The following is a 124865-nucleotide window of genomic DNA, read 5'->3' as shown; positions in this document are numbered from 1 at the left end:
GCGGGCGTGGATGAGGCAGTAGCACAGAAACAGCAGGTGTGGGCGTGGGCGAGGCAGTAACAGAGACACAGTGGGTGTGGGCGAGGCAACACAACTAAAATGGTTGTCAACTGCACTTATAGCAAAACTATTTGATCAAACGTGCCAATGTGCATTGCTGGACCTCCGCACAGTTCACGTTTGTAATACTGAGTTAGCCCAAATGGCATTCTGTTAAATGGGAAATGCAATTAATAACCCTAACCCAACTTGCCGAAACAACCTTAAGCCTAATACACGATATCTTGGGCCTAATGTAGCACACATATATACGTGCCATACTAGGCTTAGTAATGTTTCAGTTTGGTCATTATTTTTTCTCGTGCTTCATAAAATGAATAGTACAAAACGTGGATATTTTGTGTACAACAGTATATATTGGTGTTTGGGCTAATAGCTGCAATAAGTACTATCATTCTAGGAGGATGGCCTGGCCACGGAAGCAGCTGACGTGGGCGAGGCAGTGACAGAGGCAGCGGGTGTGGGCGTGGGCGAGGCAGTGACAGAGGCAGCGGGTGTGGGCGTGGGCGAGTGTGAATCGTGAAGGGCGGCCTTGTGTAGCAGCCATCTGCTCAGGGTCATTCACGCTGGTCCACCCATAATAAGAGAGAGAGAGAGAGAGAGACAGAGAGAGAGAGAGAGAGAGAGAGAGAGAGAGAGAGAGAGATAGAGAGAGAGAGAGAGAGAGAGAGAGAGAGAGAGAGAGAGAGAGAGAGAGAGAGAGAGAGAGAGAGAGAGAGAGAGAGAGAGAGAGAGAGAGAGAGAGAGAGGTGGGGGGGATGGGACGGGAAGGGATTGGGAAGGGGACGATGAATGAATTCCTGAAAAACTCCAAAGATATTACAAAAGACAAATTGGCGACATTTGCAATAACAATAAAACTAGTAAAATTTACATTCATTAAAATCATTCTACTTTATTTGAGAGGAAATCAGGGTTTTATGCGTGGTTTTCAAGGTAAATCTTTGTGAAGGTGACTATGCCGGGTCGGTCACGAAGCTATGTATGAAGGCCAACAACAACCGTGTCAACTCAACCGTCACCACACCTCACAACTTTCCTATTGTGTCACTCTTATTTAATATCTGAGCTGTGATGTCACAACCAGAGGCACCGCGCTTTATGTCTAAAACTACACCATAACTGAAGGCGATGCACTTTTGTTATATATGACGTATAACAGTCAGTCAATGCGCCCTTGTTTTTGCACGATGTCACAACCTGAAAAGTGCTTTTTGCTTGATATGTCATACCCTGGCTTGCCTGTATATGTTATATACGGTATATAGCGTTACAACCACTGTATCTTTCTGGAAAATAAAGTCATAAAGTAAGGCGGGGCCACTAGCACACGAGAGGCGCTCTTGTGAACATGATCCCCATCGGTCAAGTCAAGGTGACCTTCAGTGCGGCATCAACAACTCTTGAACATCACCACCAGAGCTAAAAATCACTTGCTAAATTGACGGGTCAGGTAAAACTTGTACTATGATGCTGTCATAAATCAAGGTTGCGTTGTGGTTCTTATATATTTATCATTGAAATTCCGAAGTGTTTTTTTTATGACATCATCAAGGCGATGCATTTTTGTTCTGGTGATGTCATTACGAATGGTGGGGGTCTCGTTTCTAATAATGTTTTACGAATTAGTAAAAAATGTATTCACTGAAAGACGCTGGAATTGCTGCTTGAAATAAGGGTAAAGTCATTGTGTGCCCTGCACACATCCTGTGTACGGTAGTACCCAGTACCCATCTTGTGTACAATAGTCATTCTGTACCCTGTACCCATCCTGCTTGCATAATACATATACTTGTATATATATTCACGTCATCATGACGGGTTAAATATATGATAAAGTTTCTATGTACATTTCTATGTTAACAGCTGTCAGTAGTGATAAGAAAGTGAGTTTGTTATGTAGAAGTTCAAGTGCATTTTTTTGAGCATGGTAACTCGCGTGTATCTTATAGATGTGATCTCAGAGCCAGGCATTGAGTTTGGGTGTAGCATCATGCAGTTTATACAGCCAATAGTGGTAAAGTGTACACAGCTATCAGTGGCAGTATGTACACAGCTGTCAATGGAAAAGTGTATACAACCATTAGTTAAAGTGTATAAAGTCATCAGTTGCAGGGTGTACACAGCTATCAGTGGCAGAGTGTGTACACAGCTACCAGTTATAGTGTACACAGTCATCAGTTATAGAGTGAACACAACTGTCAGTTATAGAGTGAACACAGCTGTCAGTTATAGAGTGAACACAGCTGTCAGTTATAGAGTGAACACAGCTGTCAGTTATAGAGTGAACACAGCTGTCAGTTATAGAGTGAACACAGCTGTCAGTTTTAGAGTGAACACAGCCGTCAGTTGTACGGTGTACACAGCCTTTGGTGTATTGAATATAATATATACTTATTATTAGTTCATATACACTTAGAGGTATACCTTACTTTGCAGTGTACTGTATATATTCTGAGTTACTTTAGTGCTAAGAATTGTTTAAAGCAAAATTATGCTTGTAGATCAATCAGTATTGTTGTAGTCTTACTAACTTTCCCGTGGTTGGTTGGCCTTAAGCCCAACACCAGAAACTAGGAGTTATGTGAATTACTTTCTCCTAGACGCTTATCTTTGCAATTACAGTAGTTTAAGGAAAGGATTGCTGGCATAGGCTTCGTACGATGCATCTTGAGAAGTCAAATGAATACCTTTTCCATTGACGACAGAATGGTATAATTGGTATAATTGGTATAATTGATACCAATTATTTTACCAATTATCATTGGTATAATAATGGTATAATTGATGTGACTCCTGTGGTCCAGTTCTTAATTCAGTTATGATATATAAGGCTATTGATTCATTTGCATTAAACTAACTCGTTTATCAATATTGTAACATGCTCAGCTAAGCGAATTTTCGGGTTCAATTCCTGAGCCCACTATGTACCTCTGTAACCTTTTCCTCTACCGCCCACGGGCTGGATATCGGGTGCATAATAAATGAACTAAATAAACAAATCTATGAGAGTTACAGGAACTTAACATTACACGTGCTTACTCTGAGTTTTATTATAAATGAACATGATCAAGTTGCAAGTGACCCTCAGCGAGATGGAATTCAGACCAGACATTATAGGAAATAAAACATAATGTGCGAGGTTTTTAGTAAGCATTGCACTTTTCATTTCCACTCTTTGTGCATTCCTCACAAAGATAGGAAGCCTGTGAGTGAAGTATTGTGCAGAATGTATAAGAGTGGATAACATTGGATGTGTTGATTATTGACGAACATTAAGAGAAGCATGAAGGACACAGCAAGGCTGGTTGATACCTGGTTGATGGGGTTCTGGGAGTTCTTCTACTCCCCAAGCCCGGCCCGAGGCCAGGCTTGATTTGTGAGAGTTTGGTCCACTAGGCTGTTGCTTGGAGCGGCCCGCAGGGCCACATACCCACCACATCCCGGTTGGTCAGGCACTCCTTGGAGGAATAAAGGCTTCTTGGAGGCTGTGCAACACCACAACTGATGGGTAAAAAGAGTGAGGAGTTAAGTGTCGTCAAACAATGGTTGGCATCCATCAGAGAGGGAGCTTAGAAATATGAACAAATCCACAAGGGCCGTGACGAGGATTTGAACCTACGTCCGAGAGCATCCCAGACGCTAAGCCTTAATTCTTAGAAATATGTTTAAAGCAGAGAAGCGGGAAAGCCTAAGAATTGCAGTTTGAAGAGAAAATGTACCATATCCTGTTAAAAGTTGTGGAAATATCCAAGGATGTGACGAATGGTTTGCCGTAACTACAAGGCAAAGTTGACCAGTCATGAACGAGGTCACAGCTTTTAAAGGCACGTAATAAATAAATTGAGGAAAGACGAAAAAATTCAATAGGTGGGTAGCTAGGATTATAATAGTCACTTTCATTGGAGATACTGAGCAAGATACCAGAGCAAGTTTCTCAGAGGGAGAGTTTAAGAGACAATGGTGGTTCAGAGGACCTGCAACACACTCTCTGATTATCAGCTTCACTGACCAGTAATAGTAATGTTCTATTATTACTGTATCGGTCTGTTCGTCTGTTTGTCTCTCCCTCCCCCTCCGAACCCCCCCCCCCCTCTCTCTCTCTACTATCTAGTTATCTACTTGTATAGGTTCAAGGTTCCTGTGCACTCATCAGTATGAACAATCTATGAGAAGTCATGCACCCCACATGTTATCTTTTAGTGAAAGAGAAAAATACTATCGTTATCTTGTAATCTTCAAGCATCTATAGTCACAATAGGCTGCAATTTACCCCTCGCTTCACTATGCTCCCCACTGTCATACGCCACTAACCCTACACCAGTGCATGCCTGAGTGACATGAAGGCTGCGCTTCCGGAGAAAGGAGCCCAACGCTGCCCACCTCGGGTACAGTCTCACCCTGACATTAACAAAGCGATAACGAGGCTATCTATCGAGGCGCTGACGGAACGCTACGGATATCACGTCAGCAGCCGGCCCAGGGATTTCTGGAGCTTATGTCCACCCTCGGCCCTATTGTTTACATTACATCCTGGGTTCATTGGTATCCAAGTCCGGTCATATTGTTCTTATCACTAAAATATACTTCAGACGTCAGGTAATATTTGAATTGCACAACGTATTGCAAATTTGCCATGTTGCATTGCCCTGCGCTATGTCAAGCAACCCAAAGGCGGGTACTTGTGTTCATGTTGCGAAACTAGGTAAACATTTTATATATATATATATATATATATATATATATATATATATATATATATATATATATATATATATATATATATATATATATTTATATATATATTTATATATATATATATATATATATTTATATATATATATATATATATTTATATATATATATATATATATATATATATATATATATATTTATATATATATATATATATGTCGTACCTAGTAGCCAGAACTCACTTCTCAGCCTACTATTCAAGGCCCGATTTGCCTAATAAGCCAAGTTTTCCTGAATTATTATATTTACTATAATTTTTTTCTTATGAAATGATAAAGCAACCCTTTTCTCTATGTATGAGGTCAATTTTTTTTTATTGGAGTTAAAATTAACGTAGATATATGACCGAACCTAACCAACCCTACCTAACCTAACCTAACCTATATTTATAGGTAAGGTTAGGTTAGGTAGCCAAAAAAAGCTAGGTTAGGTTAGGTTAGGTAGGTTAGGTAGACGGAAAAATATTAATTCATGAAAACTTGGCTTATTAGGCAAATCGGGCCTTGAATAGTAGGCTGAGAAGTGCGTTCTGGCTATTAGGTACGACATATATATATATATATATATATATGTATATATATAATATATATATATATACTAAATTATATACTATACTATATATATATACTATACTATTATTAAAAAAAAAAAAATATATATACATATATATATATATATTATATATATACATATATATATATATATATATATATATATATATATATATATATATATATATATATATATATATATATATATATATATATATATATATATATGTATATATATATATATATATATATATATATATATATATATATATATATATATATATATATATATATATATAATATATATACCATCCTCGTAACGCTGCACCATGATGGGAACGAACGTTCCCAATGACAGGAAGCGAGAACGCAACTCACAAATCATTTGAGAATTCTTGTCGTGTGCAGGTCTGTCGCTTTAATATGGCATCGTTTAGATATAGCCAGTGAACACCAGCTGATTCTAAGTATATACAACGCTGATTCCATGCGGAGCGTCGAGGTGAAGAACTGTCAACGTTTGGTAAGTTTGAGTTGTAGTCTAGTGGTTTTTTCCCTTAATACTGTATAGCTATACTACTGGGGAAGACTTAATGGCCAGGATGAGGCACAGGGACCAACCCTTCTACTATAAAACTCATGAATCACAAAGGTGCCCGAGTTATGGGTTACATCTCAATACACACTAACTTCACAAAGGCTATACCCAAGTGAAGATCGTGTGCAGTGAGGCTTCTCGCTGGAAAGGATCCTTACTCTAGTGAAGATCGTGCACACTGAAGTTGTTCACTACTGTTGATGATCATTTCAGGTTCCATCCACATCCAGATTTCCTCGGATTTTGAGAGCCTCCATTCCCTCGAGACCTCCAAGGTCCTTCCAAACCAGGAACTTTGTGTATTTTACGGGGGCCTCCAACAGCCCTAATGCTTGCAAACGATACTTATTCAGCCTACATCTTCATTTAGGAAACTGTCTACCACCGTGCCAAATTGATGCCATATCTGTCCAGCAATAACTGAATGTATGCCGGATACACACACACATTTCACTTATATATTTATATCTGCAGTATATCAATTGTTAAGAGGGAGTATTACAGGTTCCGGTTAAGGTAATATTACTGTACTCATTTCCACATGACAGACGAATTCTAGGAAAGGGTAGAATCCCTTTCAAATTATACTTTAAGCTTCGTTATCAGTCTGAATTAATAATACGAATTCAAGGAATCATTCATAAACACCATATATACTTGATTCACATTAATTCGTAAGTAGTAAAAATGCAGACATGTTCATGACCTAACCACACTAAAAGGTAAACATATATCAGATGCCAGGCATATCCCTGGACCTCAAATTATAAGTTACACCTTCCTCATCAGCCAATCACAGACCAGCTTCTTCGCTAGTCATACTGGCTCAGCGCTTTCTCCAGGCAATTACCTAACCTCCCTCTCTCCCTTCTTGTTCGTAACATTTGTATTTTATACTCAATTCACTCGCTGGTAGTTGTCATTGATTTTCGTGCTCGAAAAAAAGATAATCTAAGTCTTTCAAGTTAAAAGTAATTTATCCTAGTCACTCACAAGCTTGCCCATTTCCAAAAAAAATAAACTTAAATTTAATCAAACTCAATCAAGCCTAAATCTGTATCTATAAAATATAATGTCTGTCCGAAGTTGGAGGCCAGACGCCTCACGGAACTTTACATGGTGATTTGTGATTGTATTGGGAGTGTTATAGTGTTGTTGGAGTCGACCCCCCTATACCCCCTCTTTAAGAAGTATCAGCTCCTAGTCCAAATCCAAGCGACTCATGAAATGTGGGTTTGATTTTCTATAGACTGTTAAGAAAGATTTTACGGCCTTTATCGACGATGAATCAATGTCATCAACAAAGAGAGAGAGAGAGAGAGAGAGAGAGAGAGAGAGAGAGAGAGAGAGAGAGAGAGAGAGAGAGAGAGAGAGAGAGAGAGAGAGAGAGAGAGAGAGAGAGAGAGAGAGAGAGAGAGAGAGAGAGAGAGAGAGAGAGAGAGAGAGAGAGAGAGAGAGAGAGACAGAGAGAGAGAGAGACAGAGAGAGAGAGAGAGACAGACAGACAGAGAAAGTGAGAGAGAAAGAGAGAGAGAGAGAGCAAATGGGCCTCTAGGAGTAGGTTTCAACTGAGCTGAGGCAGGATTACAGCTTTTGCTTGCAGTTTCACCAGGTTCCTTATATGATAGTCCCCTATATGATAGTTTCAAAGTACATTCTCATGCAATAAATGAGTTTCTAGGAGTAGGCTTCAGATGAGCTGAGGTAGGATAACAGCTTTTGCTTGCAGTTTCACTAGGTACGTCGTTTGACAGCCCTTATAAACCCTAGTCTTAGTTAAAAACGAAACAAAACAAGAGAGAGAGAGAGAAAGGGGGGCAGTCAGCAATGACTTGTTTTATATAATATTAGTCATTGAGTGTCTTTGAGATAAGTCTCGCTTTGTTAGTCAGTGATCGGATGTCGTGGTGATAAGAGAGGAGTTGGCAATTCGACTCTTGAAAACGGAAACATAGAGATGACCTACTTTATAATCCCCTTTACACATATTAGTCACGACGGTGTAAAAAAAAACATAAGCTTTATCAGAATACTCGAATGCCCAGTACAGTAGACTAGAAGCGTTTCATAATCATAAATTCATGTAATAATAAAGACAGAATACCAATATTTACAGGATACGGGTAAGTCGTGCTCAGGGATTTCGTACATCGCATTTTTCTAACCTTTATCCATATTATTTGTGTTATAATGGGTTAGGAGCAGCTACTGAGCTCTAGCTACCCCTATCCCAGTCAGATATTTGGAAGATTGGTGTTTACTTGTTTTATTTGTCTGTTAAATTGGTATGATTAAGACAGCAATTTTAAATTTAGATTTTAAAAACTGAGTTTGATTTACAAAGAGTTTTCTGTTAATTTTTTTCTTTTGTCATATAAAAACGCAAGTACTGTAACTCCCAGATTGAGTCAGGCTACAGCACAAAGATGACCTAAACAAATTTACTTCAACAACATAAACAATTTCACAGAATACAAGCGTGCTTGACATCCGCAGACAGGATGAAAATAACGAGCGAATCCAAGAATTCGGAAATGTCAAGTCGGATGCAAAATAATACGCTATTCGTCTTATTTCTGGTTATTTCCTTACATCATAGTGGGAATTTGAAATTTAACACACAACCCTTATGAAGCTGGTTCAGATTTACTAGCCAAATGTCCCTTGATATAACACGAGAGTTTATTATTAGGTTCTTAGTATGTCTAATTATGAAACACCATGGGTATTACCCCTTCGCAACATGTACTTTTTATTGGAGGCTTCAGAGTGGTAATGAAAGTGTGGGGACGACGGGAAAGGTGGGGGGAAGCAAGGGTAGTGTTGGCCTCCCTTTGTAGGAGGATATTTAATTCACCAACGCTGCTGTGTGTGGAGGGTGGTACATGGACCTGATTGGGTGTAGCTCTATAAACATAAAGCAGATCCTGCGGGGCAGGATCGCTCCTGTGCCAGGTAAGTCCACTACAGGCTCACCATAGTCCGTGCTACTTGCCCCGCTCCTGTGCCAGGTATGTTACGGGCTCACCAGAGCCCGTGCTACTTGGAACTTGTTCCGAGTAGCTGAATCTATAACAACAACAACAACTGTGGGGCACTGTTGTCAACAATATTAAAAAGGACTCACATGAGTGGCAATACAGAGAACTCACGTTAGTTCACTGCAGCTTATCTTATCTCACATTCAATTTCACCAGTGGAATAAAAAGGGGCTTTATATGACGGGTGTCTTTTTCCGTGAAAAAGATTACAGTGTGTCACCCCTTGTTACATAGTCAAGGGTGTTTGTATAGTTCTCAGAGGCAGATTTACAGCAGTTCGATATATACTTTGATAATACCTCTTACGATCAAATTACTTACTGTTTTTTCCAGAATTACGAAGAATTGATTAACTTGAATTTAGATTTGTGGACCTCTTGTAGCACGTTCTCCCAAAATTTACGTTTTTAAACTTTTTATTATCATAATTCAGTTCGTAATTAAGTTCATTGACATTTTTGCAGCTACCTTTAACTATATGATTACATACTGTGCCGAGAGCTAGCTATGAAATGCTGGTGGAGTCACAATAACGTGACTGAAGATATATTATCCAAACCACACATGCGACAAGGAAGAAATTATGAGGTTTCGGCCGTCCTGAAATATTATCATGTCGTATAATGGGAATATCTTACTTGATAATTGTCCAGGACGGACCAAAACGTCATTTCTTCACTCTCTGATGAACGATTTGGATAGCTATGAAATGCTAAGAAATCCCCCATCTCGCAGAATGGTCACTCATCGAAAATATCAATCTTGAAATCGGTTGATGATACGAAATTAGATTCTAAATACAATACGTTCGTTTATCATTTTAATTTCTTCCCAAAAACTCAGAAAACTTAAGATAGATTTTTCGTCCGATAATATTTGTTATAATGAAATGTTATTAAACGCTTTCCATTTTCAGGACCTATTCTTTGCCAGTTGAAAGCCTCGTATGTATTTTTTTTTAACAAATTTTGTTAGAATGTGAATGTGAATTTCTACTGCTGTTTCTAACCCGGATTTAATGGTGAAGGAAAATAACATTAGTTATTTAATTAATTAAGTCTTGGTTATGCTAAATAATATTAATATAAGCAAACATTTACTGCGTAAGATACATAATTTATCCCAAAGGTAAGATATTGATCTCCAGTGTAATCCAATATCCCGTACAGTTATCGTAAAGTTATCAATGTTAACCTCATTGTCTACAATGAGGCCATTATACTAGATTTTGTGTATAGGATCCTAAGGTTATTAGAGACTCATCGCTTAGTCACAACTCAGTGTAAGACAATAAAGGGGAGTTCAGTGTCGAGCGTCGTTAAGTACGCATTATGTATTCGTGTATTCTTCAGGACATATTATTAATACCTGTGGAAACATATTACGCAAGGTTAGTCGTGTAGACTTTACAGTTTTCATTATCAAAGTGCAGGTTATTAACGATTCAAGAGAGTTGTTCGAGTCCGTAGCCAGTGCCAGTGTGTGTGTTGGAACGCCAGTGAAGGTTCATAGATGAGATCAGCTAAAACAGACACATGTTTAAAGAAGTGTGACACACTATGGTGTGAAAAATACTAAGATGTAACACATCCTATTAGCCTGAATACAAGTAGCACAAAGTTCCATGGGCCTGTTATCTAAATAGTGAAGTGGATGCTTTCAAGACAAGTTGCTCAATTTTTAAAAAATAACCATAATAGCCTAAGATATCGTGACATAACCAGCAGAACTTAGCCTAAGCCATACCTATAACACCTTGACTAGAGTGAGCTGACCTGACACCTCAGCTCCCCATGGGTCTGTATCTATATAATACACCACCCCATGCCTGTATCTTAATAATACAGTACCATATGCCTCTATCATAATAATACAGCACCACTTGCCTGTATCTTAGTAATGTAAAACCCTCCCATGCTTGTATTATAATATAGAACCCTATCTGTATCTAAATAATACAGCACCCTATGCCTATATCTTAATAATAAGTACCTTATGCGTGTATCTAACACAAATATAGTTTCCCTACTCGGCCTAGAGCCTAGACTATATAGAGACTCAAAATCCCTACCTCGCAAGGGTATACAGGGGTATGTGGTTAGTACTTGACCTTGCAAACTTTGGATGCATTATGAATATATCCTCATGAACACGGTACCGGTAATAGATAAAGCAATTGCAAAGATACCTTATACCGACAGGTCTTTATGGTTAAATGTGTGTGTGTATTCACCTAGTTGTGCTTGCGGGGATTGAGCTCTGCTCTTTCGGCCCGCCTCTCAACTGTCAATCAACTGTTTCTACTACTATTACTACTTTTTTTTCCCCCCACACACACACCAGGAAGAAGCACGTGACAGCTGACTAACTCCCAGGTACCTATTTACTGCTAGGTAACAGGTGCATCAGGGTGAAAAAACTTTGCCTATTTGTTTCTGCCGGCCCCGGGAATCGAACCCCGGTCCACATGACTACGTATCAAGCGTGCTGTCCTCTCAGCCACCGGCTCCCCCAGAGTGTGTGTGTGTGTGTGTTAATTAAATCTAAACGAATCGTAACTTTTTATACTAAAGCTTCCAGACCTTTAAGAGTGTGATTTCTGTTTCAGACGTGAGGATATCTTCACTCCAGATACAGACTCCACAACACTAGAGTGCACAACACTAGCAGAAGAGCTGCTGGAAACTGGTCAATCCCGCACGTTTGCTCATTGAAAGCAAGATTCTTTGTCATGGTGAGAAATGACGTTTCAAGAACGCGGGTTGCATAACTAGTCATACCTCACGACAGAACCTACTGCTAGGGCTCAGCATCTCCCGCAAGGAAGCGGAACTCCGCACGTTGTCTCACTGTAAACTGGATTGTCACAGTGAGCAGCAGCGTTTGAGAGACACCGGTTACAAAATTGCTATCCTTCTAAACATGGAGAGCTACCCGCTAGGACCCAACATCTCCCGCTAGCAGCGTCTTACTGGAATGTGGCCAAGTGTCATAGTGAGATGCTTCGTGGGGTGTACAGGCAACTTAGATTCTTTTCATGTATTAAGATAATTTCCTCATTTAAAGACGCCTCAGTAATTAAGGCGGTAGCAGAGGAGAAACGGCAGTGTGTGATCTGTTATAGTAGTCCTTTATTCAGTTCTATAATTAGTAATCTGTCATCCAAAAATAATAATATCTATAGCTACTATTGATTTCTTTCATCTGCCAATACCATCTCCAGATCCGAGCCTTCCAGCACCTGCTGATGACGCCTGCTGATTGACGACAGTGCCGGCGACGTCAACATGGGAAATTGAAATTGAAATAAGTTTATTGAGGTAAAATACACACAAAGGGATGAGGTAGCTCAAGCTATTCTCACCCCGTTCAGTACATCGTGTTAACACATACATAGACACACATCACAAATAATAAACATATTACCGAATATTCTGAGAGATAAACATATACATTCCTCCTTTACACAAGTACAACTGGGGGGTCGCACTAGTCGCGCGGGACGCACCGTGCACCGCCCTGCTCGATTCCTGCCTTAGCCTGATACCTCGTCGTATGTTAGAAGGGGGAGAACTGTAGTGACTTCAGTACTCCATACAACACGGCGGAGTTCAGAGAAAACGGCAGAGGAGCAGATGAGAGGCAACCGACCAGTGGAGAAAGTGGATAAGAGACTTGTTTGCTGGTGGATATTAGGGCACTAAACTACAATCAAATCAGCAGACTCCTAAATGTTGACTATAAGTATCTCTAGGAACCTGCATTATCTGCTGATGTAGACCTGACCAAATGTGAACTGTCAGCAAAATTATCCGCACTCCCTACGAAAAGATTTTGAGACAACTATATAACAAATGTTCAAGAATTATGTAAATATTTCATTCAAAATTATCTACTACCAGAAATTTTAGCCAAATATCCGCAGTTTGCTAACTGTAGATGATCAATGCGGGTCAGGGCGACATTTCCACCTCTGCCTCGTGGGTGGATGGGGGGGGGGGGTTAGTGTGCTCGATAAGCAAATCAAGTTATGAAATTTGCTCACAGCATATGTAAGTTGCTTAGCTTAAAATATACTTGTGGTCGTTCTGAAACCCATTGTTGAAATAATCATTCATTAAACTGTGTGATAAGCAAATCAAGACTAACTTGCTTAGCAAAATGAGTTTTGGTGCTCAGTTCCTGAGGCCATTATATAAGTGTCTCTATAACCTTTTCCTAAACTAACAGACTTACCTTCTTACTCGAGCCCTCTACAAAATGAACAGTACAAAGCGTAGACTTCTTTTGTTGTTGTTATTGTTGGTTTAGATTTAGCTACTCAGAACGAAGTGTCCATGTAGCACGGGCTATGGTGAGCCCGTAACACATTCTTCTTTTGTGCGACACCATATTTTATATGGTGTGTCGTGTTCCTCCACAGCCGCTGTAGGACTATATAAATACTATCATTTTATAGGGGGGAATCCTCACCACCCCCATCTCCCCAACTTCAACAGTGAACTGGACAATGGGGGCCAGAGTCCGGCCCTCTGCTGCAGTTGACGGAGTCGACATCGGGCATATATTAATGGATGAGGTCAGTGATGAATGTTGAGATCACATGGTTGATCCGAGGTAGACCCTGCTCGCATTTTCGTGTGTGAGGCTTGTGGAGTGTCCCGCCACAATATACTGCTTTAACAAAGTGCCAAACTTGGATCCGCCTCTCATATCTATTCATTCAGTCTCCTACTCTCTGGCATCATGTAACTCGGATTAGAAGGACTAACCCATAAGAATCTCTTAGACATTAGCAGAAAAGATTGGATCCATTGTATTAAGGGCCTTTTTCTGAAATATTGAAGTACTGTGAGCCCTGACTGAGGGAGTTTTCAGCACTTTACGTCATCATTAATCTATAAGTAAACCCACCCTAACTTAACCAAAATAAAAGACACAATTGTGTTTTATATATATGCTTGTTATATATGTTTTATATATACTGCGAGGTAAAATTTTATCCCGGCTCAGGCTTTTTATTCAACTATGACAATTAGTAGCCCTAAGTTGTAACTGCTGCTAGTAGCTCTAAGTTGCAACTGCTTGTATTTCTGTATGGTCCTCCCCCTTCATGCATTATTCATATTGTATGGTTACCTTGACAGCCACTGTGATTGGAATAGTGTATAAGCCCTGCGTGGTTCCGTGTTTGTATATTGATGCATGGATTGATTGTATGTAATTATTGTCTGATTCTATCGTGTATTTTGGGGGGGATAACATGGATGTGTGTTGCACTAGAGCTTTGTCCTTGTTGTAGTGTATGTGAGGATATTCCTTGCTTTATTATATGTACATGTTGTATTGTTGTTTTAAATGAGGGAAAAAATCTTTGCCTGGTATTAAACTTAGCCTCGTGTGAGCTAGACAAAGTATCAAAGTTAGCCTCGTGTGACTTAGACAAGTATCAAACTTAGCCTCGTGTGACTTAGACAAAGCATCAAACTTAGCCTCGTGTGAGCTAGACAAAGTATCAAAGTTAGCCTCGTGTGACTTAGACAAGTATCAAACTTAGCCTCGTGTGACTAAGACAAAGTATCAAAGTTAGCCTCGTGTGACTTAGACAAGTATCAAACTTAGCCTCGTGTGACTTAGACAAAGCATCAAACTTAGCCTCGTGTGAGCTAGACAAAGCATCAAACTTAGCCTCGTGTGACTTAGACAAGTATCAAACTTAGCCTCGTGTGAGCTAGACAAAGTATCAAACTTAGCCTCGTGTGAGCTAGAAGAAGCATCAAACTTAGCCTCGTGTGAGCTAGACAAAGCAACAAACTTAGCCTCGTGTGAGCTAGACAAAGCAACAAACTTAGCCTCGTGTGAGCTAGACAAAGCAACAAACTTAGCCTCGTGTGAGCTAGACAAAGCAACAAACTTAGCCTCGTGTGAGCTAGACAAAGCAACAAACTTACCGTTTGCCAGTTATAACTTTAGGATAATTTATGCACAAAGACAATAAAAAACTTCAATAAGAAGAAAACTTATATTTTTCGTGATTACGAAAATTACTCAGAGGTTTTTGTCTCTGATCACAATAAGCAACCACTTGGGGTGGACGGTAGCGCGACTGTCTCGCTTCATGCAGGTCGGAGTTCAATCCCCGACCGATCAAGTGGTTGGGCACCATTTCTTTCCCCCGTCCTATCCCAGATCGTTGTCCTGACCCCCCTTCCCAGTGCTATATAGTCGTAATAGCTTGGCGCTTTTCCCTTTTATTCATAATAAAAGTAACTACAATAGAACAAAATGTTGCCCTTGATTTCTGAGAGTAAACTCTCTCAGTACGCGCATGTTGAGTGAGTCACAAGTGCTCTGCGTCACACTTCGCACATTTCCGCATTTTGCAACGACTCGATCTTTCCTACTAGCTCGTTTCCTCTCCAGTCTTCTGCTTTATCGTGGGTCTTGGCAATACCGCGGGGAAATAACCGCGCAGTTACCGGTGTGGGAGAGGTCCGCGGGCTGCGGCCGTGACGTCATCTCTCTCTCTCCTGGAACTGGGCGGGAACTCCTCCCATTGGTTGAATGAACTCTTCATCTATAGATGAGTATTTATTTATCTTCTACGCTCTTCAAGGCATCAAGGTTCCTTTTTTGAATATACTGATAGTAAGATTTTTTTACTTATATGTATGTAATGTATAAATACTTGTTCAAAGTCAAGGAAATATATGGAAGAATATTAATCGATAGAACCTCAGCTTTGTACTTTTAATATCGGCATCTGATTGGCTGGTGAACTTGCGTCATGAGTGACGTCATTTTAACGTTCTGGAAAATAATGAAGTTGAAGCAAATCATCACATCTGATTCCTATTAATATATTACTGAAGTGTGAGTGTCTATTACTGAACTGTCTCTTGATATTTCGAGGAAGATTGCTCAACTTTCAACTATTCTATCAACTACGGAAGTGATGCATTTAGGGAAATTTTTTGGTTGATAAAGAAATAGTAGCCTAGTGTATATTGACACTTGGTTTTGGCGAGTTATAAATCTGTTTGTATAATATTGTCAGTTAAGTAACTAGACCAACAGACAAATAACTAATATATAACTTTTGTTGATTATGTGTGTGTATATTCACCTTGTTTAAGTTTGCAGGGTCAAGCTTAGGCTCATGGGTCCCTCTCAAGGAAAAAAATTGTCCAGAATCAATTGCAATTTTTTACAAGAGGCTTCACTAAATTTTATCCGTGTATTCCTCCATATTCTGGTAGTTGGTGTTGTGTGGCTCGGAGCACTCCACTTCTTTACTGATAGCATCAATAACTAATATTATTACTAATATATCATTGTTATTATTATTTGTAATACCAGCAATTTTGTCTGTTATTGTCAATATAGTTGTCCTTTACTATTTATATATTTTGTTCCAACCTGTCCTCCAAAAATTATACAGATTATACTGCTGTACCCAAAAAACATGTTTTGTACTGTGGATTGTGGTAGTGAGCTTTATCTTCATATATACTATAATGTGTTTTGATCTTCAGTATGAAAACTAGTGTTAAAATTTTTGAGAATTTGGTAGTGTTGGACAGGACCCAAGATCCTCTATGGCAGGTGGTGTTAGGACTTGCCTTCTCTGAGCACTGCCACACCGGGTCCCAGCACACTCTACCGGATATACCAAGAAGCGCAATAAATGGTTTTTCTTCGCACCTGTGCTCTTAATCATACACTGCGCCATGCTACCCCGGAACCCGCACGCTCGAAACAAAAGCCTGGCTCCGTTAGAAGTTCTTATCACCCATGTTTATTTCTTTGCAATCGATGCACGCACCTCCAACGCCAGACACCAGACAAGGAACCAAGAATGCAGTAGAGATCTGCGAGGAGAGACCGCAAGGAGGGTTCCTGGTGCCTCAGACCCCAGCTGCCCTTGTGACGGCTCTTCCTAGTGTGCTGCTGCTTCCGTGTGGCTTAATAGATTCTTCGTCATCTATCTCCACTCCCCTCCTCTAGTCTGGAGTAATCTTCGTCCAGTTAGTTACATTGTACGCAATGCTCCATCTCCCGTGTGCATCCAAATAGCATTTCCTGTTTTGCATTATGAATATAGTACATCTCCTGCATCTCAACTTACAGGAGGAAGGACATCTTTCTAGCCTTCATTACGTTGTTGAATTTTAAAGAGCTGTCTTATCTTTATACAGGTCCATAGGGCGCTGCACTCTGGCTACAGGTTCATGGGAAACTGCTATATTTGTTCGTAGTTTTACATTTGTGAATAATCACTAGGATTTTTTTACTGATTCCCGCTAAGCTGTTTTACACCTGTGCCAGAGAAACAGAAGCGTCTGTTGAAATTGAAATTGAAATTGAAATAAGTTTATTGAGGTAAAATACACACAAAGGGATGAGGTAGCTCAAGCTATTCTCACCCCATTCAGTACAACGTGTTAATATATACATAGACACACATCACAAATAAACACATTACCAAACATTCTGAGAGGTAAAAATATACATTTCCTCCTTCACAAGTAGTATGGTATCAGACGTACACACAAATACTTTTATGACCTAGGTATACTGTATAGACAATTTGCAAGACACCTGCAGATAATTCAACAAAATATTACAATCTTGGTGCAAAATTCTTATATCTCTCAAGAATATCATCAACCTTTCCGTTGTGACACATCCAGGCTATTTGTTCAGGAACAGTCCTTATCTCAGTGTTTCTATATACATGAATCAACGGACAATCAAGAATATAATGGGCGTCTGTTGTGCATACGTTGCTAGAGTGGCGTGGGTCTAATGGCTCCCGAGCTAGATGGTAGCACAGTGTGTGAAGATCAGCCAATCGCCGAATGCCTTGTAAATTTAAAAAAAAAATTTCCTCCCGGAGGGTTAGTTATCATCCTCCTTTTCCACGGATACATTCGCGCCCTTTTTTCAAGTGGTTCCTGCCAGTCACAAGCTGATAAGAGTAGTACGTGTTGTCGGCCATACTTGGAATAGTAGGAAGACTGTTAGTCACATTTAGGAAAGATAGGGAAGTTCACAATGTTGGGTAAAGGGAAAGAGAGGGTTGTTGGCCGTGTTGGCAAAAGGCGCGCAGAAAACTCAGGAAATATAGGAATTATTTTTCTCGTGTTGAATGTCGAGGACAGAAGTCCTTCCCAGGGGACGTGCGTGGCGCCGCTAACAGTGAGCTGGTGATAAACAGTTTACAGACGCCGGGGCAGCAAGGAAGGCTGGCTGGTAAGAAGATTCAGGAAGTATATATATACATGCATGTGAGGCCTTCACCCTCACCCCTGGCACTATAATGTCTGCTGATGGCCGTATGGTGATTATGGTGTGATGATTATTAAATAATGTGGTTATTATGCTGATGATTATTATTGAAATGATCACAATAGACATGGTAAGGATCATTATTGTGTGTCTGTGGCAGTGATTATTTTGTTATCATTATGGTATGTGGATTATAATTTGATCACATAGTTTTCATGCCAGGCAATAAGTCATACTGCAATGATTAATGAATTTATGTGATATTTATGAAGTGTAATTCCGTTGTCGGGGACAGGAAGCCTGCGCTTAGACTTATGGAGATCCACCTTGGCCAACTATTATATTATAAAAGTAATAAATACCCAAACGTGACCATATGAGTGTATGAATTCACCCTGGCTTCCTGTCCCCTGACATAATAAATTATTATTATTATTATATCATCAAACACTATACTGTGCAAGACATGTGGGTCATGTTACATATACATGTATATATGCAGACGAGGAGTCACAATAACGTGGCTGAAATATATTGACCAGACCACACACTAGAAGGTGAAGGGACGACGACTTTGATTGTTGCCGCCGAAGGCGGCTAGTTTATTGTGCACCCCATACTCATCCTGTGAGCGGTAGCGCAAAAGCATTACAGAGGGCACAAAAGGTCTTTATCATACCTCATCTTAGATTATTACATAAACAATTTCTTCAATCCTTCACACCTTATAGATACAATGTCAGCTAGTTACAGAGAAAGTGCTATTACAAGAGCTACATATTTACAGTAAGTCATCATACATTAATGGTAGGTCTTGTCGTTAATACATAATAGTTTGGCCAATGGGGATATTACAGAGTCATAGGGGAGCTTCTGTTTATTATTAGTCCTCACAATACACTACTTGTTTCTGAATCTCATATGTCGTTCATCTACTGGAAGCAAAATGTGGGTACGTTTCGGTCCGTCCTGGACCATTCTCAAGTCGATTGTGACTTGAGAATGGTCCAGGACGGACCGAAACGTCGTCGTCCGTTCACTTTCTAGTGTGTGGTTTGGTCTACATATATATGTTTATATGTTTTCATTTCTAAAATCATCCTCTGACAACAGAGACCTGGTAGTCAGACCTAACGTTATACTGAGACTATTTGTTCATCTGAACATCTGACCACAAGAGCAATAATTTAACCATATGTGAGGTTGGCTGCTATATATGGCTCTATGCTGAGTTGTGCAGGAAGGTTGTATGGTGTGGGCAATAGCATGGCGCGTCCTCAAACTACTCTACGACAACAACAGTTAACTGGTAAACAAGGAAAACCATGTTTAGAAACATGAGAGCATCAAGAAATTGTGTCAAGAGATACCTTCCTGCTGAGTAGCGGAGATTTTGTTGAAGTCAGCTCTCTCTTTAATGAGTTTTGTGTTGAGAGCGTGATTCAGGCTGGGATATTGTTGATGCGCGGGGTTCCTGCGCTCCTTGCTGAACACAACTACCTCTGTGTTCACACGTTGATAAGTTAGCACTACATCAACATTCCTTTACTACATTTTACATTCATTAGTATTCCAGTGCGAACTTAACTATTAGTTTAATCATTTATTATGCCATATCTATGCCGTGGGCGGTGGTGGAAAGGGTTACAGAGGCACGTAATGGGTTCAGGAACTGTGTCACATAGTTCATTTAGCTAAGCAAGTAACAATCTTGTGAAGCTAGTTTCACAATTTGTTAATTTTTTCATTAAGTAGGGCGAGGGGCTATATATATACCCTATGCCAGTATAGGAAGTCGCTCGTCGAGGTCAAGTTGAGGGCGTGGCGGTGTCCATGTGGTCACCCATCCATTTACTGGCCCGATCCAAATGGGTATCTGATCTGACCGAACGCCAACCATAATTGACGTGATTTATTATTATATAAATAAATTATATAATAATAAATCACCCACTAAGAATGTTGTCTTGCAATAGTGGTGAAACTTTGCTCTAAGCACATACAAATGTATTTAACAAACACTAATATTGTAAACTGATATTATAACTTGAACTTATAAAAGCATTTTAAATATCTGTTGTTGAGTGCTCTCACTACCCCACTGTAGCGTAACCGTTCTCTAACCGACGTACCAATACCCACACAAATGTTTGAAGCAAGTGAAGAGGATGAATTAAGAAGTACTTCTGTAACGTGAAACATAATCAGGAAGAACATTAAACAAACTTAAGGACCCTAAAGGTATGGATGGAATTTAATTACAAATCGCAAATGAATTGGCCTACGAACTCTGTCAAACACTGAAACTTCTATTCAGAAAATCACTGGACCAAGAGAAAGTTTCCCCTAGATGGAAATATGTCAATGTCACCTCTATCTTAACAAATAGTATATGGGTGCCTCTAATTGAATGGCAGTCTGTGGTAGAAAATAATCAATCATCCATAAAGCCAATTATGTATATATTTCAGTAATATAGTAGCCTTGTTATAATTTCAGCACTAGTTGTGTTCTGTGTAGGGTCTTTTCAGCATTATTTTAGTTTAAATTTGTCTTCAGGGCTCGGGTTAGTACTGGAACCAGTTGAGTAATTAATTTCATGAATTTGGGAATATATATATATATATCTAAAATGTCTGTTGCAATATAATTGTTTCAGCTGTAAGTGTAGAGTGACCACTCTAGCTGTATGTCTGAATATCCTTGAATAATTTCTCAGTTCCAAGGCCTGGTCTTGGACCTAAAACCTATGGAAACGTGAAGCATTTCATATTTATCAACTGAAACTGAGATTATCACCAATTACATCCCTGGCCAGACGGATGGAAGCGTGACGAACGCAAGAGCGGATTGTCAAGGATTGCTGCCAAGAACGCCAACACTGTCAACAGCACGTGAAGGGTGGCAAGTCTCGTGGCCTCAGACGGCTCCACCGTTGTTATATCTCACTAACTGCATTGTGGAAACCTGGAGACAAATCTGTGAGTTATTGATGGGCGTAGTTATGTTGGAATCCATTACCTTGGAACTGAGGGCAAGGGGGCCGTGGAATAAGGCATTGTATACTGGCCTCTCCAAAACACATTAAATAACGTGAAATAATGTTAAACAGTTATCTTCTGCTAAATAGTACCGTATACTGATAAAGAACTGCCAATTTTTATATGTTATATTACCGCCTAGGGATCAAGAAGGGCCCCAAGTCTTGCCGTGCTATTTTTTTTTTAATTTTGCCCCGAGGGGCGAGTTTATTGGGCAGCCGTGCTATGTCATCGCTATTCTTTTTACACAACCTAATCTATCTAATCCTATTGAATATGTATATATATACAAAAATTGGTGTCTTTTATATGAACTTTGTATAAGGTGTGTGATGTTACTTTCATGTATTATTGTTGCATCAAGGGAAATTTTATGATAAGAGCCAGTGAAGGACAAGAAAGCAGTGTGTACTATGTTTATAAACTGCTGAAACAGAAATTTAACAGGTAAAGATTGGGAAAGAATGAAAAAATATAGTAACATGTACAAGTTTGTAATAAAAGTCATGAAGGTAAAACATAAACGATGAACAAAGTTTTTCGTTTATGGAAACAATGTTCTGTTGGGGTGAAGAAAGGAAGAGGCAGGAGGTGAAAGACCTTAGGTATAGGTACACCTTCCCCCCCACTAGTAAATTCTCTTTGAAAATTTCTTTACAAATAATGTTGCATGTAGTCTACAGGGAGAAGCTTACATCTGAGCCAATACAATATTCATTTTATTTTCCTACTATTCACTTTTAGCAGTCTTGCATGAGAATCCATCTTCTGGTAGCTGTATACAGTAGTTTATTTTCAGCATTTCTTAGAGTTGCATATGTGAATAATTCTTTGTAATTTTTTGTTAATGCCAAAACAAATTTCACATTGGTAATACTGTATGTACATTAAGTTGTGAGTTTTAGGTAATATTTAAACCTGGCAGCATTTTGGAAACAATTATATTTCATTGTGTTTTTAATGTACTTTTACTGTTTGCAGTTTATTAATTGAAGAATGCATTGACATGTTTTATTAAAATTTTATTTCAATAATAGAATATAACATTTCTAACATTATCTCTTATCATTTACAGATCTTTTTACTAGAAATGGAGAGCAGTGAATCAGATGACTCGACAGGCATAAGGCAACAAACTGAAGAAGAAACAACTGCTGCTAATTTAAATGAGGACAGTGAAACATGCCAGGATGAAGAGGCCAAAGAAAAGACCAAAGACTTGATCAGCACAAATAATGGAACAGAATCCAAAAAACTGTCTAAAAGACAGCTGAAAAAGTTTAATAAACGTAAAAAATGGATTGACTCTAAACATGAACGGAAAAGGAGAGAAAAAGAAAAACTGCGTCAGCGCCTGGAGGCCAAACGTGCAGCTGGTGAACCATGTGGCAACATCAGAAAACGGCTTAAGGAGGTGACTATGGCTGCTAGTAATTGTAAACAACGAGTTGCCATTGATATGTCATTTGATGATCTTATGATAGAAAAACACCTGTCGCAGTGTGTCAAGCAAATTAGCCGGTGTTATAGTGCTAACAGGAGGGTGTCAGATCCAATGCAGCTTTATGTAACCAGCTTTGAGGGAAAATGTGAAGCTGTTATGGCTAAACAAAATGGTTACAAGAATTGGGATATTTTTTTCAAGCCTGAGTTTTACATGGATATTTTTCCAAAGGAAGAGATTGTTTACCTTACTAGTGAGTCAGAAAATGTAATCACATCTCTTGATGTTACAAAAGTCTATGTTATTGGTGGACTGGTAGATCATAATGGTCACAAAGGACTTTGCTTTAATCTGGCTGTTGAGAAAGGTATCAGTCATGCTAAACTTCCAATAGATGATTTTATTGAGATGAAGACTCGTAAAGTATTAACTATCGATCACGTGTACAGGATTTTGCTTGGGGTTACCACTGGAAAGTCCTGGGAGGACTCTTTCCTTTCTGTTATTCCAGCCAGAAAAGGTGCCACAGGTAAAGTTACTGGCACTGAAAACGATGTAAATGATGACAGTGAGGAAGAAAAAGATGTTATACTTCCAATAAATCAAGAATGTGAAATTGCAAAATCAGTGGAGAGTTTAGGTAAAAGTAACGAAAATGGAAATAGTTGAAAACTCTAATTGGGATTACACCAACTTGTGCTGTGAATTAAACTATTGGCTGATGGGAAATGTGTCCCACATTTTCATATTTTCTCTGGAGGGTTTGAGCCAGGCTGTATCCTGTGAAATTTTTATACAATACTTTCAATTGTGCAAAAATACTGTACAGTAAGTACAGTATGTGTCCCCTAATTTTATGACAGCAGGCAATTATTAATGGGTGTAAAATTTTCACTGGTATTATAATGCACTCATAGGAATCTTTGTCTGGCTAATAAATCCAGAAAGATTGTGAAATTGCAAATCCTGTAGTAAATCATTTCTGGAAAAAACCGTAGCTCATGCTGTCCCTAGCTCAAACACTGTATATTGGCTGTCAATTCAACATGGAAAGCATTGTACCTTATTGCAATTATTATTTAAACTAACCATGAGTTCATCTTGTGTAACATACAGTTAACTAGCTTGCATGAGAATTTGAGGGACATGTTATTTGCTCAGATTCTTTAATTATAGAGTACTATTTTTAAGATTTGTAATAGTGTACTGTATTAACTATTAGCCACACCACTCTAAATTCTCCAGACATGTAAAATGGAAGCAAATAATAATTGTCCTAAAATTATTTTAGGATAACTACTGACTCATTTTACATATTGTACTGTATATGATGTACTCTGCTGTACTGTTCAGTCTTTGGAATTCATCATTACCTTATTTTTGTGATGATAAAATACTGCACAGTGTATCCTTAACTTTTCTAGTGTGAATTTAACAAAAATCCTTGATTTGATGAAAAGAATTTGCCGTCTAGCAACCAAATTGTGATTTCATGGAATAAGTGCATACTTGGCCTTGGGCCAAAATGTTATAACTAATTACCAAGTGTTTAGAAAATATTTACTTATTCAAAATTTTAAACTCTTCCTAGGCCTTTATTAGTAAATATCTCATCCAGTAACTACACTTAGGTAATTACACACACATACGCATCCCCAGGAAGCAGGCCGTAGTAGTTGTCTCTCGGGGTACCTACTTACAGCTTGAACAGATGTATCAGGTGAAAGAAAATGTCCATTTGTTTCTGCCTTGGCAGGGAATCGAACCAGGAATGTGTGTGCATGTATATATACCGTACACGCACGCACACACACCAGAGGCCTACTGTGTTTGAAGATGTAATAAAAATGCTTTTCTCCCTGCACTGGCAGTGTAACCTCTTATTGTTTAAAGTATTAATATATTCAGTCATATATTTTTCTTTATATATTTCATAGTTACCTTTTCTACTAAAAAAACCAATCACCACTAGTAGTCTGGCTAAATTATATAGGGCAAGATATGGTATCTTATAATGATGGGTTTAAAAGCAAAATTGATTTGAGAAAATAAGAGCGAATATAAATGTTGTGTTTTCAGCCACATTATTACGACATATTCTCTGCATAAAGATGTTAGTGAAGGAACACAGTAATAACTATGTGACCCATAAGTAGATTTAATTTAGGAAACTTGCACTGAAGAAATTGCAGAATTTTATCAATTAAGAAGTCTTTAAGAATATTCTGAAAGGGAGCTAAGAACGAAACAGGAAGATATATGGAATCTCTTCAACAGAAAGCCCACTACTGCCAGTTTTTTATGTTTGTGTGTATCTTATCTATTAGTAAGAACTGAAATACTGGGCCTAGTAGGTAAAGCTATTTTATTGTGTCTTATGTACAGTGCTTAAATATATTTTTAAACACAATAAGCCTACTTGCCTTAATTACTTGTGTATGTATGTATATATACAGTATACTGTACTAGCTTTATGCATTTTTTATAACCCTAAAAGAGAGAGCATAAAACATATTTGAAATGAAGTGTTGTATAAATATTAAATGGCTGTTGTTGAAGTAGCCAGACAGCAAGCTGTGATCAATTCTTCACACTTTACACTCATAAACCACATATCCAGTAGAACAGTGCCAAGTATTCAATGGTAAATTCTAGTGACTTATTTATACACAAACTTTTGTTTGATATCACAAAATATAGTTAAATGTTTAACTTGCTTTCCTCAGTGCATGAGAAACCTCATGTTTTCTTGGCTGTTTAATAGATTACAGGTATCATGAAGGGGTGTATGATAGGCAATAATCCAAGTATCTACAGTACATGTATTTTTTCACTTGGCTTTCATGGACAGTACCTTGAAGTTGTAAGAGGGTTAACAGGCATAAAATTTTTAATGGTCCAAATGGTTCTGCACCAACTCGTTTCTTTTCATTTCTGTTTGATGTGCTATATAAGCACACTGGCATAGTGCTTTCTCCTGGTAATTATTGTTTATCTTGTGGCTTCACAGTACCAGTGTATTTACTTGCTTGGAGACCCACATATTGCCCATTTGCTTCATCTGGAATAAATACCCAAGGACGACTGTAACTTTCAAAGGGCAACATACATCTTTGTGGTGGACAGCAGTAAACAGATGGTTTGCTGCACGCTGGAAAAAACAGATGGTTTGATGTGGCCTGATTTAACCAATCAGGTGGTGTGGAGTACTATTAGTAGTAGGTATCCATCGGTCTCAGAAGACTATGGAGTTGCGCTCTGGTTGTCTGTCTAGAGTGGCCGCTCCAAGGCACAAAGCCAGGATAGGTTGATATGTGGTAGAAACTATCACCCCATGTAGTAGGTCATCCCCTCTCCATGGTGCCGAAAGGCTTCAATGTGAAGGCAAACGTCAATACAATTGGTTCTAGCGCTGTCGCAAGGAACTGTCAGAATGAGTTTGAAAGCAACAACGAACTGCCTTAGGGGCTCCAGCTCTGAAGTTTACCTTGAAATTGGTAAAAGAAAGCATAAGGACTCGAAACCCGGAGACCATCGTGGTCAGGGCCAGAGAAAACCACCCTAGCAAAAGCAAGAACGACCCCAGCCTCCTGAAGCAGAGCTTGGGCTGCACAAGCCCCAGCATGTGCTGGGGGCTCGTGCATCGTCAGTCCCGCAAGTCCACACACAGATAGTCACAGCCCCCTTTCATCAGAGGTCAGCTTCCTTCATGATCCAGCAGAAGGAAGAGTAATAATTATTAATTACAACAATTATTATTATAATAATATTAGGTTCCTCAATAATGATCTGTGTGTACTCTAAGGTTTTACGGACATACAGTAGTAACTAATTCTGACACCAACACTTCCTCTTGGTAAACTAATCAGGATTATTTCCCTAATCCCATGTACAGTATTCTCCTGTAGCTATAAAGTCACATTAACTGCAATACTGCACTGAGATACATGAGGAGAATTCAATCCTCAAAAACAACTAAACTTTATGCTGACTTCTCAACCTCATTCTGAGACGTCCAATACAGTACAGTACCATAACTATCATTAGGGCTCCAAATAGAAATATTTGTTGCCCTCTCAAGCTACTCCACACTGGAACTAAAGAGCTGATGACTGGCACAAATCAGCATTTTAAATATTTAATGTCAAAAACTTGTAGACCACTTCTTCATTTTTGCAGAGTTCAGCTCGTTTAATTATATAATAGATGACATCAGCAAGTCTAATAATGGAGGATCAATTCACAATAATTATATAATTGGTGACTTTCAAGTTTATTGTTTTAAATACATGTGAAGTCATCCTGCTTAAACAGAATAAATATATAATGTATAGAAAATTATAGGAAAAATCAATCACGGTTGATGCTTCTTTTAACAAAATACAGTATAATAATGAAAAATGACAATGATTTCTATGCATAGTAATTGAGATTAGCCTTCTTCTTGGCTTGGACCTCCATTATGGCATCCATAAAATCTTCATGAGTCACTGTAGTAGCTTGACGACGTAATGCTATCATACCCTGAAATATATTGAAAGCAAACTTCAATGGTGAAATCCCAGTTATTTTTGACTCCTAAATAGCATGACAAAATGCCACAAAGCTTCTCAAATACCATCCCTCATTCTTAGTACTGCATGTGGGAAGCAAAGTGACATTCATCTTCAAGTCTTAATTTTGGTCATAAAACAGATGTTAATTAATAAAACTCATCGCTTCATTCCACTTATATATATTACACTAGTTACTCATTTAACTATTATGCACTGGAAAGTACATATCTATTTTTCTCTTGATTTATACCATTATATACAGTACATACATAACCCATTTTTTTTTACAAATTATTTGTCACAATTAAAAATTATACCCCCACCCTTCCCCCTCAGGTGAATTCAGAATAAAAATGTACACAAAAAGCATGATCACTTACACTAATAAAACTAATAATTGTGATAAAAACAAAATATTGCTTAGATAGGTTGCAATGGAAGGGTTTGAATTTAATTATTCCATTCAAACAGTTCTACTGTGCTCTGTTCTGTCCTTTAATCTCAATAATTTTTAACTTCAACTCCATGACTCCCAGATACCCACTTGAATTTAATTTTCCAAAGCTGGATAAATTTTACCATTAACTTGAAAATCATTAGATGATTAAACCCACATTTTTGGTTGAAAAATAAATTTCTCAACCACAACTGATACAGTAAATTTTTTTGTCCAAAATGTGATTTTAACCAACTCTTCCTGTACAATAATACAATTTTTTTTTTTATAAAAAGCTTATATCAAAAAGATAATAGAATATATGATGGTGCAAACTTACCGCTTCTACACAAACAGCTTTACACTGTGCACCATTGAAGTCATCAGTAGACCTTGCCAATTCTTCAAAGTTGACACATGATGAAATGTTCATCTTACGAGAATGGATTTGCATAATACGGGCACGAGCTTCTTCGTTAGGATGTGGAAATTCTATTTTTCTATCCAGACGTCCAGAACGCAGCAGAGCTGGGTCAAGAATATCCACACGGTTGGTGGCAGCAATAACCTGTGAAATACACAAAGAGATTTTGGCTTTCTAAAATGTTCAATAAAATTTTGAGCCAATTTGGATCCATTCAAATTGGATCAAAATTTTAATAGATCAATAGAACTAGGCGAGTGCAAATGCACACTTGGTAAATGAGGAAGTAGAAATAGAGGACAGGCAAAGGAATTGCCTACATTACAATCCAGTAGAAAGAGGGACAATATAAGAAGACTAAGAGGATATGAAAAAACACAAGGAAAAATTTTTGAAACCTATATTAGTTCAAACACAACTATTATATGAAAAAAAAGGTGAAGCAAAGTATTTTTTCTTTACGAGTATGAGTGATAGATGTGTTGAATGAACTCGAAGAGCAGGCAGCATATGACATAACTACATCGAATATCAAAATAGTTATTGTATGTCATGTCACAATGATGGTGCAATAAATGTAGATGATACAATTCTATAGGAGGCTAAAAACAATGTTATGATGAAGACTTTCAGAATTTGATTGAAACATGTGAGAGAAGGCTGTTAAAAGTGTAAGATGACAGAGTGGTATAAGCATAAAATCTAGGACGGTAGTAGAAATAAGATGTGAGGAGAATAAACAAGACTAAGGAATGAAAATGCCAGGGAAAGAAATGCAATGCAAAATTACAAGATTGGAGTGAAACCATGGTGATTTGAGAATGCATAATAGATGGGTGATGATTGGCAGGAGAAGAGAGTGCACATGAGTAAATCTGCAGGTAGGAGAGGATGTCGGGGGAAAAAGAGTGGTGGAAACAACAAAGAAAGCACAGAACAGGTAAGAGAGAACGGTGCATGACTGGTTTGTAGGGAGTGTGTGTGTTTGTGTACTGTATACGGCAACTCACAAGAACAGCACACCTGGGCTTATGAAGCAAATACGTTCATTTGCGGATTATTGCTGGAATGAAAGATGATCTACTGTGATGCTATATTAAGTTGATATAATAAATGGATGAGCACTACTTAATCTATTTTTTAAATATCTATAATCATCTTTCACTATATTCTCATTTTTTCTCTTGACTGATTCTAATATTCTCTGTGAAAAATGGAAACAAGATAATGATAATACAGTACAGTATAAGGAGTGATAAATGAATATTAGAAGCAAATACAGTACAACTAACACATGTGTCTTAGAATCCATAAGAAATCACACGCACACAAAATTAACACATTTTATATAACTTGAATTAATACTTCATAACAATTAATACATGTAAGGCATTATATGTCTGCATGTTCTAGTTCTGGAGACAGTATCTTAGCATGTGTATATTAACTAACATGTTGAAAATGTTGAAACTGTAAAACAGCAATTATCATAATAAAGAAAGAATATTAATAATGGAACGTTGTTAAAGAAAACAGTACAATCCTACCTTAATATCTGTGGTGGAAGAAAAGCCATCTAACTGGTTAAGGAGCTCCAACATAGTACGCTGCACCTCACGATCTCCAGCTTTCTCACTGTCAAATCGTTTTGTGCCTGAAAGAATTCAAACAAAATTATTACATAGACAAGAAATACAAATACTGGAATATATACAAATGTAAATTTATTCCAATATGCAGAATTTAATTCCCCAGTTTTGCGTTGTTTGTGTATGGAATACTGTATTCCATATACAAATTTAGAATTTAAAATGATATACAGCTTAAATTATAAAAATTAGGAATGGGTAAATTTCAATGTTTTGTTTACAGACACTGAAAAAAGTTAAAAACCATCAAAACTAAAACTTCTGGCCTAATACTAAAAGTATAGTCTCACCAATTGCATCAAGTTCGTCAATGAAGATAATTGCTGGAGCCTTTTCCTTAGCGAGAGCAAAGGCATCGCGGACCAACTTTGCACCATCACCAATAAACATCTGAACTAATTGAGGTCCAGCCAACTTTAGGAAAGTAGACTTGGTCTGTGCTGCACACGCTCGTGCCAGAAGAGTTTTTCCAGTACCGGGAGGTCCATACAGCAGAACTCCTTTAGGAGGTTGGATACCTGCACAGTACCACACAAGACAATTAATTAGTTTTCAATCATTTTAAAATTCACTCTATGTGTATTAAGAGACAATGTTATTTAAAACACAATTATGTAAGGAATGCAAGAGGTGAAATGATTATAGGGTGATATGACGAGACTAAGAAATACAGTATAATTAATAAAGGCAATATGAATAAATGGATTATGATGATAAAGGAAATATAATGAATACAGGGAATATGATAAATGCAGTAAGCATTGTGAATTTAAGCTGGTGTAATGAATACAGACTACTGTAAGGTGGGAGGGAAGAGGTTATGGTGTTCAGTGGTGCAATGATAGTTTTTGGTGTGGTGGTGGTGTTATAATTTTCAAGGTGAACAGATGCAAGCATTATCCACAACACTACAGTCCTCAGTTTCCCCTATCATCAGTTTTGCACTATCTACAAGCATTGATATACCATATATGAACACATTTGCTCTGGTAGGCCATTCAAACAGATTAGGAACAGGATCATACCTAGAGGGACCCTTCTTAATATACATCTGCACCACTATTTACTGTCAAGTATCCCTTATCCAGATATGCTAGCCAGTCTCTCCATTTTATACAACAGCCTTATATCAGGAAGTATCAAATGCATAATAATACACTTAGGTTTACAATCATCCACATTTTTTAATCACTATATAATTTTTTCAAACACTAGAAAATTTAACAAGAGTTGGAGCTTTTATGAAATGTTTAGTGGAGTATATTGGCTAAAGAGTATTGAAAATGAAGAGAAACACGTCATACATAAAGGGTTTGTCCAAATTTAGGTGTAGAGGCCAACCATGTGAAATGGCAGTGTTCGTATACCAAAACTACACAGATCACATTCAAACTATACGGTATATGAATTGTCTACTGTACATGAACATGCATGATGGTGATGGAAGACTGTACTGTATTTATTACCTAGATTTTCAAAGCGTTCCTTATGGGTGACAGGTAGGACAACAGCTTCAATTAGCTCTTGAATTTGTTTATCCAGTCCACCAATGTCGCTGTACTGTTCAGTTGGACGCTCATCCACTTCCATGGCCTTAACCCGAGAATCATACTCAGCAGGCAAAGTTTCAAGGATGAGATAAGAATCTTTGTTCACACCTACCAAGTCTCCAGGCTTCAGTGTTTCAGCATCTACAAGACCAATAACAGGAAGGAAATATGTTTGGCGCGTGGAGGTCTTAATAACAGCACATTTGCCTTTGCGCTGAGAATCCAAGTCCACATTAGCACCGTCCTCCTCACCATACTCATTGGGATCAACATCCAAAATCTGAGGAAATTTCTCTGTGAATTACACATGATTTTAATTTGTTCTATATATTGCTCCTACAATTTACAAAATATTGCTATTAGCAATAAAACATAAATGTGGCAGCTGTCTAATATTTCCAGTTGCCATGGTGTTTGAAGTGAACAGTATGTCAGGGATTTTGTAGATACTTATTGAGTGGCAAGACAAGTGACTAGAAGTGGATAAACATGTGGAAGAGATACTGGAAGAGCTAATATGTTTTTAATACTTTAGGGTAGTTTGATAAAATATGGGAATATAGAAGGCAAAATAAGAGGGGGGGGCCAGGAGTGGGAGAAGAGCAGGAGAGGTGTATAATGTAATTAAAGGAATAAATATTCTATGGGAGTAAAGACAGACAGTATGATACCTCCAGCCTTGACATATGGAAGTGATTCTTGGCCACAGAGAGAGAGACAGTGTGCTTAAGAGTACAAGGACTGTAATTTTTATTTTTTAAAGCAATTTGGGTGTGAGATAGACATAATATAAAATTATGAGGGAATATGAGATGTAGAATGAGTGGAAAGGGGTGAGAGAATGAAGTGCAATATTCTTAGGGGGTATCAATACCTTTTCCTTGACCTATACCCCCCATCCATCCAAAAATGTACAGGTGATCACAATGAATGAACTTACTTTTTATAACACTTTGGTTGTTTTGGATATATATATGTATATGGGGGTAAAGTTATCACAAAATTATAGTACCAATATTAACTGTGTACAGACAACAAAATTAAAAAAAAAAACTGGCATAACCAGTTTAGGAACAGAATGCAACTAATTCTGGTGTGGACAAGTATATAGCAGAGAAACCATTCTACTGACCTCTATGACATTAGATACCAGGTATGGCAATGTCTTGTTGACTTTGATCTTCTCAGAGTTCTCTCTGATTTTGTCTCGCTGGTTCTGGATCTCGTGTGTGATTCTTGTTTGTTCCAGACGCATGATACGAATCTCATTTTCCAAAAGGCGTGTCCTAGAAATTATGTCATCTGAAGACATTGCTCCCACTTCACGCATTGCAGGCTGAAATTAAAATATATTAGTTATGCATTTGTTGCAATCACTAATATTATACATTATTTGGGCTGTTTTTTTATTTTGTTTTGTTTTGTTTTTTGTTTACAATACTTTGTTGTTTTTGTTAAACAACAAAGTATTGTAATTCTATGCAATTTATTGGATTGTATTGTATTACAGTACCAAAATACAAAACACGTACAAAATCTACAAAGCAGATTTGCAAGACTGTGCTATTTATTCCAAAGTAAAAAATATAATTTGTAAATAAACAAATATAATACAGTACAGTGTTATGGTTCTGGTAATAAACTAGAAAGGCAAGCAAGTAACACAAATATAAAATGCAACCCCATGTCTGGCAACTGGATTGATGTGTGTATTAAATAATGTATTATTATTTTACATTTATTGGAGTTTATCTGAAACCCCCAATTTCAAGTACAGGTATTATTTTGATGTTTCTTGCATCACTAAACCTTTAAATATCTCCACTGAAATATCATCACTAAAACTTGAAATATAAACTTGAAAACAATGAGGCAAGTCTCAGATTATGAGCAGTATGGGGATTCAACTATGGGGATTCACCCAGAAAATATCACGGCTTCTTGGATAATTTGTGCTACTTTACCCTGTATAATATATAATTAATAACTTCTTTTGTTGGAGAATATATATACTTTTGGTTTGTATCAAGGTTGTATCATGTTTGAACTACTACTGTATCTGGAGTATACCTGGAGGTGGTTCTGGAAGTTTTTCTAGTCCTTAAACCCAGCCTAGGGACAAGTGTGATGTGATAACTTGGCTTAACAGGCTGATGCTCAGAATGGAGCTATGCTACCTTACCTTACCTTGAGATGGTTTCGGGGCTTAGTGTCCCCCACGGCCCAGTCATCACCCAGTGCTCGCTTGAGGCACTGTTTGCTGGAATGATGTTAAAATAGCTGTGGACCTCTGATTGTACCTATGGCACCTCTACTCTTCACTGGCTCGATTCTGAATTTCATACCATGTCATTCACTGCAGTATGTTGTTATATACTGAGAAAATTTGAGACTTGACCTTCCAGTATTTCTGTTACCGTATATTATGTGACAATTCTCTCTTTCCCTTTCTGGAGATAACAGTTTGAGAGCTTCAAGACAATCCCAATAATTTAGGTGCTTTGTTGTGCCTATGCATGCTGTATATTTTCTCTGTATTCCCTCCATTTCAGAAATCTCTCCTGCTCAGAAAGGAGAAGTAAGTATAGAGCGGAAATCAAGGTATTCAACAGTATAAGTGACTTGTATAATATGAGCATTGTGATGGAATCCCTACATCTGAAGGTTCTCATAATCCATTCTATAATTTTCCTATCTGATGCTATATCTCCTTTGTTATGCTAACTAAACATTAGATCATCTGATATCATTATTCCCAGATCCTTTACCTTCTATGAGACCTGATTAAGTCTTATACCTTGTATTTTAAGTTTTTAATTTTTACCATACCTAAGTATCTACTATGTATCACTTATATACGTGTTATTTTCCATTGTGCAATTGAAGACAACTGATATCAGCTTGCAGTTTTTCAGCATCTTCTATAGAAGTAATTTTAATGCTGATTTTTGTATAGTCTGCAAAGGATGATACAAAGCTGTGAATTGTATTTTTATCTATATCTAATGAGACTGTGTTCTGGGGTATAGTTCAAGCTTTTAACTGTGCTTAAACCCTCCCTAGGAAGCAACTCCACAACAGTTGCCAACTCCTGGGTACCTGTTTGCTGCTAGGTGAACAGAGGTATTAGGTGAAGGAAACGCTCCTAAAGATTTCTCTCCCACCTGCCAATTGAACCCGGGACTCCTCAATTGTGCCGAGGACGAGGCCAACTGTGCTACGAGACCCTACTACTGTGGGATCCAGATAGACCTAGTGCTGCCCCCACCCCCCGGGGGTCCGCAACCACACTCCATAGGTCATGTGAGGGTTAATTATCCAAAGTAATTACCCAAAAGAAAGCATTAAACCCGTAAGTCTATGTATGGAGAGTGTTCAGCTTCGACAAGGTCCACAGTGAGAGCCCTGCTGACGCAGACAGGTCAGGCCCTGGTCCAGCGCAGAGCGCCACCAGTCTAGGTCCTCCCTGCCACACACTCTACTCACGTCGTCATCCTGCAGCATGGGGTCCTGCTCCAGCTTGTCCATTGTTATAGGTCACACACACAGCAGTGCTGGAGCTTGATGGCGGCCGTCACCTATCGCTACACACCCTCGACTTTCATCACTGTAAACATTCTTCAAACTCAAGTATACATTCACTCAAGTATATATATTCACTCTTTACTCCAATAACACAAAAAATATTTGAGGTAAATTTATATAATTTTGAATATCTGTTGTTTCTTGTATTAATATTTTAATGTTTGCGTTAACAGAAATTCGACTTAGTGTACGGGAGGCTGCTGGGTTATACTATGTCTGCTCACTCAACAAACACAACAAACACAACAAAGACTGCAACATGTCTACTGGACTGCTTGTTTGTTGCCACCAACGGCGGAAATTTTAATATACAATTCGTGTGCATTAACAGCGGAAAATAGTTACAAAAAAGTCATACATGGATTAATCTGACCCAAGCTGGGGAGTTGCGTGAGGTCTAACGTCCAAGGATAATGAGTTTACCTAAATTTACCTGAGGGCCTCTAGTATTAGTGGCCTCAATGCGAACAGGAAGCCGGCGGCTTGTCAAAGGTCCACCCCCCATTTGCTCTGATGATCATGTAGCCTTCATGTAGATGATAGTTATTAATTCACGTAATAATATTAACTTATTATTACAGTTACTTATATTATCTGTAATAATAAGTAACTTTATATTAGTTACTTATACTGTCATTTATAGTTACTTATACTGTCATTTATAGTTACTTATACTGTAATTTATATTAGATTTACAAATTCGCATATTAATATTACGCTTTTGTCATATATATGAAGAGCTTTGAATGTTTTTGGGAGAAATGGATAAAACGTCACTTAGACTTCATGTCATTTATCGTTAGTTATAGTGAAGTGCCATTTCTTGCAGCAGCACGGTCGATGCACACCAGAATGGTCCCGGGTTCGATCCCCGGGCAGGATAGACGTTTGGGCAATGTTTCCCCTGCACCTGAAGGCTCTGTTTACCTAGTAGTAATAGATACCCGGTCCGGGTTAGGCAACTGTTGGTGTGTGTTGTATCCTGGAGGTCATTGGATGCCAAGAAGCCTATATCAGGCTTCCTGTTTCTGACTCTGGGAACCCACATCTGTTTTCTGTCAAATACAGGTGTGTTTACATCTAATCTTGAATGTCAATACAATTCATCACTTTATTTGATACAAATTTAGCAAGGACATCCACTCTTACTACGTAATTCTTGCAGTGTAAAGAGAGGCAAACCATAGTAATTGGATATAATTTAATAATGCATTTTGCATAACGTTGAGACAATATAGAATAGTATACGTATTATCCTTAATACGTGCATTATAATGAGGATAATGATAGAATGGATGGTATTCTGTTATTTAATACATGCTAAACCATTAATACATCTACACACAGGATATTCATTACCCACATTTTGGGAGAATATTAATATATGGCTTTTGACCACAGCTAAGTAAGTAATTATCAGAAAAAGGCACCAAGCTGGACCTCAGCTAAGTTATTATACTCACAATCCTCGACCTCTACGATTCTCACTGGGAAGACACGACATTATACCCTGAACATCCAGTGCTGGCTCCTATTAGCCGGGATCTGCTGTACAATTCAGGTAATTCAGGTATAAGTGTGTGAGGGAGACACACGGGTGACGGTACTATAAGTCACAGTACTGTACGGTACTGTGACTTTCCTTCCCGGTTATTGCTGAGATCCGGCAACACCGATTTCATCCCTGGCGGCGTCTTGGGGCATATCTGTGTCGTACTTGACGCATGTCAGCCTAATCTGTGTCGTACTTGACGCATGTCAGCCTAATCTGTGTTGTATTTGACGCATGTCAACCCAATTCGCGTCGTCTTAAAACATGTCAACAGTCTTCGTCGGGGGGGGAGGGGGGGTTGTCATCTCTAAATCACGTCACCTGGTGACACATCAACGGCCATTATGATTGCTACACTATCCTTAGTCCCATTACGGGCTATTCATGCCCGTGCCACCTCTTGGGTGACTTAATTTTCATCCGTCATCAATCTTGGTCCCAGACAATCTGGCAAAGACTGCTTCATCAAAGGGTGCACTAGTTTATAAGAGTTGAATTTGTTTATTATTGAAAACTCACACCCCAGAAGTGACTCGAACCCATACTCCCAGGAGCAACGCAACTGGTATGTACAAGACGCCTTAATCCACTTGACCATCACGACCGGACAAAATGAGGTGATAGCCGAAGCTATTTGAACCACCCCACCGCCGGCACTCGGATGGTAATCTTGGGCATAGCATTTTACCAAATCACCTCATTCTTTGGGGCACACGTGAGGAACACAAATATCACCTCATTTTGTCCGGTCGTGATGGTCAAGTGGATTAAGGCGTCTTGTACATACCAGTTGCGTTGCTCCTGGGAGTATGGGTTCGAGTCACTTCTGGGGTGTGAGTTTTCAGTTGCATATTGTCCTGGGGACCATTCAGGCTTGTTCGCATTATTATTCCTAATTTAGCTAAATTTTCTCACATTCATGTGTAGGCGATGAGTCACAATAACGTGGCTGAAGTATGTTGACCAGACCACACACTAGAAAGTGAAGGGACGACGACATTTCGGTCCGTCCTGGACCATTCTCAAGTCAGCTTGAGAATGGTTCAGGACGGACCGAAAAATCGTCGTCCCTTTACTTTCTAGTGTGTGGTCCGGTCAACTTCACACATTCATGGTTGTCCATTCATATAGCCATTCAGGATTGGCGTTTTCTTTCATAATTTATTCATTCTTACATGATGCCTCTCGGGAGACATCATTTACTAGTGTTACTACATTAATGAGCTACATTCATAAACTCTTTTAACTAAGAGTAAAGGACGGGAGTTTTGGGCCTTCAAAGGTATTACAAGGCATAAGAGTTGATTTATTGGTCTGAGGTCTGACAGGCCTCAGACGCTGATGTAAAGCTTCCAGAGGCTGATGTGCGGTTCTTGTAGTGTTGACAAACAGACCCAAAAAGGTGACGTATGGGCCCCTTCAAAGTTTGGCCCAGGTGGAGGGAAGCATCTTCATCACTAACCTGACAGCATCCATGGAAGTGCCAGGAGCCGACATCACCCCATAGCCTCCATGGCCGTAGTTATGGACTACCTGCAGGAGGCGGGGAAGATGGTAGTTAGAATAACTTCGAGAAACGTTAATAAAAGAATGAAATACCAATAATAAACGACAAAATAAATGTCCAAATCGAGCATATGCAAGATGAGGAACAAGTTTAGAGGTAATGAGTCTGGAAATGGAATAGCCTCACCTTCAGGCTTGTGCCGCTGTCGAAAGTCATGACTTCGTTCTCGACCCTCACAATAGGTCGGTAGGGTCGCAAGCCTACCCACTCCTGCAGGACCTGTGGGAGGACTCGTCATTATTATGGTAGGGCTTGTAGTGGCGGTGGTTGTGGTGATGGTGTTAATTATGGTGATGCTGGTGGAAGTTGTGGTAAGTAATTATCAAAAGAAGGGAGTTGTGGGATAGCTGTCGTAGAGGTGGTAGTGGTAGTTGTTATCACCATATTAGTGTTAAAAACTCTATTAATAGTGTAAATTCAGTTTTGTACATGTGGCCCCGACCAATTCCCAGTCCCCCCCCCCCCCCCCAACAACACTCCCTCCAAAAGGATAGAACCTAGAGCTTTTTATTTATTTATTCTATTATTTATTATTTGTTTTCTTTCTTTATTTTATTCTTTATTTTCTTCATTTATTATTTATTTTCTTTATTTATTATTTATTTTCTTTATTTATTATTTATTTTCTTTATTTATTATTTATTTTATTCTATTTTTATTTAATTATTTACTCTATTGTGGAAGGAAGGTGCAATATATGAACTGTTTTAAACCAAAAAGTTTGTTTGGTACTTCTGAAATACAATGGAACAGAGTAACCATAAACCTAACCTGGCCCTAAATAGCATACTAGGCCTAATTTACCTGAAAGCCACTAGCCTCAACGAGGACAAGAAGCCGGCGGTTTGTCAAAGGTCCTCCAATTTGTCCTGATTTTTTTTCAAGCTGGACTGTAAAATTCAGCACCAAGATTTAGGGTAAAGGGGGAAAGCGAAAATGGGATTGAGGCCTTACAAAACCAGGCATACATAAAACTAATTTCTCCTGATAATTACTTACCGTACCTTTTGTGCTCTTTTAGTTATTAAAGAACACGTGAAGGTAAACCGCTAGGTAGAGTGTGACTTTAACCAAGTGCGCAGTTTACAGTGCCGAAACTCACTTACCAAACTCCAGTAGTACCCACCTCTGCAGCCTTCAGGCTTGGAACCAGTGCCAAGCATCGCTCCCAGATGGCCATGGAGTCGTACTTGTCCACATCTTCCTTGTACGAGTCAAACTGCCTCGTTCCACCCAGCGTGATGTGGTCAAACCCAGGCAAGATGTAGGTGTCGTAGTCCACGAAGTAGAAGTTTTTAACCCACGGCGCGCGCACCTTGAACATAATTTTTTGTTAAATAAGAGAGAGAGAGAGAGAGAGAGAGAGAGAGAGAGAGAGAGAGAGAGAGAGAGAGAGAGAGAGAGAGAGAGAGAGAGAGAGAGAGAGAGAGAGAGAGAGAGAGAGAGAGAGAGAGAGAGAGAGAGAGAGAGAGAGAGAGAGAGAGAGAGAGAGAGAGAGAGAGAGAGAGAGAGAGAGAGAGAGAGAGAGAGAGAGAGAGAGAGAGAGAGAGAGAGAGAGAGAGAGAGAGAGAGAGAGAGAGAGAGAGAGAGAGAGAGAGAGAGAGAGATATCCAGCAAAAGTTCATTGGAAATATCAACAAGGCTGTAATGATTAATCTAGTTTCCAATAAAGTAGTCCATGGCTAAGACTGACCTTGTAGACCTGACCTCGTATGGGAGTGACAGTGAGGTCGTTCACCAGGTCCTTGGCCCCAATGCCCGAACAGTTACACACAACGTCATACTGACCCACAAGCTCCTCCAGGCTCTCCAGGTGTCGGGTCTCAATGATGCCTCCCCGGCCCGTGAACCTGTCGGGTCATGTTATGAATATATTCATGAGATCCTCCCTACTAATGATAGGTTGTTGATGTTGGGCATTAATGACAACAATAGGTGTGACCAATGCACTGAAATTGAGGATAATATGCATATATTTCATTTCTGTAAGCAGAAAGTTGTTCTTGTAAACTGGATTACAGAAACTCTTAAAGCTTTATGTGGACCAAGCATTAGAGTAGATTTAATGAGGGTTTTAATGTTTCATAGTGACATAAAATGCAAGAAAATTAAAAAACAATAATTATGCAATACAATAAAAATACAATTAGGTGGAAACCCATGACTAATTAACATCATATTGTAATTTATTACTACCAATCTGTACTTTGTGCAAGCACGTTTGAAATCATTGCTACAAATAGTCTTCAGATATATTTCGGTCACTCACCAATAACTTTCATGTTAAAATCTAAATTCAATACTGGAAACAACACAATTACTGGAATTTCTTGAGTACATCCATTACAATCCCTCGGTGCCAACTCTATCACTCAACACATACATCTGAAGTGCAGCCAATCACAAGTCTAAAACATCAAGCCTATACATTAGTTCAAAATACCCTATAATAAACACACACACACACATTCGGAGCAAGTATATTTATAATTCAAGGATATGGTTTAAAGGCTTACTTGTTAGTGAGATAGGGCAGGTACCGTCGGCACTCTGTAAGGATGGTGGTCATGAAGGTGCCGTACTTGTGGTGGTGAAGGCGGAGTTCTTCCTCGGTACACAGGCGGTACTCCTCCAGCAGGGGGCGCAGGAACGCGTTCTGTTTAGCACTGAACATTTAGTATGGCTTCCTGCGAATATTTCTATCATGAACTTGGATTTTTATAATGTATTTTAGGTGTTTAATAGTGACTCGGGTGTTGCCCGCCACCCACGATCCCTACATTCGCTCTTGCCCCCCCCCCCTACCCCTGCGACCCCACAGGTGCTCCTGGCTGTCCCTGCGACCCCACAGTCGCTCTTGCCCGCCCTTGCGACCCCACAGGTGCCTAAACACTTACATCAACTCTACCACTTACCCAGATGATCTTGGGATGCTTGGAGGAGAAGTGGAAGCCAGAGATGAGTTTGACGCCAGCACTCGCAGCATCCTTTGAGTTGAGGATATTCTTGTAGAAGTTGTAGGAGTCTGTGAGCCACTGTCTAGTGGGAGGAGGAGGAAAGACATTAAAATACTTGTCTCAGTGGAGAATTAACGAAGGTTTTAACGATAAAGAAGAAAAGAGGCGGGTAATTGGGGTCTATATCCCCGACCCGCCTGTTACCATCCCCGGAGGCATTTACAAGTCACCCTGTAAAGTTGGGTAAGGCTAGTCCCAAGCCTCTGACCTACAACCTCGAACAGATCATTCGGTTTTCATATTCAACCAGCTATAAACAGATAAGGAGGCTACGTCCAAAACAGATAAGGAGGCTACGTCCAGTAATAAAAGATTAGATATATTAATTTTTATATTTAACCTTGTGTAACTGGATGTAATCTTATTTATTTATGATTGGTTGAATATGAGAACAAACATGCTTATGAAAGACTTCTTCCTCATTACCAAAGACACCATGGTCCCCAGCCACACCACCAAAGACTCCATGGTCACCAGCCACACCACCCACCTGGTAACCTCCGGGGTGTGACCTTGGAACTGGAGTCCTGGCCTGAAGATTCCCGCCGCGCCGTCGCTAGTGGTCTCCCTGAGGAACTTATCAGCAATGACGGTGACGGAGGAGCCTGGCGGCAAGGCCTCCTGTAGCAGTGTAGCTGTGGTGAGCCCCACCACTCCCGCCCCCACCACACACACGCACGCCATCACACCTCCACCTCCTGGGCACATACCAGATGTAAGCATTAAACAAAATGTATATTTACGTGAACAAATAGGAGAATATTACATCGTTGATGATGTGAAAGATCAGCAGGCTTGTACAGCGGCCATTGGTGTCTATATATAGCTGGTCAGGTTCCACCAGGGCATGGCCAGATTCCACCAGGGCATGGCCAGATTCCACCAGGGCATGGCCAGATTCCACCAGGGTATGGCCAGATTCCACCAGGCCATGGCCAGGTTCCACCAGGCCATGGCCAGGTTCCACCAGGGCATGGCCAAGTTCTACCAGGGCATGGCCAGGTTCCACCAGGGCATGGCCAGGTTCTACCAGGGCATGACCAGGTTCTACCAGGGCATGGCCAGGTACCACCAGGGCATGGCCAGGTTCCACCAGGGCATAACCAGGTTCCACTAGGCCATGGTCAGGTTCCACCAGGCCATAGCCAGGTTCCACCAGGCCATGGCCAGGTTCCACCAGGACATGGCCAGGTTCCACCAGGGCATGGCCAGGTTCCACCAGGGCATGGCCAGGTACCACCAGGGCATGGCCAGGTACCACCAGGGCATGGCCAGGTACCACCAGGGCATGGCCAGGTACCACCAGGGCATGGCCAGGTACCACCAGGGCATGGCCAGGTACCACCAGGGCATGGCCAGGTACCACCAGGGCATGGCCAGGTACCACCAGGGCATGGCCAGGTACCACCAGGGCATGGCCAGGTACCACCAGGGCATGGCCAGGTTCCACCAGGCCATAGCCAGGTACCACCAGGGCATGGCCAGGTACCACCAGGGCATGGCCAGGTTCCACCAGGCCATAGCCAGGTTCCACCAGGCCATGGCCAGGTTCCACCAGGGCATGGACAAGCGTGTACTTACAATCATTATACTGTATAAGGCGAGGCTGATGCCCTAACCACCGCCTTAACTGAAGGTGGGAGGGACAAGAGATGCACATAGCAACAACGGAATGTTGCAAGCTGACGGTGGCGTGTTTTTTGTTGGAAATATTATCTTTACTAATAATAATACACAGCCATTAACCTTGATATGATGGAATTTGGGTGTGTTTACATGTGAATTCACACATGAGGTTTGATTCCACAAATTTATTGTTATTGTTGCCTCTAGTTTAAAACTTTCCGTCCTGGTCCCACTCTTTCCAAACATAATATCCTTGTCGACCTCGCTAATAATTCTAAGTATCTTTTGTTAGCTCCCTGTCACCCGACACAATGAAATATTATAATTATTATCCTTCAGTCATGGTGATGCCTATGTGCCTGTCTCATTCAAACATCAAGTGCAGAGAAAAGCTATATAGCACTAACTCCGTGTCTCTGACAATGCACGAACAACTAACCTTGTAGATACGCCAACTTAGACGAGGAAGTATAGGAAGTGGAAGGAGATGAAGTAGGTGGTAGTGAGAGGCCGCCTGCCAGAGGAGCACTGATCAGCCCCCGCCGTCGTGGCCTTCACCACCACCACCACCTCCGTCAACACGGTGACGGAGGCGGTGGCCCCGTCCACCACGGTGACGGAGGCCCCGTCCACCACGGTGACGGAGGCCCCGTCCACCACGGTGACGGAGGCCCCGTCCACCACGGTGACGGAGGCCCCGTCCACCACGGTGACGGAGGCCCCGTCCACCACGGTGACGGAGGCCCCGTCCACCACGGTGACGGAGGCCCCGTCCACCACGGTGACGGAGGCCCCGTCCACCACGGTGACGGAGGCCCCGTCCACCACGGTGACGGAGGCCCCGTCCACCACGGTGACGGAGGCCCCGTCCACCACGGTGACGGAGGCCCCGTCCACCACGGTGACGGAGGCCCCGTCCACCACGGTGACGGAGGCGGTGGCCCCGTCCACCACGGTGACGGAGGCGGTGGCCCCGTCCACCACGGTGACGGAGACGGTGGCCCCGTCCACCACGGTGACGGAGGCCCCGTCCACCACGGTGACGGAGGCGGTGGCCCCGTCCACCACGGTGACGGAGGCGGTGGCCCCGTCCACCACGGTGACGGAGACGGTGGCCCCGTCCACCACGGTGACGGAGGTGGTGGCCCCGTCCACCAGGACACCAAGGGCTTAACATATAGGGTACACAAGCTCTCAACACTATTTGTTTAAGCGAATTTTCACCTATTTAAGTTTTTTTTACAGAAAACTGTATTGTATGCAAAATACGTTTGTGCAGTCACTATCACTGCAGTGTATAATAATGAATGAGACAAACAATATCTGCTATGGGGAACATCAGGATAACATAAGGTATAAGTCTTGCTCAATAGATTAAATATATACCATCTTTTCTACGCGATAAGCATACTAGAACACACAGACAGGCTATACAAAACAATATAATAATAATTTATATACCCTATTTATTTATTTATGGTTCCGGAGTACAGTCGGGTTCGTTCTCGACGCACAATCGAGAATTCTGGGTTCGAATCCCGGGCGGGACAGCAACCCGTCCTCGACAAAAGTCCATTACATCCAGCGGTCGACCCCACAAATGCATTTAGAAATTTTTACATGTTGTTCATTCAAAAATGAAATTTTCTCAAATATAAATTAATATTATAATATTTTATCATATTGTGCATATATATAGGCATAGGTTAGGTTAGGTGTTTAGGTTCTGTTGGCGATTTGTAGTACGTGGGCAATCCGTCCTTGACTCAAGTCCGTTACATCCAGCGGTCGACCCCACAGACGCATTCATAAATTTTAATATGCTCTTCATTCAAAACGGGAATTTTCTCAAGTATAAATTAATATTATAATATATTAGCATATTGTGCATATATAGGCATAGGTTAGGTTAGGTTAGGTGTTTAGGTTCTGTTGGCGATTATTTGTATTTGTAGTACGTGGGTGAAGCATTTATAGCGTTGTGATTCGAACAAAAGTCGTCAGTGAAACACTTGTTCCGGATATGTTCGAACGTCAGCAGTTGTGAGTCGTGTGTAAACCGCTTTTCATTCATAAACAGGGGGTTTGGCGGGTGGATGGAATCACTTTTGGATCTTTGTTTGGAGGACGGGCTGACGTGGGTGAAGCATTTACAGCGTTGTGGTTCGAACAAAATTCGTCAGTGAAGCACTTGTTCCGGAAGTGTTCGAACGTCATCAGTTGTGAGTCGCGTGTAAACCATTTTTCATTCATAAACACCTGGGGGTTTGGCGGGTGAATGTTATCACTTTTGGGTCTTTGTTTTGAGGACGGGTTGGGGACAGAAATGGTTGGGTACATTTCCTTTCACTCTGTTCACCTAGCAGTTCATTCATTCATCCATGTTCACCTTATCATCTCAAGATAACCTCAAGCAGTAAGTAGGTGCTCAGGAGTTAGCTTGTTATGGGGTTGTATCCTGGGTGGGGTCAGTAATTCGGCTTTGGGAAGTGGGGGGGGGGGTGACCTTGATAAAAGCCTAACATATGAATACATCCTGGCTTCCTGTCCCCTGATACAATGAATTATTATTAGTAAAAATATGAGCTGGTAAATTGTGCTGGCGCTGCGAATTTTCCACAGCTTTATAGGCAATTTAGAAGGGAAGTTTCAAGTATATGCATATATTATAGGTGATGACCTCGATATTATCTATACAGTGGGTTATCTTGATTGTCCTAACTACATGAGTGAAGCAGCCCGCAGCCTCCACACGCGGGCACAACTGGCTAAGCTGCCGATTCCTCAGTTTATCAGTTTGTTTATCTATAAGAGAGAATGTCTGACTACTTGTCCACAGTTGGAGGCCAGAAGGTTAGAGCTAGTCTCACCAAACTTGGCAGGGAAGGGGGTGGATTGGTCTGGGGTACGAATGAATATATGGCTAAACGACCGGCGCCCTATCTTATCAGTACATATAGTGTTTCCACTGGATACTGAATGAAGATGACAACTTGATTCATATTTGAAGGACGATCATTATCATGCACATAAACGTTATTTCTCTTCCTTATCTATTTGTGTGCATCTTCACCCTGAGTGGCTGGGTTATGATCTAACCTTCACCCTGAGTGGCTGGGTTATGATCTAACCTTCACCCTGAGTGGCTGGGTTATGATCTAACCTTCACCCTGAGTGGCTGGGTTATGATCTAACCTTCACCCTGAGTGGCTGGGTTATGATCTAACCTTCACCCTGAGTGGCTGGGTTCTGATCTAACCTTCACCCTGAGTGGCTGGGTTATGATCTAACCTTCACCCTGAGTGGCTGGGTTATGATCTAACCTTCACCCTGAGTGGCTGGGTTATGATCTAACCTTCACACTGAGTGGCTGGGTTATGATCTAACCTTCATCCTGAGTGGCTGGGTTATGATCTAACCTTCACTCTGAGTGGCTGGGTAATGATCTAACCTTCACCCTGAGTGGCTGGGTTATGATCTAACCTTCACCCTGAGTGGCTGGGTTATGATCTAACCTTCACCCTGAGTGGCTGGGTTATGTTCTAACCTTCACCCTGAGTGTCTGGGTTATGATCTAACCTTCACCCTGAGTGGCTGGGTTATGATCTAACCTTCACCCTGAGTGGCTGGGTTATGATGGTCCATAACAATCTAGCTAGTTAGATCCTTTCACTGTTAGGTTCAAACTCATGCTAGTTATACTTTGTACTGTTTCAACTAAACAAACTTAAAACGAAAACTTCCTAATGCAATTTGTTAAGGTTTTGTTAGTACGGGGAGATGTTATTGTTAGTTTTTGTGGCATTATGTTATTGGCACAGAGGTTAGTGGTGTAACTGGGGAGGTGAGCTACACTGTGTAGCACACACACAGTTCTAAGAACTTATTAAAATATTCTACATATTAAAACTAACCAAATTATTGATACTGTACACTATTGACGTTTTTAAGAATTGCGGCAGTATTTTGTGGAGTAATAAATAATATTAAAGCGGCTAAAGTTTGCTAGTAGTTCTGAGAACTTTTAATGCTTTAGAACTTTTAATGCCTTTACGTAAGACTGTACAACAAGTTCTACACAGTAATTATAGAATACTTAAAAAAAACTATTAAAATTTAAATAATTGTTTTTTTTCACACCTCTGAAGGCGTGGGAGGAGAAGGAGAGAAGTTTACCTCCAGAGGTGTGCTTGTATGACGTCACAAGTGGTAAACAAAGTGCTGGGCCCCGGAGGTGTGACGCCTCTCTCAGAGGTCAGAGGTTATTGTTGCTTTACACAGCCTGTTGCTCCCTGGCGCGTCCTAGTACCTGGTACTTCACGAAGCTCGGGGTTGGGACTGGCAGGCCGCGAGGTGTCTTGAGGTGCCCAGTATTACGGAGACCCCCAACACGGTGCTTGGCTGGGACGACGGTTACTAGTGCTTGACTTCTTGACTTGCTACCGTCTTCTTTATTACTTAAGTTTTAGGTAGTAATGCACAAAGGAATGTGATAAACTCCTCAGAGTTTAACACTTGGCTCATAGTGGATCATCCTGGACCATACATAATGTGGTTCTAAACAAACCAACTTTAATCTGCCTGTCATCAGTGCTGTCACTGTTTTAGTAGCTGTCTTTTTTGTGTGTGTGTGTGCTCACCTAATTGTGCTTGTGGGGTTAAGCTCTGGCTCTTTGGTCTCGCCTCTCAACTGTCAATCAACAGGTGTACAGGTTCCTGAGCCTACTGGGCTCTTATCATATCTACACTTGAAACTGTGTATGGAGTCAGCCTCCACTACATCACTTCCTAATGCATTCCATTTGTCAACCACTCTGACACTAAAAAAGTTCTTTCTAATATCTCTGTGGCTTATTTGGGCACTCGGTTTCTACCTGTCCTCCCTAGTGTGTGTGCCCCTTCTGTTAAATAACCTGTCTTTATCTACCCTGTCGATTCCCTTGAGAATCTCGAATGTGGTGATCATGTCCCCCCTAACTCTTCTGTCTTCCAACGAAGAGAGGTTTAATTCCCGTAGTCTCTCCTCGTAGCTCATGCCTCTTGGCTCGGGTACTAGTCTGGTGGCAAACCTTTGAACCTTTTCCAGTTTAGTCTTATGCTTGACTAGATATGGACTCCATGCTGGAGCCGCATACTCCAGGATTGGTCTGACATATGTGGTATACAGTATAATGTTCTGAAAGATTCCTTACACGAGTTCTAAATGCCATTCTTATGTTAGCCAACCTGGCATATGCCGCTAATGTTATCCTCTTGATATGAGCTTCACGGGACAGGTCTGGCGTGATATCAACCCTCAGGTCTTTCTCTCTCTCTCTGACTCTTGAAGTATTTCATCTCCCAAATAATACCTTGTATCTGGTCTCCTGCTTCCTACCCTTATCTTCATTACATTACATTTGCTTGGGTTAAACTCTAATAACCATTTGTTCGACCATTCCTGCAGCTTGTCCAGGTCTTCTTGAAGTCTCAAGCTGTCCTCCTCTGTCTTAATCTTCTCATAATTTTGGCATCGTCAGTAAACATTGAGAGGAATGAGTCTATACCCTCTGGGAGATCATTTACGTATACAGTATCAGAAACAGGATAGGTCCGAGTACAGAGCCCTGTGGGACTCCACTGGTGACTTCACGCCAATCTGAGGTCTCACCCCTCACTGTAACTCTCTGCTTCCTATTGCTTAGGTACTCCCTTATCCACTGGAGCGCCCTACCAGTTACTCCTGCCTGTTTCTCCAGCTTATGCATCAGCCTTTTATGGGGTACTGTGTCAAAGGCTTTCCGACAGTCAAAAAATGCAGTCTGCTCATCCTTCTCTTTCTTGCTTAATCTTTGTCACCTGATCGTAGAATTCTATTAAGTGTGTGTGTGATGTTCAAGTCAAATTCGGTGTTTTGTTTTGCTCATTATGTTATGTACAGGTTCTGCATTCGCCTGCACCAAATGTATGCAACCCGAGATACAGTACCATCCTTAATCCATGCCATTTAATCGTGTCAACTGAGGGGATAAATATAAAAACTCGCACTTGATCCAGATGAGCAATAATGAATCTTTACTACTGTGTTAGATATGATACCTGTTTTCCTTTTCCTCAAATGTCACAAATGGTGAGGTATGTATTGCAATCTAATGAAAAGATATAAAGTGATGGCATGTTGTTATTCAGGTGTTAAACATGAGCTTTTTCTTTACCATAATAATAAAAACTAAAGAAAGCGCTGTACTTTATCAAAATGCCTTAAAATTAAGTTAACACCGACAAACATGAATTTAATGTTGGGAAGAACAATTGCTGTAAAAACTTACTTTTTAAAAAAACTTAAACTAAACCTTACTTATTTATTAATTAGTAAGGTTTGGTAAAAATTAATAGTTTGTGGGGGAAAAAAAAGACATGGTTACATTAGGTAAGGTGATTATGGAATACAGCTTGTCACTTAATGTTGCCTTCCATCACAGTATCTCTCCTGATAATTACTTTATCTTACCATCCAGCACAGTAGTTTGAAATTTGTTTCATACAAGTAAGGAAGATCAAGGTCAAAGTCATTACAAAACTAGCTATATAGTCTCCCTATGTTGGCACCTTTTGATAATTACTTGCCTATGACAAAAGTTTATATATACTGTGTTTTTGTGTGTGTTTGTGTGTTTTGTGTTTGTTTGTTTTCATTCACTTACTCACTCTATATAAAAGCTACAGGAAGGTTGTGGCTTCTATACATAATAATTAATCACTTGTCTTATTACATTTATTTTTTTGTAATATGCTCTAAATTTTTAAAATGTGTAAATTTTAGGTAGCTTAAAATTGACTTCCTGTTACCATACAGGTAGCAAGAATAATCATATTTTGCATAACATCTTAGCATTATGTAGTGAATGCTCTCATTCCCTTCATATTGAGAACCAATGCAGTACAGTATGCTATGTAATCTTCACTGAAATGTGCAGCTAAAAAAAAAAACGGGTAAAATTTTGCTTTGCGAATTATTGTAAATACTGTAATAATTGCAGATTAGCTGTTTAAAGTCTGTATTCATTCTCAAATATTGGCACTGTTTTAGAAATGTCATTCACACAACGGTTCTGTATTAATTGAACTTTATCTCGTTCCGTACTCTGCAAATTAATTTGGAGTTGGTACTATCACTATTCTCTAGTTTACTTCTCCATTTAATTTCTCAATCTTTTTATTTTGAAATTACAATAAATAATTAAGTGATGATATGCAAGTGATATCTTCTGGTCCTGTGTACTGATGAATGGGAAATTCAGTAGTAATCCACTACTGCGGCAACAAGGTGCAGACAGCACACCTTTACCTATATGTCAGATTTATTTGCTCATTATTCTTGAGGATTTTAAGAGGAAAATATCCAGAACTGGTTGATTTGCAAGTGTTCAGTACGTCGATTGTCATGTGTGTGCTTTAAATGTTTTAAGAAATTGGGTACTGTACAGGATTTTCATTCCTATATAGTCGTAAAGGCTTTGTGCTTCCTCCTGATAATTCCCTTCATTAGTTTGAATCATTCAGTATTTGTAATTAAATGCTTGATACAGTACAGTGTTTTCTAAATGTTAGCAACATTTTGACAAACTTTGGAACCAAATGGTAAAAAGAGGGCCTGCAGGAAAAAGATTAATAATGCAGGCAAAGCGTTGCTTCATTTGTGTTCATAAACACTATTTATAAGCAATTTACTCATACATAATACAACTTTTCAGAAATATAATACATTAGTTGTATAATATTTTGTGTAACTTTTAATTAATTTGGATTGGTTCTGTTTTAAGGAGGTACACGTCTTGTGTACAGTACAGTATTATAAAAGGCATTATTTAATTATGTGACTTTTAAGAGAATTTGGTAATTCAAACATGCGCACACTTATTTTTAACCCAAGTGTATACATGGTGAAGATGGAATTGATATGTAGTGGTGAGGGCGAATAGGTACCTTGTCTGTGAATGTAATTTGTAATACAGTGCAGAAGAAAATACAGTTCCCTTACTCTATAGTACAAAGTTAAAAATTTAATATTTAGGATTACTGTATGTATTTTATTAAACAGTATATCATGAGGTAAGGTATGGTAAGTATACACCTATATATTTCATATATAGTAGTATATTTTGGTACAGTAGCAGTCTTTCCTGTAGACATATATTATTAAATATGACCGAAAAAGTAAGATTAATAATTCTAACACGAATTTTCTCAATCTTTCGTACATTACGCTTCACTGTTGGAGGTAAATCAAAAATCACTTCTCCAAAATTCATTTTTATTTCTAGTCTGACGCGACACGGGCGCGTTTCGTGAAACTTATTACATTTTCAAAGACTTCACAAATACACAACTGATTAGAACTTGCGTTTCTCTGATTTTATATCTACATTTGAGTGAGGTGGGAAGGGTGATGTGGCATTAACACAAGACAGAACAATAGGGGATATTAATAGGGTATTAAAAGTATCAACACAAGACAGAACAGAAACAATGGGTATTGAATAGAAGTGTTTGTAGAAAGCCTATTGGTCCATATTTCTTGATGCTTCTATATTGGAGCGGAGTCTTGAGGTGGGTAGAATATAGTTGTGAATATAGTCACAACTATATTCTACCCACCTCAAGACTCCGCTCCAATATAGAAGCATCAAGAAATATGGACCAATAGGCTTTCTACAAACACTTCTATTCAATACCCATTGTTTCTGTTCTGTCTTGTGTTGATACTTTTAATACCCTATTAATATCCCCTATTGTTCTGTCTTGTGTTAATGCCACATCACCCTTCCCACCTCACTCAAATGTAGATATAAAATCAGAGAAACGCAAGTTCTAATCAGTTGTGTATTTGTGAAGTCTTTGAAAACGTAATAAGTTTTACGAAACGCGCCCGTGTCGCGTCAGACTAGAAATAAAAATGAATTTTGGAGAAGTGATTTTTGATTTACCTCCAACAGTGAAGCGTAATGTACGAAAGATTGAGAAAATTCGTGTTAGAATTATTAATCTTACTTTTTCGGTCATATTTAATAATATATTTCATATATAGGTGTATGAAACTGAAGATGCAGTCCAAAGTTAGATCGTTTTCCTCTGTAGACAACCTTATAGAAAGTATCCCACTGCAAGTACAATAAGCCTTTGTTGAATTTCAGTTCACAAGATGCCTCGGCCCAAACCTCCGGGGTGTTTAAAAGTGCAATGTGTGCGAAGTATTGTGAATAACATGGACAAATACTGGTGTCAGGATTATATGCAGAATTGGCTTGATCAAAGCAAAAGCTACTTGTTCGTTCTGGGCCCTTTTGAAGACTTGCGTAAGTATTTACATGTAAGGATAATGTACTGTATGCTAGTTGTCATATTCTGATGTTTAAAATTAATGGAATCATGGCCATTTAAGCATTTGTGATATTTGTTTTAAAAATAGGAAATATATAATAGGCTTTAAGTAGACTGATGCCTTTACTTTGTTGCTTTTATTTAAAATAATCATTATACTGTACTCAAGGATGATATCAGCATTCATCAGCCATTCCTGGCAAAAGAAAATCTTATCACGTAAAGAATGCATAAATCTTGCCAGATAAAATGTTGGAAATGGGATATTACAAAGAAAAATGGATATAATAAAACTATGATATACAGGTTTACATTTGTGACACTTCTTAATAAAAATAAAACAAAAGTGATGTAACTACCTTGCTGACTACTGGTAACAACTACTGACTACTGTGGGCAGTATCTTTGAGCTACTAACATATTTTGGTTAATGTCTGCAGACTTGACTGGGAGGCCATTTTATAGGTAAACCTCTCCTTTCAGTTCATGCCATATATTTGACCATAAACTGTTAAGCTTGTATGTTATTCTAGTTACTGTATAAACAAATTTAGTTTAGGTGACCAAGGACTGACATCTTTGCCTTATACAATACAGAATTTGCAAATCTTGAACAATATTTTACCCAATCAGTATTAAAGTATGGTATACTTTTGGCATTTTAGCTTATATTGAAAACTGAGACAAACATTTTATTTGTGTTGATGATGGTAACAAAGTCAACACTTGGGTGAAGGTTTATTTTTGTAATGGTGAAGTGAAGAAAACTTGTGTAGAGCTAATACTTGTGTAGTGGCAGTTGTTCATGGTGACATCTTCATTGAAACCGAGAAAACATTCATTCAAGCAACATAAAACCAATTTTAAGTACTGTATGTGGGACATCCTGATTGGCAACCGGTTGCCCAAATTAACACGCCTTCAAAATTTAGTCTCTCTTCTCCCTTGAATAACCATACATTTTATAAATATTTTAAGATTTACAACAAAATAAATGTTAAGTCTTCTGTCTTAATTGCTCCTTCAGAAAAGGTTTTCTCTCCAAATATTTTATAGACTGCAGAAGGAAAATTATTATTATTTAAAGGCGTACTCTGTATTGGATATTTATTATTGAATAACTTAAAAAAAAATACATAAAGCAATTGAATTTAAAAAATATTTATTCAATGTAGTCCAAGACTCTGTACTTTAGTTTTGTACAGTTTATTAGCAACAGTAACAAAGTCATCACTGAATGTGCACCACAGTACATGGGTAAGAGGGTCATAATGTCGACAAAACCCATTAAGTGACTATTTTAGAAGTTCGTCTTAATATTTTGAGACCAGCTCGATTGTTGTGGCCATGCGAGTTGTACTGTTTTCTGTCATTTATCTTCATGTCATTCCATCCATAGCTAATTGATAAACTTGTCCCCTGCCTTTGTCAGGAAACGATGAGGCTTGCTAGATATGATTTGCTAGTTGAGGAAAGTCATTTTAGCATTAAGAAAATAATATTTGACTGCTAATATTGATCTATATCTTGTCCCTGCAGCTAGTCCACTCATTGAGCTTATAATTGAGGAATTGAACACATCTGGCAAGTTACGGAAACATCACTTGCACTTGTTGCTACTTTACCACCTGGAGCGACTGGTTCTCACACGCTGCACATCCGAGTTTGGATACATTATATCTCTCTGTGCTGTACGCTGCAAGGTGGGTCCTCTTAAATTCTATTTAAATACAAGTTGAACATGAGTGTTTCCCCCAAGCAAGAACAACGTTTTCAACATTTTTTTCCATTCTTCAGTGGACATATATTTTGTAGTTGATGGGGTGGGTATATGGTTGATTTTGTCTATCTGCCTGGAGTGTGGATGTAGGTTGAGTAGATATATAATTAGTAGGTGTGTTGGTTGAGTGGGTATATGATTAGTTTTGGATGGTTACAAAATGTAGTCTGGGTATGAGCATATGTGTGTGATTAGTAAGTGGGTGTTCATACTTGTATGTACATACTTAAGACCATTTGAAATGTTCCGTGTGACACCAGTGCCAAAATGGTGTTCTGCGGGACTAGGTGATACCATCCTATGGACACACCGGATCTCGGCTAAATTCAGCCTTTTTCTCTGTTTCGATGCAAATATCTGATCAATACTCGTCCACTGCAGAACCAACATTCATCACTGATTCAGTTCAGTTTTTTCTGTATAATACTCATGCAGTCATTATTCTCCCATACATTTTGCCCACTATACATAGTACACTGATGTCCCTATAGACTTCATACGTGCTTTATTCAATAGCTTTTCAGTTGAGTGGCACAGTACCACTTTCCCATCTTTTCAGGCACATTTTCAATACCCATCCTATTTCCATCTGCTGTATTTAATAAATTCTACATATACTGTACTTTATCACAACTTGCATTTATCACATTTCAGCTTCTGCAAGATGTGCAAATCACTTCATAAATACGTTCATTACCATATTCTGGTAGTTTGTGCTCACACCAGGAAAAGAAGCCATGTTCACATTTATAACTTATAAGTTCAACCCATCAAAATACAACACTACTCCTTTCACCTATCCTAATTTCTTCTTTACTGATTAACATTCTTCCAAGTTTGTCTTTAATAATGTATTCCTACTAACTTTAACACCAATATCCTTGTTGGATTTTTTCTTTTTCCCAAACAAATATTCAGAGCTATGTTTGGATCACTGTTCCTGGTGTCTTTAAATCACTGGCAATAACACCATTAAGTATGCTGAAGTGTAGATAAACAGTCATTGCAACATAAAAAGGATTAACATTCACCGACTTCTCTCCAGAAACTGCGCCACATAGGACTAAAGGGCAGAACATTGCCACGCAAAATTCTGAATGAGATGTTCAAGTCCCTAAGCCTCCTGCAGACAGTGGACTTGTCACAGACGAATGTGACAGATCAAACCATCAGTGTTATTTCTGCCTACTGCAAACATGTCAGGTAAACAAATTTAACACCAGCTCTTGGTCATTTAAGTACTTCATCAAATATGAACTCTTTTCTCAAATGACAGGTACAGTACTCGAGGAACACTCTTGGTACTGTAATGTGAGCATAAAAGGAAGTGGATAAGGTTTTTCAGTTCCTATAGTCCAGGAGAGCATTGGCTACATGTGCCACAATATACAGTATGAGTAAACTGGATTATGTAATGTATACCTCTATGTATGTGTGTGTGCTATACACACACACTCTGAACATAACATTGGATATATCTAGAAAATTTATATTCTGGAATGTTTTTGTAGATGCTTGCTTAAATTTCAAATGTTTGTGTCACCTACTGCCAAAAATGTTTTTTAAAACGCAGCATGATAATAAGTATGCATTATACAGTTCTTAAAGTATAATGTAATTTTATTTGGCAGGGTTTTGAATCTCTCGGATACAGATGTAACAGACATGGGCGTCTCGAGCCTCTGTCACGGGATCATGAGTTCCGACATTCTTCCTACTGAGAAGCCACATATCTCGAAATCCATCATCAAGTTGGATCTCTATGGGACTGCCGTTACTGACAAAGGAATTCAGTGTGCCTTAGTAAATCTGCCAAATCTGCAAGAAATAACTCACTCCACTTTGTTGTATGCATTGGCAAATTTAAAGAAGAGTAGAGAGAAAATGGCAGAAGTGTCTGTAGATATAGGCAGCATAGTACCTGAATTTGGGCCATTAAAGTTAAGATTTTTACAATGTGATGAATTTGGTAGTGGAAACTTGGGGCATTTTGCTAATGCTCAGTTCATCAATCCAGCCATTAATTTGTGTCCAAATATTCAGTACGTACACCTGCGCGACCTTGGTAACATTAAAACTGACAGCCTTTTGCCTCTATTGACTCTAAATAATGTAATAGATCTTGTATTAGAATTTAATGGGCCTAACCAAGTGAGTTTTTGCACCCAAATTGTACCTTTGTTGCACAAACATGGTGAGACTCTGCGTAACCTCCAGCTTCGTTTCGTGGCTAATATAAATCTGATTGTCATAGCCTATCTATGTCCAGAATTAAACACTTTATCATTAGATGGCTTAAACACCTATAGTGACTATGATCCATCAAAAGTTCATGCAGTGCCACGAGACGTAAAACCAAGTTTCAGTCATTTAAAATCCATTAATATTAACTGTGCTCCCATAAGCGAAGTTCTGGCATTGACTTTTCATGTGCCAACAGATGGCCTTAGACTTATTCTTGAGTCACCTGTTCTCGAGAAAATAATTGTGATTGAGCAAGACAACCTAAATGATGAAATTTTAATAAATGCTGTCCGCACCTCAAAATTCCCTCGCCTGAGACTCCTCAGCTTGACTCAGTGTAAAAATATTACCATAGAGTCGATTAGATACGTAATACGACTTAACAACCCACTTGAGACCTTACATATCATTTACTGCCAAAATATAACAAATGTAGATTATCATAAACTTGAAAAATATGTCGAGAAACAAAGATTATTGGTAGAGTTGGCCTGGTTTTGATTCACATTTTTCTCCAAACCAATTGTGTATGAAAGTCAAATTGTTGTAGAACATTTGTTCCGTCCTTGTACATTCATTTGGTCTTCCATTCTTACCATTAGGCATTCTTTGTGTAGAAGTTTATTTCATAAGTGGTATTATTCATATTATTGTGCATAAGTAAATACAGTAATTGTCAAATGAAGACATCAGACCTGGAATAGTATTTAATGCAGTCTGTCACACAATACCTGTATTAAAATTTTTTTGGACATCCCTCAGGATGCCATTATAAGAACACCCAGACAAGTGATGTCAAAGGATTACTGTGGTAGTATTGATAATGCACAGTATATTTTTAATTTCACTGTGTCCTACCAGTCAACTATTTCAGAAAAAAGGTGTATACCTGTATTACATACAATATACAATTAGAAGATTAATTGAAAGTTGTGTACTGTGGGAAGAAATTTTCCCTTTCCCCATTTCCCAAATTTTTAAGGCAATAGGCCTATCACTTTAATATTCTGTTTTAGGAATTTAAATTACTGAATTTTATCATTAATATTAATTTTTGTTATGATCATATATCTTGTTTTCGTACTAATGTCCCTAGGGGTCATCTGTTCCGTGGTAGAATTCTTTGTGAATCCAATACCTTTGGTGTCGCTAGCCTTGTATCCTTTTGTTCTCGTATTGGCATCATGAGTGATATTTAGCGTCTCTTGAATATTCGGTGGTATGGATGGTGCTACATAGTCTTCCTGGCCTGACTCCTTTTGATCATTGCATATTGTTTTAATTAAATTTGTTACTTTAATATATGAAGGAAATTTTGTAGCAATATTAATTCACTGTAAATTTCCTGGTCTAGACTGCTATTCACCCAAATTATTCTCAATTTGAAGACGGGGGTGCAATTTTAGTTTTAAATTAGTCTTGAGATCGGTTTTATTACTGGTGTGTGTGTTTTTTTTTTTTTTTTTGTAGCAATATTAATTCGCTGTAAATTTCCTGGTCTAGACTGCTATACATCCAAATTATTCTCAATTTGAAGACGGGGTGCAATTTTAGTTTTAAATTAGTCTTGAGATCGGTTTTATTACTGGTGTGTGATTTTTTAATTTAAAGGTGGCCGTCCTGGAGCTCTGGTTGCAAGCAGTGTTTGTTCAGCAATAGATGTTATATAAAAGTTAAAATTGTTTGTGTCATATTGAAACAATGAAAAATAATACATATACTATACTGTAATTTGAATTCCAGTTTACGAAAATATAACATATATAACATGTTTTAATATCAAACACAAAATAGTAATCACAAGACAATGTTCTAGACATGGTGTGCAAAAAATTTGATTTGTTATACTACTGGAACTAGATAAGAGTTCTTGTCTTTAACATAGTTCACAATGCCTGTATTTCAATTGTATGCACCCATCATTATTGTGTACTGTAATGTCATACATACTTTCCAAGACCTAAGGTTTGTAAACAGTCTGTTATATGAATCTCAGTTTAACTTTGTCATTTGTATATTGTACATCAGAACAAAGAGTTTTTTTTCTATGTGAAACAGACTGCTTGCCCCATGGAGGTCTCACTCTGTTAGAACAAGTTTTTTAAGACATGTGGTATTTGATGATTGAAGATTTGATTAGTGCAGTACTGTATATAAGTTGTATTAATTCCCTTGCAAATGACAAGAATGTAGTTTTTTAACAGTGTATTTGATGATAAATATCACATGAAAAATATTATTTCATAAGAATGGACTTTGTTGTATTGGTTGCTGTGATAGACATAACTCCAAATAATTTGACTGATTCAATGATTAGAGGTTTGATTGTAAATTATTCAAAGGTGAACACAATTGAACTTATTATTAGAAAGTCCCATTTCCTGATTCTAGGGTTAATCGGAAATATAAATATCTTGTTCTCCATTTAATACATAATATTCAGTTAATGGTGGCTCACCCCATTAAAAAGGAAGCCTCCTAGCAGCCAGAAAAAAAATATATACTGTATATACCCAACCTGATATACCGATGCCTATCTGTCTCTGGCCACGTTAGTGTTCTGCCACCCTAAATGTGAAAGATGGTAGAAATAGAATGTAGTACCTATTGACATGAGTTATAAATTGTAATAATTGTGTACATGATTTTTGGAGCTTTGTATTCTCACGAAGTGAGTGGCATCAGCAAGGTGACTAGGTAAAATGGCAGAGAATTAAAATATCTTGCATATACAGTATATATATACCTGTATATATTAGTTTGTACATAAAGCAATTCATTTTTTATCCACAGTACGTATTTGTCGTGTCTAATAGCCAAAACTGCAGTACTTGGCCTACTATGCAAGGTCGAATTTGCCTAACAGGCAGAATGATTTTAATTTTTTTCAAATATTTCTTTTCTAACAATAATAATTATATTAAGAACATGAATTACTGACTTAAGTTATATTGGGTTATGTTAGGTTTGATCAAATTTTTTATTTTTGACTCAAAATTACAATCATATATAATAGAATGAAAACTTTGTCATTTCATAAGAAAGATTTTTGGAAAATGAAATATTTCACAAAAATTTTGCTTGCTAGCCAACTCTGGCTATTAGGTACGATATTTATTTGTAATGATTCCCAGGCTCCTCCGAGAATTGACCTTCCACTAAAGGGAAGCTTTATTTATGTGTAGTATTGTATGTTTTGTGTACAGTTATTTATTTGATATAAATTTTTAATACAAATATATTTTTGACTTATTCCCAATTGAAACTTCAAATTCAAACAAATTCAAACTTCCAGGGGCATCAGGGTGAAAGAAACTCTGTCCATACTGTTTATGCCATCACTGGAGATTGAACCCGGACCTCAGCATTAAGAGTCCAGAGTGCTGGCCACTCGGTTATCAGGCCCCTCTGTGTATATTTGTAAGAGAATGTGTCCGAGGCTGAAGACCGAATGGTTGTGGTTAGCCTCGCACAGCTTTCATAGTGAAGTGTGATTGATTATATAGTGTTTGGGGTAGTTGGGGGTCAACCCAATGCCCATCTTGGGATTGGCTCCTATTGTGATAACCAATGATGCCTCTGAAATGTGGGTTAGAATGTCCATAGTGTTTTCTAACTTAATTTTTTGAGGTTATCACCCCAGTTTAGTGCCTTCTTTTGAGAATTACTTACTTTGCTGTTATCAATGTTGACAAAACATTGATTCAGTGTTACTTGAGCACATTTTCCCATGGGAGGGGGGAAGAGAGAGAAGTGGCCTAAACCCACCTGGATACCCCATTTAGTACAGTAGTAGGCATCCATCAGTCTCAAGAGACTATGGAGTTGTGCTCTGGTTGTCGGTCTGGAGTGTCCTCTCCAGGGCGCAAAGCCATGGTGGGTTAATACGGGGAAGAAGCTGTTACCCATGCAGCAGGTGCCCCTTCTCTACAGCAATAAAGTCTCCAATGAAAAGACAAACATCAATACGATTGGTTCCAGCACTGTCGCAGGAACTGTCAGATCGAGGTTGAAGGTAATTCATAACTATATAAATATACAGTATTTAACAGGATAATATGTTACCATAAATTGTTAATATCAGAGGTGTATGCTCAGTAGTGTAATCTTCAAAATCGAGATTTTATAATTAAAAATCTTCACTGTACAAATTTTCAAATTGAATCATGTCCAGAATCCAGACTCAAACAATCATCATTTAGTACAGCTGTCACTATCCACAAGCTAACCCTGGAGGCATCTCTGGTTGCAATGAATCCCGCATTGCAACGAATTGGGGTCGGTCCCGTACAGTTCGTTGAATCGAGGTTATACTGTACTGTATTTAAGTACAGTATCTGGAACACGGTACAAGTTTGAACTCCTAAACACTGAAGTTATTCACTACAAAGCATGGGATATTACATTATTCATCTGAAAATTTTTACTGTACAATACTTAAATTTCAGCAATCTTTGACAACACACAAAGTCTTTATAATGTTTTACACAATTTACACAATAGATTTGTTAGTACCCTAAGTTATATGAGAATGGTTAAACCAAATATAAAAGCAGGTCTTCATTAAATAAAAGGTTTTATTTGGTGAGGTTGCATAAATCAATACAGGGGATTAAACCAGGAGTTTATTTGGTAATCACAGTTTACAGACGGCAAGCAATATTGCTGCATTAGAAGCTTATGCTATAAATTGGGGAAAGTTGTAACAAAAAAAAAAAATTAACAAATGGAATGTGATGTTACATAGTTATTATTTTTAAGTAATGTACACATATCCCTTCTTATGAGTATGTTCAAATACTTTTTCAATTAGGACAATTATCAAAAGAAGGCACCAAGGTGGGATGACTATTTACCACCATCTGTGTTGCAGAATAGTGAAAAAGTCCAAAATATCATGAGGATGCCAATAAGAGAGCAGACACACAAGACAAGCGATGTCAAAGTTATCAGGTTACGAACAGTGGTCAGGGTCCAGCACAACAGTAACTATAGGGTGAGCAGGTTATAAGGAAAGAGCACATCTTCCTGAGGGGCCTGGTCACCCACCACATGAGTCAGAGGAAGAGAGAGAGCGAAGTTGCTCTGAAAGAATTTGATAAAGTTTGATTTGATCCCAGGATAGCCTGGGATCATGGGATACCACCTACCAGGGTAGCGAGGGAGGCCAAGCACGAGCATGTGCAGATTGGATACTTCTATCCTAGTGGTATTTCCCAGTTTAACATATTAGACCACTCATATAAGAGACTTGAGTAAGAGCAACTCGCCTACACCAGCGCAAAGACCCCCATTCCTATTCAGCAAGTCTATCACAGCAAGTGCTTTCATTGCACACTACTGCAATGGGCAGGAGAAGGAAGCCGTAGCTACCCTTGGTCAACTGAGAATGGTGTGTAAATGCTCCTTCACCACATTGAGGTAGCATCCGTGAGGGGTCAATTAGGGTAGCAGGCACTTAATATGTACTTTATTGCACACAACCTGTTTCAAAAAGAACAATCTCCTAAGGCTTCTGCCATGATAAGGTTATAGGTTGACCTACTACACTGATAAAACTGAAGTCTGGAATACTTAAAGAAATATAATAGAATGAATGTAAAAACATTTCAAGTATCACTTCTGTATTCACCCAGACTGTCAATTTGCTCTACCTTTCGTTAAAAAAAAAAAAAAAATCTGGAACTTTTCTTTGGCAGTCCCTTGAAGCTTTGAACTAATCTATACAGTATATATATATATAAATATAAGAATCAATAAATTATATAATTTATTTTCAAAACACTTAAAATCCTTTAAAAAAAAAAAAAAAAAAAAAAAAAAGAAGAGATAAAAATGAACAGTTTAATATCAGATAGAAATATGATAGTGCGAGGCGTCACTGCTGTGTTAGCTGCGCTTCAAACCTTTATCACAGTCTGCATCTTAACTGAATTTTACATCAGCTAGAAATAATTACATTTTTGTTCTTACTTTTAAATATTCAAGCATTAATTATTAGTTTACATTATACAGTACAATATTTTGTGTTTGGCAACTTTAAAATATAAATGTTTCAAACAAAAAATGATTTAAAAATGCATTATCAAATACAAAAACTTCATATAACCAACAGTGAAAGTTAATAAATCATTGTAAATATTGTGCAAGGAATGTGTTGAATTAGTATCATACTTATTCATGGTTAGTAGTATAGCCATCAGAGGATTGGCATGACAAAATCATGTCCAACATGACAACTCTTGCATATATTGCAGATAAAACAATGCACATTCAAACAGCTGACACACAGTTTCACAATTATAATTATAAAGAGATCATAAACTTCAAAATAAACAAAGTAGAGACCATACACACCTCTCCTCTATGTTATACACTACTACATCAACTCCATACGTCTTATTGGATAGACTCGGGCATTTACACACTTCTCAACATCAATTTAAAATTCAGTCACAGCATAAAATAACAATTATTGTTGGCACCTAATGGCTTGGTGTTTAGCAGAGAAATCACATTTTCTCTAAACACAGTAACAATGATAACAACCCTTATCCACGACAAATGTTTTACAGTATATAAAGCATATAGATTCCTCAATACATGACTGCCTTTATCAATGCACTGCTATATTTGTTTTAACAAAATTTATCATACTGGCAGTGTTGAAAAAGTGATAAATATAACAAATGCTTGGAACATAGAGGGTGACAAAAGCACGAGCTGGAAACACACATTCTGATGATGCACTGGTGCATCATTCATTCCAAAATATCCTATATTGCTTCATTTACAATTATTTCTGCATTATAAAGATGCAGAATGGGTCCGATAATACAGCTGGCTTCACTCTCGACTTTCAATCAGGAAGCCAAGGTTCAATTCCTAGGCGGGACGGAAATGATTGAGTATATTTCCTTTCACCTAATGCATCTGATCATCTAACAGTAAATAGATACCTAGGAGTTGGATAACTGTTGTGAGGTTGTATCCTGGGAAAGGTCAGTATAGTAGTTTGACCGGGGGTGGGGTGGGGGTAAGTCACCTTGATGCAATCCTAAAGAATATATGCACATACTCAGGCTTCCTGTCCCCCAACAAAAACAAATTATTATTCAATTATTAAATGCCATGCCTCATAACTGAGCATACCTTATGAGACCACTGCTCCACCACACTGCACAGAGCCACATCAAAATCTATGGAACTGTGTACAAATTACACTTCATTTTAAATTAAACATTTATCAAAACATTAAGTCATTTTTTTCTACAGCAATATAGACAAATCGTTTATGCATATTTACTGCACAAATAAACAAAAAAAACTATTTGTGACCATGAGTAGCTGTGTAATTTAGAGATGAAGATAATGTTTAGTAAACTCGGCGGCTCATTGCACACTCACAGACATTGGTTATCCATTCCTGTATATCTTACTGAATATCATTCATTTCCAAACTTTTTGATACTAAAATCAATGCGTTAAGCCTGTACAGTAAATACCGTTTAAACCAAAAATGAGTAATATATTTATGTATAGCACCCACCTTCAGTCAATGACAACGCATGCAATTTACACTTTATGTTAATTTTTTGTTCATAGAAAAAACTAAACTAAAAAAAAACAAAATTATATTTTGTTTTTCTATAATGCAAAACATTTTCCTACAATACAGATCAATCATTTGTGCATATAGATATATAAAAAAGAAATGATTTATGACTATAAATAACTCCACAATGTAGTAATGTTTTTAAACTTTTTATAAACTGTGGTACTTTGGATGCCCACCATTATTTATCCAATTTGCAGACGAGGAGTCACAATAACGTGGCTGAAATAAGTTGACCAAACCACACACTAGGAAGTGAAGGGACGACAATGTTTCGGTCTGTCCTGGACCATTCTCAAGTCGATTGTATATCAAGTTACAATTGAATCAAGAATGGTCCAAGACGGACCGAAATGTCGTCGTCCCTTCACTTTCTAGTGTGTGGTTTGGTCAACTTTATCTAATTTATTTTATAAGTACAGTACTCTATATTGTACAGTACAGTGTACTATATAATATTCATTTACAAATATTTTGATACCAACTTTGATGTTCTATCCTTATACTGAAAATAAATTTACAATGCAGACAAAATTAGTATAAATATTTTGCAAATCAGAGTGGGCAAAGGGGAGGTGGTACATTTTCAACAAGAAATTATGCAACACCCCAAAACAACACAAAAGTGTTAATAAATAATATGAGAAATGATTATGGAAATGCAACAAAATGCACAAGATGTGAGTAAAATTAATAGACTTAACAGAAAGATCATTAGCGTGAACTATTTAGGCCATGAAACTCTTAACTGAGGTGTGAAGACCATGCAAGTCATATAAAATTGCAAGACAACCAGAGAGCAACAGCAGAAATTGTTCAAGGTGTCATGGTTATTATTGCTACCACAAAAGGTACAACCTGATAAGTTAAAAAGGTGATCATAACTGAAAAATACACAACATACGATCACACCGTGCGCCCACATCACGAAAACCACCAAAGAAATGTGTTACCATTGATTATAAAACAACAAGTCATGGCAATTCATTAATAATGTAACAATTTATTATTTGGCATTTTGGCACAAATCCTAAATTAATTTCAATGCCGTTTTAGTATGCCAAGCGTCAATGTGGGAAATAAAATGCTTAACTTTATTATAATTATTGGTGAAATTAAAATTAATACATTTTATCAAAATTAAAATAGTTAATGAACATTGAGCATAAAATTAATTAATTAATATAACTGCAGATCACATGAATGTTGAGTCAGCGGACGCTCCTTGCAGGTGGTGATGGGAGGAGCGTGACTGGAAAAGTTCTCGTAACAGAGCTGCTTTTTCACGCTCCAAAACAGTGATGCGCTCGCTTTTACTGCTTACTTCCTGAGGACATAGAACATTTAATTCATAAACAAACATATACTAAAGGAAACCAGTGCAGAAAAAATAAAGATTTAAGAAAATTTATGAAAACATTTCTGAGCACAATTACAGTACTGTACTGTGCTTGGTTTGCATGCTGAGGGATGTTTTCAAAAACATCCTACAATCCTACCTAGAATGACCAAACACAGATATTTCATATCGAATTAAAAGCTTTTCCAAGCAATATCCTGGCACGATAAATGACTGCCAGTAGAAGGCTCATATTAATTGCTTCTTTGCCTGCATAGCTACCAGCACTACCCAGCGCCATACAGCAGCACCATGCACACCTGTTTCAAGATTTACACCAGCAGCAGTTTTGAAAAACAAAAATACATGGATCCTGGACCCCATGTCGTGACCAGGATCATAAGCAACTGGTTGTCCTCAAGGTACAACCAACTTGCAGTTTGGAAAAGTACAAGAATGTTTAATAAAGAGCTAGCACACAAAGCCTGTATAACCTGTAAAATAATGCACAGTACAGTATATATTGTACATACATAGCATGGAGACTGCTCCATGAGAACGAGATCGAGGGATGGAATTATCAGGGAAAAATGCCAAGCCATCATGACTATATAGCATTTGAAAGGAGTCAGGATAAGTATTTGGGATGGGATGGGGAAAAGGAATGGTGCCCAACCACTTGGACAGTCGGGGATTAAGTGCCAACCTGCATGAAGCGAGACCGTCCCTCTGCCGTCCAGCCCAAGTGATTGGGCAAGATTGAGACCGAGTCTGAAAAAATTCAAATTCTATTTAAACTATTTAAAACATACAACTGATTAATTTCCAGAGATGCTATCAGTACTACAGTCTAGGCAGAGACCTCTATACTGCAAACTGACCTCAGTAAGAAGGTGGTTCTGGTCTTTGAGTCGCCCTACGACCCGATCTTGGTCATCAGATTCAGTGCCTTGACCTCTGCCACCAGTATTCCTGTGGTTGCTGCCAGCAGAGGCAGAGGGCATATTGGAGCATATGGCTAGATTCATGTGTGAAGGAAGGCCATGCTCAGTTGCTTCCATGAGAGCTTGCAAATGGGCATTAACTTCATGAATACGAGCAAGCTGGAAATGCAGTTTCTCTTGCTGTGCCTCCAAGCTAGGCTCCTGAAACAGTTCATCAGTTTTCATCAGCATCAACAGAAATACTACGAGAAGGCCTGTTTATCTTTAAGTAACAATATGTTGATAGGTAAATCTGAAGATCACGTAAGAGGTATACAAAATCTGTTTTGTTAATAATGTTTAATGAACAGTATATATGTATGATGAGAAATGTCAAGGTTAAAATACTAGAAAAAGTTGGATTTCAGCAACTAATAAAATATATTATGAATGTTGATGATGCAGTCCTAGTTAAGAATTATAGAGATATGTTCATTGGTGACAAGTGTCCAAGACATGGGAGACTCTTAAAAGTAAATCCAGACAAAATTAAAGCTACAGTTGTAGAGTATGGTATAAAGAGAGAAATTATTATATTAAAGGGGTCATTTAGCATAAACACCTGGGGAATCTGTAACCCACAACAGAGGAGTTTGTGGACATTAAGCCAGGGAAGGAAAGTGGCTCACCCAGTGAAGGTAATGGCTGGGAGGAGTGCTGCCTGTCCTCGTCACACTTGTTGCACAATAACGAAGAGTAAGTTAGAGCAGAGGAAAGGATAATCCAAGGTGCATTCCTGCTGTTTGGAGGGTAAATAGAATAAAGAGTAAAGAATGTCACGGACATAGTAAGAGTGCAAAGTTGTTAGTTGTAAAACAGAGAAGTTTGTACTGAAGAGGTATGAGGAGAAAGAAAGGCCAATAAGATGGACAGACATGATGAGTTAGTGAAGCAAGCACCACAAGAAGTGGTGCAGGAATAAATCTAGGTGGAATTAGTTCCACGTTTGTGGATGTTTTGCTATAGTGTGGTGTTGCTCTCATCCAGTAAAATAAGATACACGCTAATAAAAATTAAAATGATGTTTATACTCCACTGTACTTATAGTAGTACTGTATATACAGTATATACAGTGTATACAGTGTGTGTATGTGTATATATATATATACACACACACACAGGGTGTTTTATATATTAATTAACACTTTCGCGCTATCTGGACGCGCCGGCGCGTTCGGTTTCGTCTAACGTAAACGCATAGTGGACATAAAGTTATGTCAACTTTTAAAATATTTGTATAAAATTCAATTTTTATCCGATTTACTTTGGGTTTGTTTCAAACTGCGCGCTATGAGGCTCTCTTTCTCACCACTAGGCTGCATGGTACAATAAGTTCATGAAAGGTGTGGATAACTTCGATCAAATGGTATTTTGTCCCAAACTGGTTGCAGGTGGGTGACTTTAGCCGTTTATACTGGTAATTCTTCCCCCATATCATGTATTATATGCATATGTCTGTTTAGGGAATTTTATTCCGATCAATATACAACCAAAAATAACTGTGTGCAACAAGTATAATCTTGACAAACATAACAAAAGTAAAAATATTTCGTGTGTGTTTGACGCTCACTGATATGTTCCAGCGATGTTTTATATTTGTCGCTATTCTAACTTACGCTTTGTTGATATTTTTTACCTATGGGCACATAGAACATTCTATTGCGAACACATTGACATAAAAATGAATGACGTACATAGAAAATTAATGTCATGAGAGTGAAATAAGTATAAACTTTCAAAGCGCCGTGCGTCGTCCCGTCACCGATACCGGGTAACAATTTCACCACTTCCCACACTCTTGCGGGCGGGCTGCATCATTATTCTACGCTTATATTCATATCACCGTGTTGGGAATTTCATTGCGAGTCCATTGATACCAAAATTAACGCTGTAGAACAAGTGTGGAGGTGATTACAATCCCAAGAGTAAAAACATTTTGTTGCTGATGGGCGCTCACGGCGAGTCATCTACGTAGTTATTTATTTGGTGCTAGTATCCCTATATGTTTCGTGACTTATTTTACTAATGTTCTTCTAGAGAATTTTATTGCGAACACGTTGGTACCAAAATGAAATACGTAGCATGAGAACTAAGGTCAGAAGAGTAAAAAGAGTATACACATTTTTGTTTTTACGCTTAAGCGATAAAAACGCAGCGCGCACATTCGGTTGGCTGAGTGACCTTTGCGGAGAGCGCGAAAGTGTTAAAAGCCTCTGATTATTTACAAACCTTCAATGTACAGTTGAGCCTTGACAGAAAACATTAGTGTCTAGGATTTGACCTGGTTTGTACTACCATAGATGACACCATATATTAAATTTTGTTTAACCTTTTAGCAGCAATATTTAACTACAACTGAACAAATAAAAATGGTCTTTAAATGTAGTATTCATTATATTTACATATTAAATGTCATATGTTTCCTTCAGGTACTTGGAAAATAATTTCCACATACAGTATGTTACTGTACTGGTGCCTTCTTTCAGATATTTTGCAACAAACTGTTTAATGCTAATGTGTAAAATATCACTTGACTAAAGATAGCCGAGGTACTGTACAACATGAAAGTAAATGGCTGATATTACAGAGAAGCAATACTTGAAAACCTTAACTAACATGCTTGGGAGGACCCTGTGGCAAGTAGTGGATTCTCTCAGAAATGGCCTGCAACTGCTGCCTGTACCAACTGCGCGCTCTCTCCACAACCTCGTAGCCCTGGATCAGCATGTCTCGTTCAGCCTCCAGTTGTTTTAAGCGTCTCAGCTATTGATAACAAAATTATTACCTACTAACCACTTTTTTACTTTATTGATTTTACTATGTACTTATATTTTAGAAAGTATTTAAGATAAACTATGGGATTACAGCAATGATAACAGAATAAAACAAAGTCTAGATTTTTCATTTTCCATCATACCATACTACAGTCAACTCCATTCTGAAGTGTATGTCTTCGAGGCTCTCGTCTCCTGCTGGACTTTTTGTGCGTGGGAGCTGCACTTGGTGCTGCTGTCATCATCGCTGTGGCAGTGGCAGTGGAAGCTTCAGACTGTGTCCCCACAGTTGCTCTCGTGCCGTCCCCTCCATCTCCTACTCCTCTACCGAGAGGTTCCATTACCAGTGATTGTCTGAACATGTAAATAAATAAATAAATATACAAAGTAATATAAAGTATCAGATCAGCTTATAAAATATACAAAAGTTGTAAATCCTGCCTTATCAGTGAAGCCTTTACAAAAACTAATAGTATTCTCAAAAATATTCTAAAATATTTCTATTCTAGTATACTAAAAAAAAAATAGTATTCTCAGAGATTTGGCTAGTAAATTGTAAATTATCTTGTAGCACAAAATAAGATGTGAAATGATAAACAAAATTGAGTAAAATAAACAGAAACAGGAAGAGAAAATGCAGAAAGCAAAAAAATATTAGCGTCTCAATGAAATGTACTGTGCGGTATTGTTCTATCCAAATCACCTACATAAATCTTCTATAGTATTCTAAAGTTATCTAGAGAACCCTCTTTAGTATTCTAAAGTTAGCTTGAAAAACTTTCTATCCTTTTATCCAAGTTAAATCAGTATGACAAACAGCAGTATGGTTTGCCATTTATGGAGCAGGAAGCCTGTTTGGCTATATCAAGGTTCCCCTAACCAATGACCGGCCATCCCCCTGGATTCAACCCTCAACAGTTGACTAACTCCTGGGTACCTACTTACTGCAAAGTGAACAGCAACATCAGCAGTAAGAAAACATGCCCAAACATTTCATCCTGCCCAGGCATCACACTGAGGACTAATCAGTTGAATGCTAACTGCACTAACCAATAGTACAGTGCAAATACAGAGCTGTACAAATAAAAAACACAAACCTTGGCTCTCTAAATTCTTTTCTCAGCACTGGCACATTCTTATTATTATTATTATTACATGTATTATTATTATCTCCACTATCTCCTCTGCTTCTTTCTTTGTGCCAAGTCTGCAGGGCAGACCGAATCCCAGCTCGTCCAAGTGGGACTGAATTTCCTTTATCATCAGAGTCCAATAGTCGCTCAAGACTAGAGCCACGCTCACGCCGAAATTCTGGATGTTCACTACGTTCCCTACAAATACAAAAAAAATGTGTTGAAAAAAATGTATACTGTATAATCTTAATTCAAGTACAGTACGGTATCTAAATAAACTATCCCCAAAAATAGATAACCGACGATCATTTGAATAAGTAAGAATAATGACAATTCCTTGGGTACGTACTGCAAGCATGATGGTCCCAGTACAGTAATCTTGAAATTTAGTGCTGGAACCAGCTTATCAATGCAAACAGTAAACAATTAAACTTTGAGCAAATACTGTACATGTATACCTCATTTAATGCCCAGGATGCATTAGCAGAAACTGGAGCACTAGCCGATTCTACACTATAATGGGTCATTATAGATCGATGCCATGTGGAGACATTCCCAAATTCATAATTTATTATCTGGACCAACATAAAGGTTTACTGTGTTACTGGAATAATAACAGATGATAAACATGATTTTATAAATACTGTACATAATATAGGCACTCTTACTCACTGCATAAAAATTAATGCCTTTTATGGTTTTAAAACACAATCATTTATAAACAAGACTGGCATGGTATAAACAAGATTGGTGTGGTATAAATTTGTCACTGTCAAACTCGCCATTGCAGCTCCTCCTATATGACATTCATAGGAAGAGAAGGGGTGAGTGGTGTGTCTAATTTCCTATGTGATTACTGAAAGAGAGCTACACTCACGGTGTCCTATCTTCCCAGTATTCTGTCATACAATCCTTTAAAACCACTGACAGTTTTGGCATCCACTGTCTTCTCACTTGACTTGTTCCAATGCTCAACCACTGTTTGCAAAAAAAAAAAAAAAAAAAAAAAAAAAAAAAAAAAAAAAAAAAAAAAAAAAAAAAAAAAAAGAGAACTTTCTTGCATTTTTTGGCACCTTTGTTTCCTTAGGTTGAGCTTATGACTTCTTGTTCTTGAGGTTGTAAGTTTAAAAATTCCTTTGTGTTTGTTGATCTATGTTACTATTTTGAATATAATAATCATATCACCACCTTTCCTATCATCCAATCTTGGGATTTTTAATGCCTTCGCCCTCTCTTGATAGTTCCTGTCTAAAGCTCTAAAAGCTATTTAGTAGCATGTATTTGCACCCTTTACCTATTTGTTTGTGTGCTTCTCAAGATATGAGCACCGTATGACTGCTGAATATTCCAATTTTCATCTTACAAATTGTATGAACAGTTTCTTGAATATTTCTCCATCTATATACTGTACTTAAATGTGGTTCCAAAATTGACTAGTATAATGTAAGCTCCTCTCACAATGCTCTTAATGTGGTCTTCTGGTGAGGGATTACTATCCAGAACCAATTGTAGGTCTCTTTCATTATCAAAGGCTTTTAATTAACACTTTTAATTAACACTAACCGGACTCACCGAGGAGTCCTGTTTCGCCTAACGCTACCGCATAGTGGACATAAACTTATGTCCTCTTTTAAAATATTTGTATAAAATTCAATTTTTATCCGATTTACTTTGGGTTTGTTTCAAACTGCGCGCCATGAGGCTCTCTTTCTCACCACTAGGCTGCATTGTACAATAAGTTCATGAAAGGTTCACAAACATAACAAAAGTAAAAACATTTTGTGTGTGTTTGACTCTCACTGATATGTTCCAGCGTTGTTTTATATTTGGCGCTATTCTATCTTACGCTTTGTTGATCTTTTTTACCTACGGGCTCATAGAACATTCTATTGCGAACACATTGACACAAAAATGAATGACGTACATAGAATAATAATGTCATGAGAATGAAATAAGTATAAACTTTCAAAGCGCCGTGCGTCGTCCCGTCACCGACACCGGGTAACAATTTCACCACTTCCCACACTCTTGCGGGCGGGCTGCAATCATTATTCTACGCTTATATTCATATCACCATGTTGGGAATTTCATTGCGAGTCCATGGATACCAAAATTAACGCTGTAGGACAAGTGTGGAGGTGATAACAATCCCAAGAGTAAAAAAATTTTTTTGTTGTTGGGCGCTCACGGCGAGTCATCTTCGTAGTTATTTATTTGGTGCTGGTATCCCTATATGTTTCGTGACTTTTTTTACTCATGTTCTTCTAGAGAATTTTATTGCGAACACGTTGGTACCAAAATGAAATACGTAACTCGAGAACTAAGGTCATGAGAGTAAAAAGAGTATACACATTTTTGTTTTTACGCTTACACGGCAAAACGCTGTGAGCACTTACGGTTGTTTCCCTGACCTTCGCGGAGAACGCGAAAGTGTTAATATTTTGCACATAATTTATAGGTTAAATATGGTCCGTTTTAACTGGTTCTGCATTCTATTATGTGTATTTGTTTACATTGACTTCCATCTACCATGTGTGGCTGCACTCAATTTGTCTAGGTCATTTTGGAGGACAACATAACCATCCAAGTCCCTGACTCTTCCTAGCAATTTTGCATCATCTCTAAACACATGTAATAATAAATTATTATTTTATTTATGTATACATAGGTAAGACTGTGCAGTAGTGTTTCAGCATCCAACAGTTTGTTAGTGCCGACTGCTAACCAAAAAGCCTGATCAGAGACTGAGCCACTGGGACATTGATCCATGAAACTCCTTCAAAAGAGGTGTGAACAAGTTGCTGTATATGTCTGCTGTTTATGTATTCTGGTGTCTGTTCCCACCATTTACTCTACTCTCCCCCCCTCCCCCACTCTATATTTTGCTAAAAAAAGGCTCTATAATTGAATCGTTATTGTGCAGGGCAGTGTTAAATGAGGTATGCATGTACGGTATCAATATTTTAACAAATTGGGTGGTTACCTATCTCTGCGGGTCCATTCACTTCCATCATTGTCCCACTTTCTTTCAGAACGATCTCGTTCCAATGAATGGGTAGCTCGAATATCACCGGGCATTCTACCATGCTCACCCATGCCACGAGTCTCCAAGTGTCGATCTAAGCTATGGGTTCCTCGCTCCCGCTCCATTACTCGAGGCGGCTTTGGAGGACCCGCCATGTTTCCCATCGACTTAGAATGGGACATGACTCCTCCAGCTACCATCTTAACATCAGATTTGTTTGAATGCACACGTGGATCTGGATCATAGCCGTGATGTGTGTTTGGTTCATGATGGTTGACTGGCTCGTCTAAATGAGGCATAGACATTGCTCTCTCTGCACGAACATGCTGAGAGATCACACCTGATCGCATGGCAGAATTTGTGCATGGCTGCTTTGGATGCTGCTCCTAAAATTAGAAAAAATTTACTATTTAAATTTTTAGAGAATTAATAGAGAACACAAAATATACTGGGTCTGACAAAAATAGAAGAACAACTATAATGGTATAGTAAATAATCCCATATTAAATATGTAATTATCATACAGTACTTGTATGTGTAGATTATGGACAAACAATTTATTTACTTCGGTAATAAAATATCCACTTGCATAAGACCAATTATTTAAATTTAAGATCTTGTATTAATGAAAAAAACAATTAGGGTATACCCAGTACTCGGCCAGGTCTCCTTTTTGTTACACCCCCACCAGGAAGCAGCCCGTAGCAGCTGTCCAACTCCCAGGCATCCATCGTAATCCATACGCCAACAAGAGCCATCAATAACGGTAAGTAATAACTTGTACATACTTTAGTACTGAAGATTTGGGTGAATTAGGTATAAAATTTACTTTGAAGTTAATTTTTGGGGAAGTGTGGAACACATTAATATAATTTACAGTACAGTACATTATTTCTTATGGGAAAATTCACTTTAGTTTGCAAATTTTCGGCTTGCAAACCGTCTCTGGCAATGGATTAAATTCGTAAGCAGAGGTACCACTGTATACTGTATTATGGAAAACAAGATATTAACAGTACTTTACGTTCTAAAATATACTTGAAAAAGTTATATAATTTATATAACAAAATATTTACTTTTTTAATGGTACATTACACAATTCAATTCAAATTGAACTGTTTAATATAATACAATGCAGCATAGACAATCATTACAGCAGGTGCTGCCAAAGCCAGCATGAAAAATCATCTGCCACCACTTCAGCTGATATACATATGAAAACAATATCCATTTACATATACTTAAGTATTCTAACCTGGTCCAGAAGAGGAGCAGAAGGTGGTCGAATATGTGGAGGAGGAGGTGGAGGTCCCATAGACGTTACTGGTGGTAGTTTTGGTGGTGGAATCACATTATTAGATGAGCCGGCTGGTCGGTCTTCCATCTTGTTGCGTAATAAACTGATCTGATTACAAAATATCTATAGTGAATACAATGATCAATGCATTATTGGGAAGTGAGTAATTATCAAAAGAAGACGCCAACACATTATTGGTAGACAATAATATATAATGTTAAAGAATTTTTAATTATTTCTAGTCATTGCCTACCATCTAATTTACATATCATAATGCTTGTAACATTCAGAGTACTGTGGTGTGGATGGAAAACTTTGCCAGATAGCTTGGTGACCGAAATTATCCATGCTTGTATTTTAGATCTAAACATCAGTAAATGCATTTCATGTGTCACTCTGCATGCTGCTTTGTCTGCTACTAACTACAGGTACTGTACGTGTGTTTAGACAGTAGCTGATCAAGAGGTACTCTATCCCCCAAATCATCCTATCTTGGGGCAAAATGGTTACAATGATGAATATAGGGGCTGTAATGAGTACAGGTTATATAATGAGTATAGAGAGTAAAGTGAATTTAGACTGATGTCATAATCAGGGGCTGCTGTGTTTTCCTGTCAGTGATTACCAGTAAGATCTACATTTTATTATCCTGTCTCCTAGCCTTTTATGCCTGGTGTGCTTACTGCATATCTCGACATTCAATCATATTTTTTCTGGCTGGAAGAGGCTTTGATATCTTCTTTAAGTGCATTCCCCTAGTCAACCTTCCGTAGAGTGCATGACAATTTCCTTGCATCTCTGATTTAATTGCATATCCAATATCTAGTGATATCCTCTTTGACATACTGTACTTTGAATTAGTATACTTCTTATTAGTTTAAATAGACTTCTTGTTCATCTTGTTTATTCCCATGCGTGTCTTCTATGTAAATATCAAATCCCCTCTATTTTTTCACTCCTCTTTGGTGTGAGCTCGAGTTCTATTAACCTGACTTCATAGTTGAACTCTCATTTCTGGTACTGATCTGCACTTTCTCAAGTTTCCTTTTGTTCTTCAGGTGTGGATTACATGCCCGTGCTGCATAATACACCAATGACCCAACACAAGGAGTGCCGGACCAACCGAATTGTGGTGGGTATGTGGGCCTGCTGGTCGCTCCAAGAACAGCCTAGTGGACCAAACTCTCACAAGTCAAGCTTGGCCTCGGGCCGGGCTTGGGGAGTAGAAGAACTCCCAGAACCCCATCAACCAGGTATATGAATTGAAAAGCCTCCTTCCTTAGATTTTTAAATGCTGACTTGCCACTTGCAAGTTTCTATCTTGCCACATGCCAATGATGTTATCCTGTCCATATCAGCTTCTAGTGTTAGTGTTGGCATTACAGAACAGTATATCCAGTCCCAGGTATTAACTTTGAAGGAATTAGCCCTTCTTATACTTTAGAATGTAGTGGATTGTACATGTTAAAATTCCATAAAAATCTCACCTGCAGGCCAGCACAAAAACGTTCAAAGGAGAGGTAACCATCAGGAGGAGTCACTTTACGAAGACTGGCCAGCACTCCCCGAGGCATTCCTTGGGCTCCATCATCTTGCCATCGGCGCTCAATTTCTGTATTAAAGACTTAACTTTACTGAATTATATCTTATAATAATATCGACAAGAGCCAATGCCGTGTTTAAATTAAAAAGTATAAGTTTATATTTTTTAAATTATATTAAATATTTATGAACTAAATTAGTTTGTGCAACAGGTGAGAAAACTAGAACAATCAGTAACGGTAGCCCAAATAGTTTAGTTTTGAAATTACCTGATAAATAGAACACTTAAGCTTAATGTAAGACACAAACATTCTTGGATTTCCCCCTTTTGAGACAAAATAATTATGCATTATGTAAATAAAAATAATTTCCATGACTTTACACTACAAGAAGCTAGGAAACTTTCTCTCGTGATGTTAACCGAGATAAATCTCTCACCTGAAAACTTAACATAACCAGTGCGTTGGTCATCCATTATGTCAAATAATGTTCTCATAGCATTCACGAATGGCTTGGGCAAGCCATCCAGCGCTGTCAAGCCCGCATTGGTCTGTGTTGCCGTCATGCTGCAGGTACTGTAGGAAATTTAATTGAATTATGTAATAATTGGAGCAATGCATACTGTGCATTCAAGTGACAAATTATTAATAAATATATGGAATTAATACACAATTATTTTGAAAATAGTAGGTAAACTTTAATTATAATTTAGCTCAACCGGCAGCTCCTATCCACTGGCAGCTCCCATCTACATCCACTGGCAGCTCCCATCTACATCCACTGGCAGCTCCCATCTACATCCACTGGCAGCTCCCATCTACATCCACTGGCAGCTCCCATCTACATCCACTGGCAGCTCCCATCTACATCCACTGGTAGCTCCCATCTACATCCACTGGCAGCTCCCATCTACATCCACTGGCAGCTCCCATCTACATCTACTGGCAGTTCCCATCTACATCTACTGGCAGTTCCCATCTACATCTACTGGTAGTTCCCATCTACTGGCAGCTCCCATCTACATCTACTGGCAGCTCCCATCTACATCTACTGGCAGCTCCCATCTACATCTACTGGCAGCTCCCATCTACATCTACTGGCAGTTCCCATCTACATCTACTGGTAGTTCCCATCTACATCTACTGGTAGTTCCCATCTACATCCACTGGCAGCTCCCATCTACATCTACTGGCAGTTCCCATCTACATCTACTGGTAGTTCCCATCTACATCTACTGGCAGTTCCCATCTACATCTACTGGTAGTTCCCATCTACATCTACTGGCAGTTCCCATCTACATCTACTGGCAGTTCCCATCTACATCTACTGGCAGCTCCCATCTACATCTACTGGCAGTTCCCATCTACATCCACTGGCAGCTCCCATCTACATCCACTGGCATCCATCTACATCCATATTCTCCAAGTCTTTATTGGTTAACAAAAATAACAACTACAGTCATTGCATAAAATAATTTTGTTGAGACTCTTATATATAGAATATTAAACACACATCTGTAGCTGGTATACACCTGGCCAGCAATCATTACAGAATTAACAGCTTTGTTCCACTATTTAAACCACTACAGTTTTGTACATAAACTCTCAAAAGGTTTTAGATAAAGAGCACAATTAGTACTGTACTGTACATTTACCTCCACACTGTAATTGGCAACACGAACATACACGTCCCTTTAACTCTTCACTCAGATAATACAAACACCTTAATACTAATTGTTACAACCAGCTACGAAATATCCACGTCCAATATAAATCATGACAAAACTAAAGAACTTAAAAATCTCCATACTAAGTTTGGACAAGACAGTACTAGAGTATATTAAGGTCAAAAGAAAGCTAGTGAGAGTGGAGTGTCCTCAGGCGAACACTACCTCTCAAAGCTCCTAGTGTAACCCACCCACATCTCCCTCCAGTATCTCAGCCTCTCGTCTCACCAAGACTCCTACATCTTAAAGAGGTGTCTGGTCCAGCTCCCACCCACCCACAAGGCTGCTTCTCACTGACCTGTGAGGGGTGTACAAGCCGGGGAGAAAGAGGTTGGGCCGAGGGTTCACATGTTGTGCACCTGCTGCTGCTCTCTAGCCCAGGTGTAAACACAAGTTGAAATGCGGGTCAGCCAATGGGCAGGCTGGGTGCTGGTGACGTCACTCACTGTGAGCACCCAATGATCACGCACTACGTCACTACCGCCGCCATGTTGCATTTTTAAGGCCGCGTTGCAGGTTGAGTACAGCGGTCGGGGGCATGAATGGGACCTGTGGGGGCATATCATTCCCAGACCTTTCTCTGCAACTTTTATTACCCAAGTAATTGTTATTTTTAGACCTTAGCTACATTCTCAATATTGTTTTTGTATATGGCTTGTCTAAATAGATCTTGCTATACAATAAAAATACACCTTTGCATGTATTGTGCTCAAATAAAGTATGACCAAACTCTTCGCCCAACTCTGGTGCGTGCGAATATTAAGCGCTCAGGAAACCGTCAGCGATCAGTTACATGACCTTGGATACAATAGCTGACAAAGGGTAATTGTTGGTATGAATACGCACCACTCTTCCTAAGTCGAGTTGTTGGCCACGTCTGGAGACAAAGAGACTCCTAGTTAACGAGGTCCTGTGGAGGAGGAAGCCAAGGTGTCTGACCGTCTGGCTTCATCCTGGGGGGCCACTGCTACCCCCCCCCCTCCTCTCTCTCTCTCTCTCTGTCTCTCTCTCTCTCTCTCTCTCTCTCTCTCTCTCTCTCTCTCTCTCTCTCTCTCTCTCTCTCTCTCTCTCTCTCTCTCTCTCTCTCTCTCTCTCTCAATCTCTCTCTCTGTCTGTCTGTCTCTGTCTCTGTCTCTCTCTCTCTCTCTCTCTCTCTCTCTCTCTCTCTCTCTCTCTCTCTCTCTCTCTCTCTCTCTCTCTCTCTCTCTCTCTCTCTCTCTCTCTCTCTCTCTCTCTTATTTTGAAACTAAGAAATGTTCACTAGAAATTCTAGAAGTTCACTTACTATGTTCACTACAAATGGTGCCGGTATTTTTACATGCTCCTGCAGGTTATCTACTCTTATGCTACATCAGCTTATTTATAAAGCCTGATCTAAAAAGTTATTTATTTCATGAGCTTATAATTATTAGCTTTCATTCATTAAACTAGATTTAATGCTAATTTACAAATACGTTAGATACAGGATGAAGCCGGAGCCAGCGGTGTAACAGAGGCAATACACGGTCAGCTGATTAATTAATTTCACATGTGTCTACTTTTAATTGAGTGAACATGTCCCTAACGGTACTCAGCTAAGGAATGATCAATGATCGCTGAAGGTGTGCTGTTCTTGAGAGTAGTATATGTTGATGGCTGAGCGTCTTGTGTCATTCATCTCGTGAGCGATAATTTAATGTGCACCCCGTGTTCATCCTGTTATCTGTTGTTTATTGTGCACCCCATACTCATCCTCTGAGCGGTAGTTTATTGTGCACCCCATACTCATCCTGTGAGCGGTGGTTTATTATGCACCCCATACTCATCCTGTGAGCGGTAGTTTATTGTGCACCCCATACTCATCCTGTGAGCGGTGGTTTATTATGCACCCCATACTCATCCTGTGAGCGGTAGTTTATTGTGCACCCCATACTCATCCTGTGAGCGGTGGTTTATTATGCACCCCATACTCATCCTGTGAGCGGTAGTTTATTATGTACCCCATACTCATCCTGTGAGCGGTAGTTTAAGAAAATACTATATTTTATATGTATTTACGTAATTTTTCGGGATTTTGGACATTTTGAAAAATTATACGTTTCTATTTTTGGTCATAAAGAACATCTGTTATTAATAAATATTAATTAATAAATAAGTGCAGTACCCCCCCCCCCCATTCCAAACGCCAGCACAGAAAATTGAGCATACTGTACATATATTTCAGGTAACATTTACCAGAATTTTCCTGAGGGGCCTTGTTTTTCTAGTGGCTTAGACGAGTGCATAAAGCCGGCGGGTTGTCACAGGTCCCCCTCCATTTCCCCTGATGATTTTATAGCTGCAGACTATTGGGCTCTATCATATCCATAATTGAAACTTGTTTGTAGATTGGGTCTGCCTCCATTACATCACTGCCTAATGCATTCCATTTGTTAACTCTGACTCCGTTTAGACCTGTGGGCTTGATGGTAGAGCGACGGTCTCGCTTAATGCAGGTCGACGTTCAATCCCCGACAGTCCAAGTGGTTAGGCACTATTCCTTCCCCCCGTCCCATCTCAAATACTTATCCTGACCCCTTCCCAGTGCTATATAGTCGTAATGGCTTGGCGCTTCTGATAGTTCCTTCCTGTGTCCCCTTGAGCGTATGCCACCTGTATTAAATAATATGTCTTTATCTATCATATCAGTTCCACTGAGAATCTTGTAGATGGTGATCATATCTCCCCTAACCTTTCTGTCTTCTAGCGACGTGAGGTTTAGTACCAATTAAGTCTTTCCTCGTAGCTCATGCCCCTCAGCTCGGGTACTATAGTCTGATCTAATGAAACGCCAATTAATATATTATGCTACAATAGTGAATAGAGTGCAGAAGAATATATTGCTATAACAATAATTAGTTTAAAATATATGGTGTCTGTGCAAAGTTAAGTCCTTATCTAATAATTAGGATACACTTAAACACATAAAATTTGTTATATAATACATAATTTAGTAAAAAATATAAACGTTAGTAAATTGGCTACTACTGCATATAATGCCATCGAATATGTCCAAATGCAAGTGTATACTGTGAAAGACTATTAATTGAGAAGCCAGTGAAGCTGGGTACTTTATTATTATTATTATTATTATTAATTAATTAACAAGCTTAAATTAGGTACACAGCGGTGTGTAGCTACCCCATATTCTATATAAATATTACAGAGTATACATCAAGAGTTATAAGTTAATCATATATCCCATATCAGAGTATGATTTTATATAAATATATATGACCTATATACAGTCACATATATACATCTACTGTATAGTCAATTATGGAATGGAAGAAAAACCACGGTGAAGGCAGCGGCGGGCGGCGCGGTGAGAGCAACACCCAAGATAAATAAGGCGGAGACATCTGGCGGCCATGAAGTGGGACACCGCCTATTTTCTTCAATTATGGGTTCTAGGCTGAGGCAAGTGGAGTTATTTATATGAGAGGGTCTCCTTGAGGCGGCGGAGGGAGGGGCCAGGCCCTGTGGCGGCTACCTGGAGGCTCTGCTCGGCCAGAAATTGATAGAGAATTGGGCGTTGACTGATCCACTGGACCTTTGACGTTTGGCTCCGAATTGTTTGTTTTTATTTTGATGTGTTTGTTTTCGTGCCATGCAAGGCTTTTCTCATGTTTGGTGCTTATGGAGCTTGAGAACAGGTGGTTGGCTTTAAATATGCATTATCGCTGGCTTTGGAGGATGACGATTTTCTGTGATGCCATTCTTCGAGGCTTTTGACAGGAGATAGAAGGTGACCAGTTAAACATATTTTCTCATTCTGTCAAGTTATTTTATTGAATTATTTAGGGCGTTAAGAATGGTTGGTGTCGTGCTGGGATTTATGGTATCTGCACAAAATCTGCGGATTTCCATCTTGATTGATAGCAGCTGTCAAGTTAAGTTGGTTTGCCATTGTCAGGGACATGATGATGGATGTTGCACTTATTGAGGTCCCTCCTCTGCCTAGGACAACAGCCACCTTCAGGATGCAACCTTTAACAGTTACTTAATTCCCTGGTACCTATTTACTGCTAGGTGAACAAAGACATTAGGTGTAAGGAAACATGCTCAAATGTCTCACATTGCCCAAAAAAGTAACTCTGGGACTGTTGCTGCATATTCCAGCTTTGGTCTAATAAAGGTTGTGAACAATTTCTTTAGTATTTCATCATCCTTGTATTTAAAAGTAATTCTTAAATTGGAAAGAGTAGCATAGGCTCCTTGCACAATGTTCTTTGTGGTCCTTAGGTGACAGTTTTCTATCTAGATCTCTATCAGATTTTTTTTTTATTATTAACACATTTGGGTACAACTGCATTTGTGCAGCTAGCCGAGACTATGAAGGGGAGTACAGTGTGTCAAAAAACTAGCTACATGATGCTAAAATCCCCATCACACAGGATGGTTAGTCATACAGAGGCATGTGATAAGTAGTCTGCACTGGCAAACTCTGGGTGCATTATGAGGATATCATCATGAACACAAGAGTGAATAAGGTAGCAGTGATACTAAAAATCCCCATCTTGCAATATGGTTAGTCTTTCAGGGCCATATGTTCAGTAAAGATTTTTTACATAATTTTTAGGTTGTGTGGGGTCTATTTTCTCCTATTCCACTTGCTATATCATGGCAATTATTCACATTGAATTTCATTTGCCAAGTGTAGCTCCATACTTATTTTCTCTAGGTCTTCTTGAAGGGTGTGGCAGTCGTCTAAATTTCTTATCTTCCCTAGTATCTTAGCATCATCAGCAACCATGTTCATATAATTCTGTATTCTTATGTACATTGTAGTGTTTGTGGTAAGTTTATTGTCTCTGATGAACACAATAGTCACCATAATAGATATAGTGTTATTAATAATCGGTGTAGTTTAAAATTATTTAAATTAGAAATAGTATTTTCTTTGTAAGCCTTTTTCCTTCCAAATGGATTTTGATGTTTTCTGCAATAATTGACTTTTCTGCTTTGTCAGTTTCTTTGATTTGTGTTCTTTTTTTGACTAATATTTTCCAGTTGCATAATTATTTGGCTTGTCTTGTGTTTCTCTCATTGCATGCTTTTTTTCATTTCCTTATCAATATTACATTATTAATAGAGGTGTGTTCTTTATACAGTATACACTGTATCTTTGTTTATTTTCTGTCTTAATGTTTTATAATTGAACTAATTTCATTGTCTTATTCTTAATTATGCCATTTTAGTTATAATCCTGTGAAACTACTACTTCTGTTTGGTTCATCTTTACTCTGTTTTCCATCCTATATTTTGCATTCATCCTTCTTGTGTTAATTGTTTAAATTGGTAATTCTACTCTTCATATTTTACTTACAATAACCCCATATGGCTTCTATTACAATTACAGCACATAATGTTCTTTTATAAATGCTCTTGCAAAATTTAAGGCAGTCTAATGGTTCAGTGCTGGCCAAGCTACACTGTCTGACTGGTTACTGTGGTGATGCCTCCCTCTTTCATTATTATTTATTAGCATAAAATGCTGTAAAACAATGTAATGAACATGACGAGGACAAAATGAGACCGATGATGTGACGAAGACAGGTGCAGATAGCTATTTTACCTGTTCAAATTATTGAATGCTGTTCATTATTTTAGTTTGTGGCAATTAAGTATGTACAGTCCAAGTATATTTAAATGTATGTAACATTTGTATTCAGAATTGAAAATAAGCATGATACGTAGATACAGTAGCTTGTTCTAGTTCCGGTGAGCTCTGACAAAATGTTTTTAATAAGTAAAAGAAAGAGGGTCAGTGAAGGAACAATGTCATGGGGCATCAACATTGAAAGGGAAACAGTGTAATGCCACCAAAGATCAGGAATCTTTTTAGTTGTCAGGTAAGTTAATTTCTTTATTTAAATACAGACCTTCTCTTAAATTTCACTTGCAAAAGTAGTGAATATCTTGCATATATATATATATATACAGTAGAATATACAATGTATTATTTCTCAACCTTTACATAAAAATAATAATTAATTTTTTATGTATAGAGAGAACCCAAGACGGCTCCTGGAGTGCTGGTGCGAGGTGGTCGGTCCTAAGGGAAGTGATCGGCCAGCATGGATCATTCAGAAGTTCCCCAACAGTTACAACAAAGAAGAAATTCTTAAATGTGTTCCCCAGTTTGCCTTTCCATGTTCTTTTGAAAGGTTGGTTCATGTGGGTCACTCCTTTGGTTGGAAATATTTAGTTTAATTTGGTCTTGCTGAGCAGGAGCCAGCTTGAGCTGGCCTTGCTGAGCAAAATTTATCTCAGTTTACCATGATTAGGTTTAACGAGTTGAATTTAGGGTTATTGTCAAGATCAAAATTTATCATTGTAGTGTCAGGTGTTAAGTAATGTTTTAAAGCACAATTATATAATAAAAAATATGTATTATTTGATGATACAAAACTATGAATATGTAAAATTAGTGAAACCCACTTGAAAGATGGGACTTTAGATTTTTATTATATAATTATTATAAGAAGCCTCTTTGGATTGTTGCTAAAGATGGGAAAAGTTCTTAGCATTTTTGTTAAAATTCTTCAATTTAACTTTTCTAATGCAGCATTAATTTTTCCACAGCTTAAATGTCCAGCATTTTTCCTTTGTATTAACGAGCCTAGACTCAAAATGGACGTATGGATTCTGCCGTCATGCTCCAGGAGCAGAAACAGCTCTTGTGATACTCTCTCACCTTCCATGGCACGAAACATTCTATAAGTAAGTTGAAATGTATTATAAGTTGTCTATGTCAACATCAGTATTGTTGTCCATCAGTATTAAAAGTTGTCTTATGTCAACACTCATAAAATCTTTCACTATTCAGGCATCTTGTTCTTTCACTGTGAGCACCTTGTTCTATCTGAGAATTACCCATCCTTGAGCAGGTGGTCAAAAGGACTGTACAGCATTACTCTTAATATTTAAAATGCCTTTAAAGTGCTGAAGACTCCCTCAAGAAGTATTCAAATCTGTTGCCAAACTCCTGCTGGTAGGTTATCATTCAATTGACAGTTGTTTGTTTTCAATGTAAGAAATGTTTGAAGGGAATGAAGACTCTGCAAACTTATAAATGAGATAAAATAGGAAAGCAGAATAAATTATTAAAAGGGAAAAATAAAAATATATGTACAGTATTACAATATGAAACTAGTGAAAAGGGAGCAATGGCAATTTGTTCTTCAATTATAATTTTATCAAAGAAAAAATTAACAGCAGTGAAAGACAGGGGTGACAGAAATATCAAAATCTTTGCGGATGCTCTTGAAACACTTAAATACCCGAAAGTCTATATCTTCTAGTGCTCAAGATACTGTATCAGAACTTTATATATATGTTAAAGAATTTTAAACACTAGTCTGCTGCTTATAGACTATTGCACTAAAGCTTTAAAAGCTTACCTCTGAGGTTACTATTCAGCTAAGATATAATTTTACTTGTCTCATGAATTGCATTGAAGAACTTTCTTTTGGAAATGAGTTATTAGATAAACTTTGAAGCTATAATTATATTGTGCTACTCTGAATATTTATTTCCTGGAGAGCATTTGCATTTTCTTGTTATGGAGAAGATGTTTTTGGTATTTTGTAATACATTACAGTAGTTTGTTTCCAGTTTAGGAATCGTGCAGTTGTTATTTAAAGTACTTTCTTTTGTAAATATTGTTTGTTAGTGTGTGTGTGTTTGCATTGTTTGCAGACTTTTAAATCAACTGTCAGAAATGATGAGCACAGACCAAACCAGTGACATGACCTCATGTCTCCAGAACATCTACAAGTTCCCAGTTCCTCCCCCAGGCTCAGACATTATTATACCATATGGAGAAAATAAGGTGAGTAGGAATCTAGACATGCCCTTAAATTTTCTGCACTGCATAGCAAATGTAAGCTTTGAGAAAGACTAATTGCAAATTTAAATACTGTACAGCAGTTTCTTGATCATCAGAAACAGTTAAGCCATTATTTGATTGCAATATATTGATTATGATTTTGTAAATTGAGCTTGTGGTCTTAGTGCAATATATGAATTAGATGTCAAGGTAAACAAGAGAATTTGGATAATTTGCAAATGCAGTGATTTTTATTTGTATTTTTTCTGTACAGTACTCTGTGTTTGATGTACTCTTAATGTACACTTTTCCCTTCATAATGATAAATGCTCTTGATGTTGCAGCAAGTAAATAATGTTAGTATCTGTGGCTAGATACTAACCTCTAATGCTTTGCCTTACAGTCCTTTATAGCTCAGTGTCCAAACCATCTAAAACTGCCCACCATCCCAGAAAATGTAAGTTATTCCTATTGCTTGAACTTTTAGATTTTATTGTGTGGAAAACTAAGCATGTTGTAGGGCTCTTGTTAAGTATTTGAGGAAAAGCAAATTTAAGAATGTCTTTCCACAAAAATTACTATTTATTAATTCGTTAACATTAAGCCTAGCCTAAAACTTATAAAATATATATTTAGTTAGTTAGCCTCAAAAGAGTCAAACTATTCAGAACACAGCAGTTCTTCAACAATATTTGTTATTTAATGTTTAAAAAGAGTAAATTCCTAAAACAAAAGTCTATTTTAATGCACCTTGAAAGAGTAACTTGCAAAGACATCCTTAAGGAAGTGTAAGGTGTGGAGCATGACATAACCTGGCCTGTCAGTAGCCATAGGGCTTAACCCTCTACAAGTGTGGTCTCTGTACTAAGAGTTGATTATATGTTCTTCAGCAGGTATATGCTGGAGAACATATACCTTATATGCTCTCTCTTCACTTGCCAGATGAGTGGGTATGAACACTCTTGTACTCTTAAAAAGATTGTTAATCTCTCATATTTATATATTTTGATATACTTTCAGTTTATATATTTAAATTAGAGCACTGTAGTCTATTCTTGTAGCTTAAATCATTATAATCATTAGTATTCGCAAAAAACTTTGATAAAGGATAAATAATCCTGTTTATGCTTTATTATTACTAATTATTATTATATTTATTATTATTATTAATTCATTACTTTATTGTGAAAGCATTTATATATTTTGAAGAATTGTTAATTTTTTTTCATGAATTTTAGATGTACACTTAACTAATTGATTATACTGAAATACAGTATGTCATTATAAAGTACTGTACTGGTATTTAGTATGTCAAAATGTATGAACTACAAGGTGCATCATAATTTCAGCGGAACCTGGCTGAATACTACAACGCTGTGGATACACACAACATGATCATTATATTTGCCTCGATGCTGTACGAGAGACGAATAATTATGGTGTCTAAACGGCTCTCTCGACTATCGGCTTGTGTCCAGGCAGCGAACTCCGTTATTTACCCTATGCAGTGGCAGCATATTTTTATCCCTGTACTGCCGCAGCATCTCCTAGATTACCTTCTGGCCCCTATGCCTTTCCTCATTGGGGTCAACACTTTACTCCTGGCGGTAAGAATATTGCCCTCAGTCAGTGAGAATGGAAGAATGTCTGGATGCATATATGGATTGAGTAGTTTAGCTTAGAAGAGATGGAGCCTGAATTGGTTTGCTATTTATTGAGAGACAGGTTTTTAGTTGTAGGTATAAAGTGTAGTTGATGTTATAAAGAAGACATTTGTGAAAGTAGGGATAGTGTGGATAGGAAAAGTGAAAGACTACTTGTTCTAGTGTGAAGTTAAAAAAAAAAATTGTAAAAAGTAATGTAAAATACAAAAATTGACAGTTTTCCATTTTCTCTATACAGTACTGTATACAGAAGAGGTAATAAAAAAATTACATTTTTCAATATCCTAAGGCTTCCTTAAGTTCTACCCACAAACCTAATGTAATACACATCATAGATTCTTAAGTGTCATTATTAAATGGACAACAATTCTGAGAAGTCGGGAAAACTTTTAAATGTGGTCCCCATATTTCAGAAAAAAAAAAAAGTCCCATTGCCTTAAATTGTAAACCAGTGTTGTTGACAAGCATCTAATGTAAAATATTAATAACAACATTCAGAAAAAAGATTGGAATATAAGGAGAGAATTAAATTTATTGATGAAAGACAGCTTATGCTTTAGCTCTTCTAAAATACCCCAACATCAGTCTCTCATATGGCCGAGAGTGAAGTCTGGGTGGCTTGCATCTTTCTTGATGCTGAAATGCCTTTTGACATTGTCCACTGTAAAAGCTGATTCATAAGTTGAAAAAAGCAAGCTGGGGTAAACTGATGACATTTGTCTAGTTTAGAGAACATGTAACAAACAGGAAATTATTGTAGTTAGAAGATATGTGAGGTTTTCTAGTTTAAGTTGTCATTTTTGTACTTTGTTTATACAGTATCCCCCTTATTATACACTTTAATTCATGTCTCTTGATTTTTCATCTTTTTAAAGAATGTAAATTAATGTTATTTAATCTCTCTTCATATGGGAGGTTCCTAATTCTTGGAATTAACTTAAGCATCATTCTCTGGATTCATCATAGAATTTACTTACTCTGTAAAATGAAGGCCTAAATGGAATGGCAAAATCAGTATGGAGCTTAACAAGGGTAAGATTAAACTGAAGAATAACATTAGATGTCTTGTTACTAATGTTTCTAGATGTGAATCCCGGTATCCGACTTTCTTCTTTCATTTGGGCATTTATATACTGTACAGTACTGATGTTTTGGCTCTAGTTTTTTACCAGTCATGACTCGTAGAGTTTTGTCATATTCACATTTATCAGTTTCAAATTGTTCAGTAGATATTTAGCAGCTCTTGTAATTTGCTAGGTTTAAAACCCTATGTCAGCATTAAAGAGTGTCCCAATTTTTTCATTAATATATAAATAAATTCAAGTCATCAGGAAATGATTTTGAGTCCTAGTCTGAATTTATTTCCCAACTTTGTGAATTTATCACTTAATGTCTGTCACTTTCTGGGTATAATCCGTTCTACATTATCAGATTAATGAGAATGTGAAACTATTCCCACCATCCCAAGATTTACATCATGTTTTGTTTATTGTCTCGTAGAAAGTACAAATGGACGATGTGGGAGAAGCTGTGATATTAGACGCTGACAACAATACTGTCAAGACACCCTTTAATGATGTAGATACCTTGCCGGATGAAGTGGTCATCAATCTCAAAAGAAATCTAAAGTCTTCAAACAATATGCTTGGAGACAGCGTGGCCCGTGCATTTCTGCGTGCTCTCGTCCAGCTTATTGGCAACTATAAAGAAGCGTTGCAGTTTAGAGAAGAAGACTCGCAAATTACGTTTAATAGAGAAAAGTTTGTTGCAATCCGTCCTCCAAATTTCCAGCCATTTGTCGAGAAGATGTTAGAACTTCAAATTTTTCAACAGGTGTGAGGAATATTCCTGTTGTTCAAGTTCATATTATTGATAAGTACTGTAACTGAAAAACATCCTATTTAATTTGTCTTAATAGGCCTTTGCAGTCCTTAATTAAAGTTTTAATTATGATCTAATGTTACATCAAATTATTTTGAAGAACAGTAGTGTATACATGCATGGTGGGGTTTAGTGGGTCCACTTCTACATGGGGTAACCGATTGGCCCTTTCCTTTCATTAACAGTCGGCTGATATTTTATAAATATACTGATATATTTTACTTATATAGTAGTTTGAATTATTACTTGAGCATCATACTTTTTTCCATTATACTGTAAATTGCTTTAAAATCATCAATTTTGAATTTCATTGTGTTTTAACCAAAACATAATTGTTTTGCATAAATTTAATTGCTCATTACAAAACTAAGTTTATATATACAGTATTTTTGCTCAAGAATAAATTGTTTTTGTTACATTTGTAAAATAACCTTAAATTCTCATAGAACAGTATTGGAATTTATTTAACTATTTGTGTTAATAAACCTTGAAATTGAACTGTACTATACATTTAATTATTTTAATTAAAGTTTCTAATAAATACCTTGGTCCTGGTATACATCCCATTTTTCTCATAAGACTCATAAGGAAAAGCTGTGCAGTTGGGCTTTGCTAAAGATCTCCAGGAAGACATTCTCGAGCAGACCTGAAAGTCTCCTATAAATGCAAATGTTATAAAGATAATTTAATTGGTAAAGTTATTTTAGCGCATATATTTCACACAGATTGGAATGAGGAGGTATATACAGTACTCCTTGACAATTTTCCTATGATGTTGATTCCCGTTTCACTTCATAATTGTATAGCCTCAATATATTTATTTACCGTGAACCTCTACTTGAATGGAAGTCTTTCCTTTGGAATACTGGTTGACCTAGGAGAGTTTTTTCTTTTTGTTTCAAAATGCAGGCGACGTTGGATCGATTTGTTTATTTTCGTCAAATTTTCTGGCAAAACCCAAGTTTTGCTAAATTGGGGGACAAACTTTAGTATTTTCGGGTAAATTATCACAATGTAATGTCTACACTCGATAAACCAAATTGTATGTGGCCCACCCACAGTTGACTTGGCTGGGCATTCAGATATTTTGTCCTGGACGGACCAAATCTGAAACAAATTTGAATTTATTTGAGCTTTCATTTGCCTGTAATCTTGGTAACCCGAATTTTTATTCAAGTTGAGCAGCTGAAAAACTTGAACTTGAATTTATTTGGATTACCCAAAGATTCAGATTACGTGTATTTGAATTTGGATTACACACGTAGTTGTATAAAGCAGTTTTGCTGCGGTTAATGTTTTGTTGTAGTGTGGTGGTGGTGGTGGTGCAAAGTGTTGCTGTCTAATGTAGATGATACAGTATGAGGATTTTATTTGTGCCCTTTTGAGTATATTTGATTTATCTCTTCCTACATTGCCTTCCTATTTTACCCTGGGTAATGATGGTAATATTCATTAGTTCTATCATTTCCTCTTCATTACAGTTTATTGAAGAAAGGTTAGAACGTCTTAATTCTGGAAAACAAACATCAGACGAGTTTGAATTGGAAGTTAGTGTTCATTGCGAGAAATCCTCCTCCAAGGTGAAGCAGCAGTATAAACAGTTCGTCACTAATGTGCGCAAGGAGGGTGGGGCTATTGTCAAGACCATGAAGAACAAGGTAAGTGTCTTAGGTGGAAAACTTGGTGGAGTTGGTATTAGGTCACCACTGTTCTAACCTGCTAAAAAAGGCATTTATTTTATTGTGAGGAAACAATTTTAGTAACTGCACTCTTGACATGTAAATTTCATATTAATTCGAAGCCTTATTTTTAATGTGTAGGGTCTACAGCACTTAAATCCACAACAAAGTCTTCTCTAACTGTTTGAACGAGGTGAATTGAGTTAGGGATAATAGTTGGGGCATTTGTGATTTGTGGTTTTAGCTTTTATGATCTGAAGTCAGTGGCTTAAGAAAACCAAAAATGTTCAATAAATTATTAGGAAAGGTTAGGATGTTAGACTGTATCTGAGGCAGAACGTTAAAATTTTGTCTAGTTATAAAAAGCATATACAGTATTCAAGATTTATAATTAGCATAAACTATTTTATTTAATAAAATCATTAATAAATAATTGAAGCTGGATGACAAATAATGCCTTAAAAGATAGTGCCACTTTGCAGGGGTTCTTAATATAAACAAATTTCACTTGACTTAGCTTTAAGAGTAAAGATTAGAATGAAAATCAGAATTTTGATTAGTAGTGGCTGGCTATTAAATTTTGCATTGGATTTACAAGTGTTTCTTGTTTGAAGTGAGCTTGTCATCAGCATGTTTGTAAGGTATTTCAGGGTAAACATGCGTAGTGGTGTTTGAAGTGAGCTTGTCATCATCATGTTTGTAAGGTATTTCAGAGTAAAACATGCTTAGTTGTGTTTGAAGTGAGTTTGTCATCAGCATGTTTGTAAGGTACCTCAGGGTAAACATGCATAGTCGTGTTTGAAGCACCCTTCATCTTGACTCTTCCAGACTCGTATTGCTCATGTTTATTTATATGTATACAGTACTGTATATTTACATATTGTAATTATTTATAATAAATAATTTCTTACTCTTTGTAGTAATCTTAAACTTCTCAGGAATAAGAATGGCAGTGTTGTAATGAAACAAATTTTATATTGGTCAAGCTTGGGCATAAAATCATCCATAGTGCTAAAATTTGACAAATAAACAATGATTTTTGCTGGGTGGCATACACCAAGTGTTTTACAGTACAGTATATCAAATTTAATGCAAATTTAATATGAATAAATGTTGAATATGTGCAGACTTACAGAACTGAATAATTCAAACTTAGCATTAAACTGTTGTATCAAACATATTAACAATGATTTTTATTAACATGTTAATAAAAATCCTGATGTTTGATTCAAAGTTTGTAGTCTGATAGTATTATATATATATATTTTTATGTATTTATATTTTATTCCTAGGAAACTATAACTTCACTTCAAAGAGGGTATTCCACATGTAGTTTTTTGTTATATATTTTATTTCATTCAGTTTTACAAATTGCAGTATTGTAAGTTTGTGATTAAACTTGACTTAATGCTTAATTCACAAGTTATACAATCATTGCTCTAGCTATTGTATATAAATGTTACTAATGTAAATATTGTAGTTTGAGCATAGAAATCAATCAAAGTTGCTTTACTTAGTGAAATTGGCTTGTCCAATTAGGTAATTAAATACCTCTGCTTTATCCATTGTAGAGCCCGTTTAGACACCTGAAAAGTAACAGTAACACCGTGAGTACCTCCGTCATGGTTCTACCGAATGACTTTTGGCATCACCTTTTTTTTCATAAATTAATCACGTTATTTATTTTTATATGTGGGACTTGCAGATTTTGTCAGTCATTTATTCTGCTGCTACAGTTTGGTTTGTTTTTCTGAACTTGTTGGGCATAAGGGATGCAGTCCTTCAGTTGTTGGGAGTCTCGGCACACAAGGCTGAGATAATCTCACCGCTTGTGCTGGTGACTTCTGTCAGCTGAGGGATTCACTTGGCTTTTTTGGGCTTGCTTTGTATAATTATGGGATCATGTTCTTTGCAGACCAACCCTGCTGTTAAATCTGCTGTTAAAAGTGTAAGTAGTTTTGCAAAACTAACCATTTATATTCCCAGCTGTTTGCCTTTGTTAGGTTTGGGATGCCAAATCCTGTAAAGATATTACGTATATATAAATATATATACATATTAGCAATTATTATTGTATTTAAAAGAATTAATTATTAATATATAAAGTTAAATGTTTGAATATACAAAATGACTAATTGTTAAATCTAGTTGAGATAATGAGTCACAATAACCTGGCTGAAGAGTTGACACCCAATGCACTTATCTGAAAATGAAGAACCGATGACATTCTGGTCTATCCTGGACCATTATCAAGTCGTGAAAATGATCCAGGACCGACCAAAACGTCGTCGGCCCTCTTCATTTTCAGATTTGTGGGTTGGGTGTCATATCTAGTGGACTTTTGCATCCCAGTAACCTCTGCTAACTTCAATAGATGTAGCTTTTTCTTCTCAAACATCAGATCTCAGACCTCTGGTTAATCAGTGCTGTTATCGTTAAGGTAGGAAGGTAGCATTTTAAGTGAGGTTTGATTACAGTTTCTATAGTTTACATGACATTTTATTTCTATGATTATCTATCATTTTCAGCATTGTGTGTGCTATTTATACAAGCAAATATTAGAAATATTAAATTTTGAAATTATATAAGAAATGGAAAGTCAATAAGGAAGTTTTGGATTTGTTATTTAGGGAAGCATTCATTGTTTTTTTAATAAATACAGTACTTGTAAATTCTGACAGAGGAAGACAAGGCGTAAGGTGGCTGGCTTGAGTGAAGAATTAACTTAAGATGCACGTTTAACCAGCATGTGTCGTTGTCCATTTTCTTCACCTGCAAATTGGCGATTTCAGATGCAAACTTTGTACATGCAGAGTTTGAGTATTGTTTTGATATACTGTATTGTATATGTGAACAAGTGGATGAATTTTTGTTCTTATTCTCATGTTAAGAAGCGTCCCTCTGCAGATGCTACAATACTCAAGTGAAGGCAGCTTGTGAGCAATTGATTAGCATATTGTTCATATGCTTGTATTTGTTAGAATTTGAACGCAGTTAACTACCAGTAAATAGATGTATCTTTAGAATTGAAGGTCTTCTTAAGATAAGCATTTGAGGTATGGCTAGTCACTTGTTTTCGAAATACTCTATTACAAAATAGCAAATAGCATACATGGTGCTGAAAGATTTATAGATAATGAAAAATGCTAAATGTGATGTAGAAATAGAGCTAAATATATAATGTTGCATGAATTCAATTCGTAGATATAACCAGTAAGCCTACTCATTGCCTTTTATGATTGTTCGTGTGTTATGAGCTGCATGGCACTTGAAAATTTGGTATTGTATACAGTATACATTTTAAGCTACTGACAAAAATATGTATTGTTACCATTGATTAGAATGTTAGTTTTTGCTCCTTTTTTTATATACATAATGTTCTCAGTATTATCTGTGATCTTGGATTCATAAAATATTTAGCTAAAGTTAGTTATTGACAATATTTTGTCAAAATATTTATCCTTCTCACTGCTACTTGTTTTGTAACCTTTGCTAATGATCAGTTAATAGTTCTAGATACAGAACTAATATTAAATGTCCTGAATTTTAAAATCAATTAGATAATAAAGCATAAATTCATAGAAATTATTATTTAATATATTGAGTGAAAAACTGTTTTGGCTAATATCATTTATACTTCTGTGATTATTTATTTTTAATTATTTATTTATTTATTTCTACAAGAGTACTTGCATTCTTGTACAGCCAGCAGTACGAGTAGCGTTTCGGGCGAGTCCTCAATCCTATGTTCCCTGGAATACGACCCCACGAAAAATCGTTTAACAACCAGGTACCCATTTTACTGTTGAGTTAAACAGAGGCTACAGTTAAGGATTTGCGCCCAGTAAATCCTCCCCGGCCAGGATACGAACCAAGGACAAAGCGCTTGCGAAATGCCAGGCGAGCGACTTAACCACAACACCACGGGGACTAATGATTAATTAATTATACAATTAAACACAATTAATATACAATTATGATTAATATTTAGGACATAAATACCTAGTTAGCAGAAAGCTATCACAGAATTTAGACTGCATGTCGAGAAGGACTGCTCTTAAAATAAATACACACATGGATAATTTTGTCTGTTAATCGATGAGAATGGACTTTTGTGTCGTCACGTCGGCAACATTGAAGGGTTTGTTTTGAAACATTGTCCCTCTTCTTGCATGGCTTTATATTTTAAGCTTTTTCTGTGGTTTATTTCATAATAGTATTTAAGATTTTGAGAATTTATTTTTATGCTTTTTGAGTTGGCAAATGAGCAAGTTATTAGAGACAAAATATTGGTAAGCTGATTTTGAATCCCAAATTCAAAGCAAATGTATACTGTAATCTGATGTAAGCTTAACAAGTCTTGCAAAATCTAGAGTATGATAATGCTTACTTACAAAATAAATTAAAAGCATACATTAATCTTGTGTAAACTAGGCAAAATATGCTTCTTTCTTAATTATCCCTATCTTATAGTGCTGCATTTTTCTATGTTATGCTTGCACTCTGTATCCTGGCTATATTCATCATGTTCATGATTGTATTAATTTGTTTACAAAGCTGATATGACTAATATTGAAGGCCAAGGTATACTCCATGATTGACAACAATTGTGAATGCTGTTTACCTTACCTAGTTATAACATTTACTTAAAAAGTCAAACTATTGTGTATAACTTTATGGGTTTAATAGGTAACTAAAGGTGGAAAACAAGTTAAAGAGAAGGGCAGACAGACGTACAAGGAATTTCGGGGCAAGATCAAAGACTTCCAGCAACCCCGAGTGGATGATGGTGGGATGACGCCAACATGGGTTAATGGTGAGTGGTAGTTCCAGCCTGCTAGCTTTTTAGTGTAGATGGGCTGAAACCCACTTTGGTTGATTGTGAAGAGTAGGGGCACGTCATCTCTAGGGGTTCACGAGAGTGCTGGTGTGTCGGTCTATTCATTACTTGCTTTGTTGTGGCTGTAATTGCCAAAACAGTTCTATACAACAGTATACTAATGAATATTATCCATATCATTCGACTTGCACAGTATTTTATGATGTATAGAAATGTTAGTGGCTAAATTTAGACTTGTCACCCTTTGTTCTTTTGGCAATGAGACATCTTATTCCCCTTACGTGTACCAATATTCTAATACTTTCCAATAATTACATCGTGAGCGCATAATAAACACTTTTCATGAGGACTTGCAGTTTCCTGGAACAATGGCCGAGTCATGATGATAATTGAGGACAAAAAGATTTATTTTTAACTATGAACTGTTATAAATAGTGAACAGTTGAGTGAGGTGAGAGGTAGGTAGTTCAAGTTGAGACTTCATGCAAGGTCACATTTTCCCTGTAAGGGGCTATGGGACTAATCAGTATATTATCTTATCAAGCACAAAATATTAAACTCTGGTGGGTAGAGAACTCGGAAAGTAGTTGAATGTGCATGGTATTATCTATCATTTTAAGGAAGAATTTTCACATACTGAAACCTGTATACCCAGCCCTGTGTTATCCAACCCTGTGTTATCCAGCCCTGGGATACCTAACCCTGTGCTGTTCAACAATATTTTATCCAAACTCAAGTTGTTTAGCAAAACTTTTTTTCTTGCCATGGAAATAGCAATAATTTTTTTTAATAGAACCACTGGAAAGGGCAGGTTATTTTAGACTATAACAGTAAATAAAATGTTAAAGCATAATTGCTATTGTTTACCTTTATGTAGATTGCTGTCCATCTCTCTATTACAGTCATTTGTTAAATTTATTTAAATACTGTAGTACTATTTGAGATTTTGAGCCACGATTGAAATTAATGTTAGTATTAGGGATGAGGCATCCTAATGAATAACATCTGTTCCTTTCTAAGTAATCAAAAATGAAATTAAATTAATTAAATATAAAGTACTGCACAGTATTAAGCTTTAAGTTGATTAGCAGAATAATGACTCATTCATAAAATTATGTTTAATATCAATTTAGCAAATGTATACATTATTTATTCATTGGTGACAGGCGAGTCGCCCCAAAAGCCTCGGTCAGCCCCGTCTTCACCCGTGCCCAGTGTGAAGCGGCGGCCGCGGACAGTTGGTGGAAACGTTACTGGCTTCTCGGCAAAAGCAACCTACAAACGAGCATCTCAGATTAACATTCTAGAAGATACCAACATGTTATCTGGGTAAGTAATTTTGGTATAATGTAATGGTGTCATGTGGTGATAGGCAAACTTAATGTATATAATCCCATTCTGAAAACATATTGGTTTACTAATTTTGGCAATGAGGCAACAATAGTGATGAGAGGTGTAGCAGAGAGGAGAGAAAAGGTGAAGAGCGTACGTGAAAAGATGGGGTTGTGCAGAAATATATTGATACTTTGTGTATTCAGTTTTTGTACTGAAAGCATTATACAAAGAAAAACCAGTTAGAAGACAGGTCATACTTGTTAAAGGACATGCTTAAAGACACAGCCAGTGTCAAGAATAAAATAAAGTAAAATAATAAACTTTGAGTGCTTAACAATCCACGCTATTTAATCATAAATAAAGAAGACAAAAACACTTGCTTTTGTAATGGCTGGAGCTTTAAATAATAGTAAATTTACATAACGTAACTTAGGGAGGACCTGATGGTTTGACTGGGCAAATAAGCAATATGCCATCCTAAACACACTCCCACTCTTTCTGTATTCACTCACTCATTCTCATTAGCTATGGTACCTGATGCTTTAAAATTTCATGATAATTTAGTTCACTGTTGTAGTTGCTTTTAGTGTAGCATGTGGAAGTTGAATACATTGTTACTGTAGTACTGTGCGGTAAGGTAAGAAGTAGCATAGTGTGGTGTGGCTTATGATTAGTGCATTGTTTGTTAGTGTGGTGTAGTATGTGAGCATGCACTGTGGTGTGGTATAGTGTGTGAGGGTGTAGCATCTTGTGGTATGGGAGAGTGCAGTGCAGTGTGGTGTGGTACAGTGTGAGAGGGTGTGCAGTGTGCAGTGTGATGTGGTATAGTGTGTGAGTGTGTGCAGTGCAGTGTGGTGTGGTATAGCATGTGAGTGTGTGCAGTGCAGTGTGGTGTGGTATAGCATGTGAGTGTGTGCAGTGCAGTGTGGTGTGATAAAGCATGTGAGTGTGTGCAGTGCAGTGTGGTGTGATAAAGCATGTGAGTGTGTGCAGTGCAGTGTGGTGTGGTATAGTATGTGAGGGTGTAGCATCTTGTGGAATGTGTGAGTGAGCAGTGCAGTGTGATGTGGTATATATAGTATGGGAGAGAGTAGTGTCATGTACTCACTCAGTTTTCTTATTTATTACTTTTGCTGCTATGATTCAGCAGCATTAAACACAGTGGCTTGTGTGCTACTTAGCATTAATTTCATAGTTTTTAAATGACAACCTTCTTAATTAGAAATGTTTGTTATTCTGATGTTTGTCGTGTAGGAAATGCACGATTAATGATATTTAATTGTAAAGTAACTAATTGTACTGTACATCATATAATGTATAGATCACATGCAACAATTTGTATATTATCTCAATTTATTTTTCTCATCTTCTCTGTTATGCATTGTAAGTTACACTGTCTAATTTTATGTTGTTTACACCATCTTATAAAATTTGATAATAAAATAGAGGACAATAAAAATAACATCTACCAACTCATATTTTTGATAAACTCACAATCACAATTGTTTCCACCACCTTGTACTGGTAAGTTCTTCTGAATGTCAAAGTATAAATACTGTTGTTTTGCAGGATATGTGATCAAAATTGTTATGCTGTATTTTGACATCTTTCAGCATACATAAATATGAATTGGTTGAGAAGAGGGAGGGATGTGTCAACTCAGACAGACTCTACCACACCTCCACTAAGTATTGTAATAATAATAATTGTATTTTAACACTCAGCAGAACTCGAAAGTACGAGCTGATTGAGACGGGCAGCGGAATAATATCTCCGAGCTCCACAGACAGCCTCAGCACACCTTCTCCACAAAGTATTGATCTCATGGGTATGTAACATATGGGATAAATGTGGCTGTTCTGGGGGATGAAAGATGTATACATACCTGTATATCAGCATGAGCAAGGAAGACTCATTGTTGCAGACATAAAGGAAGAATGAGTTGCGTTCAGTATGACACGGTTTTTCAACTTTTGTACCCTTGAAATAATTTTAAGTCATATTTTAGATAAACACCCCTTGATTTCGTCGTTAACTGAAAGACGCTTACTGTCTGGTCTTGATGCTGGTTAAATGAGAAAAGTTAAACACAAAAATTACTCGAAAATACATTTGCATATGCTTAGAATTAGCCTACTTATCACTATCTCTTGCGGAACCCCCCAGTTACCTTGGGGTCCCGTGGAACTTTGGTTGAGAAAGGCTGCAGTATGGTATGAGTAAGGGGATGGTTTTCTTAAATGGCAGGAATGTTACTTTGTGGATTTTGTTTTTATCTACAGAATATACTGTACAGATAAAATGTGAAGTAATATTTAAGATTTAAATATGAGGCTTTAATTTTTAAGATTTAAAATTTAGACTCTTAAAATTAAATGGTAAAGTGTTAGAAGATACAGTATTTAAAAATTTTAATATTTGGGATTGTGCAAGCATGGAACATTGGAGGTAGAAATAAGAGGCAGAGTAGTGAATGGAAGAGATGTGATTTGGTCCCTAGGAAAAAGTTAGTGTAAATAGGTGGAGAAAAATTAATAAGGCCCTCTTAATAAAATAGTAAATGCATGGGTTGTAACCAACTCTAAACTCTCCATTTGACCAAAGTTTGTATTTTTGTACAAATAATTATGTGCAAAGTTTAGCCATACAATTGTGAGTGTAGCACGTGATATCCACCTCATGCTTTAAGACAAGATATACTAATTTTTAAGAAAATAACTTGATGTACCAACCCGTTTATGTTGGGTTTGAAATAAGTTATATTTTTTAAGAATGAGTTAGGAAGGAAGAGTCAGATATGTGAGATGTGAGGGAGGATGGGGGGAGGTAGAGAGAGACTTATAATAGTGTGGGCATCCAGAGAGGATGATTGACGATAGGAACGTAAGGAAGGTCTATTGAGGGTTAGACTGATGGGAATACAACACCTTGTAGAAAGGGAAGGTAGAGGACTGTGTCTAGACTAAGTCTCATGATGTGTTAAGAAACATCAAAGAGGCTGATGGATAATGTTTAACTAGGGCTGGCTGCCTCGAGGGTTGTCTGCTGTGGGCTGCTGTTTGTCGAAGAAACAAGGTGTCAAGTGGTACGCGTACAGTACTGTAGCTTATAAAAACTATTGCTCTCTCTACTGAAGGTACTATTATATTGGTTATCTAATCTTATTATTTATGCTGAAGTGTAATTGTACTCTTTATTTTGTAGTTGTTTGACATTTTTGGGCTTTGATTTCTAAAAACATTATACTTATTAATGTTATTGAGGTGGTCAGTAGCTACAATTACTTACCACAGGTGAGATGGAGGAAATCATCCGTGCCAAGCTGGGCCAGGATAGTGAGGCAGAGGGAGACGGTGGGGAGAGCAGCACGGGTGGCAGCAGTCAGAGCCTCAGCGTTCCTAGCAGTGTCAGAAACAGTCCTGGCTCGGGCTCGGGATCTGCATCTACTGTAACTGTTCATCAGCCTCTTCAAGATAACTCTGCCTCACTCATGGCTTCAAAAAAGGTAGGTGTACATAAAGAAGTTTGCCTGTAAACATGGTGCTTTTTTTTACCCTTTGTGAACTGGTCTTCTCCAAATATACAGTAAATTTATTTACAGTATTTGAATTATGTAATATTTGTGAAAGAAGAAATAAGTTTTTTTGTTCACTACAGTGGAAAGCATGTTTAAGTGCTGCATACCCGAAGCTTCTAATGAGTACCAGTTCTCAAACTTGGAATACTGTATTTCTTTAGAGGTGGACTACCAGTTTACTAGTTACACTTCTCCTTGTAAGGTGTCTCATAATACTGTGGGGTATAATTTTGGTGCTCTGTGGTTAAGACACGGAGAGAGAGAGAGTAAAGTATGCTCACGGGTGGTTACTGATCATAGCAGGTGCTGTGCTATTTGACTCGTTCAGCTGTACATATATAATCATTAGCTTCATAATATGCTACTTGGTTGTCCTTGTCAAGCAAATGGGTTCTCTTCAGTTATTGTTCATTAAGTTTCACTGTCATAAAAAAAGCTTCTTGTACAATGTTTTCTTCTAACTACTAATTTTTGCATAGCTATCATGAATAATTTTTAATTGCACTGGGTTATGTATTCTCCATTGCTTTATTAGGAAAATCTGTTAAAATTGTAAATAATATTAATAATTCATTGTGTCGGGACATGCAGCCAGTGTATATATATATATGTTAGGCCTATATCAAAGTTTCGACCCCAAGGTCGAATTACTGACCCTTTCCAGGATGTAGCCCCAGAACAAGCTGACTAACTCCTGGGGACCTGTTTACTGCTAGGTAAACAAGGGCATTAGGTGATAGGAGACACGCCCAACCATGTCTGTCCCGTCTGGGATTTGAAACCGGAGTTCTTGATTGTGAGCCGAGAACAAACTGGCTGCTCCTGTAACCTTGATGCTGGTGTTTATGTGCATTAAATTTTCTTGCTTCCTATAAAGAAGTAAATCTGATCTCAATAAAATAAATAATGTAATCATCTTGAAACGTACATTTCAGTGTTAAAATTGTGATTGGATCATGTATTTGAACCTAGACAGCAAGGGTCTACTATATAAATACAAAATTATTCATGTGTAAAAAAGCCTCGGTTCTCATTGGTTATCATAAACAAAGTGAAATTTCATAAATAAATATATGTGGAATAGATAATTAAGAATACAGTGACTTTAATATTCATGCATTTACAGTAATTTTTAATGACAATTACCAACAAAACATGAAATTCTTGGTACAGTACCAGTGACTCGTATAAAATAATTCATTAACTGTTTAACTGAAAGGGTCTTGGTTTTTATCTCTCTTTTTAAGTCATTTGTGTTAAATTCACTCGCACATAACCCAGTAGTTGAGTGTATTTGAACAATAATTTCTGGCAAGGATATCTTAGAATTTTCATATAATTTTTTTGTTTAATCTTGTGGTGCTGCATCTGTGTGATATCCGGAGATTGCGCTCACATATTGATTTGAATCTATTACTTAATTACTTAAGTATGTAAGGTGGTGTAAGAAAGTTTTTCATTTATTGAGCCATGTAGCCCTACAATGGCAGATTAAATTTATTTAAAAATTTACTAAAAATGTATACAGTACAGTGCATCGGTAGTTGCATATATTTTGGAGAAAAATCTGGCTTTGGTTCATTGTTTAGATAAATCCTCAGTATGGATGTCCAGATTATTAAAGGTCCACTGTACTGTACGTACTTACAAATATGCTCTTGGATGCATGCGGGTGATGGCAGTAGCAGCAATAGCAGGCTCTGAGCATGACTTTGCAAATGTGTCAGAGCAATAATGCAGCATGAAGAATGTGTGTGTGCTATTTTCTTGCCACATAATTTTCTATAACTTTAAATATCTAGGATTGAATCTAATGTAAGTCTTTTTCTGGGTGGCCTCAAAAATACCCGGTCTCTGGACTTGCACTGGCCTGTCAAACATGGAGACTAGAGGAGTATGGGGATCTCATTAGCAAGTTGGTGTGCCATAAAGTACAGGCAAAGCAAAACAAACTTCATATTTTAATAAAAGAAAAAGTGGAAATAAAGAAAGTGGTGGATTGTCCATTATTGACAAACCAGACACTAGTTTCCCAGAGTGCCATCACATGGCAGCTTAGGTTACCCAAGGGACACATCACTCATGAGCCACCTCAAAAGTTGCCAAATGCCATGTGGTTGGAAGCAGTCTATATCTGCCATCTACCAGGTCAGGCACCCAGAAAGGTAGGAATCCCAAAGCAAACTACAGTTGATTAAAACCAAAAGCCGAACGAGCAGCACAACTCCCCAATCAGAAAACAAGCAAACAAGCATGATGTCACCACAGCTGCCACACTGCTGTCTGCGCAACTCCCCCCCTCCCCGGAAAGGGGAAGGGGGAGCCCCAGATCTCCACGCCGGCTACCCAACCTCAGTTCAGAGGCTGAATATAAATAATGCGAAAAACTGCAGACCAGAGGGAGGGAGGGATACTGGGAAGCCTCTGGGTCTCGCCCAGAAAATGGTGTTTCATTACATTCAATACTGGTTTTCTGTGGAGAGCCCCTTCAGCTCCCCGGAGCTACCTAACCAAAGATAAAGGAAAAGAGGGATTTATCTGGGAGGCGGCTGCCACTCGCTCCTCAACTTGCGAAGTCGAGACAACTGGCTGCAACCTGTGACCCAAGGCTACACAAGCCTGAAAAGGGCCCAGAACCTTAATGAGGTACCATGTGGCCAGGACCCTGTTCGCCCTCCAAAAACCCCATGCCCGAATGTCAGCCCAGGACATATTACCAAAGACAGTAGCCAAAGCCGCGAACTTACGATTGTCTTGGGTAGGGGGATAGACCGCAGATTGGCTGGACTGAATAATCCTGTGGACGACCTAGGAGACCCATGCTTTGGAACAGGGAAAAAAGGAAACCGGGTCAACCCAGAGCGCTTCCTCTGACACGGAGGCCGTGGCGTGCAAGTAACGACGAAGAGCTGCAACCGGACACACAACATGATGCACCCCCAGCTGAGCCAACCAAGCCTCAACAACCCAACACTATACACAATATTGTATATAGTTGATATTTTGACAGGTTTCAAGTTCTGTATATATTAGTCACTTTTTATAGATAGTAATAAAGCATAGACTCAAATTATAAGTTTGTTAATCACATTTATTAGGGGGACTAGCAAAGCAAAGCTGGTGTCAAGAATTGTAACTAAGCTTTTCTGTCCTTCCCAGCATGTGGGCACTTCTTATTTTGATGAAAAATATCATTTGAGCTTTTCTTTTCTGCAAGGTGTGATATTCAACAATTTAAATCTTGTTTGTCTTTGTATTGCAGTTAATAAAAATATCCCAATTAACAATATCCTATTTTGCTTTACTTTAGGGTAGATAAACTGCCTTCTATCTAGAGACAAACAATATTCTGCACTGTACATGCAAGTAGAGGAATGACATTTATTCTTCAAGTCTCACCTTTCACTCTGTTTTTAATTTTGGCTTTTATGTGTGTAATCAGATCCTCTTCATTATATTCTTATGATTTCAGCTAAGAAAGTCAATCTCTATCCCACCTTATTTGGCCATTAGTAAAGAATCTGCAGCGTGGATGTTCCATGGCAATGTGTACCGAGGGGTGAGTTGCCCAGGGTCGGCCGGACTGCTGCTGCTACCATAGTACATCTTTGCCTTTATAGCTATGGATGCAAAGCACTTGGTGGTTGAATAGTGAGATGACTTAAGGATTGCTCAGATACTTAATCTCTAACTCAATATATAAGCACACATCCCTAAACACTCCACATGATATTGCAGCACAGCTTGAGTATCAGGAATGTTTCTTGTTGAGGAACTGGAGAGAAAAACCATATCTAGGCTTAGTTATTTCCTATGCTTCTCTTCTTGGTGTAACCAAATGAATATTTGGCCTTATGTTTGTATTCAAATGCAAGTAATTGGAGAAAGAAAGTATGGGAATTTTGTTTACATTATTAAGGAGAAATATTTCTTTAACTTGTATTTATGGATAAACATGTCATAACTGATTCCGTAATTATTACTTTTAATTTGAATTGGCATTCACACAACTCTGGGATAGAAAGTCTCGTTAACATAGGTTTTTCAAATGGGATTACGATTAATTCTTAGTCTTGCTGAAAAGATTTTAGGACAGTTTTTACTTAATCTGTAATACTCAAGGTTGTGCTGCAAGTAAGTATAAAATGAGTGATAACTCCTTACAGCATGGAGGATAAAAAAGTAAATAGAATTGTGATTGTGTAGATGTGAGGATAATCAACACATGACATATCATAATTGTCCCCTTCTCATTTTGAATGGTTACTTGGGTTAACTGATATGCAACATGAAAGTTGTTGTGAAGATCTCGTATAAATCTAAAGTTATTCATTGTTTTAGAATCAGTGATAATACCTCCACATAGCTGATACATACGCCAGTGTTCACGTAGGTATTTTTGACCGATAAAGTTCGTGTTGTACATCTGGAACATACACACAAGGAACAGGTCTGGTCATGTAGATTCGAACACTGACACATCAGGTTAACCATGGTACAGGAACTAAAAACCCAATAATGTCTAGTGCTAGAAGGGGGGAAGTGTTTTAAATGCATGTTTAAATATATTTAGTGATTACCTTTAGGGGAGACTTGTGCAGTCTGCCAGAATGATTCCTTAATAACGCTTGTTAATATAGGTTGGCTATGTGCTTGTTGTGCTTTGAGCTCTTTTTTTTTTTCCAGCTACAGCTTAATGGATCACATAGCTGAATTTCAGGCATAACTCTGCTTTGTGGCTAATGAAACTAAGGGGAGAGGCTGTGGTTGAATTATAAAACTTTTCATAATGAATATTTATTTTAGACTGTAAGTGAATATATTGTGTGAAATTTATTCATAAGTAACTGATGGAATTTGCTGGTTGATATATTATACACACAGAGCCTAAAGTCAACCACATGCATGTGGCTATCCAAGATTTACAGTATTTAATTTTTCCTTGTACGGATCTTAGGCAGGTATCTTCTGTTTATACATTCTTATCTTCGTGTTAGTTTTTTTTGCATGGATTTGTCAACCAAATTCCTGACTTCCATTTCTCTGTGGTCTGAAGTGAAGCTTATTCATATACGGTATTTATTTATTTATTTTTAAGTCTGTTGTGCATCATATCCTTCTATTCTTCTTCTGTAGGTTCTCTTCTCACCATATATATAGGCTTCCCTCCCATCTGTAGGTTCCTCTTCCCTGTATCTACAGGTTTCTCTTGCCCTCCATCTATGGCTCTCCTCCACCTATGCTTTCCCTCTCTTTTATGTGTATGGACTTCATGTAGATGGAGAGTGAATCTCTCCCTTCATTTATAAACTCTATTCACCCATGTCTGTAGGTCTGTCTGCCCCCTCATGAAGGAACACTCTCTAACTATAATCTCTCCTAAGAACATAGGAAGAAGGGAAACTGCTGAAGGTCTATTGGTCCATTCGAAGCAATTCCTTTTTATATTCACCCAAACTCATTGATATGTATGTTGGACCTACATTTCAAACACTCTAGCAATCTCGTATGTTATATTACCTGGTAACCTGTTTCATAAATCAACAACTCAGTTTCCAAACCAGTATTTACCCAGTTCTTTATCTTCGTGCTAGAGAATGTAATTTAAGCTCCCCATTTTGGGGGTTCCCTTCTCTTTCCTCTCACCTAGGCTTTCCTACCCTCTTCTGTTTTTTGCTTTAAAGGTTTACATAAAAAACGTTCCCTGGAAATGGTGTAAATGGTGTTGGCTTTGGGTATCTGTAGAAGCGAAGCCTTTTTTACCACATTCAAGCACTGCTTTGGGCCTCATTTTCTTGGGACTTTCAGTTTTTTCCTATATGATAATTTTAATTATAATAAATATTAAATAAATGTTACCTGGAGCATATTTACCTGGAGAGGGTCACGGGAGTTCTTTTACTCCCCGAACCCGGCCCGAGGCCACATCTGACTCCTAATATAGTTGACTTTGGTTAGAAATGGGATTAAAATACTGTACTGATTTTTTTCAAACATTCCAATCTGATCTTTTCTGCATAAATTCCTAAAAAATAATTTGGTTAGTATACTAACCCATAAGTGTATGTTGGCTATTTGTCTTGATCCACATTATTGTGACTTATTCTCTGGTTAGTATACTAGTTACAGGATTTCTGTATAATAACTCGTGTGTAATATGTAACATATGCAGTGTAATAGTAACAGTAATACTGTAATGAAATTTCAAGTACAGGTAATTTTGAAAACTACTAGACAGTGGCACTATCAGATTTGAAGAAATTGTTGGGAAAATTTTACTAAACAATATTAATATATGGCCATAGTATGTGATATATATTGCGACATAATACAACATATTAATTTATACTAAGTGGCAAAGCATGAAGTGTGTGTGTGGTGTTTTACCATGTTGAAAGCAGTAAAGCCTTTTTCAACACACCTAATTTTCCTTGGCTGGTACTGTAATCATTAGTTCTAGAAGCATACAGTGCCCAGACTTAGCTGCTGTGTTTGGGTGAAGGCAGGTTGAAAATATAATGAAATTATGTTATTCACATAACAGTACAGTGCCACCTCCAATATCCGGACCTCCATATAAAGTATCCATGTAAATAATGGACCAGTTTTGCTATCATATTGCCTAATGAAAATTTGTATAATTTTTTTAGCCTAAATCAGGATTTAGGCTAATGATTGGTCATGATGAACTCCAGATTGTCACCTATGTATATTACTTTTCAGCAGACTTTCTATTTCTTTTAGTAAATATTTGCTAATAGTACTGTACATAGTAAAAATGGATATGAATGGTATCTTCTTTAATATAAAGCTATCTGGAATAATATGACTGAAAACTTTTCTGAATAAGTTGGTCGGTTGTGGAATCCAATCTCAGTGTTCCGGGTGGGCTTGCACGAGGCATCATAGTGTCAAGGAAATGGTGCTTATTTTGTTTAATGGAAATTATGCATAGCCCAGACCCTCACGATGAAAGCTTGTACATCTCTTATTACCGTCATGAAACCCCCTTTTCTTTGAACATTTTCCTTGTCATTTGCACATTCTTGTTCTTTTCATATAATGAATGTGTTGGCTACTTGGCTATTTTTCCTGATCAAATCTATATGTTCTATAGACTTGGAATCGCCTATGGCGGATCGCCGGAACGTTGAGTCGACAGCGCTTCGGATTCGTAGTCCTGAGGTTCCGGGTTCGATCCCCGGTGGAGGTGGAGACAAATGAGCAAAAAGTTTTTTCACCCTGATGCCCCTGTTACCTAGCAGTAAATAGATACTGTACCTGGGAGTTAGACAGCTGCTACGGGCTTCTTCCTGGGGGTGTGTAACAAAATGGAGGCCTGGTCCAGGACCGGGCTGCGGGGACGCTAAGCCTCGAAATCAGCTCAAGATAACCTGAAGATAGGTACTGCGTGCCCCCAGAGACTAGCATCTTCACATCAGAACTTTATGCAATTTTGTAAATTCTTGCCAGCTATTTTCTATGAATCACCATTCGTTTGTCATTGTGGTTGACTCAAAGTGCCCTTTTTTGGCCTTGAGTCCTTTGCATCCTGTGGTTGTTGAAATCCAATGCTAGCTGTTTCTTATCTTTAACAGATTTAATACAGTCAAATTTTGCTGGGTACCTACTCATATTGATGTTACTTTGAATAACCTTGCAAACACTGCTTCTAAGAAGGCTATTCATGCCAGTCCAATTTCCTGTAAAGGGATTCTGCATTCAGATTTCTACCCAGTCATTCATTCTGTAATCTGTGACTCTTGGCAAGGTTGATGGTCAGGCATTACAGTATGTGTAACAATCAACGCACTCATTACATAACTTTATCCTCTTTCTCCTACCACAGTAATAAGTGGTGGTAAGCAGCTCTGACTAGGCTGTTTATAGGCCACATAATTTTAACTCAAGCATTTAATGGAACAATGTCCCTCTCCTTATTGTCCGAATGGCATTGTCCCATTTACAGTTGTGCACCTCCTTGTGGAATGTCCTGATTTTTAGGATGATCATGTCTTTCTTTTCTAATGTCCCTCGGGGGTCACTTGTCCCTCGATAGAATTCTTGGATGAATCTGATACTTTTGATGTTGTTCAGAATGTCATTTTGTTCTTGTATTGGCATCTTGAATAATATTGAGTGCCTTTTGAATATCCCACAACACTGATGGTACTACATGGTGTTCTTGATGCCTTCCTTTGATAATTACTTGATGTTAGTGGTTTGACTGTACTCCTGTATTAGTGTGAAAAGTATACAAATATCTCTTCAATGTGTTGTTAATAGTAGTGTTAATATTTTGTGAAAAGCTTATGAGAACCAGGCCAATGGCTCCTCAACCTCCTTCCAACAAATATAAAAAAAATCTCTAACAAATTTTTTTGTTCCCCATTTTTTAAGGGGAAATTAAATAGTTCCTGCTGGAATTTCTGGATCAGTTGGGCCATAGTGGATATGAAGGCCTGCTGGCCACTTCTATCAATAGCCTTACTGATAATCACCAGATGAGCCTGGCCCCAGGACTTGGAAATTATATGAATTCGTGAAATTTACTACAGGTCAACTACAGTGCTGTATAGAGAAACACTAGTCAATTGTGTACAGATCGGTATATATTTTGTTTTGTCGAATAGTTATTTTCGCTACATTATTACGAAGAATCGGCACCATCACATCTACACAAATCCAAAACTACAAATCCTCTACAGTAACATTCCCACCAGCATGTGAAACACTCACTCTTCACCACTTCTATTACATCATCGTAGCAACTACGAGATAATGAGCACATGCAAAGCTAACAAACTGTAAACCAGTGTCAAGGATACATCCAGTAAGACTAACTGGTCTAACTATCTGTTATCCTTATACCAGTGTGTGCATATGTATGGGTCGAGGTGAAAATGTTTCTGGACTAAAAGATGTTATTGGCTATTAAAGATATTGGCTACAAATCACAAGTAATACTGTACAGTGAGTGATTACAAATTGTGTAATGGTGACCCATGAAGGAAGCATAAACTAGATATTGCTCAAGTGCTATTATGTATTTTGGCTTGTGAAGATGTTATATATTCAGTATAAAAAAGTGTTGAAGCCCCTTACAGTTTCCATTACTCTGTGGCTATCCATTATTATATTACATATTGTGTGAACACAAAGGTTGTAAAAGTGAAATGCAGCATCTTAATACATGCTTGGTGTCTCTTGGCTCAATCTCTCAAAGGATATGGTATTATTCTTCTCATTGTTGCATAACAGATGAGATGGTGTGCTTTAGAACTTATCTCTCACTGTCTAAGCAATCTTCTAATACTGTGACAAGGCATTGTACTGTTCTGTTCTGTTTAGGTTCTGCTCTAGAAGCTCAGGTACTTGGCTTGGCTGTTAAGAAACATCTGCATATTTTGTTGGTTAAGACGTAGTTTGAGCTAAAAGCCTTGTTTGTTATTGAGAATACATAATAATTTTCAGTAATTTTAATGAGAGGTTAAATTGATGTAGAGAATAGTGCTTAAGCACTAGGCTGATTTTGCTCAAAAATATGACATTACCTTGTCCAGCTGTACCTCAGAATTCATACCTTGATAAAACATTTAGCAACATTCTCTCAGCCACAATAACATTTACCGGTAAATCTGTTTTGATGCAAATTATATTCAACATAATATATACAATAGTACTTTAATTGTCCATGAGAAGTTTTTGAGATAGTTTTCAAGCTTTGATTATATTTCTTTATTTTTCTGAACATTCCACCGACCTTGCGGCAGGGCAGCTCTTAGACAATCCAAACAATTTAATGCCTGTGTATAATAAATACAACATAGATTTTAGCATCATTTAGCTTCTTGTAGAAGTTATTGGTGGGACGGATGATACGGCGGGGAGAATGAGAAGTGAAGGTGGTGTGTGGTGCTTTTACTTGCTAGCTACAGAACACTGTATGCTGTAATGGGAAATGATGCAGGTATGGTACCATTATTTAATGGCTAGAGATCTCAGTGGGAAGTGATGCAGGTATGGTACTATTATTTAATGGCTAGAGATCTCAGTGGGAAGTGATGCAGGTATGGTACCATTATTTAATGGCTAGAGATCTCAGTGGGAAGTGATGCAGGTATGGTACCATTATTTAATGGCTAGAGATCTCAGTGGGAAGTGAAGCAGGTATGGTACTATTATTTAATGGCTAGAGATCTCGGTGGGAAGTGAAGCAGGTATGGTACTATTATTTAATGGTTACAGATTCCCATCTGCCACCATATGCATTAATTATTACATTGTCAGATTTGTTCATTAGACCTCGAGAGAGTTTTAGACAGGTGTGTTGATTAAACACCTGTAGCATAATCATAAAGAGAGAGAATTTTTGAGAATATTTAGTTTATACAATAAAAATTATTTTAAGTAGGCTGTACAGTTGGCTTATATTGGTGTTGTTCAATATACCACTATTGAATGTATGCTTTTAAAATTCTCTCTAATAATTTCTTGCAATGTGCATGTTCAACAGTCTATGGGATGTACAGTATACTCTTCACATACATTAAAAATATATCATTTGTTGTATGGCAGCATCTTGTGACAACTGTACTGTACTCTTCAATTTTTGTATATTTTTTTTTTGCAATACATCTACATCATTATTTACAGACTTTAAACATTTCATGGGCATACATTTTTTAATTATTTTAGATTAATCATGAATTAGTAAAAGAGCTTAATTTTATTCAATTCTCGTGTACAGTATTTATAATCACTAACTTTACAATAAACTCTGAAATGGGTATTACTAATAATGGTGTAACTGTGATTTGGAATATTTGAAAAGAAAGGAGCTATTTAAGGGTGAAGAACTAAGACACTATTGTATGTTTCTTGCAGCATCTGAGTGCCAGCCTCACCTCTCTCCCTCTCATTGACCTCTCCTTAAACATAGAACTTCCTCCTCCCATTATGGCATCTTTTGGCTACCGTTTCCCTGTCACCTTTGATGATGACACTGGTGGTGGTGAAGATGAGGATGTTGTAGGCAGCCCCTCCTCTTCGCACTTTCGCTCGCCTAAGCTTCTGCACGATGATACTGATTCAGCCGACACTGTTTATGGGGACGATGGTTCCTCTGTGTTAAATGACAGTATCTGGGGACAAACCCAACTCTCGCCACATTCTCCCTCTCCTCGCCCTTCTGTCTCCAACGTCTCTGCTGTATGTACAAGCCACTCGACATCTCCCAGAGGCCATAACAAATCAGGCACGCTCAGGCAGTTCTGTGATAGCCATGCGTCTGAATGTTCTGCCTCTGCTCGTAGAACCACACCCGCCACATCTTATCTTACTGGCACTTGTAATGCATCTTCTGTTCTATCCTCTGCAAGGATGTGTTTTCACCATGGGCATGAAATCCTTTCTTCCTCAAAATCCTCAAAGGGGTTACGTCATGTAGACTGTTTGGAACCTCCCTCCTCTTGCATTGATTATCCCAAGTATGGTGCAAGTAAAGCCTTTTCTGCTTCTTTGTCCAAATATTCCACTAAAGGGGGCACTCCTGGGTATTTTTACTCAAAGCTTACAAAATCCATAGATGACACAGCTCCAGTAGCCGAGTTTGAAGCCATAGAAAACTCGGAAGATTCTCTCCTGTGTTCTCCTGTAAATATACCGCAGGCCACCTCCTCCTCTCACGTTAGACCTGGCTATGCTGGTAACTTTCTCTTCTTCTCTGCCTCTCACCCAATAGACATCATGACCATGAGTCTCCCAGCTGTATTAACCAGCCTTTCTCCACCCCTACGCACTACCTCCCCACAAGGGAGAAGCCTCTCTCCCTTACCCCAGGGAAGAAGCCTTTCTCCATCTCCTCAGTATTCCTATTATGCACCAACACCACCTCGATCCTCCAGCCCACTTCCTTCTAATATGTCCGCTCATCCTCCCAAGCCCTGGGACTCGTCCCGGACACCCCTAAACCCCTTACCCCCACCTCCCCCATCGCTAGGCCGCCGCACAAGGAGCCCTAGCCCGCACCTTGGCTTAGATCAGGGGTTGGGCGAGGAGGTAATACATTTTCATCATTTTACCCATTAGGTGTCTGGGATTTTGAGTTGCAATTTATTTAATTATTTGTTGAATTCACAGGGTGCATAGTTGCCAATTTATTAAGCTTTGTTATGATTTATTTTATTTTTTAATTTTATAAATTTTAATAAGGCATAGAAGGTGTCCTTAAGATAATATATGCTTGATCCAGAACTGCTTTTCATTTGCCTGCTTCAGTGCATGCTTTTTTCAGGTCCATTGGGTGAATGTTGCGAAGTTTTACTTTTTTTTATGTACCCTTAAACTTCATGTATGCTTTGGTTTGCTTTTATTAATATTCAACATATGAAGAAAAACATTGACCTTATTGAAAACTCTGAAATATTTAGTGCATGATGAAAAAGCTTTAACAAATATAGCTGCATAATAACTGTTCACGGGCTTCTCGTGCTCGTTCTATTTACTCGTGGCTCTTCCAGGACGGTCTGGCTCAGGATCTAATTTTTCTGGAGTCCCCACAAGATGAAATCTTTGACCCACTGCTTGCCAAGGACATTCCCCAAAATGGTGTTCGTGGAGGAAGACCTACACAACCACCACCACCGGTTCCTACAGTCACCAGATCCTCATCCAGCCTTCCAGGTTGATCATTTGTACATGTTTGGTAAATAGTTCTAATATGGGGAGATCTATGTAGCAGGCCTGTGTGCAGCTGCAAGGTGAAAGTTATGATTTTATCAACTTGCAACTGGAATTATAATTTTGATAGGTGTTATTGACAAGAATGCAGCGTATTTGTTGTCTGATTAAATATTCTCGGCAGATTTTGATAATATTGCAGATGTTTGTAGCTGAGAATCGCTTATACAGTATAAACGTCTTCAAAACTTTATTCAAGATTTACTGGCTTTTTACAGTACCACAGTTAAGCTGCTGAGGATCAAATGTGGGTCGTATTCTTGCCTTTGTTGAAAAGGATGAATTTGGCTAATGTAAACCTAGTTATGTTGCACCTTAATACTTGATCTTGTTATGGTTTTTGTTTCTCATCTTTCTTAGTCATGGGAAACATTTTTGTAGATGGTCCAGTTCGAGGATGGATGGGTAGTCAGATGATATAGATTAATAGATTAAAGACAGAGTAGAGTATATGTTAATTCTTCTAGAGCACTTACAATAATGATAGAGCATAATACAGTAAATATTGTAAAATATAAGAATGAAAGGGCAGGTGTTGCATTAAATTAATGGAAGCAAAGAAGATAAATATATATGGATGGTATTATTGATGATAATTGTGCACCTTCACTATATTGTTACTTTATTACCTTTTGGGTTCCTGGCTTTAAAAAATGCCTTTTAGCTAATAATTGTCTGGGTTTTGTGGCATTAAATTTAGAATTGAATACTAGCCATATTATTATTTTCGTAATATAAAATACAGCAACTATAAGGTTAAATTTAGGGGAAGTAGGTGTACTATGAAAAGGAAATTGGTACGAAGATTCCTCACGTGCCCTTTATTACAAGTGTATTATGTACTATGATTGGGGTAAAGGGAACACTGTTGTATGTTAGGCATTACAAGCTTCTGACATTTGAAGATAAGTGTTTGCAATTTGGCTCAAAGGAAGTTTGAATTGGTATTAGACTGAAATTTTATTAGCAGTGTAGTATGGGTGGGGAGCATAACAAAAATATTATTATTTAGAAGAGATTTGAGAAAGTGACCATGAACTGTCTTTAGCATGACAGATTTTTGTAATAATTTATTATGAAGCGATTGCCCATTGCAAATTTTTTTTATATGGGAGAATAAGTAATCTTGTACAAGTGTTGAGCAAAATGTGTAAGCATTTGGGAAGAAAGCACATGTTGTGGGTCATGGAAAATAGAACATTAAGGAATGCACACAAGATGTGATATTGAGGCATTCCGTCGGAGCCGTGATGAGGGGTTCAAACCTATGCTGTGTGTGTGTTCCCACACAAGCGCTTACAGCGACTACACCACGACATGGTATAAGGATTTCAACCAGATCAATGATCTAACCAAAGGGATGAATCTCTGTGAGATGTGACATTGTTGTATTAATAGAGCTGTGGTTCGAGGAGGAGTCATCGCGATGTACATTTAATGTTAGGTTGCTTTTTAAATCAGGAATCTTGTATTTTCAGTCAAGCAGTTATTTTAATTCTTGATATTTTAAATAGTTCTTATTGTATATTAACAAATATGTTTGATGTTCATTTATACATTTAGTGACCTCATATACAATTGTACGTATATTGAATATATGAGCTATATAGTGAAGCATCTTTAAACTTAAATGGATGGGCCAAGTGATGTGTGGATTACTAATTATATTGTTGATGAACACTTGTACCTGCTGAACTTTAACAATCTGGATGTGGGCAGGACCAGACCATGCCCAGTTTTTGCTAATGTATGTGAACTGGCATAGAGTAATAAATGAAATTCCCCAAAGAACAGTCATACAACACTTACCAGTATTCCACATCAAAGTCAATGATCTATTCCAAGGGATGAATCTCACAAGTTTGTTTTCAGATGATTTAACGCATGTATGTATATGTATGTGTATATATATATATATATATATATATATATATATATATATATATATATATATATATATATATATATATATATATATATAAAATATACTGCAAATACTTGTTTTAATGTATACTTTTATATTTGTAAGAGTGGTTGTGAGTGTCAGGGGTGGTTGTATCATGAGTGCTTGTGAGTTGCAGGAGTGCTTGTGAGTTACAGGAGTGCTTGTGAGTTACAGGAGTAGTTGTGAGTTAAAGAACTGGCTGCAAGTGTCGGGTGTGGCCTTGGGTGGCTGTGATTGGCTGTAGGTGTCGGTAGTGGCCGCGGGTTGCTACGGGTGGCTGCGAGTGGCCTCGGGTTTCTACGGGTGGCTGCGAGTGGCCGCAGATGGCTACGAGTGGCCGCGGGTGGCTGCGAGGGGCCGTGGGTGGCTGCGTGTGGCCGTGGGTGGCTGCGAGGGGCCGTGGGTGGCTGCGTGTGGCCGTGGGTGGCTGCAAGTTGCCGTGGGTGGCTGCGAGTGGCTGTGGGTGGCGGGTGGCCATGAGTGTTGAAAGTAGCTGCGGGTGTCGGGAGTGGCTGTGTGTGTCAGGGGAGGGGGGATAGGCTGTGAGTGTCGGGTGGGGGGTGGGGTGGCTGTGAGTGTCGGTTGGGGGGTGGCTGTGAGTGTCGGTTGGGGGGTGGCTATGAGTGTCGGGACTGACTGAGAGTGTTGGAGGACTGGCTGTGAGTGTCTGATGGGGGGGGGTGGCGGCGGCTATGTGTGACGGGAGGCTAGCTGTAAGTAACGGGGAGAGGATTGCTGTGAGTGTCGGGGGGAGTGACTGTGTGTCTGGTTATTTACCTATCAGTGTCTACTGGGGAGCCAGTTTAGCTCCCCAGTTATGCCTTGCCTACTAGCCTTGTACCTGTTGTGTTTCAACTTAACTACTCTGACTTTCAAATTCTTTATCAAATTAGACCTTAAAGTTTTGCATGGATATGGTTTCCAAAACTTCCTCTTTAAAAGCATTCCACTTTTTAGCTACCCATACAGGGTACGAGTACTTTCTTATGTCCCTTTGGCTTGTTTCCGCTTCCACCTGTGTCCTCTTGTCCTACGTTCTCTCACTCTAAAGAGGCTCTCCTTGTCTATGTGTTGGGATTGGTTGTGGGTGTCAGTAGTCTTTATGGGATTGGTGATGTTGCAAAGATGACAATGTTGAGAGTGGCAGCACTCATAATTCCTCACTGACCCAAAAATTCACATTATTGGAATGAGACCAGATTGTGTTCACAATGTTGGTGGAGTGGAGTCAGAGGGTTGGCAATGGAAGTAGGGTGAGAGGTGCTTAATCTTGTGACGAATTACAAAGGGTCATATTTTCATATATTTGTTCATGAAATTCGACTTCTTGATTAACTCTTCAAGACATCTAACCTTTACAAGAAGATTATTACTTCTTTTCAGATTAATATGTTGTGTTACTTATTCTATTTGTCCCCAAAATATTGGTTTCATGTTAGGATTTTTGGTGTTCTGGGAATGCATTCCCCATCTATAGCAATGAGCCTATAGGAAATCTGGTTCTGCATTCCGAACAACTGCTTTATGTATGACTTTTCGAAAAAACAACCCTTCCACAATTGGGTGATTTGCCTGTATCATTAAGTCTGAGGTGATGAAAACGGGGACACCAAAGCTTACCACATAGGCAAAAATAAATACTGTAGGATAATGTTAGCAGCATATGGTACAGTACTTAAAGTTGGCGAACATCAGAATGGCCTTCAGGAACCTTCCTCTTAATCTTTAATTATACACAAACTTTTTTGCAATTATATAATATAATTGTGCATTAATACTTAATACAATTTGAATTTAGTTAATTCTTGGTTAAAGAAGAGGGGAGCCATTAATGTGACATTAACATGCACTCGTCTTCCCTTCTTCTCTGTTACGTAACATGAACATAAACGTTTCCTAATTACATTAAAGATTATTATAATGCATATTCAATATTATATTATGTAATATTTAATATAAATGGAGTACCTCATAACACCATACTCCTTCCAGAGATTTATTGCTGGCGAACTTTGGATGGCGTCTGAATTTGACTTCCGAACCATCCGAATTTTGGATGGCTTCCAGATTTGAGAAAATGTCCGAATTATAGGTGGTGCTGGACTATGGATGCCAGGGATTCTAGAGCTTCGACTGTCCTCGGGTACATTATCACGATGCTGTCCTAACATGGCATAACCTAATTATATATGTTCCTATATTTACCCAGTAAATTGCTTTTGTTATATAACAGGCTTTGTGTATAGCCATATAAATAGAGAATATAAATGAATGTTAAAATATTAATATATATTTCCTTACCAAATTAAGACAGTTACATGGAGTGAAAAGTGACATCTGGGTCATTAATTAAGAACTATTAAAATCAACCCCTGTTAGCCATTTCACTAAAATGTAATAAGATACAAGCACTTGTGATTTGTGCTATATTAGATTTAGTGGATTTAGAGTTACATGGGTTAAGAATAGATTAACGTAGACAAAATGCACTCGGCACTGAGGTACGCTCTAAACCATCCTACACTCTTGGGCTTACAAAATATTTGGATTATATTTATGTATTATTGTACATTTCATGCATTTTGGAGTTTTATTATGCATTGGAAAGTTAGAGAAGTTAATTACTAAATATTAATTATAAAACAGGTGTTTTGTTAAAGAGTGGAAAGCAGTGGACTTTGGAGGTCTCTGTAATGTGTTCCTAATTTTTCAATATAACTTTAGTTTGAGTTTTAGTGGTTTTGGCTTGTATGGTTTCTGTAAATCGAGGGCTGTCTGTAGAAGAAATTACACACAACTTGAAATACATTAAAAAGTTAGCTTACGTGTAGTGTAAGCAACTGGTAAACAAACAGATGACACTCCTTCCATCTTCCTAACACGTTTGTAGTTTAAATAATTATTGTTGCACATACATTGTATGCTTTATTATAAATATTTAAAACTATTTCGTATTTTATAGTTATTTACTTGCCTGAATATCAAATAATTATTTTATATATACCAGTACTGTAGTTTATAATTTTTAGTTTATTGAAATCGAGTTTAAAGGTGCTTCACTGTATTGTCATTAAATTAATTTATCACTGTATTACTAGCTTCTTCATCCCAAATATAAATTTATTTTCCTATTTTATTAATGTTTCTTACAGGAGTACCAGTGGCTGGTGACAAAGGGGTTGGTGTTGGCAGTTTGAGTACTTCCCAGCTCCCTGGCACCACTGCACCTCATCCAGCTCTTGCTCGCACCACAGCCATAAACACTACAGGCCTACCCAATGCTACGCCAAAACGGCCTTCAGAATATCGCCTGTTGACCTCTTACCAGCCGTCTGGGTCTGAGTACCGTCCGTTGTCAACTCTACAGACTAGTATGGGTACCCCCATTGGTTGCCAAAACCCTATATATAATCAGCACCAGCCTCCGGGAGTAACTTCCCTTCCTAGTACCACTCGAGCAGGGAATGCAGCAGCAGCTTTTGCAAGTAGTATGCTGTCCCATGGGTTAGAGGAGCCATCAATGACCAGCATGTCTGGTCAATATGTTCAGTTTGAACCACCATTTGCAAAAGCTAACAAAACCCTCGGCAGCGGTGCTCAGCCCCAACGACCCCCACGTTTATCTCAGAGAGACTTATTAGGTGACTTTTCCAAGGACTTCCAAAAACTTACAGTAAATAGTTCTTCTAAGACAGCGACAGCTGGGAATAACAACAACACATTAGTGAACAACAATAAGATACCAACACCAAACAATGATATTAGAGGTGCAAGTGAAACCAAATGGGCAACATTTGATTGATGGTAAATAATTCTATGGGGAATTAATGATAAACATTTAGTGGCTTTGAGTGAGGTGTTACAGGAAAGTCATGAATGAAAACTAATGTTTTAACTCATTCATTGGTGGTTGTGATACCATATTAAAGACATATAATAATACAGATTTGAACCTTCCCTACAAGATTACTAATATGATATTCATTTTATAACTTTTTGATAGAGACTGTTGGATTTTATAAAAAGCATTTATCTAATGTGGTGCATTTTCAGATTAGAGAGAAATATGTGTCCTTTAATATTTAAAACTGTGATGTTATGGTAACTCCAGTAGCCTCACAGAAAGTTATATTCTCATTAGCTTTATTTTATTGCGAGCTGGTAAGTTACAACAGTCAGACCAAAGACTTGGTGATGCTCATGTACATCCACTGCCTAAGCATTGTGTACGAGCACATGCACATGTGTGTGTGCATGTGCACACAAATATGTGTACATTATATATATATATATATATATATATATATATATATATATATATATATATATATATATATATATATATATATATATATATATATATATATATATATATATATATATATATATATATATATATATATATATATATATATATATATATATAAAACTTGTGTGTGGATATTAATGCATATGTCGGTAAGAATTAGAATTATGGCATTTAAATTAAAACATGAAACCAGTGATGTGATAATTGTTAATTTTTTTATATTAAAAAAGAAAACGAAAAAAAGATGTATTTGTTAGACTTGAATGGAAACTGTGCGAGGTAGCTTGCAAGAAGCAGAACCTAACCATGTTGGTAAGAGCTGTTGGAGCTGTTGGAACTACTAAATAAGTCATATATACAATTTGTACTGTTTAGTTTTGAGGAGGTACCAATGAGAAGAGGAGAAACAAGGTACAGTATATATTAAGTCTATCTGGTAGTACATCGATAAGGTCCTAAGTGCTGATCTCATTTCCGGTATTCAGATCCTCCATGCACACACCGGGATACAGCCAGACCCACTGCTGGTTTTATGCTCAACTATCCTCCAAGGTAGGCTTAATCCAGCTGTTTATTAGTAATGACTAGAACATTATTTGAAAAATTATGTTAAAAGTGATGTGTTAAACTAAGAGATCAGCGAGATTTAAATTGATTACACTTTTAACTTATTAGCATCAGTCATGGTCATGTTGATGGCATGTAATTGTAGATCCAATATCTCCAAATGTTTCATATTGTATAAGTATTTTTTCAAAATCATGCAATTACGAATATTAGTTCTGTTGGCGAGCCATGAGATATACACAAATTTTAAGGGAGCAGATATGAACACTACCGCTGTTAATGGTCAACCCACTATGACGAGGGCAGTGGAATAAGGAGTAAAATAAGAACTTAGATTTTTGTTACTAGAAATCGGTAATATTTTTAGATCATCTTTTTTGTATTTAATGCAAAAAAGTATTCGAGTGTTGAAAAGGTTAAATTGTTTTATAAAGTGTTTACATTCAATGAGTACATAGTCAATAATACTACTGCAGCTGTGTTGATGATTTTATCATAAACCCGTTAAGATACCAGTTGTGTAGTACAGGACGTGAACTCTGATGTTGCTGCTAATTAGTATCTGTGTGCAAAAATCCAAACAGCAACTATATAGTGATAAAAGTATATGCAGTATGGTATTATGTTAATCAGCAAGTAATATTGGATCAGAATCTCTTGACCTTCAATTCTTCCATAATTACAACCCTACATTATTCACAACACTGTAGTTTGCAGAATGAAGCTATTCCAAATGTCAGGTGAGAAAGCTTGCATTTGTTAAGTTGTGTCAGTGTTAACATAGAGTAGACAACATGAAGTAACGAGGAGCTCTTCCAAGCTCACCAGTCTGAAGTAGAGCCACCCAATTCAATCCCACCTTCACCTCTACAGAAATATATATGCTTGATACCATAGATACTTTGTTCCTAATTTTCAGACAGCAGCAGTTTTAATACCCATTCCATTATTTCTTGAAAGGGAACAAAAAGTAGAACTATATATTATGAGTTTTATCCCTCCCATAAACTGGTTTATGAAAATTATATACAGTTAATACAGAAGAGTTTTAATAGTGTAAAATATATATATATATATATATATATATATATATATATATATATATATATATATATATATATATATATATATATATATATATATATATATAATATGAATGCCAAATTATTGTTAACTTGGGAAATTATATATTTTCAAAATATTTGACCTCTCCAATGAACATGTGAAACTCGTTTAAATATATTTTCTCTGTATGTATTAGGTATGTTACAACCATTGTATAAACTTTAAAACTGATAAATTCTTTATCGTGTGATAAATATCTAAACTGTATGTGGTATATATACATATATAATATTATGTAACAATTTCCTGTCATAAATGGTTATTTTTGTTTTGAATAAATGCAGGAGTTTTACAATACACGTGTAAGCTGCATTTTGTGAGGACAAGACCTTACTTATTCAGGTTTCAGTGCTGCTGTCCATTCTCGTCCCATTTCATGGTTATTACTAGATGATTTTCATGTGTATTCCATGAAAAGTTTCTATGCACTATCTCCTTTACTCTCATTATTGTTATTTTCTTATAAAAATATTTATCAATAATAAATTCATTATAGCAAATTGGTTCTCATTACTGTGGCAACTGTAGTAAATTAATATAACATAACTAAGACTAAGTCTTGAGCTAAAAGTGGTATGTACGCAAATAGAATGAGAAAATAGGAATAAGTAAAGATTGCAGGTAAGGTAAGTGGAGGAAGCCAAAGATGAATTGCTTAGAATATGGTGATAGAAAAACAATGGTTATAGGAGGTTTTAACTAATATAAAAAAGCCCATACCTTTGTTTATCAGTATAAAATTAACTCGCTAATTACTAAAAAATACTTGCTTACAGTATGTTTCCTTCAACCATACTGTGTCTTATGAGGTATGGTGTTCTGTCTATTTGTGCTCGACCCTCTCGCTATCCTGGTAGGTGGATTCCCATGACTCTGGCCTTAATTAATTCTATAATTTTTTTCATAGGTACATTAACTGCCTTTCCTCTTCTGGAAGTCTTGAGATCTTGCCTTGCTAACTGACTGACTAGTGGGCGTTCCTGACACGAATAATCTGGATTCTGCAACTGAACGACCTGGACTCACCCTATTGACCTTTTAGACTTCCTTGCCTACAGCCTCCTCTTTGGCCAATGAACCGGGAATACCAAAACCGTTTTACGGAGAAAAAGAGAAATCAAATGATGAAATCTCCTAAACAATGAAACATTTTATACTCTATAAAAGAGGAGGTAAGTCCCAAAATTGGAAAAGGTTCACATGCTCTAGAAATTACACTAGAATGTATTTGTGTGTGTAATTACATAAGTATAGTTACAGGATGAGAGCTAGGCTTGTGGTGTCCTGTCTTCCCAGTACTCTGTCATATAACGTTTTGAAGCTACTGACGGTTTTGGCCTCACTTAACGTGTTCCAACTGTCTATCACTCTGTTTGCAAAAGAAAACTTTCTAATATTTTTTTGGCACTTTTGTTTCCTTAGCTTGAATCTGTGTCCTCCTATCCATGAATTTCTGATTTCAGGAATTCCTCTTTGTCAAAACTGCATTGTTCCACTAACAGTCATGCACCTACTTGCACAATGCTGTGCTTTTCAGGATCAGAATTTGTTTCACAATGTTCCTTTGAGTCATGTCCTCTCTTGATAAAATATTTGGTGATATGACTATATCACGAGCCAGTTCAAAGATGTTTTTGTTGGCATACTGAATGATATCTAGTAATTTTGTAATATTCTGTGACAAACGGTACTAATGTCTTCCAGGCTTGGCTCGTTTAGACAATTACTTTTACTGTGTATGCCTTTTATTTTTCCATCTACTGTAGTGTTCATTTTCTTGTCCATCCATTTTGGGTTATTATTGTCAAACATAATAAGAGCTATATGGAATATTGTGTTCAAGAGCTCTAGGAAGAACACTTTATAGCATCTATAAATGTGGAAATCATTTACATCACAGGCTAGTGTCAGTTAACTGATGCGGTTATTACATCTCTTGAAGACTATTTACTTTTCATGTTGTCGGCCTCATCTTCCAGAAGTGAATTCCTTGCTAACATTTTTACTGTTGTCCATAATGTGATCGGCAACCATTGAAGAAAGATGGTAAGCTATTAACATCATTATGTATACTGATCAGAACTATCAAATTTGACCCAACCCCCTTTGTAAGGAATCATCTCTGGTTATGTATTGCTACAATCGATTAACTTGTATGCACTTAATAGATTAGTGTTTAATTTTGTACCACTGTATTAATTTTGTTGTCGGAGAAAGAGAACCAAACTTAACTTTTCCTAGGGCTAGTATAGTACATACAGTGGAACCCGGTTTTCGTATTTTTTGGTACTCGAACTCAATTTCTTTGAAAAATTTGATTCGGCACTCGTTGTTTGCCCTTGGTTTTCAGAGTTTGTTTATACACATACGGGTCCATCATGCATGTGGCGCTTCAGTTTACTAGTGTCTCCCGCCCAGTGATGATCACACTTGAATTCTTTGTGAAGAATTTCATTGCTTTTGTGCTTTTTTGATTTCTGAACATAAACGTTCTTATTATATACAGTATCATGCTATGGGTTTCAAGAAAGTTGGTAATAATGTTCAACTTAAATTAAATTAAGAAAATGGTTTAGGATGATGATTTAATGCAACCCGTTCTCGCAAATTTAATAAGTCAATATTGACTTATTAGTTGCGTGCATGGGTGACATACTAAACATAATAGTTTCCCTTGAAAAGCTTCATAGAAAACACCGACCTTACCTAACCTACTTAGTATGTTAAAATAAGCATCTTATAGCTTCGTAATTACAATTGTTACTTAACCTATTATAGGTATAGGTTAGGTAATAATTGTAATTACGAAGCAATAAGATGCTTATTTTAACATACTAAGTAGGTTAGGTAAGGTCGGTGTTTTCTATGAAGCTTTTCAAGGGAAACTATTATGTTAATTATGTCACCTATGCACATATTTAATAAGTCAATATTGGCTTATTAAATTTGCGAGAACGGGTTGTTTAATGATCTCTTGTTTTACCTCTTAGTGAAACAATGTGATGTCTCACTACAAACAAGTGTTAAAATGTAGGGAAAAACAAGTGTCTATAGACAGATTTTTAGTAAGACAAGCAAGCAGTGAGCCACAACCAGGTCCTAGTGGTATGTTTGCAAAATGTAAGAGTACCCCAGAAATGTCATCACTGCTGTTATAATGGAAGGGGACTTCCTTTCCAAACACTAACACCTCCTCTCCTTCCACCTTCCTCACTGTCTTCCATACGCCAACAAGAGTCCTCAATAAAGGTAAGGTACCCAAGAGTATATATAAAATGTATTTTTTTTTACTTAATCAGTGCCACACTCCCCAAATATATTACGTCATTTTACATTATTTCTAATGGGAAAATTCGTTTTCGTACCGTCTCTGGGAACGGATTAAATTAAAAAACTCGGGTACCACTGTACGGTATATACAAAACTATACCTAAAATTACATGTTAGGTGATGTTTGTATTCTTTTCCCCTTATGCGTTTTTGTTCTCGTATTGGCATCCTTGGTGATATTTAGCGCCCTCTGATTATTTTGCGTATTTGATGGTGCTACATAGCCTTCCCGGTTTGGTGCCTTCTTTTGATAATTACTTACTTGTATTCTTTTCCAATTTTTATGGGCTTTAGAATTCAAAGTACAAAAGTTATTTTTTTTTAAGAGGTCCATATTTTTGTTCCATCAACAGTTACCAAGTTCTACCATTTTTTGGAAGAAAGGTTTGAACCATTTGAATCCAGCTGAAAATTAGAACCTTAGTTTTACATTTATTCAATGTTGGTGCAAATTGATAC

General features: G+C 37.7%; 8 protein-coding genes across 20 annotated transcripts; 3 read left to right on the top strand and 5 right to left on the bottom strand.

Moving 5' to 3' along the window:
* Positions 1-21144: 21144 nt before the first annotated feature.
* Positions 21145-25255, top strand: LOC123757137 (tRNA methyltransferase 10 homolog A). The gene is made up of 2 exons (XM_045740569.2): positions 21145-21277; positions 22413-25255. The coding sequence occupies exon 2, from the start codon at positions 22428-22430 to the stop codon at positions 23448-23450; it is 1023 nt and encodes a 340-aa protein (XP_045596525.1). The 5' UTR covers positions 21145-21277; positions 22413-22427; the 3' UTR covers positions 23451-25255.
* A 1783-nt stretch (positions 25256-27038) lies between these two features.
* On the bottom strand, positions 27039-35022 carry Rpt5 (26S proteasome regulatory subunit Rpt5). Its single transcript, XM_045740568.2, has 7 exons — positions 34883-35022; positions 32529-32732; positions 31313-31676; positions 30137-30364; positions 29745-29851; positions 28114-28341; positions 27039-27305 (listed from the first exon to the last, which is right to left on the bottom strand). Exons 1-7 carry the CDS (start codon positions 34922-34924, stop codon positions 27195-27197), a joined length of 1284 nt encoding a protein of 427 aa, XP_045596524.1. The 5' UTR covers positions 34925-35022; the 3' UTR covers positions 27039-27194.
* A 1255-nt stretch (positions 35023-36277) lies between these two features.
* Daao1 (D-amino acid oxidase 1) lies at positions 36278-43320 on the bottom strand. The gene is made up of 8 exons (XM_045740576.2): positions 43183-43320; positions 41608-41815; positions 41016-41139; positions 40617-40756; positions 39794-39950; positions 39227-39415; positions 38227-38319; positions 36278-38066 (listed from the first exon to the last, which is right to left on the bottom strand). The coding sequence occupies exons 2-8, from the start codon at positions 41799-41801 to the stop codon at positions 37953-37955; spliced, it is 1011 nt and encodes a 336-aa protein (XP_045596532.1). The 5' UTR covers positions 41802-41815; positions 43183-43320; the 3' UTR covers positions 36278-37952.
* Positions 41857-42777, bottom strand: LOC138364351 (uncharacterized). Its single transcript, XM_069323960.1, has one exon. The coding sequence runs from the start codon at positions 42775-42777 to the stop codon at positions 41857-41859; it is 921 nt and encodes a 306-aa protein (XP_069180061.1).
* Positions 43200-46388, bottom strand: LOC138364350 (streptococcal hemagglutinin-like). Its single transcript, XM_069323959.1, has 2 exons — positions 46355-46388; positions 43200-43912 (listed from the first exon to the last, which is right to left on the bottom strand). The coding sequence occupies exons 1-2, from the start codon at positions 46386-46388 to the stop codon at positions 43200-43202; spliced, it is 747 nt and encodes a 248-aa protein (XP_069180060.1).
* A 524-nt stretch (positions 46389-46912) lies between these two features.
* On the top strand, positions 46913-59364 carry LOC123757138 (uncharacterized). Of its 6 annotated transcripts, none has more exons than XM_045740571.2 (5): positions 46913-47004; positions 51917-52078; positions 53643-53806; positions 54929-55086; positions 55515-59364. In XM_045740571.2, exons 1-5 carry the CDS (start codon positions 46938-46940, stop codon positions 56626-56628), a joined length of 1665 nt encoding a protein of 554 aa, XP_045596527.1. In that variant the 5' UTR covers positions 46913-46937; the 3' UTR covers positions 56629-59364. The 6 variants fall into 6 exon arrangements, with proteins under 6 accessions (XP_045596527.1, XP_045596526.1, XP_069179779.1 ...); XM_045740570.2 differs by having other exon boundaries at positions 46913-47055; XM_069323678.1 differs by having other exon boundaries at positions 46920-46997.
* A 1375-nt stretch (positions 59365-60739) lies between these two features.
* Positions 60740-77998, bottom strand: LOC123757141 (suppressor APC domain-containing protein 2). 3 transcript variants are annotated; one of them, XM_045740579.2, is made up of 10 exons: positions 77860-77998; positions 76274-76410; positions 75781-75905; positions 74252-74401; positions 72955-73382; positions 69936-70169; positions 68982-69192; positions 68681-68827; positions 65963-66226; positions 60740-65069 (listed from the first exon to the last, which is right to left on the bottom strand). In XM_045740579.2, exons 2-10 carry the CDS (start codon positions 76398-76400, stop codon positions 64938-64940), a joined length of 1818 nt encoding a protein of 605 aa, XP_045596535.1. In that variant the 5' UTR covers positions 76401-76410; positions 77860-77998; the 3' UTR covers positions 60740-64937. The 3 variants fall into 3 exon arrangements, with proteins under 3 accessions (XP_045596535.1, XP_045596534.1, XP_045596536.1); XM_045740578.2 differs by having other exon boundaries at positions 77753-77901; XM_045740580.2 differs by having other exon boundaries at positions 77790-77892.
* A 2876-nt stretch (positions 77999-80874) lies between these two features.
* On the top strand, positions 80875-121576 carry LOC123757142 (DENN domain-containing protein 1A). 6 transcript variants are annotated; one of them, XR_011228362.1, is made up of 17 exons: positions 80875-80999; positions 83591-83749; positions 84168-84305; positions 85284-85416; positions 85817-85870; positions 86763-87020; positions 88578-88910; positions 90440-90616; positions 92209-92244; positions 95327-95453; positions 96644-96806; positions 98537-98640; positions 100106-100317; positions 111277-112449; positions 112911-113073; positions 117068-117218; positions 118228-118365. XR_011228362.1 is itself a non-coding variant. In XM_045740584.2 (16 exons), exons 1-16 carry the CDS (start codon positions 80983-80985, stop codon positions 118875-118877), a joined length of 3891 nt encoding a protein of 1296 aa, XP_045596540.1. In that variant the 5' UTR covers positions 80875-80982; the 3' UTR covers positions 118878-121576. The 6 variants fall into 6 exon arrangements, 5 of the variants coding, with proteins under 5 accessions (XP_045596540.1, XP_045596538.1, XP_045596539.1 ...); XM_045740584.2 differs by lacking the exons at positions 92209-92244; positions 117068-117218 and adding an exon at positions 92553-92585 and having other exon boundaries at positions 98540-98640; positions 118228-121576; XM_045740582.2 differs by lacking the exons at positions 92209-92244; positions 117068-117218 and adding an exon at positions 92553-92585 and having other exon boundaries at positions 118228-121576.
* The last annotated feature ends 3289 nt before the right edge of the window (positions 121577-124865 follow it).

Source organism: Procambarus clarkii, chromosome 13, assembly GCF_040958095.1.
Source record: "Procambarus clarkii isolate CNS0578487 chromosome 13, FALCON_Pclarkii_2.0, whole genome shotgun sequence".
Taxonomy (NCBI): Eukaryota; Metazoa; Arthropoda; class Malacostraca; order Decapoda; family Cambaridae; genus Procambarus; species Procambarus clarkii.
This window is presented reverse-complemented; position numbering and strand designations above follow the sequence as displayed.

Excerpts from the sequence above, each read along its gene's own strand:
- LOC123757137 (XM_045740569.2), top strand. The coding sequence starts at position 22,428 with ATGGAGAGCAGTGAATCAGATGACTCGACAGGCATAAGGCAACAAACT.
- Rpt5 (XM_045740568.2), bottom strand. The coding sequence starts at position 34,924 with ATGGACAAGCTGGAGCAGGACCCCATGCTGCAGGATGACGAC. Across the intron at positions 31,677-32,528 it reads TGGTATCTAATGTCATAGAG|ATTTTGGATGTTGATCCCAA; the intron begins GTCAGTAGAATG and ends AAATTTCCTCAG. Across the intron at positions 29,852-30,136 it reads TGACGAACTTGATGCAATTG|GCACAAAACGATTTGACAGT; the intron begins GTGAGACTATAC and ends GAATTCTTTCAG.
- Daao1 (XM_045740576.2), bottom strand. The coding sequence starts at position 41,801 with ATGGCGTGCGTGTGTGTGGTGGGGGCGGGAGTGGTGGGGCTCACCACA. Across the intron at positions 40,757-41,015 it reads AGCATCCCAAGATCATCTGG|AACGCGTTCCTGCGCCCCCT; the intron begins GTAAGTGGTAGA and ends AGTGCTAAACAG. Across the intron at positions 38,320-39,226 it reads CAAGCCTGAAGGCTGCAGAG|GTCCTGCAGGAGTGGGTAGG; the intron begins GTGGGTACTACT and ends GTCCTCCCACAG.
- LOC138364351 (XM_069323960.1), bottom strand. The coding sequence starts at position 42,777 with ATGTGCATCTCTTGTCCCTCCCACCTTCAGTTAAGGCGGTGGTTAGGG.
- LOC138364350 (XM_069323959.1), bottom strand. The coding sequence starts at position 46,388 with ATGGACCATCATAACCCAGCCACTCAGGGTGAAG. Across the intron at positions 43,913-46,354 it reads CCCAGCCACTCAGGGTGAAG|CCCTTGGTGTCCTGGTGGAC; the intron begins GTTAGATCATAA and ends CTATATGTTAAG.
- LOC123757138 (XM_045740570.2), top strand. The coding sequence starts at position 46,938 with ATGACGTCACAAGTGGTAAACAAAGTGCTGGGCCCCGGAGGTGTGACG. Across the intron at positions 53,807-54,928 it reads TCTGTGCTGTACGCTGCAAG|AAACTGCGCCACATAGGACT; the intron begins GTGGGTCCTCTT and ends ACTTCTCTCCAG. Across the intron at positions 55,087-55,514 it reads GCCTACTGCAAACATGTCAG|GGTTTTGAATCTCTCGGATA; the intron begins GTAAACAAATTT and ends TTTATTTGGCAG.
- LOC123757141 (XM_045740579.2), bottom strand. The coding sequence starts at position 76,400 with ATGACGGCAACACAGACCAATGCGGGCTTGACAGCGCTGGATGGCTTG. Across the intron at positions 73,383-74,251 it reads CTGCTCCTCTTCTGGACCAG|GAGCAGCATCCAAAGCAGCC; the intron begins GTTAGAATACTT and ends TTCTAATTTTAG. Across the intron at positions 70,170-72,954 it reads GAATGGACCCGCAGAGATAG|GGAACGTAGTGAACATCCAG; the intron begins GTAACCACCCAA and ends TTGTATTTGTAG.
- LOC123757142 (XM_045740581.2), top strand. Across the intron at positions 87,021-88,577 it reads TCAACACTTTACTCCTGGCG|AAAGTACAAATGGACGATGT; the intron begins GTAAGAATATTG and ends ATTGTCTCGTAG. Across the intron at positions 98,641-100,105 it reads ACAAAGTATTGATCTCATGG|GTGAGATGGAGGAAATCATC; the intron begins GTATGTAACATA and ends TACTTACCACAG.